The following is a 144,179-nucleotide window of genomic DNA, read 5'->3' as shown; positions in this document are numbered from 1 at the left end:
CAAAGAGTTATGGAGATGCCTTTTGAAATAAAATATTTTGAATGTTGCACTGCAGGAAAATAAAGTTCAGGCAATGGAACTACAACTCCTAACACAGGAACCAACTTTATGCAAAATTACGAAGAATATCTGGAAAGGAAGCTTACCTTTCTTGGAAGAGATCTGCCCAAGGCCACAGCTGGTGTGGAGCAGAAGAGCCCAATGTTCACTCCAGGAGTAGCAAACTGAGATTTCTCACTGGCCACTGCGATGTCACAGCTTGCCACCAGCTGGCAGCCAGCTGCTGTAGCCAGGCCGTTCACTTTGGCAATCACTGGCACTGGAAGTTTCTGGATTAAAGTCATAACCTGCATGCACAAAAGAGGGGTCAGTATGGAAATTCAGGGTGACACAATCCTGTTTTGGAAGCCATCAAAAGTCCCTTCCTCTCTATTTACCAAGAAAGCCCAAACTGTTGGACCTTGCTTCCTTTCTGAAGAAAGGATGATGAAGGGCCTGTGGATTTCACACATGGCTTTTACAGCTTTCCTTAAATATGGACTCAGCAATATCTTAGAGATCATTACTTCTGGAGCAACTAGAATAAAAGGTTTCCAAGTACTCACTGTTGTCACACTGAGGAGATTAGGGGTCAAATTCTAGCTCCACCACTATCAAAGGGGATTTTGCCATTCTCTCCAAAGGCTCTAGGATTCACTGTAACTTTCCCACCTCCCTGACCTGTGTCTTTAACAAGAACTTGGGCAACCAGTGAGTCACATCTTACTTTCAGATTGTGTACTAGTTGTTTAAGCTGATCCTGAACTTTTAACTAAATAAATGCTGGGAAAGAACATTTGATCACAAGTAATGTGAAAGTGGTTATCCCTAGACTTCTAGAAAAGACATATTTGCCCAAATACTCAGCTGCAAGGAACACTGGCTAAACTCAGGAACACACCCTGACTGTGCCCATTGTTGGAGACATGCACATTGCCATTCTAGTCCTTCTATGTACATGTAGAGAAATCCAGAACAAACATCATTTCACCAGGATCAGGCATTAAAACAGCAGAGCAGCAAAAATCAAGGAATCTGAAGGAATAATCTGTACTTCAGCAAGCAGATGACCAATGCTGTCCCTCCTTAAACCAATGCTTGCTCTTAACAGCAGGCAATGGCAGAGACACTCAAGAAGAACTGCTTACCTCTGCACATAGTTCAAATACTTGGGAATGATGCTTCACATCATCTTCACTTGACAGTTCCTTTAAATCATGGCCAGAACAAAATACAGGTCCTTTAGCTGCAAAGAATTTCAGGAAAAGTCAGTCTGAAGCAATAAAGAAATCAGGGGTTGAGCATATCAATGTCCCAGCTAAAGGGATGTCAATGCCATGTCAATGTTCAAAAAGGAGTTTGGGGAGGGAGTTTGAAACAGAATTCCAAAATATTTCCTTCTGGGTTTTATGGTAACTTTAAATTGCTGCAGTGCAACATTTGAGCAGAGTAACACCCATTGCCACTTTTCAAGGTCTCATTTTATTTCCATTACACTTAACTCAGTTAGAAAGAATGCACTTCACCTCTGAGCCCAGTTTTGTGTAAGGATGTTCAAAACAGCTCCTCAGTACAACACAAGCTTATCAGCTGGAGCAAGTGCTCTGCTCTCAGACTGATAAATATACTTAGTCTCTATTTATTGGACCCAGAATTAATTATTAACTTTTGCTAAGTAAGCATCAGTGTTTTTTTCTGTCACAGTGCTGAAGGTCACAATGGAAAAATAAAGAAAAAAGGTTTTTCTGCTACAGGAGAACCAGAAGGGTTGTTGGAGTGTTTTCTCCACTACTAAACTGTCATCTACAGAAAACCAAAAAGCATATTTAGGGTTTGGACAGCAGAAGAAGAGGTTTGTGTGGAACTAAACTTTGGGTTTACTAAGATCAAAACACTCTATACAGACACACAATCTTTACAACAGTTTTCCTTTGCCATGTCACTACCTGCCATAGAATGAACCAATGTGATGCTTTCCAATCCTTCAGAACTTCTCAGATATTTGTATGGATGTGATATTTCCAGCTACACCTATGCAGATCAAACCTTACCAATGGATTTGTTTCTTAAGAAGCAGATTATTGGGACACAATCTATCCAGAAATAACCAGACAGTTGTCAGTCAGCTCATGGGGTTGGCAATATATATCTGGAGATGAATTACATTAATTTGAGCCTCATTGAAGAATCCACTGCAAAGTCTGTGTTAAAAGCCCAAAGCATTCTCTGAGGAATCTTTTATTTTCTTGCAATTTCTTCTTTTGTGTTTTATTCAGCAAGTGAAAAAACCAAAAGCAATTGTGCTTACAAACTCCCAGAGCACTGTACTCCCAAAGAAGAGCCTTCAGTGTTTCACAAAATTTCTAACTCCCGTTTGAAATGAGGAATATGTATATTTTAACTCACCCCTGTGAAATCACCTCTCTTCTACTCTTGTGTGTGTGCCCTAATACCCAGAGTTTTCCTCTACATATAGGAAACAGCATGATCCTAAATTAATAAACCAATTTATCTGAGATGTTTGGAAGGGGGGAAAAGGAAGCTTATCTTAAAATAGCAAGAGGAAAAAAAGGTGGCTTAAGTATGTCTCAAGTTTCACTATCTTTAAGAACTCTACAGCTTAATACGTAAATGGAAGGAAACTGTAACAGGCTCTGGGAGAGGCTGTTTTACACCTGTGGGTCACAGGTGTCCGTGGTATTGATATTGCAGTCTCTCTTTCACTGCAGTGTTTTTAAAAATAGTTCTGACAAACCAAATGATGGGGCTGATCCTGGCTCAGAGCAGGGAAGCAGACACTTGATTTGCAGAAACCTTGTTTTTCACCACAGTCTGTACCTGTCAACAGGGCAACAAGCACCATCCTACCTTTGCCTGTTCCTGCACAAAACCCCTGTGTGGGGATGTTCATGCTTTACTTTGCTAACTCTTAGAACTTTTTGGTTTGGCTTTTGTTCTGTTTAAAGTATTCCTTCCATACAATCTTAAAACCAATTAACCCTGACCCTAGGATGCCATACCCCGACTGAATTCAGTGCTAACATTTTGAAACGTGTTAATGCTTAGACATGTTGGCTAAAACCAAAAGCGTAACAAAACCCCATTCGGTCGTTAGTGCTGAGTTAGGAATGAGGAATTAAGTACAGGAAAGGGGAAGCTGGGGTGAGTATAGAGGAAGAGAGTGACAGGGAGGCCTGCCGGGCACTGACAGCCGCGGCAGCCTTAGGGAAGCACACAGGTCCCTTCCCGCCCCGGTTCCCGTTATTCCCAGCGGGGTTTGGGTTCCGGCTCCGCTGTGTGTGTGTCCCTGCCCGGCCGGTGTCGCGGTACCCGCGATGACGATGACGCGCAGCTCCCGGCTCTTGACGTCGTGCAGGAGGTCCCGCCGCAGGCTCTGCAGCATGGGCAGCGACAGCGCGTTCCGCCGCCGCGGGTTGTTCAGGACGATGGTGCTGCAAAAGCCGTGAAACGCGGCGGGGTTACGCTCACCGAGGTCCGAACGCGGCCGCGTCCCGGAGCCCCCGGAGCCCCCGCTCACCGCACGCCCCCCGCCTGCCGCAGCTCCGTCAGCGGCTCCGCCGGCGGGGCCTGCCCGGCCCCCGCGGCCGCGGCGCTGCTGAAGGCGGCCGTGAGGGGCCTCTGCAGCCGGCACAGCCGGGCCGCCATCGCTGCGGGGTCGGGCCGGCCGGGCCGGGCGGGGGCGGAGCTCCGCGGCACCGGGGCCGGCAGCGCGGCCCCAGCCCGAGCCCGGCCTGGTGCTGCTGCCCGGCACCGGGTCACAGAATCTGCTGGGTTGGAAAAGACCGCTGATGCCATCGAGTCCGACCTATGACCAAACAGACACTGTCAACCAGACCATGGCACTGAGTGCCACGGCCAGGTTTCCTTATACAGCCCCAGGGACAGTGACTCCACCACCTCCCCGGGCAGCCCCAATGTCCAGTCACTCTTTCTGTGAAGAAATTCTTCCCAATGTGCAACCCAAGCCTCTCCTGTCACAGTTAAGATCCCATCCCTTCGTCCTGTCGCTGGTTGCCTGGAAGATGAGCCTGACCCCCACCTGGCTGCACCCTCCTGTCAGGGAGGTGCAGAGAGTGAAAAGGTCCCCCTGAACCTCCTTTTCCCCAGGCTGCTCCTCCTCAGCCTTGTGCTCCAGCCCCATTGCCCTTCTCTGGGCACTCTCCAGCCCTCAGTGCCCTTCCTGAGCTGAGGGGCCACAACTGGGCACAGCACTCGAGGTGAGGCTCACCAGTGTCCCTGTGCTGCTGGACACATCATTCCTGGAACAGACCATCCACACAGAGCCTCCCTCCGTCCTTCCTGCACTGGAAGGCAGGGGTGGGCAGCGGTGTCATTAATGAGTAGCTGGGGTGTTGGAGAGCACTCAGAAATGGGATAATTTCTTCAGATTCCACTGAGCACCTGCATTTGTGACTGTGGGATGGAGATTAGGCCTGTGCTGAGCGAACTTGTCAGTGGCACTGGGGTGGATCTGTCATGACAGAGAGAACAGTGGTGTCATGAGAAAATGACATTGCTTTGAGGCCCAGAGTAACTGGCATGACATGACATTCAGTTCTGCAGGGCTATGTGGGAGCTAAGAAGATCATCATTTATTCACTGGGAACTCATCATTTAGAAATTGTAATGGGAAATGCCTTGTGTGTTCTAATTGATTCTACAGAGTCAGCCTGTAGACCATATGATCCATTCAAGAAGAAAAAAAGAGGCAAATTTTATTTTAAGAAGTGGTGTGGTGATTTTAAACTTCAAATGTAACTTTAAAATTCAGAGTATTTTAGAGACTTACAGGTATATTCACAAGCTCTTCTTCAATATTGCTTATGCTTCTGGTCACCTGTGTTCCAGAAGTCAAGCTAAAAGAGAGGCAGCCATGTGGCTGAGGCAGCTGGGGAACAAATTCATCTACCAGGAGATGCTGACAGACCAAAAGACCAAGCAGCCTTTTCCCACATGATACAGGTACCCTAAAATGGAATAGATTTATGTGCAGCATGTCCTCCTTGTAAATGTAAATCTGTGCTCCTGCTTCCTGATCTCCCTGTTTTTGTGAGTTGTTGCAAAGTACTTGTGAGTTCCCAGTTTTTGTCAGTGTCTGTTGAACCCCTGCAGCTTTTTGGACTGTAGTGGCAATTGAGGCTTCTCAGTTGTGAGCATCAGCCTCATAAAAGAACCATTTGAATTTTGTGTTTAGCAATATATTTACTTACACAGATATTAACAGCTTAGTGTGGAGATGCACTTTCTGCTTACTGATTTTATGTTCCCTAAAATAATGACCCCTCAGATTCCTGGGCTTTGTGGCTCTACAGTAAGAGGCACAGTAGGTTTATGTATATTTATTTACATTTTTCAGTATATTTATTTACATTTTACATTTTGAAGGTCACTGTCAGACCTGAGAGCTAATTCTACTCTGGGCTTTCCCCATATGACCATTTTCTTTTTCTCAGGGTTGTTTGTACCTCATGGTTATTCACTGAAAAGTTCTTCCAAAATTTACTTTTAATATGCAGTAGGAATTTGCAGGAAAAAAATAATTACAAATTCCCATTTGGAAGCAAATAAGATCATCTTATATAGATCTCAGCAGTTTCAAAGTCCCTGCTTGTTTTGGCAAAGGCCAGCACACTGAGAACACAACATGTGTGCTGCTGTGGGAGGAGTTCCCAATCCCCTGAAACTCTGACCACTGACCTCTTTCAAATTTGTGAATACCACCTGATTTTTTTTCCTCCAGTTCCTTCTCCTTCTCCATCTGCTTTTCCCTTTTCTGTCCATTTCCAAGGAAAGAGTATTTTTGTGATCTTCTCCAAAAAGCTTATTTTTTATATAGTGTTTCCAGCTCTCTGGAAATTCAGTTCTTTTTAACTTTGATTGACAAGCTCATGTTTCCTTTCACACCCACCCCCATTACAGATTGTTTTTTGGCTGCAGTTTCCCCAGTGCATTTAGGGGAGAAAGTACTTTCTCTGAGAAAGTACTGAAAAAACTTTTTGATTTCAGGCAGATTTCCTTTTCACAGCATTTGCCAGCAGCATTGTGGTTATGGCTGAGCTCACAGTTTCAACTGGAGACAGACAGAAGCCAGGACTGAAAGTACCAGACAGGGCTTTTCTAACCTTTAGCTGTATAGATCCTCATAAAAAAATAAAGAGGGAGATTACAAAGGACATGACATGACTTCATCCTTAGATCATTCCAGAAACTATCAGGGTATCACACTGTGCAGGAAAAGATGTTCTGAGATTCAAGTGTGCTTAGCTGCTGTAAAGCCCTCTGTGCTCTCCATTGTGATGTTTCTAGAGAGCTTGCATGGACAATAAAGACACAGGATCCCCTCCTTCATGAAGCTCAGGTATTTATTTGGCTCTTGATTTCCTTGGCTTTCAGCAAGCCCAGATGGGATGTGAATCTTGCAGGAGCACCTGCTGCTATAAACAGCAGGCCCATCCAGGGCAAAGGCAGACCTTGTTGGGATGCAGCTGAAATGTAAAATACATCCACATATGTAAATTAGTACATTTATCCAAAAAGACATTTCTATTAATTGGAATGCTATGGTGAAAACTTGGGACTGTTTTATGGAACATGAGGCAGACATATCCTTAGCAGATTTTCATGCAAATTATTTCTTGTCAAATGTTGGCATTCCCAGAGGATCTTGTGACCTGATTTTAAACACTGCTGAAGGCATTCAAATCCCACTGGGATCCAGAGGGGTTTGGCACCTTAAGAACTCAAAGACTGCTTAATTCTGCTCAGGTGTGTAGTAGTTCCAGGATAACAGGGAGAGCAGGGTCCTGTTCTTGCACCCAGGCCAAGGAAAATCATTTATTTCCCTGCTTTGTAAATCCTGCTAGCAAAGAGACAGATTAGTGCATCATGGTTTCTCTGATGTGGAACCCTCCAGGACTGACTAAAGAAAAGATGAAAAAAGATTTTGCATTTTTGTTTCCATTTAGCAAGGACTCTGAGCTGAGTCCCAGCACCACAGGATGGGTGCTGTCTCTGTAACATTTTTTGGTGTCCTTAGACAATTTATGTTTTCTGTATTGCTGTTAGGATAGAAATATCACAGAAACTTCAGGAAAATACTTACTTGTGCTGGGATTTTCTAAGGGCATGAAACCCTTTTATTCTGTCCACACCTCAAATTCCCATGACCCTGCTACCAAACCTCCTTTGAGTCCTAGCCCTGGGTTTTTTTCTTTGAAAAGTCTGGGAAAGGTGATTTGTATATCAGCCTTCTCTTTATAGAGGCTCTAATTACTAATTATGAAGTAATAATTAAAAATTAGTTACAGGATTAATGTATAGGAGACTATCAGAAATTTTAGCATGTACTTTAAGAGAAAGTTGTATTTAAAAAAATTATTATTCTGCTAAAAGAAAGGATTTAAATCCAGTGTTAACTTCATGGCTGCCATTGAGAATTTGCAGCAGCCTGTGAACCAGTCAGGCTCAGATCAGGTCCTTCCCTGGCACTGCTGCTGCCTCCTGCCTTTACACTTTGCATTCCTTCAGTAAACAATCCAGTGTCCTGTTTGCTCTTGGCAGGAAACCTAAAGCTCCCAGAGTCACTTCTGCTGCAATGCTTGCAGTTACTGCTCACAGCTGCTTCCCAGACACTGTGTGGCAGCACTGCTCCGTGTCATGGCTGCTTCTTATTTTCCCTTCTGCTTGTGAACCAGGTGTTCCACCAAAGCCCTTTTGTCACTACACCCATTCCTGCTCCTCTTCATTTGCTCTCTTTCTCTTATCCTCCCCACACTCATCTTTTATCCTATATTGTCCTCACTGTTATACTGATTTATATTTCCCTGGCGTTAACATTAGATTACTTTTTTTTGTATGTGAGATTCTTAAGATGTGAACGATGACCAGAATTATAAAATATGTGAGGCCAAAACAGGCTTGGACAAAAGGTGATATTCATTCCTTCCCTCAGAGGATCTAACCTTAGATTCCCAATTTAGATACACCTGCAAGGCTCCCTACCCAGCCAGTGGAGACGTTCTCTCCCTGCAGGGCTGAGCAGTGTCTAAAGGAGCTGCTCCCTGCTCCCAGAGCCTCTCCAGGCTCCTCCTGCTCTCCATTCACTGCCCCAGTGTTGGGGTTTAACCTCAGCTGAGGACTCAGCCCTGGGCAGCCATGCCCTCACCTCCCCTGACAGGATCAGGGAGAGTCACAAGAGTAAAACTGAGGAAAGTCATGGGTTGGCATAAAGACAGTTCACTTGTAAAGCAAAAATGGTGCATGAAACCCAAGGAATTCATTCCCCACTTCCCATGGGCAGTCAGGTGTTCAGCCATGCCCAGGACAGCTGGGCTCTGCCAAATGTCACACTGACTTGGGAAGGCAAACACCATCACTCAAAACATCCCCCCCTTCCTTCCCCCAGTTTTACATGCCAGTCATGACCCCATATGGTCTGGGACATCCCTTGGGTCAGTTGGGGTCAGCTGTCCTGGCTGTGTCCCCTTGCACCCCTGGTGTGGTGGCACAGGGAGCACAGGAGGCCTTGACCTTGCGTAAGCCTTGCCCAACAATACCAAAACCACCATGATCTATCAACTGATTCCCACACAAATCCAAACCAGCCCCATACAGGGTACTGTGAACAAAACCAGCTCTGTCCCAGCCCAAATCATCAGCAGGGAACCGAGGCAGACTGGTCTGATGCCTCTTGCAGGGCATGTGACTTTCTGTCACCCACATGAAAGGTACAAATACTGACCTAAGCCCAGGGACCTCCATGGAAGAAGGGAGTACCAGAATCCTCTCAGCCTGATGATTCTCTGTGTCTCAGGATTCACTTCCACATGTCAGTGCCTCTTTGCTGTGGTTACAGACAGAAACATTGCTGTGAATGAAGAGATAAATTGTAGCTACTGTACTGGGCCAAGAACAAAAGTTTGCCCAAAGTAGGAACATCCTAGGCCTCACCTGGAGTATTGCATCCAGTTCTGGGCCCCTCACTTTAGGAGGGACGTCGAGTTACTTGAGCGTGTCCAGAGGAGAGCAACGAGACTGGTGAGGGGCTTGGAGCACAAGCCATACGAAGAGCGACTGAGGGAGCTGGGGTTGTTCAGCCTGGAGAAAAGGAGACTCAGGGGTGACCTCATCACTCTCTACAACTTCCTGAAGGGTGGCTGTGGTGAGCTGGGGGTCGGCCTCTTTCTCCGGGCGACAATGGATAGAACAAGAGGACACAGTCTCAAGCTGCGCCAAGGGAGATGCAAGTTAGAATTAAGAAGGAAGTATTTTACAGAAAGAGTGGTCAGATACTGGAATCATCTACCCAGTGAGGTGGTGGAGTCATCATCCCTCGAAGAGTTCAAAAAAAGACTGGATGTGGCACTTGCTGCCATGATCTAGTTGTATTGTTAGAGCATGGGTTGGACTTGATGATCTTACAGGTCTCTTCCAGCCTTGAATTTCTGTGATTCTGTGATCCTCTATTGTGGCCTGGTTTTTCTTTAAGCCCCTTCTGCAAATGACAGTTCTCACCACAAAATTGCACCCTCTACCGAGCCTGTCCCTGCCCCTGCTAGTAACTACTTTACTGTAGCAAAACACATTGAATTTTCTGCTCTCTTCCGGTTCACCTGTTTCCTGCTCCTTGGCCAACTTTCAGCTAGTTTCATTTTCTTTCAATCCTTTTCATCTCATTACGAACTTCATATAAGAACCAGATAAAATATTATTTTTTCAATTAAATTGGATTTTTGTCCAATAAGAATACCAGACTCTTACAAATGAGCAGCACAAGAATGACAGAATCCAAATAATTAATGATTCCTTGGCACCACCACCATCAGAAGCTTCACAGGGATAACACAGACAACATCCACCTTGGGTAGAAAAGTTTATGAAGTCACAGAAAAAGTTCAGTCAGGAGATGAAGCCAGTCATGGCCACACCACACTGGGGAGGGAGGAGAAGGGGGAGGTTTTTATGTGTCCTTGCAACATTTCTTGCAAGGGGTTTGACACAGAACACTGCTCATTACTGGGTGGGTGGTGACTTACATATCCCAATGGTGTGAATTCTACCTTATCTTACATCTTATCTCCTGGTGCTGTGTCAGAGCTGGCAGGACAAGGAGCCACCAGGGAAGCTGCCAACTGCTCGTGTGCATTTTCCTCATGGAAGGAAATGCTTGCTGCAGGTTGGGCTCAGACCATCCAGCTGGCCCTGACACTCTCACCACACACTTCCATCTTATCAAGGCCACACATGGTAAATTCACAGTGTGTTGGCACAAAGCAAGGGGCGATGGCCTGATCCAACACAGCTGTCTGATATTGTGGAGAAACATCCTGTAACTCTCTGTGTCAAAGTGCTCGTGGTTCCTGTTTCCAAGCAGAGGAAGCAGTAATACATAATGAGCAAAGAAAATTACTCTGTGTTTAGGAAATACTGACCCACAAAATAAAAGGGGCATTTTTATAATCAAGAATTATTTTAGTTTTGAAGGAAAAAGAAAAAGCTTCAGGAAATTATGTCTGCCAGTCCCCTGGATCTGTCAAGGAGACTGGAAGAGATGCTAAAATTTGTTGGAAAATTATTGCTGAACAGACAGAAATGAATGCTTGCCCTGAGGGAAAGGCTGCAGCCCAGGCTCAGTGATGCTCTCTCTGGTGTGACCTCCTGACCAGTCCATGGGAGTGCCAGGTGATACACAGCTCTCAGCCAGCCCTGCTCTCACCCAGCCAGAGGTGAGAGGAGACAAATGGAGCTCTGTATGGGCTGTGGAAGGGAGCTGGGACATGGGGTGTTTGTGTTTGTGCCACACAGACACACTGGAGGGAGGATTTACATACGCAGGAAAATTCAGGTTATTGTAACAGTGTAGTTGAAGAAGGAACCTGAGTTGATTGGATAAAAATCCCTGACACTCGTGTTGCTTGCCCTCCTGCTTCCCCCCTATTCCTTCAATCCTCCTGACCATTCCCTGAGCAAATGTGCTGTGGTGGGAAGAGTGCAGGCTTTTGGCAGGTCAAACACAGCAGTGGAGCCAATGAAGCCTGTGGCTCTTCTCTAATCTGAGGTGGTAATTGGGGTCTCCAGTCTCTGTCTGGCCTTTGGTGTTCTTAGGAGAGGTGGATTCCTAAGATCACTGAGAAGCCCAGCCTGCAGTTAAATGTAGCAGCAGACAGACAGTCTGATCCTATTTCCACAGGAAACCAGGCTAAAATAACCTTCACAATCTTGTTCAACTCCTACATTTAAAATGATGCTGTTGTTTTCATGAACAGCCTCCTGTACAACAGCAACACTTCAGTGAACTAGAGATTTTCATCATTATCCATCTGTTTTATTGAGAGCTGAAGCAATTAGTCCTGGAAAGATTCTTAATATGGCAATGGATTTATCAATTATCAATGAACATTTTAATGAACTAATCCCATTAGTGATTTTTTAGAGTTTCATTTATTTTTAACAGCTGACTGGCTAGTTTATCTTTGTTTTTGTTTTTACTTTTTTATTCCACTTGTATGAGAAATTTGGGCTTGGGCTTCACAAGACAGCAGGAGAGACATACATGCTGATTTCTCCCTCTCTTCTCATCAGAGGCAAGGAAATCAAATGCTTCCTTGATTTACATCCTGCTTAATCCCACTGACATTAATTTACCTAAATCTGGGTACATGATTTGTTAAATTAGACCTGTACAGTATGCAAAATATGAGGGTTTGGCTAGGTCTCTTTGAAATAATGTAGCTTAATTTATCACTTACCTTGAAACATGGCCACCTGCTTTTCTCCTTCATCAGTCTTTATATGCATAGTTCTGGAGGAGGCAAAAGAAGACCATTCCTAAGTAGTAAATTTATTTAAATTTGGACTTCAGTGGCCATTGTGGGTCCCTTTGAACTCAGGATATTCTATGATTTTTTTTTTTTAATTTCTTCTTGTTTTAGGAGTATCTTTTGTGCTTGGCATGTTCAGCTCTGGCAACTTGGGTTCCTTAGCTAACACTACTATTCCTAGCAGGAAACCTTCAGGGAGATGAATAGTACATATTTAGACATCTGAGACAAATAGGATTATATGAATTAATTGCAGCTGCAAAGTTTTTCAAGTTCTTCACGTTTTCCATGAACATAGAGATTTGGCTGTTGACAGTGGCACAAGGTTTCATCTGAATTGCTGAGGATGGAAGAGTTTCTGACTTTGCAAGGCAGCTGAATCCCAGTTCAGTTTGAAGCTGGTGGCTGGATTCTTACAGATTTCACTGTCATCAGGTTTGCTGGACCTGGCACAGCAATTTTCAAGCATTGACACTCATAGCAACTCATGACAGTTCATGTAAGACCTACTTTGAGCTTTGGGATGTGCAGTGCCATCAAACTGGACTGGATCTAGATGATTTTTAAGGTCCTTTCAACCAACACATTCTATGATTCTGTGATAATATCATCAGTGCAGTCTCAGAGCCACAACAGTACAAAAAGGAATTTAGACAGCACCTTGAATCCCCAGTGCTCCCAAAATTACAGAGGTACCTAATTGCACAGCTTTTTGATACTGAAAGATCAACTACTTTCTTCAGTTCACATTAGCACTAATCAGCTGTCTAGATCTGGACTAATCCATAAAGTGAAATTACAGGGACATTAGGGAGGTAGTAAATCATACTTATTACACCAGTGCCTAAGGCTGAGAAAGTACAAAGCTCTCCCCAGAAGAGAGATTACTGTACTCTCTGCTCCAAAAAAGCTCAGAGCTGGAGAAAAGCAGCTGAATATGTTTATAAAGTGAAGGTTGTAATTTGAGAGCAAGCACGTAGTACCTTGGTGATGTTAGAGTTGGTTTGAGAATACAAACAGAAAGAGAAAGGAGAGGACACACTGAAGAGAGGATTGTTGGAGTAACAGCCCCAGGAGTGGAATGCAGCTGATGTAAGAGATTTTGAGCACAGGGGCTGGAACAAACAAGCAGTGAACATGGGTGAATGTTGAGCCAGCACTGCAGAGTGGCTCTGGGGGTGGCTGTCACTCCTGCCTTGACAGCTGCTCTCAGGGCTTGCTTCTCCCCAATCTGAGAACTGGTTCCCCCAGAAATGGGGATTGTTCTCAGTATAGGTGTGTGCCAGAGCATCTATATTTAATTTCTTTTCTCTTTTTTTCCCCTGAACTTCCTTTTAAAGCAGATTTATGGAATGAAACACAGAGTACACAGAGGGATATTTGCAATATTATGTTGAAAATACTGCTCCAGATCTCAAGTTTATGAACCAAAGGTGGGGATCCACATGCTAAACTGGAGAAACTCTAGTGCTGGTTTGAAATGAGATCTGGCTGCTCACAGCTTCATTGATGAGATGTTTTGATACCCCCTTGTTTCTTCACTATATCAGCTCTAGGCCTCCTCAGGATGTGACCTGTGCTGAGGGAGTTCTGTAACACACTGAGCTCTCTGTCAGTTCTTCCATCTGCTCAAGCAGGGATTAGAATTCGTCTTGAGGAATCCCCCTTTTCTTTTTATAGCTTCACACTGATTCACCATGGGAAGGGGTTCAGTTATGAGGAATGTTGCAGGCTCTGAACTACATCCTGCTCAGCTGCACACCTACAGCTTCCAGTCATTTGTAAAAAAAAGACTAACAGGCATGCAAGAGGGTAATTTGGTTCTGTTCCTGTTATTAGACCTGCATGACTTGATATTACTCAGAAATAATTTCTGGCTTTTGGATGCCTGTTATTATCATTAGAAGTCTTTACTACTCTTTGTAGGAAGAGGTGGGCTTTGGATGAAGAATAATTCTCTATATCCTCAAGTTTTACTGTTCCCTTTCCAATTATGCCCAAACATGACAGCTGGAACAAAAAAGCCAGTCTCCTTTCTTTGTATGTGCAGGTAATTTGTAGCTGCATTCTGTCCAAGATTACAAATATACCAAAAAGTGTGGAGGTTTTTTTGACCTATTTCTTTGATCCAATTCCCATCCCCTAAAAGGAAATCATGCAGTGTCCAATCCTGCAATAAAAACCATAAGGAGCAAAGGATTATTTTAATGCATTTTTAAAAAATGTACTTACTTAAAAACTTTAGTTGTAGTTGATGCAGCTGGGGGTAGAAAAATGCAGTGGATGAGCCCATCTCAGTGGCTCTTCCAGCTCAGTTTTCTATGATAATATGATTGGGAAGAGGATAATTATCAGCAGTATCCAATGTGAACACAGGAGCAGATTTGGAGTGCTGCCTGATTGCAAGGTATTTGTGTGACACTCATGGTCATTGCATGAGAATGCTTTAATAAGCATTGAAAATATTCCATTACATGGACCATCTCTGGCAAAAATACACTGTCTGGTGTTTGTGCTCTGTATAAATGCCAAGTGTTTAACACATGGACATGCAATGCTACCAGCTGAAAACACTAAAACCTGTAAACCCTTAATTCTTATTTGCAACAGAAATACCAAGAATCTTTCAGTTTTAAGATTCTTTAAGAATCTTTAATGTAAACACTTTCTTTTCAGTGTGGATGAGCAATGACAAAGGGTGTTTTTTTCTATTCAGAAATAGATAACGACCTTATAATCATGAAAAGGACTAATAAGATGGATCTTTTTCTACAAATGCAGATCCTGTTCTGGCACCTGAACAGCTGAGTAGGAGGTAAGAGTATATTTAAAGACTAGATACCACACAGAGCAGATTCCTGTTTGGTTCTTGTACTGGTTTATACTCAGCTCTCAGCACTTCAGATTATATTTTCCAAACACTTTACTTCTCTCCATTTACTTCATCAAAGTCATTCAAATCTGGATTTTAAACCTGTGTTTCTACCAAGTTGTCTGGAAGCAGATTCATTTACCTAATGTAAAGGTGAGCCTCAGCACACAGATTAGGACACCTAAATTTAGGTGTCTGCATGTAGGTGCTGACCTGGGAGGTGGCTGTGGAAGCTCTGGCAGGGCCAGGAGGCACCAGGGCTGGGGCTTGAGAGGGCACCAGACTCACTCAGTGGGGATCAGACCTCAGCAAGGACTTAGGGAGCAATTCCCCAGGTAAGCAATGAACGTGTGGGGAGTGGGGCTTAGGGTGCCATCAATGCAGCCACCTCTAAGGGCTGTAAAATGGCTGCCTCATGCCCTCAAACCCTTTGAGTGCCCTCCAGCCCTCAGAATGGGAGCCATGACACCTGGTTTGCACACAGGCACATACTTTGTGACATAAGGACTTTAATCTAAGGTTAAGTGAGATCCATCCCACCCAAGTGAGATCTATCCACCCAGGAACCAGGCTGCAGAACAGAGTTCAGAACTCAGGAGAAGCAGCCTCACAAAAGCACTGGTTTGATTACACCTGTTTGTCTATGGCTTGCCTGCAGCCTCTGCACATACCAGGCTTTTCCCAGCTTTCCCACAAAGTCTAGACAAGAAGAAAAAAATATTTATGGACAATAAGGGTGTGGGGGTGTGGCCAACAATTCCTGATTCCCTTGGAAAAGACCTGGGGGTGAGAGATGCAGGACACAACATGATTGTCCTTTTCTATCTCAGTGCAGCTGTTTCAGAACAAAATTATCAAGAAAAGGCTGATGCAGCTTGTGTGACAGATTTTCCTGACTGTGTGGAAAGTCTAGGATGTATTTTAGGTGATGCATTTTGTGTCATTTAATTAACTGATACTGTAGCTGCATTTGCCCTGCCAGAGGATTTCTAAACTCTTTGTACCAACTAATTTTAGTTGAGAGACAGTACAATGAACTTACTCCATTTTCTGCATTTTCCCAAATTCAGATTTCACCCTTTATCTTAACTGAAGCAGCAGCAGCCCTGTGTATTTTCCATTACCTCCTCCTGTGCTTCTAATAAAAATTCAACTATGGGTCAAATCCTTGGCTGGAAAGAGTCTATACAGTCCAGGATCTCCTTTGTACAAAAAAGTTACAAAAACAGGATGTGTTTTATTTGACTAGAGTGAACTTAATGGTCATGGGTCGTTTTCATTTAAGACACCTTTTTTTTTTTTTGTCATGGTTTTCAAATGTATTTTGTTTCTTAAATGACAGCAAGAAGAAAATGTATTTTTCTTAGCATTTTTTCTTAAGGATCTCAAGGCACTTTGCTGGCAGTAATTTGCTAAATATTGCAGCCTCCCTATATAGTGAATATGTCACTCCTGGCCTTATCTGCTTTCTCAGCTTTCAGGCTTATTTCCCTTCAGTGGGAGGGAAGACCTGGGTGCTTTCCAATCTAGAACTATTAAGAGGACAGAAACACCATATATTTTTATGTACTTTTTTTCTTCTTTTTTTATCACTTGTATTTTTCTTCACTTGTCTTCCCAAACTGAAAGCTTGATAATGAATTCTTCTTTTATTTCATTGGCATAATGTTCTTTTCCCTTGTATTTAAGTACTCCCCAGTAAATCTCCAGTTTGCCCTGTTCCATTCATTCCCTCTGGAAGGGTTTTCAAGTTTTCAAAGTTCACCTCAGGAAGATTTCATAATAAGAACTCAAGGAAAATAATATAATCTTGCTTTAAAACACTTCCTTCCTCTGTTTTGCTGATGAATTATAACAATTCACAATACCATCTGGCCAGCAAGTGGTACAGAACTTATTTCATTGTTTTAACTGTATTTGTTTCTTTTGGTTATGGAGCCCATAACATGAGGATTCCCCTGCTGCTGTTCTGTGTCAGACCCAGAGTACAACATGAGATCAAGATGTGCCCAAATGTCTGGAACTGGGCTAGAAATAGCCCTGGCAAATGATCTGTACTTAGATGGAATTAGAACCTGAGTGCTGTGGTGGAGGGCAAAATGCATGTCTGATTTTTCCACCTTGATCCATTTTCTACAATCAGAGGAAAATCTGAAGAGAAATCTTTTTCTTTCTTAGGGAGATTTTATAGAAACTTCTTAAGCTCATAGACCGAATTGAAAAGGAGAAATGAACCTGTTTTTTTGAATCCAGCTTTGACATAACTCCGAATAATGGAAATAGAACTGGACAAGACATTCTGAAGAACTTTCTACAATCCAAGTTTTGAGGAATCTCACAGAACAGTTCATGAAGTTGAGTAGTGCTTAAGCTCAAGTCTAGGAAGGACTGCCTCCATCCCAAAAACTAAGCAGCAAACTAAACTTATTCCAGGTGTAAATTGGATCCTATGTGGATTGGGAGCATTAGAGGTGATACAGAGGGGAAGTACCACACCTGAGCCTCCCCCAGATCACCTGCAGCACTCAGTGCATGAGGGGAATGAGACCTCAGGGTCTCTAGGTCTTCTCTCCAAGCACATTTGGAGCACTCATGAATATCAGACTTTCAATACACAATTTGAGGCCTGGTTCAGTGTAGATCACAAGGTGGTGCAATTTCAGTGAAACTACTGCTTCTTATCCTACAGCTGTTAATTTAATTCACTTGTTTGATTTTGAAAGACTGTGAAAATGAAGAATTTCTCAAAACAATCTCTAGTGACCATGAATGTTCTTACAGCTCTTACCAGAGGTGAATGTTATGGTGCAAAGGTACAGAGCACTCAGCAGCAGGAATTCACTGTCTGTCCCATAGCAGGTGCCAATCCTCAAGGTCAGTGCTGCTCCACACAACCTTGCTGACAAGTGTCATGCTTGGTGTTGATTGTTTGATATAGAACTTTTGATCACCAGCTTTTTCATATAAGCTGTGGCCAGACAATGAAAGGCAAAGGTCAATGCCACATTAATGACAGAGGGCATAAAGTTCTTAGAATTTATTTTTAGTTCACCAAACCATTCTAGTCCTGAGGTTTAGATTATTTACAGCAAACATTGCTGTATACCCAACACATGGCATTTTCTCCCATGTTGCCTCAGTTCCACATGCTCATGTCACTTCCATGTGATCTGCAGCATAATGCAGAGCTGTGTCGTATTCTTTTAATTTTTACACTGAAGGATTTCAAATGGAACCTAACATAATTAGATTACATGTAATCTCTTCCCATTTTGATCCTATTCTCAAGAGTGTTTGCAAAGGAGCTTACTTGAGTCTTAAATGCACAACTTGAAATCACTCTGACGGAGATGAATAAGAGCAGCAGGCTCTTAGGAAAACATGCTGATGTGCAGGACAAAGCTTCATGGCTTTATTCAGTGAAAAAGGTGTCTCCATGGGCAGTGTCCACTTCAAAATCCTCCACACACAATTGTATAAACCCCTGCACAAAACCTATAGCAAGTTGATTCAGAGTCTTTCCTTATCCATTTGTCTCCTGAATCAACATGGGCTCCTATTCATTCCTGCTTGTCCCAGGCTTCCACAGAGCTGAGTGGTTTCTATTCAGGTGTCAGCCACTGAGATAAACTGCAGTTCAGAAGGGTTTTCAGAGAGCCATCACCTTCCCTGGAGTACATTAAAAGGGATTATGCATTGCCAGACAGCAAGTCTTGTCAGGTCAGGGCAAAACAACATTTTAAGCCGATTGGCTCATATATCTCAAGGTATGTGTGTCCTTGCACAAATTCACTTTCCCCTCAACCCAGTATTTAAGAAAATCCACCTTTCATGATGTTGATCGATCTGGAGTGTGGTCAAATTGAATCCTGCTTATTATCTTGAGGTTACCAAAGGGGAAATGTCTCTGGATGTGATAGTGAATTACTGGATTGTAAGGAAACTTTGAGGAAAACAGGCTGTTATTCGGTAGTTGATGCCTCACCTTTCAGAAAGCTCTTCCTTGCATAAAAAGGATAAAGCATGTTTACACTTCAGAGGTATTTGCTGAAACTTTGGGAAGCTTCATCCTGCTTTACAGTCTCAAGCTGGCTTTATTTGCCAAAGGTGAGGGGTGCCTTTATTAGTGATGGTGGCTGTGTGCAGGGACCTTGGCTTCCCTGCAGGATGAAAGGGGGTACCTGCTGTAAACATCAGCCTCAGCCAGATCTGTGAGCACCCCTTCTTCACCAGCCAGGACCTGAGTAACCTCATGTCCCTGTGTCTGAGCAGCCTGGGGAACAAACTCTGTTCCTTATGGGTGTGAAACAGCTTGGGAGAGCGTGCCCACCCTCTCGTTGCCATATGGGCTCAGTTAGGGAGAGGATAAGTGAGACAGGACTTCCACTTCCCTGGCAAGCTCCTTCTGCAGGAAACCTTCACGCTGCTTTACCCTGAACAGGAGGCTGACCCAACACAGATGGCTCAAGGCAGAGGGGGCAGAATGTGCTCAAATGCAAAGCCCAACTCGCATCCCCCACTTCACGTTGTGCTACATAAATTCTACATTCAGCGGAGCTGGGAAAAGACTCTGAATATCACATTGCTGGAAAAAATGATTTTGATCTTTCACAAGGAGCTTTACCTGAATGAACTGAATATTTGTCATTCACATTTGTCTTTCTGCTGGTTTCAGCAGCAAATGGAAAAGGTCATAAAGATGTAACTTTTGTGCTACATTAGACAAGTAATTACACTTTTTCAGGATCCACTAGGGCAGCACAGAGTATTGACACATTTTATTACAGGCTCTTGTTTTCATTCACTTGTAACTTGATGAAAATTATTCGCTTTGAGGCTTTTAGATTTGTTGCTGTCTAAGAAATGATTCTATTTCTGTTAACTTTGAGTTGCTTTTGACATTCTGGTAGTTATGAGTGAGTGATAATAAACTTTAATAGTGACTGTGCTCTGAATGCTGCCTCTATAAATACTGTCATGAGATTCCTGGTTCCTTGTCTTACTGGAACTCTACATCACATCTGCATTTTACAAGAATATATCTTTCAGCGACTCTCCTGGAAAATCACAATAAGGCACACAAAAGATGAAGCTGACATTTTGTTTTGTTGTGCATCACTGCCAATAAAACCTAATCTTCTGTCTTATCTCCTCTTTTTCTTCCTCTGTTTTATGTTCTACTTTTCCTTGATTTGAAAGCTGTATGATTTGATTATAGCTTTTCTCTCTTTTCCCCCAAATCCCTTTGCCTTCTGCTGTGGGAGCAGGATGACATCCTGTTAGCAAGAATCTAAAACTCAGGTTCAGGCAAATATCCCAATTCATGTTTTCAAGGCCATCGTGTGCTTCAGTTTAGGTACAGCCACACATTTTCTTCAGCCAGGCATTCTGAGTTTTGCATTTGTTGGGCACAGCCAATTGTGCACTGTCTATGTACTCAGTGTAGAAAAGGATCTCTGGGATCTCTGGGAAGTTCTATAACATAGAAGATACAGGTAAGTGACATGTTTTTGGTGTTGTGATGTTTCTCAGTGCACTGAAAAACTCCTTGGTATTAAGGAGACCTTTAAAAAGGGGTTTTGTGTTGTGTAAGTGTATTAAATGTTGTTCTTTGTGTAGTTTTCACAGATAAAGAATCTTGAAAGTTAAATCAACATATAAAAGGAGAAAAAGACATGAGAGAGTATTGAAGTAACAGAATAAGACAGAAGGAGGTGAATGGGGAAAGGCAAGGAAATGCTAGAGGAGACAGAAAATTTGGGAAAAAAGAAAAGAGAATTAAGAAAATCTGTCTTGACAGACAGAGGGGACAGAAATAGTCCCTTTCATCAGGCAGCAAGCACTGCACACGTTCAAGCCTGATTCCTGTGGCAGGAGCTACCAAAAGCAGGAAGAGAGGCCTGAATGGGTGAAACCTGAAGCTCAACAAACCAGCAGAGCCTGTGGCCAATGGGACTGGCTGAGGGCAAAGTGAACAATCCCAACCAAAAGGAAAACAGTCCTTTAGGCAGCCAGAAACAGTGAAACAAGGGCAAACCCTCCTACTCCAAGTCCCTCCTGACTCCTGCTTTTACCACAGCCCCATCTCCATCTGGGCTGCTGCTCCTGGGTGTACAGGCAAACCTCTGCCTAAATCATCAGCTCTGCAGAGCTCCTGGAAATGGCAATGATCAGGCAAGGGATGGGCTGGAAATAACACCTGAAAGCCACCACTTTCATTTTGGGGAAATAAACAACAGCAAACCCAGCAGGTGGTACAGCAGCTGAGTGCATTTCAGCTTATAACATACTGAAGTTCTGGAGCAGCTTTTTTGGGAATAAAGAAGGGCCAGGGCCACTCTTATCTATTAAAAAAATGCCTTGTGGTCTTCCTGAAGAGATTGGTAAAGCATTTAATCATTCTGGCTCTGCTGTAAATTGTACTGAGTTCTGTCTGATCTGTGTTTATTAAAGAAAATGAGATTAATTTATTAATCATATTGCAAATTTACTCCTGGATGTAACATTGATCCCTCATTCTGCACCTTTTGTACAGCTCCAGGGCCTGGAGTTGTTACTCAGAGGCACATGGCACTAAGTGGGTGCCTTACCCAGCACGTGGGATGCCCCCTCAGAGCTCTGGTACCCCTCAGAACTCTCTGTTCCCCACAGGCACCAGGGACTCGCCTCCCCTCACTTGGCTGCAGGTGTAGCCCTGGAGTTGTGCCCAGCTCCTTCATGTTAAAGTCATGATGTTCCCCTGCTGCGTGGTCCCAAAGACTCCAAAAATAACTTCTCTTGCAGAAAGAAGGAACAATTAAATGTTTTCTCTTCCTTTGCTTCCCTTGGCTAGGGCATGGAGGGAAGGGCCTGGCGGGGAACTGTGCTGCTGGGATGCTTTGGGAAGCCTCTCTCACGCCTTGGGGAGCACAGAGAGAGTTTGGGGTCATCATCTGCCCCCATCCAGGACTGGGATGTCCCCTACTGCAGGAGGAACAGGAGAGGTCTCCACTTCCATTCTGTGAAGCTGTGCTCTATCCATCTCCATTTCCAAATTCTGCTTGTTTTCCAGGTTCCTGACCTTCTTACACACCTTATACTTCCCCACTTCCATTCTATGATGTGAAGCTGTGCTCTATCCATCTCCATTTCCAAATTCTGCTTGTTTTCCAGGTTCCTGACCTTCTTACACACCTTACACTTCTCCACTTCCATTCTATGATGTGAACCTGTGCTCTAGCCATCTCCATTTCTAAATCCTGCCTGTTTTCCAGGCTCCTGACCTTCTTACACACCTTATACTTCCCCACTTCCACTCTATGATGTGAAGCTGTGCTCTATCCATCTCCATTTCCAAATTCTGCTTGTTTTCCAGGTTCCTGATCTCCTTACACATCGAGCAGCAGGAACTGTACCTGATTTGCCAGCTGCATGAGTGATCCCTGTCCCTCTGGCCTGGAGAGGTTTGGACATAACATCATCCCTGCTGCTGTGCCTAGGGGCTTGCCATGGGCAACTGGAGCAGCATTTATGCTTTAAAAGCTTCCTGTGGGAGTCAAATTCCTCTTCTCAACTCACATACCCCTGCTGCTAGGGCAGAGCTGGGTTTTCCCTCCCAGCTCCTCATGTCTTCTCCATGCAGGTAAAACCACAGGTTACCTAGTGGGGTGTCCCCTCTCTCCCTTCTAATAGCAGAGACTCTGGTCTGGTAGGGCATGGAAAATTTCCTCTTTAAGCTCCTCTAAAAGTTTTTGGTGGCTCCCTTTAATTGCCTCTCTTAAATTCCAGAAATCCTCCGTCAGTCTTTCCATGTAGGGCCATAATGGGAGATAGTTTCTTCATGTGTCTGCAGTCTGCCAAACCAGAATGCCCACTTGTTCTTCTCCTCCCTCCTTCCATGCCAACACTCCCAATGACTTGGCACATGGCAACATGTTTTGTGTACACTGGATGCTGTCTGGATTATTAGGGAATTGCTTGTTATCTGGAAAGATTATCTCCAGCACAGCCAATTCTCTCAGGCATCAGGTACTTTCCAAGTGTTCCACTTGTCTTGGCACTCTGAAAATCTTCCTTGCAAAGGTATTTCTCCCTCACACTTAACAAGAGTTGGGAATTCCTGGTCTTTTCCTGATCCTCTGGCCAATACCCACATGCCAGGACAGGGATCCCAGTTCCTTGGCTTCATTGCCATCCAGTGCTGCACTGTCGGTCACAGTAAGTCTTGCCAAATATTCAGTGATTTAAGTGGAAATAATCTTAAAAGAAGTAATTAAAATCACTTCCAAAAGGAGGAATTGTTGGAAATGATACCACTTTCCTAATTAATTTTTAAAGTAATTGTTTTAATTAATCAAAAGCAGTGTATTAGTCTCAAGCAGTGCAATTTTCCACTTCAGCCAGCATGTTGCTAAGTTTCTTTTGACAGATATTGTTAGATCACGGAAACTTTTCAGTTTTGCTAGACTAACCCTGATAAACTTCAATGAAAGCTGGAGACCAAGGATCCAAAATTTGTGGCTGTCCAATGACATATTGGAGTAACCAGAAGCAACTAACAGAGATATTACAGCCTAACACTGTAGACTCTATCAGGGAAAATTGATAAAAAGGCTGAAGAATATGGACTAATTAGCACTAGAAGCAAGAAACCAATAACTAATAGAGTAGTAATTAATGAAGAGAGTTATGTAATTCAGAACCAATGAACAGTAATTCGTTTGCTGAAAATGTGTGAGTGAAAAGTTTTGGAATTGGAGTGCATAAGGCTGGAGTTATCTATAGTAACACCTACCCCCCAATACTATAAAATAAAGAGTTCGGGAGTTTGATTTATCCCGATGTTTTTGGTGTCACACTAAGGAGCCCAGAACTGGACAGAGGACAATGGGTGTCCATACTGGGAGCCTTGGCAGCTGATGCAGCAGAGCCAAGGAGTTTCTGAGGGCAGCCTGCCTGTTTTGTCCTTTCCCCACCTTCTCCCCACAGCCGCTCCCGGCCCCGGGCAGGCGCCTCGTCCCCAGCCCAAGATGGCGGCGGCGGCGGGTCAGCCCTGTGGGAGGGGCGGGGGCGGGGAGGGTTTCCATAGCGGCGGTGTCACATCGGGGCACTTCCTGGTCGGAGGCTGCCGGTCCCGGGGCAGCGAGCAGGGACGCGCCGCTGGGGAAGGCGGCGGAGGGAGGCCCCGGGAAGAGGAGGAAGCCGAGCAAAGGTAGGGACAAGCCGCGACTTTGCTCCGGCCATTGTGCGGCCCCGGGATGGCCGGCTGGACCCGTCCATTGCGGGGGTGCTAGGTGGGGGGGGAAGCCGCGTGTGTGTGTGGAGGTGCCGCGCCGGACCCTCCATTGAGGCGGGCGGGTTCCTCCCGGCTGAGGGGAGGCGGGCGCTACCATCCTCCCCCGGGGGGGGGCGCACCCCCCGCGAGGCCGGAGAGGTGGAAGTGGCGGGAGCCGGCTCCTGCAGGGTACTGGGGTGCTGGGACTGTTCCATTCCCAGCGGAGGGGTGTTTGTGTGTGTTTTTGGAGGCTCTTTCTGCTGGGGAGGGGGCGGCGCGTGGGGGGCTGCGGGACGCGGCGGAGCCGGGAGTGCTGGGGGAGCCCGGGGGAAGCCCTGTGGAGATGCCCCTGGTCCCGTTGTGAGGTTGGAGTGAGGTGTGGCGGCGTGAGGGGCCGCAGTCAGAGCGCGGCTGGGGGCTGTGCCTGTGGGGTGTGTGCTTGAGGGAGGCACGGCTGTAGGTCCGTCCGACACTTGGGGCCTCCTTGAGCCTCCCCTTTTCTGGCCATGTGGGAGGCGACAGTGCCGCCCTAGTCTGGAGTAGGGAGGATTTCGATGGCTGAACCCTTTAATGTGGCTTTCTGGCACCGCTGCTCTCTCTGTACCTGCTCCCTCCTCCGCTTGTTGTAATAGTTCAGGTATGCGGTGGGAAGTGCCAGGCTGGCAGCGGTGGGCTGGGACAGAGGGCGTCCCCCACGCTGTGCTCAGCCCTGGCTCTCCATGGCCCTCTCCCAGCCCTCGGTCTCCGCTGGGACTGCCTGCAAAGAGCCAATTATTTATCAGGTGTTTCAGGTTCTTTCTGTGGCGTGCGTGGCTGCCTGTAGAAAACCACCGAAGGCACTGAGCTGCCAGCTGAACCAGAGTCAAGTGGTGACTGAAAAGTCACTGTCTCCAAACTCCTGTGCCAGTTGTTCACCCGCATATGCTCGAGAATAACTTTCTTTGTGCCGTTTGCTGCTTGGAGGAGGCAGCTGCACTGAAAACTGCCTGTGAGGGAAGCTGCTTTTCAGTCTCACTGAATTACACTGGAGTGAAAACAAATCCGCATCTGCCCTGTTCACAACGAATGCATCCTGTGGAGGACCATTTCAGTTAGGATAATTATATTGAATACTTGTTTTCTATGGTTTTTTAGCTTGCTGCGCGCCCTGCAATCTAGAGCTGCTGTGTGACAGTCGAAACTCCAGCTCTGCCAGGCGTGTGTGTATCAAACACAGCGGCCAATCAGCAGTGCCTGAAACTAAAGGCGATTTGCCTCGACGCTTTGTAGTGTAAATATTCCTGCTATGAACAAAGGAGGGTGTGTCGTTGGGCTTGTTTCATTTGTGCTTCCATGTGCTTCCTCATCTGTGGCCACTCAGTGATTCTGTGGAGGTTCTGAAACAGTAGCAATTGCACTTTGTTGTGAGTTGTGCATTTGTGCTGTCTCGGGCATTTGACTGAGTTGCCGTGCTTAGAGGCTTGGTGCTATATTAGGCATTTTTGTTCTGTTCTTTTTAATAACTGTGCTCTGAAGTGACTTAGTTTTACTCCTTTTTGACTTTTGTTGTTTCTGATTATAACTTTAAAGTTAGTTCAGCTGAGATGCAGTGTAAAATAAGTATTTAGTAGAACTGCCTTTTAACCAGCTGTTCCTCTGCCCTCTGATTCCACAGCACAGAAACCACCAATTTCAGACTTAATGTTTTGCCAGCCAGCTATCTGTGCAACTCCAAAACATAGTGCTTCTGAAATCTGTCTGTTTTCTGTGAGGGGCCATAATGTTTGGTTTAAAGAAGACAGTAAGTGACACTAAAACACTGATTTGTGCAAGGCAGGCTCTCTTTGGGCTGTTTTGTCTTGGTGTGTTTAAGCAGGGCAGTTGCATGCTGCTCCTGTGATTGCTGGTTCTTGGGAACTGGGGGAATAAATTCTTAATGTTAACTCCTTAGTATCTAACTTAAACAGATCCTGCAGCAACACACACAGGCTAGACCTGAATCTTTAATTGCCATCTGAAAGGAAAATCTCTGGGTGGAATCATACTGCACAGAAGTACAATATGCTGTAATTTGCTGGCAATCTGGCTCCTGCTAATTATCCTGAAACAGAGTATTGGGTGAAAAAGAGACCTGGCACCAGCTATGGAAACAGGTAATTGAATGTACTGTGAGTGAATTTGAAGTTGCAAAGAGCTTTGCTCACTGCAGGTAAAATTCCTGTCCAGTCTCAGTGCCAGCAGTGTCACAGCCCCTGGAGGTGATTCTCCCAGGAGTGAGAGAGTACAGGTGTGTCACTGAGGAAACATGAGGTGGAATACAGGGGTTAGCTCTTGAGGAAAAGACAAAGATCAAGGGTATGTGTGGGTGGGTTGGTGGTTTGGTTTTTTATTTTTTATTTTCATCATAGCCTTGTTGATTGCAAGGGAAAGCAGAGAGAGTGTCAGGCACTGTTCTGGATTTAACGTTTTCCCAAGATGGTGTCTTCCAGAAAGACACTGAGCAAGTAAGTCTTTATTTCTGTTTTGTACTAGTTGGCAGTATTTCTGTACAGGAGAGAACTCTACAGGCATTGAAATAAATCAGATTTGATGAGAAAGCAAAGTGAGAACAGTTCAGTTTCTAAATTTCTAACACACATCCCTAGGTAAAGGTGTTGCTGTTGCAATGCAATAGAGAACAAAGCAAAGTGAAAACAGTTTAGTTTCTAATGTACATACCTTGGTAAAGGTGTTGCTGTTGGAATGCAATAGAGAACAGGGACTATCTGCTATTTGGTGGTGTTGACTTTTCAACACTGCTTGCTATTGCTGTACTCAAAATTACAGATGAAAGACCAAATTTTCCTTTTTAAAAAAAGTTATTTACAAGGGAAATTATATAAATCACACATAGCATTATTTCAGAGAACAACAGCTGAATTTCCCAGAAGTCTGCATTGTGTGCTAAACAGAATATTTAGGCACTGGAGGCAGCAGAGGAGCAGCAGTTGAGGCTGGGGTTGGAGGTCAGGTCGCTCTGGTGCACTGGAGCCTTCACTTTTCACACACTCAGGTGGAGCAGAGCCTCTGTGCCATCCCCACCTCATTTCCTCAGCCTGACGTGACAAGGTTTTTATAAGCCATGAGGGTGCATAATTAAGCTATTATTAGCCTTGAGTGGTTTGCAGAGCTGCTGTTTTGTTTTTTCCTAATGAACAGCCTTTTCCTGTACGTACACACAATAAAATGTCATGTAACACCACGGCTCTGAGGCAGAGTATTGTTTGTGTTTACAAAACTAGGGTGAGATAATGCCTTTGGAAAATCAGGTTGAATGGGAGGCTCTGGTCTTCCAGTTGATTATGGATAAGATTCAAGAAGGATTTGGGCCCCAAGCTGGTGTGAAACTGGTCAGAAGTGCTTTGGACCTGGTTTGAGGGATGTCTGATCCATTTGATGTTCTTAACATTACAGGTGTTATTGGCCCAGTAAATAATTAAATGTCCTGGGAGTTATATTTGCTAATTTTGACACCAGTAATCAAGAGGGAGCTGAGAAGTTCTAATGAGATGTTTGAACAGACACTTCACTTCTGATTGGGCTGTGTGTGCTTAAATATTTAATTTAGGAGACATTCATGGAAAGCTGACAGGGCCTGCAGTCCAAACTGTTCCTCACTGATGTAGCAGCTCATGGCTTTGTGCTCATCTCTGCTTGTTTACAATGTTTGTGTGTGGATTTTTTCAGTTGCCTTCTTTCCCCTCTGAGTCTCTTCCCTCTGTTACTTTTTCAGTGCAAAAAAGTTGGTTGTAATTTTCAATCTGCAGCTTTACCAAAGGCTTCCTTTTGGCAGCTGGATTTCTTTTCTTCGTGGTGTGTGTGGCTTTGATGTTATTTTATTTTTAAAATTGTTTTAGCAGTTGATAAAGGAACCTCCTTGTGATGTCCTGTGGTAGTTCCTGTACTGCTTTGTTGTGTGCTGTAGATCTGTAAATGTTATGTGAAGTCATAATTTAGGAAGAGTTCAATCTCTTCTTGTGTCTTCTTGCATTTTACTTTGCTTTTTTTTTGAGCATGAGGAGATCAGGAGAGTTGAGACTTGAAGTGTGAGTCAGCACAAGATATCTGGCTGGATTAGCACAGGTGGTGAGGTTCAGCAGGTTCTGATTTGTTTTGAAAAGAGGAAATATATCCCATAAGATTTACAGATACTCTGCAATTGTGCAGGTATTAGGAGAAAGCTCTGTACAGCTTAGTAGATATGTTGGATTTCTTCTTTTCACCTCAGCTGTGAGTGAAGTTTCTTTCATTTAACTGTTGAATCAGACTTGGATAAACTTGCTTTTTATCAGCAGGAGGGAGATTATATAATAAATTTTTCAAAATGTACTTGCTGTGCTGTCATTGTTGGAGATTAAATCCTCTATATTTGGCTTCAGGGAGGGCCAGGCTTGTTGTTAGTGAATCCATATCTGCCCTACTTGGGTGTCTTTTTTTGAAATCAGTGAGGGATTGCTGCAACTGTAGGTTTGTGGTTGCTAGGAATGGTAGCTCATTCAGGTTTTGTTTCTGAGAAGGAAATGTTTGATGTGAGTGCCAAATGTGCTTGTTTAGTAATCTTAATTGCATTTCTTCTGTTTTAAAAAGTGGAATTTTTTTGCATTGTGTTGCCAGCTGAGGTTGCTGAAGCAAAATACCACTTAGGAATTTTCAGTTACTATATCTATGTTGTAGTCTTGTACTTTTAACTTTTTAACTGCTCCCAAGAGATAACAAACATTGTATTTTATAGCACTTTTTTTTTTAGTACATACACAAGTTGATAATGTGATTGTGCACCCTCCTCTAACATTTTGAGTTGATAAACAGCCAAATACATCCATAAGCACTAAAGCTCCCCAGTCATAACAAACACATCTCTGTTTTCCTTTTTTATTTAACAAAGAGGATGAAAAGAGAGTAGGAAAGATAGTTTATATATAAACATATATTCTAATGATTTGAAGTTGAAAAAATTATATGTGTTTTTATTTTCCTCCCACTTCAGGACATGTATACCTCTGAGAAACCTTCTCCAACAAGATACCTTGCTTCAAGACCTGTCTTGGATTATATACAAAGAGGTTTCCAGTCATGAGTAAGTAGATTTCTTTCTTTCAGAAAAAAAGCAAACCCTTAATTTGTAGTTTAGAAGAACTGTACTTCTGTAGTAGCTTTTGGGAGGTGGTTATTCCTTGAAAATATTCATACTGAGTTTTGTGTCTTCAGTCCTGTAAAAATAACCAAATAAACCTGAGAGTTGGCAGATGCCATTTTTAATCTGCACATTTTTGATCAATGTGTGCTCTCTAAGACTTCTCTGTAGTCTGGTCTCACTTTCAAGAAGCTGAGTTCTGTAACAAGATAATGTTTGTTTTATTCAGTATAAATAAAACATGTAACTCTGAGGGGAAAATGCCTTCTAAGAATTCCAGAATTTGTGACTGCCTAGTAAATTAAAATAACTGGTAAAAATCCAACATAAAATCAATGGACTTCATTCTATAGGAAAAAAAATGAATATGTTACTCAAATTCCAGTATAGGAATTCTGGCATGTATTGGAATGATTTGAGCCACAGAAAACTGTGACTTAATGTCTGTTCTGATGGAAAAAACCAGATGAAAGGCACAGGAAGTTTTGCTTTAGGTCACATCTGATGGGTAAGATAAGCTCTTTCTAGTGAACTCTGAGTATTTGAATGTCTCATAAGTTTTACAGATGTGAGAATTCCTCATGCAGCTTCTGTCAGCAATATTGCTTGGCCTTGTCTCGTGTAGAAATAAGAATAAAACTTCATTTGCACAGGAACTGTATTTGTAAAGCAGCTCAGCTTCAGCACTGTACTGAACATGCTGAAGGCAAAGCATCTTGTTCATGGGATAATTATATCCTTTCTCAGTAAAATAAGACCTTTTGAGTTTCTGGGAGGAAATGAGTGAAGAAAATTGTTGGTTAAATTTCTTGTCAAACTAAATGAAAAATGATTGCTCTTGACATCTGGAAATAAAAAAGAATGATGAAGGAAATGCTTGCTAAATGCAGCAGAGAAAAAATTACACCAAAAAAAAAAAAGGCTCAGAAGAGTTTGTGAACTACCTATAGTTCAGAAACTCTTCTGAGCTTTTTATTGGTGTAATTTTTCATGCTGGTGTAGGTAGAACTATTTTAGTTTTTATACTGATTTATTTCTATTTTCTTTCCTATTGCTATTCACACTTGTTTACTTTCTGATGTTTAATTTGCTGTATTGCATAGATGACAATTTTCCAGGCAGTTTTTCCAACATCCTGATTTGTCAAACCCTGGATGTGAATATTTATTTCACGTTTTTCCCTGCCTTATGTGCAGTCTTACACATAACCAATAACTGACTCTGAGTTGCTGTGTTAGTGTGACTCCCTGGGTGCTGCTGTGATGATTTTTATTTGAGTACAGCACACACACACAGTGCTAGAGCAGAACACCCTTGCTTTGGTCAGATTTTGAGCTGCTTGCAGGCTGGAGGGTTCAGCTGTTCATTAGGAAGAATGAAGGTCCTTATTCAAATGCAAGACAACATTTTGTACATTTTGTGGTGGTCAGGAATGGTGTCCTTCAGTGCAGGGTGCCACATTCTTGTGGTGGGATGCTGTGATGGCCTCAAGGGCACAGCACCAAGTGCCACTCTTGAAAAATATGGTTTAGAGAAGGTTAGATGGTTTCTGTTTGGCTGATGTTGAATTTCTTAGCTTATGGTTTATTTGAGAGCAACTTGAACTCTAAGCACAGACCTTGGTTTTGTGCTCCTCTTTGCTAAATATCTCATCAGTAAGGTAAGTACCATAGCTTAGGGATTGCATTTATTTGTCCAGTTCTCTATGTGTGCTTATTCATGAATCTGTGGGCACCCAGAACAGCCAGAGGTATTAAAAATGCTGAGAGTCTCTGCTCTTCCTAAATTGTGCATCACCTGGTGGCATTCAAACAAAAAATCTGTCTAAAATGAGGCAATCTCAGCCTTCAGAAGGGCACTAAAAACTCCAGAATGTTGTTATGTGCAGGCTACATGATTGAATCCTACTTATTTTCTTGTACTTGATGCACTTGATTCAATATATTATTTCCATTGCTCTTTGTGAAGGGCTGTGCTAGATGCTAAGTCCTAAAATGATTAAATCCTTTTTCTAATATCTGTCCTAAATTTCTTCACAGGCAGATCATATCTGTTTGGGTTTTTTGCCAACTTTATTCACTAGATGAAGTAATTTTTACCGTATAATATTTGTTGTTTACCATATAAAAGTTGTTACACAAAGCTTGTTATTTTATTTAAATGCATTGTAGAAGTAGATCTGGTAATATCCTGGTACTCATGAAACACACATATGCTTATTTTTAAGCTAATTTCTTTTTGAAAGTGAGTGAGAGAATTACTTTTTAGAACTTTTTAAATAGTTACCATAGCCTGCTTTGGATCCTGTTTTTTGTTTGAATCTTTCCCTGTGTTGGGAAGAGCATTGGCAGAATTGCAGAGTTCACCATTGATAGTGATAGTTTGTTGTTGGACAATACAAAAAATCTGTTCCAACTGAAGCAGTCAGTGTTGAGGCTTTTATTTCTGTGGAACAGCTTTGTAAATGTCTGTTTTCATAAATAAGGGTAAGACAGGTTTGTATTTGAAATTGTGTTTTTCCATTGTATGCCTTAAAGGACACTGAGGTCAGATCCTTAAAGGGTTTGTAACAGTATCAGGTGTAGCTAGGTGAAGTTGATTATTGATTTGTTTTCTATTTAAAGATAACTTGTCAGAGAAATCCTGATGGATGCAACCTATCTAGAGTGTCCCACCACAGAAAGAATTGATTTAATTTGCATTTTCTCCAGGTATCTAGTGGCCAGAAAATGTGTAGCATCATGATAAATTCTTAATGTTATAAACTGTGCTCTTTATTTTTGGGCATTTTCTTGTGCTTTTCTCCTTTGAGGAAGGGTCAGTACAATGCAATTACTTGAGCTGCTGCAGTGAAAATTAAGGTTAGTGCACACTACTGCAACAAGCTGCTGACATCTTCATTTTTTCCCCCTTGAATGTATAAGATGCAGTGCCAGCTGACAATACACAATATTTCTTTCCTGACTTTGTCTTTCTGCTTTTAGTTTTATTTCTGACCCACTAAAAACTCAATGCTGCATTTGGGAAGGTCACCTGCTTCTTTGTGCTTCACTCTCATCAATTCAGGTTTCCTTCTGTTTGACTGGGGTTAGGAACACATTTTGTGGGAGGGAACACGTTTGGAGAGCTGCTGGGCAGTGTAATCTCACATTCTGCAAGTGCTTGGTGTGGCTGGTGATGATGGGGCAGTTTTTGTCTCTCCAGTTCCAATCCAGCCCACAGAGGTGTGATTAAAGGCTGCTGCTGTTTGATGCTTGGTTACATACCCTGACCTCTCATTACAGCTCTGGCTTTCTGGGCTGTGTTCACAGAGGAACCTTGTGGTTCTGGGATTTCTGAAAACATGGATTTTGTTGCTTTTCTTCTGTGTTCTCATAGTGTACGTAAAGAAATCGTTTTGGCTGGCATTTCCCTGTTCATGAGCAGTGAACTAGGGAATTAAAACAAATGTTAAGGTCAGCCAGATCAAGGTGCAGTGCTGTAGTGAGTCCCTCTAGGCCAGGCTGGATGGGGCTTGGAGCAGCCTGGTCAGGTGGGGAGTGTCCCTGTCCATGGCAGGGCACAGGAACTGGATTATCTGAGGGTCACTTGCAGCCCAAACCATTCCACACATGCTTTTTCTGTGCTTGCAGCTGAGAAAAGTGTTCTGGGCATCCCTGTCCTGAGGAAAGCCTGGGAATTAAGTCTGGCTCATTTTCCTCCCTCACCCCCAATCTCCCCTCCTGAATCTGTGGTGAACTGAGGACCAAGCCAAACTGTTCATAAACATAAAAATACTGGGAAATAAACTTTCTGTTTGTTTTACCCAAAGTGTAGGTGCCTGTGCATTTTATGTAGTATGGGTAAAGTTGCAAATAATTTAAAAACTGAATGATTTGGTGGAAGAGGCTTTGTAGTCATCACTTATTTGCAATGAGCTGAGATTGAATAAAAGAAAGGAAAAAGTTCTGATTCACTGAGACAGCTGCATGCTGGGGAGGGAAAGCTTACAAATAAACTAAAATACTTTAGCAATATAATAATAGTAAAGAATACTTAAAGGATGTCAGATTATTATCTGACAGGTTTTTGTTTTAGTTTTGAACTATGAGCCCTGAAAGCTTAGTCATAAAATGCAAATTTGAAGCTACAGTTAGTGAAATGTTTTCACAGTTGTTGTGGTTTCACAGCACAGTTATCTTCTAATCTTCATCAAAACTGTGACTTGAGAAATAGAAGAGAAGCTATTGTGTGTCCTGGGTTATGTTTCCTAAAACTTGAAATAGTAATTCTCTATGAAAAACTGAAGCTGTGAATAATAAAGAATTGTTGGATACAGGGGACAAAGAGCCATAATGCAGATTTGCAAAAGGTGACTTTGAAGACTTGTGAAATGTTTGTAAAAATGTTTAAGAGTTAAATAATAGTAATTCTCTTGCAACTTAGCTATCTGAAAAAAAGGAAACTCACAAGACTCTTAAATAGTAAACTACTGTATGTTAGTGGCCCTCTAAAAATTGCTTCATTGATAATATCAGTGTTTATTTAATTTTTCCTCTTTTATTGAAGTTGTCAAGGGAATTCACCACTGTAACTGCAGTGACACATGAGAATTTGCATCAGTAGTACATACACTATGAACTTTTTTGTAATGTGAAGCATGAAAAAGACATGTTGCTGTTTGACTCTGCAATCTTGTAGTAGGAGAAGTTGTTACTCTGTCTTGCTTCACTGTTGCTCTTTCTGTGTTGCCTCGACTTTTCAAATTTTTTTTTTTGAGTACTGCTGCTTGCTGCTCTATCTCCTCCTTATAGTGCAGCTGGTACCTGGTGAGACTGTGAGCAACTGGCCTGGAGAGAATTTTCTGAAGAAAACCCCCAAGACTCTTAAATAGTAAACTGCTGTATATTAGTGGCCCTCTAAAAATTGCTTCATTGATAATATCAGTGTTTATTTAATTTTTCCTCTTTTATTGAAGCTGTCAAGGGAATTCACTGCTGTAACTGCAGTGGCACATGAGAATTTGCACCAGTAGTACATACACTATGAACTTTTTTGTAATGTGAAGCATGAAAAAGGCACGTTGTTGTTTGGCTCTGCAATCTTGTAGTAGGAGAATTGTTACTCTCTTGCTTCACTGTTGCTCTTCTGTTGCCTCAACTTTTCAGATCTCTTTTTTTTTGGGTACTGCTACTTGTTCCTCTATCTCCTCTTTATCATGCAGCTGGTACCTGGTGAGACTGTGAGCAACTGGGCTGGAGAGAATTTTCTGACTCAAAATACAGATGCAGAGATCAGAATTAATGAGTTCCAGAAATCTGTGTGGTCTCACCCAGAAAGTTCTGATTGAAGTTTCATTAGAAAGGTTTGGGCTGCAGGAGCCAAGGCTGAACTCAGGGTCTTAAAATTTCATGACCTCTTTAAAATGTTGCCCATGCCAGGAATGGATCAGTGGCCTTTTCCTGCCTGAATTGCTGCATTTTTCCTTGTTACAGGAGCATTCTTGGGGCTGACTGGAATTTTGGGGGGCTCCCTCAGCTCTTGCCCAGGTAGCTGCGGCCATGGGTGCACTGCAGCCCTGCAGGGGTGGGGATCAGTGGTCTGTGGGTGAGATTCTGCTAAATGCTGCTTTTCCCTTGCTGGAACTGTAGTTGAAGATGTTGAGGAATGTGGTAATCTTGGGCTTCCTCTGTGCTAAGCAAGGAGAGGCATCTCCAGAGGGCTAATCAGATCTTGGATGACCCAGTTTCTCACCAGTACTGTAATTAAACTGCTCCTCTGCATACACAGGGTGCATGAGTAGCAAGAAAATAGAAACCCAAATACTTTGCACAAAACTGATGTATCACATGGGGGAAATGCAGGCATGTTAATAGAAACTAACTTGTTGTTTTAATATTTGCATTTTATTATATTGGATTTTTATTTTTTCCTTTGACCTAATGATGCAGCTTCTCAGACCCTGTGGATTTTTCTCATAGTACAGCTATTAATAAATCAGAACATAAAGGAAAGCTTTTTGAAATTTGTCTGTATTTAAACAGACTTAAAATTATTTTTAGAATTTGTTTTTATAATCCTTTCCTCATTTTTGGTCCCTTCATAATCCTTCCTTTATTTTTGGTCACATTTTAGGATATTTATGGCTGGTAAGTCCTTGCTTCCCTTTTACTTAAAATTTATTTTTAGGTCAAAGAGGCAGATAAACAGTTTTTGGCTTTTATTCTGTCATGTATTTACTTGGACAAAATAAGACTTCAATCTCCATAGTGTGAAATGAAGCTGCATCTTTGCAGGAGGTTGCAGTTACCAAAAATGTATTAATGACACCCAGAAGCTGTGTTTGCAGGTGTAGGTTCAAGTTCAGTAATGGCACATTTATAGGGCTTTGCTAACAAAGAAGCGTTGTAAAATATTTACTGTTTAATTTGAATTAATCAATTTATAGTAAAGCTAAATTTATACATACATTCCAGATACATTGACTGAACATTTTTTAAAAGGTGTTACATTTACTTTTAATTTATTTTTTCATAAAGGGAACTTCAAATCTATCTTCTTTCATTTGGGCTTTTTCCTGGCAGGTTGATGGGGCTTCTCTAAATAAATTAGTGCAACATGACACCTGCTATTAAAGAGATGTAATTTCTGTTTGTAAACCAAAATGTTGGCACTGGCAGGAAACTATTGTTGGTTTTGAGCTGACAGGAGAGCTGTGGCAGGAGAATTACCATCATTAATGATGTTGGAGTTCCAGTGTTTTCATATACACACAGAGTTCCCCAAATGTGTTCTTTTTAGGCACTTGCACTTCATTTATTCTGCCATGTTTGTACTGGAAATTAAGGTTAGATTGTTTACAAATTATTTACTTTATGATCCTCTAACTGTGTGTCTCTGAAACAACAAGGATGATAAAAAGATGGTTGTGGTAGTAATTTATGTATATTTAAACATTCATTACATGTTTTATTTGTGATATATATTCTATGTAATTATTTTTTCTTTACAATGTAAAATTATATACCTACAGTAGAGATAGTAGAATTCTTCTATTGATGTGTTTATAAATAAAGGAGAATAATTTTTAACATCTGTCTGCCTCTGCTTTGACTGATAGCCAGTTAGGAGTGCTGAATTACTATGACTAATTGGCATACACAGGAGTACATGCCTTTGGCACGATAATATTCTCCCATTACATAGTTTTTAATTTAAATCTTAGTCTTTGGGCCTCTCTGTGTGCCCCTTTGTAGAGAACATGGCACAATGATGCCTTGATGATGGTGGGCCTTTGGTGCTCCTGCAGCAGAAGGAGTGAGCAGCACAGGAACACTGTGGCCTTGTTCTCTGCAGTGAGGATCAAGTGTCTGCCACTGTGTGAGCAATTCATATTTCTGGGGTCCTATTCATCCTCTGATAACTCGAGCCTGGTGTTCAAGTGCATTCCAAAGGGGGAAGGATGCAGGAATTCCCGACTAAAAAGCAACAGTTACAAATGAAAATGTTTGGGTGGGCACTCCCTTCTCTGCCCAAGCACTGTGTAGTCACAGCACAATGTTGCAGTTACTGCAGGAACACTTTCAGAGGCTGCAGGTTTAAGCTCCCTAATGGTGGTGTTATTTCCTGTTGAATCAAAGAATCCACAAAGCAGCTGAATGGGAGGAAGGATTAGGAATGGACTAAAGAAGAACTTTCCCAACAGAAGTGTTGAATGAGGTGCTCACAGGACTTTCCTTGCCTGTTGTGGGTCGTGTTGATTCTCACTTTCCATACAAATGACTGTCTGAAATGCAGCACTGTGTAGGAAAAGTGAAGTACTGCTGCTCAGTGGTGTAGCTTTATCACAGCTATGAAAAATAATTGAGCTGCAGTCTCATTTTATGTTGTTATTCATGTTCATATTCAAGAAACAAAGCACCTGATTTAAAAGATGTGTGGTTATTTTAAGCTAAATTGAATGTGTTTCAAGAAAAACTATTTTGACATACTTTACCCAGCTACTGATAGGAAATAACTTCTTTGATTTGTAACACAGTTGGAAAATATTTGGGGTTGTTGCCAGAAGTGGGGTTATGTAAGTAATGTCAGTGAGATTATTGGCTCCATATTTGTTTAGGATTTTTCCTTACTTAAACTATCCAGCCTGTTATCCTTGCAGTATTTACAAGGATTGCAGATGTTTGTGGTAACAAAGTAGCTGCACTTAAGTGGTAGGATTGATATCCTATCAATCAGCTGATTATAATATTGGTTAAGCTATCATTGCATACCCCTATAATTAAGGTATTTTAATTTCTAAAGTTATATGGGAGACTGGCAAGATAAAAGGGGAATTTTTTCAGGGCTGTTGGTAAACCTGTTCCTATCCTGCTCACAATTTCTGAAGCAAGCACAAATCTGTGTAGAGCTCCCAAGTTCTTCTGGTTTGGGAAGCTGGTGTGATGTGTTGTTTTCTTTCTTCTCTTCCCTTTTTCCCTCAGTTTTATTTTGTGTTACATAATGGTCTCCAGAAAGGAAGGCATACCAACACGCTGTAGAACCTCAGTGCTTTGGCCAGGGCAGTCATTAATCTAACAGATCACTAATGTATGAGGGCACTTTGTTTTAATAAAGCACTTTGGTTTGCCATAGGACAGGATTCTTGAATGCAGTCTTTCTGTTTTAGCCTTGAAAAGCTCTTTGAAAACCTGCCTGATTCTGTGGTGGAGTGCTGAAAGCCTTACTCAGAGCTCTTTTGAGCACCAGTCAGACCTGCCAGGATTTTCAGGGACATAGGGAAGCAAGTCTCTCACCAGAATGTTCTGTTGCATTCAATAGAAAGCTTTTTCCTTCTCTTTTTTTTCTTTGTAGTAGAATTTTATACAGCATTATATGAGGAGTTTTATTTTGTGGTGTTACTGTATCTGAGTTGTACAAACAGTACCATGGCATAACCTTCATTTCCTGCTGTCCCCCACATTTGGCTTTGGAGGTGACACTTGTGGGCTGCAGCTGTGAGTTTTTGGAGTGATGCTGTGCCACAGCCATGCTTGTGGCCAGGCTGCTCTGCAGACCCTGCTTGCCTTGGGAGCTTCAGTGCAGTTACAGCTCAAGGTATTTGATATCTGGTTGCAAAAACTAGACAAGCTTTTAGCTTCCTCTCTTCCCCAGTTGCATCAAATTACTGTAAGAATGTTTGAGGGATGTCATGGTCTCGAAGGACAGGAGAGAAGAAATTTGGTCTATTGCTGTAAAAAGATGAGGTACAAATTGAAAAGTGTCAATTTTGCTTTTTATTTCCTCCTCACTTCCTTCCCTGCTCCTCCCCTTCCTTTTTTCTATGTCAGAAGCAGTGACAGAAGTATTTGTACATTTTGCTCTAAGTATGTGGTAGGAAAGTTTTCTTTTTAGAGCAAAGGCTAATGAGTCACTTTTAGTGACATTTCAGTATTTATTTATTCCCTGTGCATTTAAACAAACTAAAAGAGATAATATTTATCTGAAACTCACTGTAAGGCTCTTGAATGTTCTTCCCCCTCTTCTTAATGCAATCACTCATTAAGTGGAACATCCATTTAGAAGAACTAACACAATTTGTGTTTGTGTTTAACACTGTATGTTCAGTGGATGATACAGCAAGGCCAGGTTACCTGGATGTCATTCAGTGAAATTTAACAAGGATTAATCCCCTGCAAAGGGGGATGGCACCTCTGTTCCTGTAGCACTGGTGTAGTGCCAGTGGGAGTTGAAATGCCAGGTTGCAGTGCCTGAGTGGAATACTGGGTACAGTGATGACCCTTCTTGTCTGGACTATGGCAGTTGTTGGCTGAAACTTGGCATGATTATAAATTCTCTACAGACAGCTGCAGAGAACATAGAGAACAGTAAATACACTGCAGTTTTCCATCTGCCAAAACTGGGACAGTGTTAGTAGGTTCCTGTGTTCATGGAATAAGTAGGTAAGACATTTTTCATTTGGATAAATTGGTTGTCTTAAGGGGAAGCTGACTAAAAAAGTCTCAGATGCCCAAGTGTTTCTACCATTTTTTCATTGATGAGGGAATAGGAGAACTGACAGTGGGAGCAGGTAAGTAGTCACAGTAAGCATGATTGGATTTTTAAAGCACATGAGTTACAATCTGCTTTGAAAGACTGCATTCTGAGTGACCACAGGAGGAGAGCAGGAGGTCTGAAAGTGCCAGGTGATGGTGTGTGCCATTAGAGCACAAGTGCAGGGAGCAAACAAACCCAGGTACTTCCTTTTAAAGGAGGGTGGTTCCCTCCTGCTCTCTGTGACCTTGGGGTTAATTTCTATTGGCTACTTTTGAAATGTTGAATTTGTTCTTCCTCTGAATGTGTCTCTGTAACAGTTTTTTCATTACTAAGGTAGGTTGCATTTGTGGGATTAGATGCCATTCTAAGCATTAGATTACCCTATTACAAAGCATTCAAAAACTTATTTTGAAAGTTTTGATTTTTCTTGCAGAGACAGGAAGCCACACTGTGTTCTATTTGCTGTACAAACTATGGCTGCAAATACATGGGCTTAATAAAAGCAGTGTGTATTTTGCAGTGGACTAATAAGGCTTGATGTTCTTCCTGGTGCCTCTCTACAGCTGCATTTTATTACTTGGATTAAATATCAGCCCAGAAATGTACATGCAGTGAAGGATTTAATCATGCTAACAAATAGCAGTGCATAGAATTTCCTAGTTTTTCTTTGCCTCAGGGAGGTACAAGATTATTAGTCTCATTTATATCCTCTTCAAAAGGAAACCAAGTAAGGGTTTAAATTAAAAGTTTTTATTTTTCTGCTTTCTTTGATTTGAGCACACATTCACTTTTATCAGTCTATGCCTGATTAAACTAATGAATGTACTTTGACTTCAGTATTAGCACATGCAAGATAGTAATAGTTTTGATTTTTGTTTAATATAGCAAAACTGAAAAAAGTCTTTAATGACTGGTGTGGCTTCTTTCTGTGTGCTTAGGTTTGACAGAACATTTAATGATATCCTTTAGCTTAAGATAAATTTGTTGATTAGCACTACAGCCATGACCCAAATCCAGGCAGTGGAAAATTGCTGCATATTCTGTTTGAAATGCTGCATATTATTGCTGACTATATTTTAAATAGTTTTTGTTATTGTAATTACAACTTCATTAATGTCTGATTTCTTTTTGAGACTTCTAGTATGCAACTTTTTTCTTCTCAGAAAGATCTTCATTTGCAGCTAAAGCTATATGGAAACTTGCCATCTAATGTGGGGAAAACTGAGAAAGCCTGTGGGGTGTGTGCATTCACTGAGATGAGATCTTGTACTACCATCCTCTTTCTTCCTCCTGTTTAAAAAAAGCCCCACCAAACATTATTTTATTGATCATTCAACATGGACTGCTTAGAGACAACCTTTTTTGGGGGGTGAGGAGTGGTGGTGGAATTCCATTTGTTTTGTTGTTGCTTTCTTGACCATTTATTGAGCCTTATGAAGTGACCATTTGGCCTTTGAAGGGCGTGGTGTGAGTGTGAAGAGAAAGAAACTGAATTAATTTGATGATTCACAATAATCATCTGTGATTCTGTTCTTACTCATCTTCATAATGCTTTGTAGCTTGCTTAACACAATCCTGATCACCCAGACCCAAAACCCATGAGTACCTCTGTATCCAAGGGATTCTGCACTGCAGCCTGAGCTATTCCTTTTGCCAGGTCTTTATGGATTAAATATCTGAGAGCTTTTGGAACTCTTTGAACTGTTGCTAAATGGTGCAGCTTAGGTGCACTTGTGTGTCTAAACCTACAGTTCTACAGAAAATATAGGAGCAAGGAAGAAGCAGTACCCTTTGGTCATGGAGGTGACAGGTACAAAACACGTTTTTTGTGAAGAAAAAGTAAATTGTACATCTATAAATGCTTTTATTCTTTTTGTAATTTTTTTTTTTTTTTTGGGAAGAGTGCATCAAGACTTAGATGAGCACAAACTTCTGCTACTGATCTCCATTAGTGTCTGGTGTCTGTTATCAGGGTGATAAAAGTGATTTACACAGGCATTGGCTCTCTTGGCTCTTTGGGACACTCACTGTCTGTCTTGTAATTGTCTAGAGCCACGTGCAGAATGTGTTGTGGCCAGAGCTGAGGGGGTGCAAACTGTGCAAGAGGGGTGACAGTGAGAGCCCTCAGCAGGGATGGGGTTGTGCAATGTGTAATTTTCCTTCTCTGAGTGCCCTAAGCTCTGCAGAATGTGGCCCTGTGTTTTTCTGTCTTCCCCTTTTTTTCCCAGTTACAGCATTTGTTTTTCTGTTTTGGGTTTATAGAGTTTTTTCCTGGAACAGGTAGAATTACTTTCATTGACCATTTATTGAAGTTTTCCATCATCTGAATTTAATGAACAGCTTTTTTGTATGCTTAAAGTCTAAAGAAAAACAGACCTTAAAAAATAGCTTTCTCTTGAAATTATTTTCCAGCCTTTAGATCAAGCTACTTTCTCTTCTTTAGAAGATGCCTTCTAAATAAGGCTCCTAGATCTGCAGCCATAGTGTCAAGCTTTAAAATTGGCAGCAAACCTGCTAGAAATGAAGAAAAAAATATTCCTAAGTGGATGCAAATTTGTTGGATTAAGCAGTTACTGACTCTGAAGGACCATTGAGAAGACTGTGAGGATGTTTATTTATTTTTCTGGATGCTTTGCAAAATGCATAGCCAAAAGCAGTCACTTTTGAAAAATTATCTCCTGAATAATAAATGGAGTTGTTGTCACTGGTGCAAACATTTTTACAAGGAAGGCTATCAGAATTTCACATAGGAATACTTGAGAGCATTAGGTTTTCTTCTTTTTGCCTCTTTCATGCTTCAAAGAATGATCTGTAGAAAATAATGAAGATTAAGAATTTAAAGTTTCAGAGATTTATGGGGACAGTTGGTTATTGATTTGGGACTCTAGAATTCTTGTCCAACTATGATAGATTATTGAAAACTTAGTAAAAGCTGTAGGCTTCAGTTCAGAGATTGGAAAATTAATTCAACATTTTAGTGAGAAACAATAGCTAACCTACCTCATAGCAGCTGTAGTAATAATTTTTATTATGATATATAGCCTGTCTTAGAGCTCAATGCCTATTGTTTTGAGATAATAATTTGAAGACAGGAAATGACAGGAGTATCATAAAACAAAATGTTTCTGGGGATAGTGGGGATAGTTAAGGTGTGTGCCTTAGCTGCTGGATAGACTTTATCTGAATTCATTGTTTTTGAAAGAAATAAACAGGTAGGTTTTTTTTTTTGTGAAGAACATTTTGCAAATGTTCTTATAATATACTCTTCCTTTTATTTGATTTTTAAAGTATCTTTTCCCTGTTGCTTGACTTGTATTTCCTTAATACTTTAATCTATTCCTGAAAACTCTTATCCTGCATATGAGAGAGTGGTTCCTGATGGGAAAATAATTTCTGAGCTTCTTTGCTAAGATGGGAGTGAAGCAGTTGAAGCAGTTGTGCCATGTGTGGTTCCTGAAACTGCAGCTCTAAAGCAAACATTCCAATGGGTCATTAAGGGCAGGTGCTCTCACCTTTGATGGCTCTGGAGTTTTTACAGCCCCTGTTCCAGCCAGCCCTGCTGGGACAGCCCTGCCCACAGCCCTGCTGACTGCAGGCTGCCGAAACCTTCTGGGTGTGCAGCCCAGAGAGGAGGGTCCAAAGAGCAAATGCTCCCTGTAAATCCTCTTCTGCTGCCTCCAACGTCAGACTTTGCTCTGTTGCAGAGCTAACGTCACCACAAGTGCTTTGTGTATTTATTGGCTTTCTACAAGACTTAATGCTTGATCCTGCTGCCATTGAAACATCAGTGCCAGACCTGACCTGCCCTGGGCTGGGGCTTCCCTGGCCATTTTGTTATGGGCTCTCCATTCCCTGGGGTGTCAGGCCTGAAAGCTTGGCATTTTAACCACGTGTGCAGTCCAGCAGGTAGGGAAAAGGACACAATTCTGGCTGTGGGATCTCAGCACCTCAGGACTGATGTGCAGAGTGGCCGAGACCACCCTTGGGGGGCTCGGGGGTCCTGGAATGTTGCCAGAAGTGTCTGGTGGCTGGACTTTGATCCTACACAGGAGATGACACCTGTATGAGGATGGGAGGATTTCACTGGGTGAATGGTGAAGGGATAAGTTAATTAGAGTGAAACACAGGGTTTAGGATTTCTGTACAGGGGGGTCCAAAGAAGTAAGATGGAGGAATTGGGGCGTGTCCTGTTCTTCTTCTTCTTCTTCTTGGCCTCCATCTTCTGTGGTGATGGTGGCACTTTGGGATTGGTTATTACTAAAAGTGCACCGGTCAATAAGGGTAGAAGGTATTGGAGAAAAATCATAAATATTGTATACGTAACTTCGGGTATAAAGATAAGTGACCGCCCCGGGGGCTCACAGTGTGCCCATGGCTGACTTGCTGTGCAGACCTCTGTTGGGCTGAAAGAAAATCTTTTAGATAAACAATTAATAAACACTGAGACCGAGAAAAGATCTGAAGTCTCTTCTCGTCCTTTGAAGCGTGGGCTGTCCAAGGCCACCCCGGGCCTTTCCAGGCCACCTAAACAGCCGAGAAACCGACAGTGGGGAACACAGGATGATGAAGTGAGACCTGCACAGCTTTCTGCAGAGATGTTGGGAGTAATCAATATGCAGAATAGCTGAATTCTAGACAGTTCAGGGTGATGAGAGATGGGAAAAGAACAGTGACAGTAACTTTGCATCTCAGCTTTAACGTGTGCAGGGCTGTTGTTCCAATGAATGAAAGCCCTCGAGCTATTGCACTGGCTTGGGTTGTTCTCTGTTAGTAGCTTGTACATCTTTCTGTAAACGAGGACACAACAAGCAGGCACTTTTTGGGTGGCTGCAATGCTGCCTGGGAGAATCCTGAGGGTTCTTGATGGTTTTTTAATAGCCTAGACACAATGCTGTGAATATATAAACATTACAGATTAGAAGAAGAGAGTGAAAGAGAAAATATTAAGTCTTCCTCAGACTTCAATTCTGATCTTCCCCACCCCCTGTCAAGTACCTTTGACAAATACCCACTGAGCCATCCTTCTGCAGCATCATTTGTGCTGTAAATGTGTTAGCTCCTGGCAATATGCTTCATGAAAAAGAGCTGCTTCCAAAGATCACTTAATTATAATTATGTTAACGGAAGCATTTTATTCTGAGTTATGATAGCTGACTAATCCGGATGCAGGTCATTTTTTTATTGTGCTTGGGAGAGATCAAGGACTGTACACAGTGATCCATAAAATCCCATCCTGGTTAACTGTCCCTTCCAATACCAATGTATTTAATCATGTTGTTAGCATGTGCATGATTTCTGTATTCCCTGCAATTTTGAAGTCAAGGAAGAAAAGCAGAATCCAAGATCATCATCAAGCACATATTGCTTAGCAAGCTCTGTTGAAGAGGAAAGATGCTTGGCAGAGATCAGTGGTCTGTGCACTGAATGTGTAGCACTACATTTTTCTCAAACAGAATCTACGGAATTTTTACACTGAATTTATGACATGGTTTCTTGTGGTTCACCTTGTGTGTCTGTGAACTTCCATCTGGTGTATCCTTGCCCACAGTGGGTGTTTTATCAGGATGTGTGGTCTGAGAGGTGGCAGTTGTAGTGACAGATTGTATGGAAGTATCAGTTAGTTCAGTATCAGTCAAAGATAAGAGTGAACTATAACCAAGTTCTGACTCATGAGTAACAGATGAAATCATACAATTTAGTGTGTTTTATTTCTACAAGTCTTTTTGGTATTGCCTCTATACTAAAGCAGGTTTAGTGCTGCTGTCTTGGTGTATAAATTGATTTGAGGAAACACAAATAGCAGCCACCAAGCTTACTGTTTAATCCTTCAAAGTTTCAGTGATTTGTTGAAATTTCTTATTTATCATGCCTGCTTCAGACTTGGCACCATTTTCTTTACATTGCATATGGAATGTTGTTTACATTTTCCTAAATTATTTCAAGCTTTGTGAGTTTTTTCAGTTTTTTTTCTACATGCCAATTGTCACAATAAAGAAGAGAGGGAAACTGTTGTGCATACCAACTTTGGCAACTGTTTCACATTGAGGAAGGCAGGTGTGATGTGAAAATGACTTCCAGTCCTGAAGTTCTGTTGTGTCTCTCTTTAAAAGGGAGGACAGGGTCCTGTACCAGCAAGGTAAGGGACAGTTTGGAAGAAAAAGGAGTGGCTTCCTTTTTGCAGTTGGGAATAGGTACTTAAGTTTTTAATTTATTCCTTTTAAAATAATTTTTCACAAAAGTATGTACAAGTCATGCCCTCTTAGCTCTTTCTTCCTCTGCTCCCCCTTCCTGACTGTTATTCTTTGTCAGTCCACCATCCTCTCCTTGTTCAAGCACTTGAGAACATTGCTGTAGCAATGAAATAATCAAATTCATTTAAAAATCAACTGTAGGATCTGCAAGGTGTATTCTTGCTTTGGAAGGCCAAGTGATGTTATTACTGAATATTTTATTCAGCCTTAATTTATTTTTTCTTCCTTTCTTCTCCTATCCATAATAAGTTAATATTAAGACCATCAAAAGTTTAGTAGCTCTGTACTAGTTGTGTTTTGTGCACCATGAACTTAGAAATCAGTTTTTTAGAGAAAATCTGCAATGTAATATAGTTGCACAAAATGATATTGCTTTGGTTTTAGATCTTTGACTTGAAGATAAGTTGTTTGATTACCCAAAATAAATAAAGAACAAACACCTCATGGTGAGGTAACTGTGGAAAACAAATTCTTCCAACAGCAATTTTTGAGCACTGTATTATTAAATAACTGACCTCCAGGTAAACCTTACTGCACAACCCTGCATTTTACATCTTACTTAAATGTTTTGAAATTATTCTTGTTCTGGAAGGGTCTGCTTGTAGTGATCTTCTCCAAACCTCTCTAGGTATAAAGTCATTGGTCTTAAACCTGGAATTGAACTTCAGGTCCAGGAGTTAGAAATTATTCTTAATATAAAAAAGCTGAGGATTCTGTCTGTAACATTTTGAAGAATGTTTCTTCAAGCTTCCTCTTGGGTGGACACTTGAATGTTTGCAAAGTGGGAGAAGAAACCGGACAGCCTGGCAGGGAGAAGGATTTTACTTGTCTTTGTTTTAACTGACCAAATGGGATAGAACTATGGGTTACTCTTCCTTCTGGCAGAGATTAATGGGCAGGCTGTGAATGGGACTGACATAACAGACATTGTTTGTTGTTCCTGTGCTCCCTGTGATTCAAGAGACTGACATGGACATGCAGAAATATGCCAGTAAATCTTAAAATCTGAAATGCTCGCAATGAGCAGCTGGAAATGGAAGAATGGAAAGAGATGACCTCTTCTCCTCCCTATCCAACACTTAAGCAATGGGAACAGAAGGTCTAAAGGCCAGAAAATGTGGCCTGTGGTTTGTTGTCATGTTATGATTTTCAGAACATGTAGTTGGTTTCCTAAATGGATCTGTGTGTGTGCGAGGTCTCGCAGTGCTGCGTAGGAATTCAGTTTCTGAAGTGTTCACAGAGCCTCTTCAGGCCTGACAGTTATTTAAAGTGATCACATAAAACATGATTCCTCAGGATTTTTATTTTGGGGTTTGCTCTGCAGAGCTTTGACAAAAGGCACTTCTGAAGGGCCTTTGTACATTTTCCAAATGTCATTAAAAATGTTGTGGGGCACATACAGCAATCTGTCTGCATGAAATTACCTGACAGAAGTAATGACAATACCTTTGCTGAAATGTCAGCGATGAAGAGAGATGGGGAGAGAGACAGGGAGACTGACTCAGTGATCAGAATCTGATTTTATTGTGGTGCACAAACACTTATATAATATTTCTGGGAGACTAGTAATGTGTACTGCAATGATTAGGCTAAAATCACATGCACAAAGTTATGCATATAGCAGCATCTCTTGCTTGCAGAGTTTAATGAGATTTTTCTTTTTCCATTAAACCCGTTTGATTTCATCTTCTTGCAATCCAGTTCTAATTTTCAAAGTTCTGTTTGCTTTTGCCAAGGCATCCTGTTATCAAATCTCTTATGTTACCAGGTCCAAAGTCCATCATCTGTCTTGTGCCCCCCAACATTCCAACACTGAAATAGTTCTCTGGGCCTCTGGTGGTGGCTGAGAGAAAGCCTGAAATAATCCTCCCAGGATTTGCAGCGTGCCTCCCGGTGTGTGAGAATTCCTGTCACGTACGAGGGTGTCAGAGGTTTCTGATCGAGGGGGGAGAGAGGAGCCCAGTGAATGCCTTCAGCAGGAGCTTGCTTGTGCCTGATGGAGTTTTTGCAGGCTGGGTTTAATTTTAGTTCTGTTGGTGGGGCTGACGCTGGCTCTGCGCTGCACCGGAGTCTTTCTTTGAGCGTTACGTGAAATTTCACGAACTGAGACTGGCGTGAAAAGAGGATGCAGCCACACTTGTTCCTTACTGAGCTAGGCGAGCACGCTGCATCTGTCAGCACTCCTTTCAAGGGTTCTTCTTTTCTTTAGCTACTTTGTGATCATTTCTTTTAAACTTTATTTAGAGAAATCAGTATGTGTACTCTGCAGTAAACAATTCTAAAATGTTCTGTAGAAATACATTCAGGACTGCCTGCAGTTTTTTGTCTCCTTGTGCTGAAGTCACTTTAAATCCATCACCCCAGCCTGTAGAGTCGTCAGGCAGAAATCTTGCTGGGAAGGTAGATGACTTCTTCCTGCTGCAGATTTGCTTGAGCATACTGAAGACAGCCATGTAATAAGGTGTAGTAATGAAACCTGTTGGAATTTTAGAGGAGCACCTCATTCCTTTGATCTTGCTAAGGAGCAATGATTCAAGTGCTACAGATTGTAAAGGATCTGGTGTCGCCAGCAAGACGGAGAGCAGATGCTGCCAGGAAAGGTAAGAGCAGCTCTGGGATATACTCAGTGTTCTCAGGAAATCAGAAATATTTTGGGAGTTTGGTTGTAGTTAAATTGCATACTTGATACTTAAAAATGCTCTTTGTTGTGGCATGTACAGCTGCCATAATTTACCTTGGAACTCTATTAAGCCTAATTATTATCGTTTTTGCAACTGCTGCTTTCCCAAAGAGAATCCCAGTGACGTTTATGATGCTGAAAATTGGGTTTGTCAGCATCTGTAACTGTTACTGTTGTACTAAAGATTTTCCTTTTTTCATTTTCTTTTGTTTTTGTGGTCAGGAGAGCTCAGGATGTGAAAATAGCAGTCGTATTCTGTGTAATCCCATCAAAATAGTTTTTAGAGTCTTAATGCTCTAAATGAGAGTAAGAGCAAAACCAGGCTTTAGTGCTTATGGAAATGAGAGACTGGAAGTACACAGCTGCACTTCTAGCTAGGTTTTACAATTAGATTATTTCTAGATTACAACTAACTTCAAAATCCAAAATGCCTCTTGCAAGTGTATGAAAAACTACTTGAAATAATCAATGATTGTTTGAATTCAATTGATGTTAAATGCTCTTCTTGTTTACTTCAGCGTGTTGAGCATTTGTTTTTTCTTTGCTGAAGTAGTGCCATCTTTTGTGGTATCTGACACACATCTAATGAGGAACTGATTAAACACACTTCTTTTGTCCTTTGTTATTTCCAACTGCTAAATATTTGGTTTGTAGAGGAGCTAAATAATTTGTAGGGATAACTTAAAAATTCATTCTTACTAGAATTAATTTGCTAGGACTGGTTTATTTGATATTGAATACGTTGTGATTAATTTAGGATTTACAGCATCTGCCTGTTACTGTGTCATTTTTCTGTTCTGCCCTTAAGTGTAATGTGTGGCTGTAGGCAAGTACCTCTATTTCAAACCAAATAACTTCAGGCTGCTCTAATTGTAACAAGTCAGGTAATGAAACACCTCTGTAAGTAAACAAAAGGAGTGAAGGTAGAGCTGGGCTCAGCTGTTACCCCCTTATTCTGGAAGGAAAAAAGGTAAGCTTCCTAATTAATTCCTCAGATTTTGCACTGATTGGTTGAACATTCCCCCCAAGAGTTGTGCAGTTTCATCCCAGTGAATTACTTGACTTCAGCACTGCTCACTGTTCATTTTTGACTTGTGCTGCTTCCAGAGGAGGACGAAGGGACAGAAGCTCTGCTTGTCTGCTCTGCACATACCTCACTAGTCAGGCATAAAAATACTGATTTATAAGAACATACTCAATGGAATTGAAAGGGAAAGCTCTGCAAAACACAAGGAAATGCTCTTTCTCAGTTCTAAAGCTTTCAGGTTTTTTGCCTGTTTGTTTTACTCCCTTAGTGAATGACATTAATTTTGGTCATTGTTTGGGTGGTATTCTCAAGCTGCTACTAACTGAGCTAATTAGGGGTTAGCTCCTACAGAAGCTGGTGATGCATTTTGATGAGCAATATTAAGATCTTAACAGTAAAAAACATTCAAATATTCTGAAGAAAACATTTACACAAGATGCAAAATGCTGACAGGTTTTGGTGATCGATACAGTAATTTGAGTAGACACTAGGTTTTTTTCTTCACAGTGTGCAAAATTAAGCATCTGGTGTACATGAAGGGCTGAATTCTGCAGAAATGACTCATTCTCAGTATTGTTCTCAGTAAATAGAAAAATGGACTTGTAAAGAGAGTTGCTAGGAAGCCTACTGTGAATGTGAGGTGAATCAATTGAGACATGGGGGATGATGTGTGAAGTGTTTACCAAAATGCTTTCAAATTGGTGTTACTAAACTGTAAAGTTGTAAATCCCACTCTTCAGGTCCATCCTTCTCTTTCCCTTTAAAAGTGTTTTTATTAGAATATAATTTCTTGGGAGCTAAATGTTACAAAGGAGCACAGTGTGTTAATTGCATATTTCATATGTAGTATCAAGGTAAAAACTTCTTTTAGACTGGAGATCCTAACCAAGTAACTGTTTTTATAAATAGTACATAAAGTTGAAGGGGGAAAGGATTCTTCTGCCTTCCAATTTTCTCAAGATTTATTTTCAGACTGAGGCTTAGAAGCACAGTTAATAGCCAAGAGTGTCTTTTTGCATCCATCATTCAACATCACAAGCTTGTTATAAGGTCTGCAGTAAGCACAGCTACTGTGGAGATGAAAATTCAATCCCTGCAGAAGAAATTCCTGCAGAATGCCATTTAAAAAACCCCATTACTAATGCTTCATTAAATGTAGATTTAATGGGGTAGCTGAAGAGCCTGACAGAGTTGTGGAGTCTAATTTTGGTTTTTTATGGACCAGTCTGTTTTCATTGTGGCCGTGACCTATGCCACAGGTTAAATTAAATTTAATTTTCTGTATCAGAAGAGGTTGATAAATAGGTGGTTTACAAGACTAAATCCCACAAAGAGTCAGGCAGTGTGAGCATGAGTGTCCACCTTGTCTCCCAGTGCAGGACCTGTGGTTCTGGTTGTGTCTTCAGGCTTTGGCTGCTGAGGCTGACATCAGAAAATCCTTCAGTGGGCCTCTGAGTCTTCCCTAGTGAATACATGAAGTGACCTAAACAGTCAATCTTGATTTATAATGTCTCACATTTCCATACTTTTTAAAATCTTATGCTATTTAGAAATTGAATTATTCAATATTTTTAGGGAAAAAAAAGTCCTATAATTGTGTTCCATAGTCTTGCAATTGCAGTGATGCTGAGTGTGTAGAGTTTGTTGTTTGGTTTTTATGGGTTTAGTCTTTGGGAAGCTCCAGACCCTTACCATGTTTAGATAATATCACATTTTAGAGAAAAAAATTGCCACTGGTCACTTATTGTCAGAGGAGTAACACTTTACATGCCCTGTAAGTCTGAAGGTGAACATGAAGTTGGAAAGAAATTTAAGAGTTTGCCATTATTTTATTTATGAAATCAAAACTCTGCTTTTAACAAAATGATAAATCATGGCAATATAAAATTCTCTTGACAAGTGTTCTGATTTGAAGCCAAACATTTTATGAGATCTGAAACCTTTCTGAATTTTAAAAATAGTTCAAATGTTACTTGTCCTAGAGAAATCCATGTAGAGTATAAATCTACTAATTATTTTCTTCTTTTCCATCACTAAAATCTTGGTTGAAATCCAGGTTGTATGAAATTACTGAAGAAATACTCATGTTTACTTCTTTCCTCCCTTCCTCCCCTTACAGATGGCTACAGCAGAACTTAATTGGCAACATCACCTTGATGTTAGGATATAAAAAGAGACGTTGTATTAAAACACTTCTAGCAGATGGGACAACTGAACTGAAATCACAGAATTAAAAAGGGATGCAGTGTTTCAGTGTGAGAGAGAGAAACCTGAGAGAAAACTTCAGTTTAATACTATTTATTTTTAAGAGTGCAAGAGGAAGAATATGTTTGTCACTGCATTGTTTGGGCCTATGAAGGGTGTAAATGTTGGGCCAGCCAAGGATAACTAGGTTTGAATTTTCCAGCAATAAATTGGGAAGTTACTGCCTGGATTCAGTGCAGGCAGAGCTGTGGTGGTACCTTGTATTTCACACTTAGACTTGACAAGAAATGTTTGCTTGGTTTGTTTCTCTGGGCATGGACTAAACTGATTAGTTGCAAGATGGAGAAAATAAAATCAAGGTCCCACATCAAGTAGTCATGGTGTTTTCTGTTTACCTTTGGTGATAATAGAGGAGAAGTGTGCTCAATTCAAATGCATTCCATTGAGGCATCTACCAAAATATAAGAAACTTTCTTCAAACCCTTGATTTTTTTGTTTGTTGTAGCATCTTTGCAAGGAAGGCTGAGAGTTTGCCTCTTATGGGAAGTTCCAGGGTTACGTGAATTTCTTACTTTATTTTTTCATATAATACTGTTATAATCCATGCTTAATATTTGAACTGATAAATGCTGGATTAGAAGTAAAGGTTTATCTAGATTCACATACCTATTCTTGTATTACTTTATTTTTTAAAGAAGACTGGCCAGAAGAGCCAAGTTAATAAAAATTAATGAGCTCTTCAGTGAGCTGCAAGCAGGGAGTTAATTTTTTTTTTGGTCATTAAATATGAAATTCTGCCCACAGGAGCCAAGATAATTTATTGTAGTCTGCAGCCCATCAGTACAGGTATACAGCTTCAATTCACAATTTACTGTGACAAAGTTTCCAGCAGAGTGACAGAATTTAACTGCATTTCAACATTTCTGCCATTATTTGTGCTAAAGTTTCAGCTGTGGTTTCACAAATAATGAATGCTGGCAGAAATGACTCCTGCTGCCTTGCCTCTGCTGCTCACTTGGCCTTTCCATCCCAGTTCAGATCCCCAGAGTGCCTCACCTGTGTGTGTGTGTGCCCATGCAGTGGTTTGGAGAGGGACACTGCACCTCTCGTTCTTGTTGGGCCGCTGTAACCTTGAGCAGTGTAACTAATCCACCTGCTAATACAAATAATCCACTGCTGCTGCAGTTCCAAGGAGGAGGCAGCAGTGGGATGTGACAGAATCCATGGGGACAACCTTCCTTCAGTGGTGCCACTGGCTGGGGCTAATGGGAAATGCTGGTGGGATTTCCTTCTGCTGGAGTGTGAGGAATGCACCTCAGGATGATCCGGACACAAGCAATGGCACAGTTGGGTCACTGCACAGCTGCACACACAGTGTGTATCCAGAGTGTTTTTACCTAATAGATTCTCCTTCTGTGGCTGCCATTTGGTATGTCTCACCTTAAATAATAATAACTTTCATGGGTTACACTGCATTTATTATCCTGACATTTTATTGCCTTTCTACTTCGTTTGAGATTTTATTCTTCTCCTTTGTGTGATGCCAGCTGCAGTGATTAAGAAAGGTCCTGGTGCTGCTTCCCCATATGTAGCTGTTAATGGCTTACTTTAGTGTCTGTGTGTTTGGTTATTAGGTAGGTAGCATCATTAAACAAAGTCTGTAGATGCTGTATCTTGGGAATTGGTCTGTGGCATAACAAAATTAGTGCAGACAGCTAGAATTCATTTAGCTGTGGAGGAACTACAGAGAAAAGCAGCACTCACTACTTGTTCTGTCCTTCTGCAGTAATGTTGGTTACCTGAAGTGAGCTAATTTACAAACAGGTAAGCCCAGCAAAGGCAGCTCGTCCCCAGCTTCCTACTGTGATTTGTTATTCTAGTATGTCTTGGGGTTATTTCTGGGAAGGTGTGACCCTAAACCTATGAACTGTCAACTGTAATATTCTCAATAATCCCAAAATACAATTTTAGGGTTCTTATTTGTAGCACGTGGGAAATGTGGGAGCTTGACATAAAATATTCCTATACAAGTAGGCTTGAACAAGAAGGAAGAGTAGGGAATGGTGCTGTAGTGTAATAGGGAAGAGCACAACAGGTTTGCAGTGATGTTTTTGCTAGATGGGACAGAAATTCAGTTCTGTGTGCATCAGCACAGCTGTTCTGGCATCACTGAAGCTGATCTGACTTGCTGCGTGCGGGGATCTGCAAACCCTGTCCTGGTTTCACTGCAGCAGGAGGCACCTGCAGCTGGGTGAAAAGACCAACAAGGTGGATTTGTTGGGTTCCTTGAAAGAAGAGGACAAAAATTAATGATCCATTCAAGTTTTTGATTAACATTTGGGAAGATGAATGAGTTACATGATTTTGAGCTCGAACTGGTGGGATGAATATATTTGGCTTTCTGGTTTCAGTGATGCTCCAGCTGAGACAAAGATTCTGTGTTTCCTGAGGCATTTGTCCACTGTTTGCAGTAGAGCCAAGATCTCAAGCCTGGATCTCTGAACATGGCCAAAACTGTTTGTATCCTGTGCCTTCCTCCTCTGCTGGCTCTTGTGCTTCTCTCAGTGTGGGAATTTTACAACTGAGACATTTTAGTTTTGGTTTGGAGACTTTTGAGAAAAGGCTGGGAAGCTCTGCCTGAAGGATCTAGAAAAACAAGCCTTATCCTCAGCCTTGCATTTTCATAGCTCAGGTGAACATATTTTTCTGATCTTGATTTTGGTGGGATGGCAGTTGTGCATAGGCTGTTTTCAAGCATGCAGAACTTTTTTCTTGCTGTCAAAAGGTAATGCAGAAGTTATTTTATATAAGCAAGTATATTTCTTTCCTTGAAGAAAAACTTGTGCTGTTGTGATGTGCACACTTCAAGCAATGAGGGATCATCTAATTTATTTTAGTATGTTCTTAAGTTTTCAGTATTTTATCCTCATACTTATGGAATTTGGAATTCAGTGTTAAATATGAATGTTGATGTCCATGTTTGTTAATTGGGAAGCTGGTACAGAATTTATCTTAAAAGCTTGAAAAGGTTTTAAAATGATTTTTTTTTTGTTAAATTGCAGTGGCTACAATTTAGCAGTGTTGCAGAGATAAATGTCACTATGTTTGCTTGTTTGTTTTCAGTAATTTAAAATGTGGTGAATATTGCAAAGTGACAGGGTCCCAGCTGGACATTTTCGACAACAGGTATTATAGGGTGGCTTAGACAGTGCTTTGGTGTATATTGACATTCACAACTTCCCTGGACATCTTCCCTGGCTTCTTCAAAGTATTTTTGTCCTGTTGAATTTCTAGATCTTTTGGTATAGCTTGTTAGGAAAACATCCAGACCTCTCCAATCAGCTATCAAAGCAATTTTTTTTTTTTAGTTAATCCTGTCTGACAGCAAATAAAAATACTGTTTTTCAGTGGATTAGCTTCCACTATTTCATCCTACTGGTTGCAAATCCAAGCAGTTTCTTTTAAAGGAAATTATCAGTCAGCATTAGTATTAAACTATCCATAAAAATGTTAATTTGAACTGAATTTCCAGATCAAACAGAAAATGTAATTAATGTCAGTTAATTAAATTCTTGGTGGAAATGAGAAAATAAGTACACAGATGCCCAGGACTGCTGTTGTCTCCTTGCTAATAAAGCAGCTAATGAAGCATTTTTAGCAGTACCTGGAGGGGGCAGTTCCTTGGTGAAAATAATTTCCTCAAGGAACAGATTCTGATCCCTTCTGCTCCATGTCCCAGGTGATGTTGGTTTTTCCCCTATTGATATTTTCTGTAGCATTATTATATGTCAGCACAAACAAATGAAAGGAAATAAATGTGCAGGCACTTGATTACACACTCTTCTCTCCAGGAGAAGAGCACAACCCTGTGTCAGGTGTCACCGTCCCTTCACTCTGCACCCCAAGCCAGGGTATAAATCCTGGCACCTGCCACAGGGGCTCCATGGGTACAGGTGGGCTGTGGTGTAAGCTGAGTCTGGGCTGGCTGGCCACAGCTCCCCTGAGCAGATTCTGCCCACATGGAGAAGCTCATGGGTACTCAGCTTGTGCACTTTGGATGTGCTTGTTTGCCCAGTACCACTGCTGGCTTGAAGGTGTTCTCTCTGCCAGCTCAGGTGCACACTGCACATGGAATTGGTGTTAGAGCAATAACTCTGCAAAGACAGGATTGCCCTCTTCATTTGGACTCAGGGTGCTCTGAAGACCTCAGGGCTTTTGTAGCTTTTAAGCCAGGTATCACCCTGATTCCCCAGTTGAAACTGTACATCCTTGGCGAGTGAAAGTTGTGTGCTGCAGTTGGTATTTTTCCCTCCCCTCCCACTGTGTGTGTGCTAGTTGCTTTTGTTGTTTGTTTGGTGTGTTGGTTTTTCTTTGTTTAACAGAAATTTTTTGTCTGGCACTGTTGTGCTTTCTGAACAGTGTCACAATCTGCATGCTCCACTCCTATGGCACATGAGCCACAGGACTGTTATAGTCTAATGCAGATATTAATGACAAGTAACTGTAACACTAGGAAAAACAGTCTCCTTATTTCCCTGTGGTTTAATTCATCATTGGAAAACAGGTTTCTATTAAAGGAGCTGAAAATCAAAGGTCTTTTTCTTAGCATTCATGTTATAGTGGTACAAGTGATGGCTGCACCTTCCCTACCTTGCAGGCATTAGTTACATCTGAACATGGAGTGGACAAATTTCTTTCTGCCTATTATTTTTTCAAAAGAAAATAGCAAAGTCCTATAAATTTTGTGGGCAAATCAGATTGCACAAGACTTTCTGCATTTATTGTCTGGAAAATATTTTTATTCCCTGGAAACTGAAGGGGAAATTGGTTGTTTTTTCTTTTCCTTGTTTTTTCTTTTTCCTTGTTCCTCACATTTTTCTTGTGAGATGTACCTAATATACCAAGCAAGGTTAATATCTAACATTTGGAGAGGAACATGAGTGTGAACAGGCAAGTTTCACCATATTGCTATGTGCTAATTTTACTCCCAAAATATTTTGACTACAGGGCACTCTTCAAGTCCTTTTTTGTCTTCATTTAGTCAGAAGTCGCTTACAGAGGTTAAGGCTGAGTTTCAGCTTCCTTTTGAGAAATAAATCCTTCAAAGTTTTAATTAATAATTTTGGTTTACTGATTCCTGTCACAGAAGCTTTTGTTGCTAAACCTCATTTCTGAGTGGGAAATAGCAGGAGTCTGAAGGACATGGTTATAATGCAGTTCACAGGTCTCAACTGGAATGTGAGAAGTTGCCTTGATCTGAGACTTCCTCTTGCTGATAGAAAAGGAAATACTGTTTGTGCTAATGAAGGGAACTTTGGTAACTTGAATATGCTGTGATCTCTCCTAGAGAAATATTTTCTGTTTCATTGAAAGTCCCATTGTTTGGACTGGTGGAACAATTCCTCATCACTTTCAAGTGTTGGGTGTTCCTGGGATCTTTCCAGGGCTCCCCAGTGTGCAATCTACTGCTGATTTCAGGCACTGCACTTTGCTGTGTGATGTATAAATGGCTGCACCATTGCTCTGTCTCCTAATTTTTCTCCTTCTATAAAGAAAAAACCTGACTAATCTTTTCCTTTTTCTGATGCCAGCTGTACGTTGAAAAGACTTCTAAAATGTTTGGAAAAATTTCCCCATCTATGCTGCAGCTGCATCAAGTCTTGAAGCCACCATGTCACATCACTGGGTGAAAGAAAATGTTGTGTTCACAGAGTGCAGTGTGGATCACACATGGCACAAATCAAAGATATGTTTTTGTCAATTCTGTGCTGTGAATTAGTACTCTGGCTAGATTTTGAAAAACGTGGGATGGATGCTAGTCTGGAGCTTGCCAAATCTATAGATGAAAAAGAAAATAAGCTCCAGACTCCAATTCCCACTACTATTTAGTTTATAGGCATTGGAATGACCTTCTAATCTGTGCAGTGATAATTGCCTGCTTTACATAATGTGCAAAGCTTTGCAGAGGAGTATTTGTAGTGATGGAACATGTATTAAAAATCATTGTCTGGCAACTAATAAGAATGTAAAGCCATTCTATAAATAGTGCAGATAAGCTCTAAAAGGAGGAATGGGCAAATATACTTAGGCAAATCAAAAGACAGCTGTGCTGGGCCTGGGCTGGGCATTTAACAGAGCAGTGGCTCATGAACTGTGTCCATGCTGGCAGGGATGGGCAGAGGGAGCCTGGGAGTTCAACATTCCTCTGCATTTCAGCAGTTCTTTCCAGGCTAGATCAAACCTTGGGTAGAACATAACTCGGAGGTAGGAGTGCATCTCCCAGATAGTTGAACCTGGAAGGAATCCAGCTGTGCATGCTTCAAGTCTCTTCCCAGCACAAAGTGGAGAGCAGTAAACAGAGATGAGCTGGAGCTTTGCTCCAAAGCGCTCTTCCAATTTAGACTAAAATGTTATTTATAGAATTGTGTGGAACATCAGTAGTCTTTTATCCCAGATTTATGATCTTGGCATTGGATAGAATAGCCTAATGAGGTTTTTCTTGGAAACAAATGGAATTTCTGGTAGGCTTGATATTTCAGGGGCAGAGGGGGATCGAGGGATTATGCACTAAAGCATTGAAGACTGACATTTATAACCTGGGTTTTTATATGCTCTGCATTTTGAGATTAAATGTTAACTTAGTGGCAGAGTTGCTGTTTGCCCACTGTCCTGGGCTTCCATGGCAAGGTTTTGGTAGCAGGGGCTGCAGAGGTGGCCAGGGTGAGAAGAGTCCAGGGTCTGCCCCTGGGCTGGACACAGCCAGACACAGCTTGCTCCAAAACAGGCCCATCCTGGGCCAAAGCTGAGCTCACCACTGGAGCTGGTGACACCTCTGAGATAAGATAGTTCAGAAATGTGCAGCAGTTGTGAGAGAGGAGAGAGATAAAATATAGTGGGAATTAACTGTGCAGGTCCCAAGGCCAGTGGAGGAGCAGGATGATATGTTTAAGCACCAGAGCAGAGTCACTGGCAGCTCTGGAGAAGAACATGGTGAGGCAGCTCATGTGCCCCTGCAGCCCATGGAGGTCCATGGAGGGAGCAGAGACCCACCTGCAGCCCCTGGAGAGCCCTTGCTGAAGCAGGATCCTGGCAGAAACCACGGCCCTGGAAGAGGAGCCCACACCAGGAACAGGTTTTGTGGCAGGAACAGCAGCTTGTGGGAAAGGCCCCTGCTGGAACAGCTTGTGAGGGATTGCATCCCTTTGGAGGGACCCCGTGCTGGAGCATGGGAAGAGTGTCAGGATTAAGGAGCAGCAAAACCCAAGTGTTATGGGCTGACCTGTACTGTTTTTAATTGCCAGTAAATTAGTTTTCCCGAGCCAAGTAGGTTTTTCTCGTGAGTGTAATTGGTGAGTGGCCTCCCTGTTTATCTTGATCCATGAGCTTTTTCTTTTGTTTTCTCCCAGTTAAGTAGGAGGAGTGAGAGCAGGTCAGTGGGCCCCTGGCAGCCAGCCAAGGGTTAACCCTCTACAGCAATGCTGAGGATGTGCACAAACTTAAACTTTGCAGCTCTGTTCCTGTGAGTTCTCCCCAGTCCACGTTCCTGGAGCTGCCAGTGGTGGCAGCAGGAGCAAATTCAGCAGCTGGGCTTTTCTGTCATTGCACTCACATGATCCTGTTTACCAGCTCTGCCCAGAGCAGTGACTTCCAGCAGAGCAGGAGACAAAGAGCAGTGATGTGGTCAACAAGCACTGTAAATCCAGGACTGGATATCTGAATTACATCCTCCTGTCTTTTCCTTTCTGCTCTCTTAATATACTCCTAGGTAAAATCTGTCTGTGTTAAAAAAAAATAAAATTAGTTAATAATCTTTGTGATATTTCCAGCTGTTGATGTGTAGTAATTGGTTTTGAAACAGTATTAACTGGTATGCCGGTTTTGGAGCAATTTTGGCTGGTAAGCGTTAGAAATTCTGAAGTCATTGCTACCATTAGGAAATGTCCACAAATTATCCCTTGCATCCTAGCTGTGATATAATTTCATGATATGAGGAGCTAGGAGAAGAGATAATCAAATTAAGGCTAATGAGAATGCACTTGAATGTGAGATAGTTGCAGGTGGACAAGGGGACACAAAATTTATTTGACATATCTGAATCATTCCTGCTGCTGTTGAATTGCTATTTAATAGTTTGGTCTGGGCTTTGTTTATTTGGCTGAGCTGCCTTGGCAATTTCTGATTCCTTTTTCATTTAAAACAACTTTTCTGTGGTATTTTTTATTTTTTTCCTCTCAAACCTATTTTTACCTGCCTTTTATCTATCATCAGTTGAGTTAATAGATTTCTGATTAGTGGAAAAACTTTTGTTTCCAATTAAAAACTAAAAAAAACCAACAACTTAGAGCTTCTTATTTGGGAATAATTTATTTTAATACAAAGACATTAAAAATGGCTCTAACATAAAAACTATTGCAGCTCTTTTATAATTTTAAATTATTTTTTCCTCCACACTTAAAAAAACCTGCAGATGAGCTTGTTTCCCAAGCATTCTTTTTCATTCTGAGCCAAATATGAAAAGTCCTTCAATTAAAATTTGGCTAAATCCTGCAGTCCCATGTGAAAAGCTGTAAATATTTGGTATTCTATTTATATGAGCTAAGAAGCTTGAACTTTAAATGCTGCTGGCTGAATGATGTATCAGGGAAGTGTCTGATACTGGACCAGGAATGACATCCCAGTTCCACTGAGGAATAGTTACCTCTGAGGTGTAAGAATAAGAAATTTGCCTTGCTTGCCCTGAAGTGGCCACCAAGCAGATGTATCTGATTGTCACATCATTCCAGTGCCTTAGAATCATGGCAGTTCCCTGTGTCATATCCTTATATCCTTAAAGCTTGGAGTTACCTAAAAGGAGGCTATAAAGTTTTTTAAAATAAGCTAATTTATACCTTATTTGTGTAATTTTTGTGCTGCTAAGTCTCAGTTGTGTGTTTTGCTGTTATTTACTGTTCATACACCCTTCACACTTAGGGTATAGCCTATTCTCCATTTTTTTCCTATTTTTTCTTCATCCTATTAAATGTGCAGTTGTTTTGCATCCATATTTTGCCTCTATGAGTTTTCCTTTAGGCTTTTGATTTTTTTACATTTTTTTTCCTGTCATTTCAGCATTGCTTGTGTAAGCAGAGAGCTCCCAAATAGTGCTGATGTAATACACAGGTGTGAAGGAGGAAAACAGGTGCAAGGTGGTGGGAAGATTGGTACTCAGATTTGATGGAATGTTGTAATCCCATACCCCTTACTGATGGTGATTTCTGCATGCTTTAACTTGACAGCTAATTCTATTCTAGCAGTTTGGTACATCATCCTCTTAAAATGTCATTGCTTAGCTAAAACATCACACTTCCTCCCCCCTGCTTTGTGTATCCTCTTATTGTGTGCATTTGTTCTGTCATTAGGTGTGAGCTGTGAATTCTCACCCCTGCTTCTCAAGCCTAGGAGGTGTTACATCAGCAGGAGCAGTGGCACAGGGCACACTGCCTTGCTCTGTGTCAGGGTGAAGGCTGCAGTGTCTGAGCTGAGCAGTGCTTGGGCTGCACTTCCATCAGCCCTGGAGCTCTGGGTGCTGCAGCCTTCACCTGCATCCACAGCATCAGAATACATCTGTGCCTCTCAAACAGGGGGAGAGGCTCTCATTGCATCGCCACCAAAGGATTTTTATTTAGTAAAGGCTGATTAGCTGAGTTTCAAATCCATATATTTGTTTTGTGCATTTGCTTAAAATCCTGTCTGTTTATCTGAGAAGAAGTGCCTGAGTCTTTGTGGAGCTGGTGATTCAGTGAAACACCACCTGGGCTCAGCAGCACCTGAAGGATGATGGCTGTTTGTGATACTGTTTTAATTGAGAGAGAACTTCCCCAGGGTGTGCAGCTGACTCATTTTTCAGAGAAACCTGTCATCAGTGTGTCTGAGGTGGCCTGACTGTTACCCTGGGATTAAGCAGCCTCTTGTACCTCAGTACAAAGTGCTCTCTGATGCTTTTGTTTTTCTACATTTACAGCACATGATATCACAACAATGTGAACCAGTGGTTCCTGTTGTCAGTGCTTAGGCTTTGTGTGCTCTTCCAAAACAGTGGGTGGTGGCAAACAGAGTATGTGTGAGTAATTTTTATAGTGTTTAATCGTTCCACCCCTGGATTTTTCTCTGCCAAGGAATAAAGTGAGCTAGAGAAGGAGAAAGTGTAGAAATTCTGTTCACTATTTAAGCAGAGTAAGGTTCATACTGGTGACTAATGCACCCTGAAAGCTGTTGTCTTTAGTGTGGATTATAGTATAACAAATTGAAGTTGAAAATTATATTTCTTCTTTTTCCCCAGCCTTGAGAGATTGAGTTGTTTGTAAATTCTTTCAAGAGCTTGCTGTCACAACAAGAAGTTTGTTGTTAAATTGAACGGTCTCAGAAAGCTCTAAAACAGGAGAAATATTTGGTTGTTTTCATTCACTGTCAGACTTGTGTGATAGATGACAACTGTACATCTGCTGAAGAGGGAAGAGTTGATGAAAGGCTGTTGGATTTTCATCCAGTTTGAAGCCCTTGGAGTGATAGTTCCTAATCCTTCCAAAATGTTGTAACTGAAGGAACATTCATTAAGTTCATCCTCTTTGTTTTCCATCCTTTGCTGGACCTTTCAGGAATATGTGTACAGAGATGGTTTTGGTTTGCTGCATTACAGTTCCTTGCTTCAACAACAGGCTTTGGCTTTGGCTGTAACATCAGAAATGCAAAGCTGTCATTTTAACATGTATTGAAGAAATGTTTTCAGCGATAAGAGGGAACCACAATTCATAGCCAAAATATGTTTTTCCCTTGCAAGTAATTTTGGGTTTAACTTCACTGATGAAAATTTCACTGATGAATTTGCAGAATTTCCATGTGAGGTCAGTAGATTTCAAAATGAGTGTTGCCCCTCCCTCATGGGAAGGTTTCTTCCCTGACTGCTCTGTCTACCTTTCCAAGTCAAAAAAAGGATTTAAAGGCCATATAGGCTCACATAGAGCTTTGACCTCTAAGTTTTCTCTCTGCAGCTCAGGTTTTAGAGCTCAAAGCTGTTGTCCTGTGGGGGTTGTTTGGTTCATGCCTGGGTAACCAGTCAGCCCTGTTGCTCCTGGTCCATCTGAGCTGCACAAACGAGAACTTGAAGCCTCCCCAAAGTGCTGAATATCTTCATTGCATGTCTAGAGGCACAGCAGACAGTGGGTGGGTGTGTGTTTAAATCCCAGCTGGTGCTGTTCCTCCTTCTCTCTGGTGCAGAGAGCAGCTCATGTCTGCCCTAGGGGAGGTTCTGCAGTGGCTCTGCTTTTCCCAGGGACAGGATCCTGTTTGCCAGGTGCAGCTCCACAGGCTCAGCCAAGCTGTGACTCTTCCTGTGGGTTTGATTCTGTGGGGGATGTCAAATTCACAGAGGCTGAGAGGGATCTGTTGGGAATGAAATTGGTTATATGGGCTGGACAGGAATCCATGAAAGGCTTTATTTGTTTATTGTCCTAGAGCTAATGCTGATAAACTGGAACAGGGATTTCCAAAGTACTGCATCAGTGTTTGTATTAGATGATGCAGACTTTCTGAGTTCAGTGAGTTTCAAACTGCCTTCTTAAAATTTCAGGTACTTTTCTGCTCTGATATGAGAATCTGTGACAAATAGATTTTTTTGGGTTATGGGTGGTTTTCTTTGGTTTGGCTTTTTTCTTTAACACAGTGTAGTGATTTTAAAGCAGATCATCATTAGCAGGTTCAGTGCATTATTGACTTCAGCATAAACAAATGGATTTTTTTCTTGATGGTTGTGTATAAGGCTTAAATTAGAATTAACATCATGTTTGTTTTGCAGTAGAAACTTGTTAAGGTGTTCACAGCATGTGTTTGCAGTTCATTTTGCATCAGTACTGAAATAAAAACACTGATTTTGGGAGAAGTACCATTGAAAGCTTCATGGTGGGTTTGTATTACTGAAGTACCTCAGTCCTTACCTTGTTCTAAGCCAATAAAAAGAAAGTGTTACTGATATGCCTGCCTGTTAACGCACTGATTATTAAAGTTATTGTTTCTGTGCAACAGCAATATAAATTAACAATTATCATCTTACATCAACACTAGATATTTGTAAAATATTTTGAAAATATCCAAAGAATGAGCCAAATGCTGCCTCTTGCTGTGATGTCTTACTTGAAGGTGATTTATAACCTCTTTGGAGAATTCTGTTCTGACTCTGTATTGTCCTTTAAAATCAAAGATTCAAACAAATGCCTTTTCATTTTCATTTTGTGGTCTTTTTCTACTACAGCTTTATGCCTGCCTCTCATTGGTGCTGACATTTCAGTGTTGTCTGTAATTAACTGGAGTCAAAGGTTGGGGAAAAAGACCAAGACATTTTTTTGGCACACTCTCCTAAGTTTTAGAGATACATTACATCTAAAATCCAATTTGGTGCTTCCTCTAGCAAAAAAAAAACCCCCAAAAATAAAGGTGATGGATCTAGGCAGAAGGTTTTTCTTACTCTGGTACAGTGTTCTGTAAATACAAAGCCAAAAAGTTTGTGATCTTTTTTCTTCCCCCTTTCTCCCTACTTTTGGGTTGTTTTATCCAAACTCTGAAGTTGTTCTGTATTGACAAAGGTTTTAACTGATGCAAACTAGGTGAGGCAAACAAATTCATACTGGTATTGCTGATTAGCAGCATGAATGCAACCTGACTGTGATTTGGTGGGTATGGCACTGGGATTATTGCAGCTGCTCTGCTGGGGGCTGGGACCAGGCACACAGCACAGCCTGGGAGCCCTAATTCCTGTTTTGCATGAGAAATGCCAGGGCTGTTTACTTTGTTTTGTTTACCAGTCCTCAGTCAGTGAAACTGAAAACAACAGAACCTTCTTGTCTACCACTAACTTCCTTTTCTCATGGCAAAGATGAAGAAACTTCCCCCATTTCTGCTGCCATTTGACAAACTTGTTAACCTTTCATCTGGTTGTCTCTTACTCCTCCAGCCTTTCCTATAACCACTTTATGAACATAAAAAACATGGATCCACTGCTGCCTGACACTTAAAATGATTTCAGATGTTCAGAGGGGATTTCAGCACTTCTTTCCCTCTCTTAAATGTCATTTTAATTTTTAAGTTAATGACAGATATTGCCAGTTATTCAGCTCCACGCTGTGTAGACATGACTGATACAAGAGGGCAGGTATCTAAATTTGCCTTGATGTCTTCCTGTGGACTTACTCAAGCTTGTCACAGAGCTACCAAGAGAAGGTTTAGTGTCACATGAGCTTCTTGGTGCCGTTCAGACTTTTCAGAGGATTCCCTTAGAGGATCCTATTTGTACTTAAGGTATTATTACTGCAGTTAAAATGTTTATCTGCTCTAAGATGAATAGCTCAGAGACAGAGTACTTGAAGAAAGCTGTTCAGCTACGGTGAACTGAGCTCTAGTGTGTAACACAGTATTTTTATTTTTTTGTGAAATGCTTTAAGTATATTAGGATTATATTTAAAGTTGAACAGAAGGGCCTTGCAGCTCCTCTCACTGTTTCTGTGCTTTTTGGTGGTTCCTTCAGTGTATCCCAGTGGTAGATGGAGGGATGCCCAAGATCCACACTCTGTGCTGTGGATCACAGCAGTCTGTCTAGCAGCCTGTACTAACTGGTGGAACTTGTGTAACATGCTCTTGCTGGATGTCTTGGTTTGAAAAGGCAGGTGTTTGTTAAGGAAGGCGGGAGCCTCCCTTGAAATGGAAAATGACAGAATTAGAATATGACCTGGCACCCTGTGTGTCAGGGTGTTGGCAGCAGTCCCATCCCATGGTGGCTCAGCCCTCCTGCAGTGCCAGCTGTGGCTCTGTTGGAGCAGGGATCCTGTACAAGGGTGGAGTTTTCCTCTGAAGGTTCAGTGGTGGTGTAGATGGGCCTGGTCTTCTTCTGGGAATGCAGTGGAGAAGAAAGCTGCTCCTCTGGGAATGCAGTGGGAAAAGGCTGCTTCTCTGTCAGATTATATCCAGGTAGGGATGCTTGGCTACTCCCCCTGGGCAGAGCATCTCCCAGTGGGATGATGGAATTTTATCAGCCATGCAGGGACACTCACTGCCCCATTAACAGAAGATATTTCCCTGAGGGAATATTGGTTGTGGAAGAGATAAAGAAAACTGCCCAATGAACAGGAGATAATTGCCCCCCCCCTCAACAGATTGCAAATAGAATATACACATCCTGCAAACCAGGACACTGGAATAAAGCAGAAATGGTTTTTCATCCTGACAAAACTTTCACAATATTTAAGATTTTATTTTCTTGTTGTATATCGGGCTGAAACTGATTTTTATACTTGAAAATGAATGCTGAGGTTTCCCCATGCAGAGGCTGTGTCCACACAGGCAGAGCAGCAGCTCAGCCCACGGGAGGCTCAAGTTCAGCTGTGAGCAGAGGCTGCAGGGAGGTTCTCTCACACTCTGGGCCAGGACTCGTCCCTGTGTGCTTCACGTTGTCTCTTCCAGGAGAAGGCAGAAAAGTCAAAGGCTGCTAGGACATGTGCAGCTGGGGAGTAAAATGTGGTGATTTCAGGAGCTGCTCATGTGTTGCCTGTTTGTGAACGCTTCCTTCTCCAGAGTTTCACGTGGGGCCAGCAGGGTTTGGGCAGTGCCTGAGCTGAGCAGCAGCTCGGTGCCAGCTCTGGGGAGCTGCTGCATCCCCATGGGGCTGTCCAGGTTCTGCTCCTGCCACCCTCAGTCAGAGGGTGCTGCTGTTTTTCTGAGCTGGCTTGGAGCTCTTGAGTCTTGCTAAGTGGCAGAATAGCATGTATTACAAAAACAAACCCTCCTTTTCTTCCTGTTGTAATCAGTTAAATCGGCTGTGTAATTAAATGATGAGCTGGACTGTGGCTGTGTCAGTGTGTTCACAGCTCATCTGTGTAGAACAATTCTCTTTATTTGAGCCAGTATAAAATGATACCAATATCAATGAAATTTTGTAACTAGAAACCTCTAGCTTCTCTAGCTTCCTCAAAAATTAAGAACCTCCCTCTTTTTTCATCCAGAGTCTGTATGAGTGTTGTCTTGGTGGTGTTTTAAACTGGGAATACACTTCACATCATTAACGCTGAATTTTAAAATATAATTATTGTTTGCTTCATTAATTTTGACTAATGCAGAGAGAAAAATGATTAATCAGGAGACTTAACATAATTAGTGCAGTGTGGCAGCTGACTACTTAAATATAAGTCTGTTAACGTGGGAAGCACAGCTCTTGTTTTGAAATGTTCTACTTTGTGTCAGAACTGAAAATATTAGAACCATTTTACTCTTTAAATTGATGTGGCAAATCTTAGTGCTGTGAAAACATTCATATTCTACCACTAATTATGATGTACAAAACAGGAAATCTGAAATTATGTTGGAAATCATGTCAGCATTTTGGAGAATTTTTTAATGTTATTTTGATTTATGTTGCTGGGAAAAATATATTTTATATGTCGTCCTGATATATGGCATTGGGAAAGCAAAGAAGAAATTTATTGCAGAGAGCTGCTACATTCAGTCTTGCTGAAGGATGGTTTTGCTCGTGTGTTTAGTAGCCTGTCTTGGTTAAAAGAAGTATGAGCAGTGTCAGTGTACAGAAGGGATATTTTAGTTCTCAAAAGCCTCTGGGAACTGCAGGTATAATGTACTTTAAAAGTGCAAGGAATTAAAAAAAAAAGGGCATTTTCAACTAAATTTGCTTATTTAATCATAACCAGTACCTGAAAAGCCACTGTTGTAAAAGTATGCCTTAACTTATATTAGGTTGAGGGTAAAATTCCTGAAATATTTCTGCTTTTCATCTGTCAATATTGTTTCTGAGGTCAAGTGTCTGATCTTCCCATAAATGCAGCAGATGATTTGCAGCATATTTTATTAAGACATAATTGTAAAGGCTAGGGCTAGTGCTGGGAAAGGTCATGGATTTCAGGAGGAGTGTGGGAGTAATACTCATGAGCTGTAGATGAAACAGATTTTATGTTACTGTGGGATCAGTTCTAGCCACAGCAGGAATTCGAAGAAATGCAATCTTTTAGTGGAAGAGCATAAAATGATTTGCAGTAGTAGAAAAGCTGCTGTGTTTTTCCATGAAGGCCGTGTCTCTGTGTCCCATGGCTGCTGGGGTGGCACATGTGTCACACCCAGGGCTCGTTGTGTCCCATGGCTGCTGGGGTGGCACATGTGTCACACCCAGGGCTCTCTGTGTCCCATGGCTGCTGGGGTGGCACATGTGTCACACCCAGGGCTCTCTGTGTCCCATGGCTGCTGGGGTGGCACATGTGTCACACCCAGCGCTCGCTGTGTCCCATGGCTGCTGGAGTGGCACATGTGTCACACCCGGGGCTCGCTGTGTCCCATGGCTGCTGGGGTGGCACATGTGTCATACCCAGTGCTCGCTGTGTCCCATGGCTGCTGGAGTGGCACATGTGTCACACCCGGGGCTCGCTGTGTCCCATGGCTGCTGGGGTGGCACATGTGTCACACCCAGGGCTCGCTGTGTCCCATGGCTGCTGGGGTGGCACATGTGTCACACCCAGGGCTCGCTGTGTCCCCTGGAGCTGCAGCAGCTGCTGGCAGGGCTGAGCTCTGCAGGGTTTGCATCTCCTGCCACACAAACAAACGTGTGGCTGAGTGACCACTGCCGTGTGGCCACAGTGCTGCTCTGTCATGGCACTGAGGGAACACAAAAATCCTGATCAAAGGGCCAGATACCAACTACACCCTTGGGAAGAGAAGAACAAAGGGTGACTTAAGCTCAGACATAAGACCTCAGCTAGTTGTGGCACAAGTCAGACCAGTCTTTGCATACTGGCAAGCCCCAAATTATACCCAGCCTGAGTTTTTACATTGAAGTCTGTTAAGAGCTGACATAAATGTTTCAGGTTGTGTTGACAGAGGTTTGGGCAGGAGGGTGGGTTGTGCATTGCTTTTGTCCTCTTTTTCTTTCAAGAAAGGAGCATTGTTCAAAATTGGGCTTACTCTTTTCAGTACAGCTTGTTGAAAATTGGCAATTATGGTTTCTTCTGGCTTTGCAACTGATTATGTTAACCTTCAGCAAATTAATTATCTTCTGGCTCATGACTGCACACAACACTTTGTGAAATGGAATTACAGCAGAGCCCTGCCAGATCTTGTCACTCCACTTTGTAACTCTTGTGGGAACTTTCATAAGGCTCAGCAGTGAGGTGATGACATGAGAACTCCAACTGCAGCTCCCAGCTGGTTAGGTGTAGGTATTGCTGATGGAGTGATCTAATTTTAAGGTTTAATTATTTACATGAAACACACAGAAAAACAAATTGCAAATTAGGATTAATTAAATGGCCAAGTTGTATTTTATTAGATTATATTTTTTTCTGTTTTATTCTGAGTTTTGTGCTTTCATTGCTCCATTAACTAGAAATGTTAATAGGCTATGTTATTAAAAATAAAAAGATAGGCATATTGCAGTAACTGATTAATATTGGTAGAGTTTCTGTAAGCCCTTTAGTCCATTGTTGCTTAAAAGCAAGATAAAGTATTTGATTTAAATTCTATGCGATACATAGACTCCTAAATTCTCATTTCATGTTTTGACACTCTGTGGACTATTGCTTAGCAAGGCTGCCTTGATTTCCCTGCTCTTGCTTTGAGTCCTTTGGAGATCACTTTAAAATTGATTTGAGAGGGTTTTTAGTAGCAGTTAATTCTACTAATTTCCAAAGTGACCATTTTCCACTGGTGGACGTGCAGTGTCTCGTAGGGGATGTTGCAAAACTGCAAGAGCTCTACCATAGTGAAACTTGATTTTTCATTAAGATGAGAGTTCTGTCACATTTCTTCAGGGAAGTTAAATCTTTATTTTCATATTTTTCACTCATTACTCTGCATGCTGTAAAACTAGATTAGTGTCTACTCTGAATGCTGATTATTAAGAGGGGGAGGTGCATGTGTTTTGCTGTTGCAATGGGCTTTTTTTAGTGCAGAGCATAATGCAATATATTGATTTTCTAAAGAGTTCTACTCTATCTTTCAGCTTTTCTTTTCTTTGGAATAGAAAGAAATTTCAGTTAAGCCAAAATCTTACATTTTCTGTATGTAAGTCTATTGAAAATCACCCACAAAATCAGACATGCTGAACTTGAGAGACTTAAGGGAAGTATCAGTATAGATCTCTAGTACAGTTATAGTGTGTATGTATATATATATATATATATATGTGTGTGTGTGTGTGAGAGAGTAATATGACTTATTGCTGTCTGTGATGCAGCAGTGATGTTAAAAAGCAAATTGTTTTCAAGTGGTGAGGAGGTGAGAGAGTTAACCTGGGACAAATGCTTGTGTTCATTGTGTGTGAGTTCTTGCCATCCTCACCACAAATATGCTCACACATAAGGAAACAGAAAGAAGCTGGTTTCAGTTCAGTAGCTCTGTTATGAGCAAAGGGAAGATGATTATTTCTGTGTAGCAGGATTGCTGTTGTGCGTGTCAGCAGTAAGAAAATGCTGCTTTTGAGGGAAATGTGCCTGGTAGTGGACATGGCACTGGCTTAGTCTAAACTCATAGTGATTCCAGAGACTAAACTATTGACACCTGGGCTTGGGTGGGATCCATGAGCAATAATCATGGTAAAGACAAAGGAGCTGCTGCTCATTTCCAGGCTCAGTGCTCTGCCACACGATATGGGGAGGAAGGTTACAACAATTGAAGGAACTGCTCTTTTTTCAGTCTCTGGGGAAAAAAGAATAGTCCAACACACTTGATCAGATCTCCTGTTCCTGGCATTTTAACACTTCTCTGAGTGCAAGAAAACCACAAAAGGGTTGAGGCTGGAAGAGACCTCTAGAAGTCATCTGTGCTCAAGCAGGGCTGTGCAGAGCTGCTTGCCCAGGACACCCCATGGATGGGGACATCTCCAAGGATGGAGAGAGATTCCACAGCCTCCCTGGGTAACCTGTGCCAGTGCCATTGATCATCTTTCAGCTGGCTTCACAAAGTGTCTGGTAGTGTGTGTGCTCTGACTTGCTGAGCTTAGGATATTGGCTGGTTCCTGACTTCAGGCATCCCATAGCAGCAGAATGGCAGGGTGAGAGAGCATGTGTGGGGGCTAAAGTCTGTGCAGGAGAATGGCTTTGTGTGTGTCCTGGGATATTTGGTACAGAAATCTGTTTTTTGGGTTCTACTCCTGAATTTTTGTACTTTTAGCAACAAAAATGTTCTTGTCAGTCTCTGACGTCCTGGGTGTTTCAAGTTCCCAAGATATCTTGAAGAGTAAAGGAATTTTGATCAGAAAATATGTAAAATCTCTATCCTTTACGTAGGGAATGCCAGTTACAGAAATCTAAACTGTATTTTTTAGAGTTACCTAATTTTGTGGTTTCTTAGGTAATAAGCCAGGAAAAGGGTACTTCAAGCCCCATTTCAAGTAAGTCCTTTCAGTAAAACCCTTTTCCTGCAGCACTTGGAAAACACCAGCAAGAATTCTTGCCCAAGAGCAGAACAGTGATGTGTTACAGGAGCCCTGGCCTCTGAGGCTGTTTGTTCAAATCCTTTTGTTTATTATGAGCTGGAATGCAGGGCTGTGGGCTGGGCTGGAGAACAGCAGCGTGGTGCCTTCGTGACACTCGGCATTAACAAATGGCATCTTTGTTCCAGCCCCTGCAGCTCCTGCAGCTCTAGAGGGGCTGTGTCTGGAAAAAGGAGCACGTGTCAAGTGCCTCAGTTGTGTGCAGCAAATGCAGCAAGTGGAGGAGGAGAACTTTTCCCCAGTCATTTCTGATAAACTCATTTAGAATATGGTGTAGAAGCAAACAGATTTACTTCATGAAGACTAAAGCAGAACTCTACAAGGACTGGGAAGAAAATGACAGTCTAAAGACTGGTAAAGTGTTGTGTAAAATTTTATATACTGGTCTTTAATTGTTTACATTGTGCTGTTATTATCTCTCATTTTAAATTATTGATAACTGATTTTAAACTAATAATATGTAAGGAACATAATTATGTTTAATGGTGGAAGAAATGTATCTCAGTTAACTTCTGGAAATAACATTTCAGAGAAAGTGTTGCTATGCAAAACGGATTGTTTTTAACTAACAGTTAACTAACTGGTCTAACTAACCAGTTCATTTTATGTTAAAAGCTCTTCTCTGTTTTAGAAATTCTCTTTTCATGAGGAGAAAGTATAATAAATGATGCTCAATCCCTTTTGTTCAGAGCAGCTTGAGTATTGATGTGCAGGTATTTACCAAGATTCTTCCTTTTGAACATGGTGTACCCACAGCAAAATACTATTAAGTGTACGTCATGGCTTTTATTTCGTTGTTTATGGGAATGAACTGGAAGGAAAATAAACAGCCTGAGTATTTAAGGGACTCTCTGCTATGACCAGAGAGTTTGTTTATTGCTCTGATATGTGCTTTGAATGTGTAGATGCATAGCAGCTGGTGGTGGTGCCTGCACACAGGAATTTGTGCCAGTGCAGCTCTTTGAGCAGTGTGATGTGTAATGTGCAAACAAGCAAGAATTTTAGTAAAGTAATGAGAAACAAAGTAACATTTTCAATTCTTTTGGGGTTTTCAGAGTGCTCTGCAGTTGGTGAGACAATGATGGTGGGTTAAAGGAGAAAAAAGGAAGAAATAACTTTTCAGAATTTGGGATAAGGTTGCACAGGATGCCCTTGGTATACGGAGCCCCATGGAAAGAGAGTGCTGAGGGTGCTGGTCCACAGTGGGTGACCCTGAGCCAGTGTGTGCCCAGGGGTCAGTGGCATCCTGGCCTGTGCCAGCAGTGGTGTGGCCACAGGACCAGGGCTGGGATTGTCCCCTGTACTCAGCACTGATGAGGCCACACCTCGAATCCTGGGATTGGCTTTGGCCCCCTCGTGACAAGAAGGACATTGAGGTGCTGCAGTGTGTCCAGAGAAGGGAACGGAGCTGTGATAGTGTTGGAACACAGATCCTGTGCACAGTGACTGAGGGGAGCTGGGGGTGTTTGTCCTGGAGAAAAGAGGCTCAAGGGGGAAACCTACTGCTCTCTACAGCTCCCTGCCAGGAGGGTGTAGCCAGGTGGGTACTGGAAAGCAAGGTAACCCTGACAAGGGGGAGAAAGATGAGGAGGACTCCATAATATCAGAAGGCTAATTAATTACTTTATTATACTATTTTATTCTATATTATATTACACTATATTACTTTACATCTAAACTGAATTTGCCAAGCACTGAACTGCCCTCCTCTCGTGACTGTAAGCCGTCAGTCCCGACTCACACACACACAGCCCTGATAGGCCAAGGAAACAAAACCCCATCACTCTGGGTAAACAATCTCCATATTGCATTCTACTTTGGCACAAACACACAGCAAATGAGATAAGAGTTGTTTTGATCATTCTTTTCTCTGCTTCTCTCAGGTTAGAGAATGTGAATCCCACAGGTGGGGACTGGGCTCTTCTTGCAGTAACAAATGACAGAATGAGATGAAATGAGTTCAAGATGCATTAAAGTAGTTTAGATTGGATATTAGGAATAATTTTGTTCCCAAAAGGGTTCTCAAGCTCTGGAAAAAGGCTGCCTAGGGGAAGTGGTGGAGGCAACATCCCTTAAGGTATTTGAAAGCACTTGGTGCTTGGAGGCACCAAGCCTCTGGTGCTTGCATGGCACCTCCAGGCACCACTGCCATGGTGGGCTTGGCAGTGATGAGTTAATGGTTGGACTCAATGATCTTAAAAGTCTTTTCCAACCTAAACAAATCTGTAATTCTTCTTAAATTTATGGCACATAAACTGTAAGAGGCAGTTTATTATACTGCTGCTGATGAATGAGCATTTCAATGTACCTTGTACCTACTGCTCCTTCAGTGTAAGGAGCTCACTGAGGCTCTTGGTGGTACTCATTTCACACTGCCTTCGTGAGGGAGCTGCTCCATGGTTGTTACCTTTGGCAGGTGAGGTACAGAGGTACTGCCTAGTCATTTTTTAGGCTATTCCAGAGAGAACCAGAGTTAGAGTTACCCCAAAGACCATTCCTATAAATTATATGCCTACCTTTGTAGGGACTAGAGATGTGAGGATTGCACATGGAGATCACTTTAAAAAAGGCTGTGCCTTACTGGTTTGCACTTCTGAACAGGATTAGAAGCCATGCAGGATTAGACAAACAATTCAAAATACAGGTACTTAGTAAACCTTGTAGACCAGGAACTTCTCTTTTTGTAGGAAAGAACAGTGTTTTACTGTCTTCTGGCCATTCCTCCCTCACAGCAGCTGAGTTCTGCCAGGCTGTGGTGAAGGCCAGGTGTAACTATGGGCTCTGTGTTAGCAACCCCAACCAGGAGCTGCTGCCAGGCTGTCACAAGCTGTTCAGCTCCTTCTTGACTGCTGGAAATAGTCCTGCCCCTCCTTTATTCTGGAAAAATGAGTTACTGCAGGGACTGCAAGAGGGATCCTTAGTGTTTGGCTCAGTGATTTAAATGAATACAAAATTACATTGTTGTAAATTTTTCCCCCTACCTCCCCCTTAAAATACATGTTTAGGTGGATTATAGGGGTCCTTGGGTTAAGATTCTCTGGTGTCTGTAAGTGACTCCATCCACAGCTACTCTTCATCCATGTGGAACAGAAGAGAGATATGTCATGAAAGCAAGAGTGAAGCAGGATTTTTTTAAGTTTCATCAGATCATGAAACCATATCTCTGTTTCTTGCAAAAATCTCTATCCTTGAGAAGTTTCAGTAAAATTCAACATTTAATTTTTACACCTATTTGTAGGCTACAACCTTATTTTTTCTTTACTAGTGTTTATTTTTACTTGGATTTGTTGTTTTGCTGTTAAATGTCACTTAAGGCAGTGGCTTCCAGGTAGTTTAGCATTCATTAATAAAGCATAATGTTACATATTTTTAATTTGCATTAATGTCTGTTGCTTCTGAGGAGATTCAGGACACTTGGGAATTTTCACAGTGAGAACAGCCATTGGAATAATCTCTCCAGGGCAGTGGTAGATTCCCTAAGACTGGACACTTCTAAGATTCAGCTGAACTGAGTGTTGGACATTCTTGTCTAGACTGTGCTTTGGCCAAGAGAGCTTGGACCAGATGGGCCTTGAGGTCCCTTGGACCTGTCATTCTATGATTGGTGCTGGGCAGGATTTTATGCTGCTTGTACCTTGTAAGCCTTTCTGATTTTGGGGGGACTTGAAAGTGCTGTTTAGCCATGCCACTGTTGACAGAATTTATCATCAGGTCATTGCTAATATATTTCCCATTTTTTAGTTCAAATCAGTTCTCTGTACTAATTAATTGACTATATATTAATGTTGACCTCATTTGTGATGGCATTGTTTTCTGTATAATCTGTAATGCTAACTTTTAATTAGTAAATTTAATCATACTTGTATCATATCGTTAACTGCTTTCACTGAGATAACACTGAAGAAAACTGATAAGACTTTAGAATACCAGTTATTTGTCTTCAGTTTCATAGAGATGCATTTTTGTGCCAAAGAATTTTTCTTGTTCCCATATTTAGCTTTTACTTTATCAGGAATCAATTTAAAATTTCTAAGTTGGAGGTATTTAAATATTTCCTCTTATAAGAAAAATCAAATATTTCCTCTTATAAGAAAAATCATGTTTAATGCTTATCTCCCAAAATAAAAGCTCTTGCCCCCATCTCAAGCTGTTTTCTGGGTTTTCAGTATGGATGGATTAATGAAACACTGAACTATCTCAGTGCAGCTGGAAGGTTAAGATGATTGTGGCAGAAAGCAAAGAGGATTACTTTAAAGGCAATGAATATGATAATTTACACACTAAATGTAATTGAATTGTCATGAGACACAGAACATGCCAAACTTTGATTCACACATTGCTTATGCAGAGGAAGGCATGGTAAGCCATGGCCACGTTTTCAGAATAAATCAGGAACTTGCTTTCTGGTGCAAATACAGTTTGGCATTCTTTTAAGCAAAGGTTTCAACTTTTTTCAGCTTACACTGTTATTCTGTGTTTTTGAAGATCTATGCATGTCCTTTTGAGCACATTTTACGATAAAAATAGAAACAATTTTTAGTTCTGTTTAAAAAATGTGTCAGCTACATACTACGTGAATGTATTGACTCCTGTGTGTTACAATATTGTCTGCTTATATTCAGCCAAACTCTTTCACTCTTTCTCAAATTAAATCTAATCTCTTCTATTTGGAAATTAATGACAGGACTTGTAATATCTTTCTTGAAGCTCAGCAGCAGGTGAGCTTTAAAGTTTAAACAAGGGAGCTTTTCCCCAGAGCTGTCCATTGGAGAAGTGGAGATTTGGGTCAATCAGTACTTGAAGTTGCTGAAGGAATGTCAGATTTCTAAGGAAGTTAAAAGTTTATTTTTTAAAAACTCACAATTAGTCTTCTGTAAAGATTTGCTGTAAGCACAGATCTGTTTTACAGAAGGAAACACAATTTAATTTTGGTTACAATTCCTTTATCTTCTCACTTTGAAAGTCAAACCAGGCTTCCCCCACTGCTTTTTGTCAGCGTTGATTTGGTAGCTTTAGTGGACATCATCAGTTCAGCAGACACACTGTGTCCACTAGTAAAGATTAGGAACCAGATTGTTGTGATTGTGCTGGGGGAGTGCTGGGATGCCCTGGCAGTGCTGTGGGGCTGTGTCTGTGCAGCCCCTGGGTGTGCAGGGCTGGCGAGGGGCTCTGGGAGCCCTGTCCTGCTCAGAGCTCACATGTGCAGCCAGGGTAACAGAGCCCTGCAGTAAAGGCTGTAAAGCTGTGCCAGAGAAAAGCAAACCTGAGACCCAACTCTTTGTGTCTTGAGTCCCTTTTCAGCTTGGGAATAAAGGATCCAGCACCTGAAAACACAGGAGGAGCAGTGAAGTCTGAGCAATATGAAATGGTTCTACTCACCCCTTATCTTACAGGGAGGAAATTATTTGTCAGTGTTGTGGCTTAGAGATGTAAAGCTTCCAAATATAGCAGATTCAATTATTTTTTTTTTCTCCCTTAAATAACTGTAAATACATGTGTGCTGCTTCTGCTGCACTGGAGAAAATGACAGAGCTCTATGTATTCTTAATAAACAGGAGTAATGTGATTGGCCAATGATGGTGACAAAAAAAAAACGATGGGGCCAGGTGAGGGTAACCAAGTGTGATTTGTGGGGATCATAAATGAAAGCTTTGAAGAAGCAGCCAGACCTTCCCTTAGGGGAGCTTGGACAGGCAGTGCTGTTGTCCAAATGCTGGTGTTCGTGTCTGTGTGGGTCATACTGAGGTTCTCTGAGTGTTCCCCTGGAGAAAGAGGGAGTGAAAACAAGCAGAGACCATGTTAAATCTCTAACAGATGGCTTAAAAGGCCTCCTTGGCACAACTTCGTGTTGAGAAATATGTAGGTAACCTTTACTAAAGGAACACAGGTTTGAACAAATAATTGTGTTAATGTCATATGATAGAAAACTGTAATATCTGATACGTTTTTCTATTTCATGGCCCAGATGGTTGGTATGTACAATTCCTGAAGTTCATTATGTTGCCATGAACTAGATAGGGAAAAAACCCCACATGCTTGGAGTTATTTTTGTAACAGTGTTAGATTGAAATATATTTTAAACCTTTTTCAAACCTTGCTTTATCTGAAGTTCATTGCTTTTTAATAATCAAAAGAATTCAATGCTTAAATATTTCACAAACTTAATTAAAGTGGATTTACCTCATGGGTTTGATATATTTGGGATATTGAAGTACGTTCTATTGTTGGATATTCAGAATAACAACTTTTCCTTTCTTTGCTCTCTGTTCCTGTCCATTTCCTAGAGATGGTTTCTGCTCAGGGAACAGTACTGAGCAAAACTTGAGCTCCACTCATGTAGTAAATGCTGCATCTGCAGTGTCCTCATGTCCACTGCTTACTCACACACTGTCTTTTTTGTTTTTGTCTGTCAACCTTCCTGTTGTCATATCCTTACACTTATTCCAGCTCTGGGTTGCCCAAGTTGCAGTTCTGACATTGTAATGACATCCTTCCCTGATTTCTGAGAAATAAGTTGTAGGCTATTTCCAAGAAACCATGCAGTACTTCTTCAGTATTCCAAGATCTCTACAAATCCTGTAATTACTTCACAATTTTGTTCTAAGCCAGTAGTGAATGTTTCAGCTTTCTTTGCTATTAGAATGTTTGTGGAATTGCCAATTAGTGGCCTTTAGTACTTTCTTCAGCCTTTCAGTTAGTGGGTTGTGCAGAATTATTTCATTACTGTATTTAATATCTACATTGGTGGGAAATCAGAAATATTCTAAACTTAGCAGTTAAGATACTGTGCAGTAACTGTACTTTGCTTTGAGCAATATTCAGGACATGTACCAAGGTCATATTTTCCTTTGACACAACAGTTTTGGCATTCCTCTGTTGAAGCAGTCTCCCTGAAGTTGATTTTCCAAGTATTTGGCTGCAGTTGTTTTTTCACAAGGGAGAAAATCTGAATAACCTGATTTTAATTCCTCTGCAGGTGCAGATGCTGAGCAGGATGCTGCTGTCAAACTTGCCCAGGAACGAGCAGAGATAGTTGCCAAGTATGACAGAGTAAGTGAACTTTTTAGTCATTTAAAAGACATTTTAGATTGAATCTTCATAATATGTCTGTTTAAAAAGTGAATCATGATTCCAGCTAGCTGTTGTTTAAAATACTCTGTTGGGTACTAATCTGGTGTTTAATGATACACTGGCCTCTGTGGGTGAATTAAACTCTCTCTGCATGGGGGATATTCTGGATAGTGACTCAATCAACTCATTTTTCAGGTGCATAGCAAGTTACTTTGGGACCATTTCAGGGAGTGTATTGTATTAGAAATAGTGAAGGTGGGGTGTTTGAGGATGCTCAGATATCTCACAGATATGTGAGATCAGAAGGACTCTCATTTTACTTTTAATTTATTTAATCTTTTGTTAAGGCAGTACAAATACTGAAATCATAGCAGAAAAAATAAAAGATGAGTAAGCTGGATTGTTTCTCATCTTGTGGGGATCTAAAGAAATCCCTGCTCACACCATGTTTGTTCTTGGACCCCTTATCAGGAAAAGCCTGGCACAGACTGTGCCTAGAATGCTTACACAGTGGTCAGGTATTTTTGTACCACTTATGGACTTTTTAAGTGTCACTGGAGTACAGAGCAGTAGCCTTGTTTGTGGAGTTCACGGAATGTTTCATGTCCCAGAATTACTGCACACTGTGCAAACCACCAGTAAATGAGAGGCTCACCCTGGACTGAGGACAAACCTGCTGGTGTGTGGCAGGCTGACACCAGCTGCTGCTCAGAGCTGCTCAGGCACTGCCACCTCAGCTGGGCAGGGGACAGAAAATGTAACAAAAGACTCATGAGTTGGGAAAAAGGCAGGGAGAGATCCTTCACCAGTGACTGTCATGGGCAAAGCAGACCTGAGTTGAGGAAATCTGTTTAATTTATTACCAATCAAATCAGAGTAGGACAATAAGAAAATAAACACTGGATCAAAAACATTTTCTGCCCAAGCCTCCCTTCTTCCTGGGGTTAGCTTTGCTCCTAGTTTTCTCTACCTCCTCCACCTGAGCAGTGCAGGAGGATGGGGAATGGGGGCTGTGGTCAGTTCATCCCACGTGGTTTCTGTGACTCTCTCTGTGGTGGTGTTCACAGAGGTCTCAGGTTGAGGGAAGAGATGAGGATCTGACTCCATGTTTCAGAAGGCTTGATGTATTATTTTGATATATATTACATAAAACTATACTAAAAGAATAGAAGAAAGGATTCCATCAGAAGGCTGGCTAAGCTAAGAATAGAAAAAGAATGATAACAGAGGCTTGTGACTGACCGAGACAGTCCAGACACCTGATTGTGATTGGCCATTAATTAGAAACAACCCCATGAGACCAATCACAGATGCACCTGTTGCATTCCACAGCAGCAGATAATCATTGTTTACATTTTGTTCCTGAGACCTCTAAGCTTCTCAGGAGGAAAAATCCTAAGGAAAGGATTTTTCATAAAAGATGTCTGTGACATCCTTCCTGCTTGAGGGTTTGACTCCTTAAACTCTTCCCTTTTTCCAGTGGGGATATCCCTCCCATAGGCTGAAGTTCTCCATGAACTCTTCAGGATGGGTCCTTCCCATGGGCTGCAGCTCTTCATGAGCTGCTCCAGCATTGGTCCCTCCATCAGGGTCAGTCCTTCAGGCACAGGAGCTCCAGCATGGGTCCCCCATGGGGTCACAGGTTATTGCAGCAACTTGATGAGGGCTCCTCAGGGTGAGAGAGATGGACGAGAGTCTTGGTTCATGATCAGAAGGCTGGATTTATTGATATATGATATAAGATACATTATTACTATACTAAAAGGAATAGAGAGAGAAGTTGCAGAAGCTGCTAAGCTAAGAATAGCATAGGAAAGAAAGAATAACAAAGTTCTGTGTCCAGCAGAAAGCAAGGACAAACTCTCCCGTGAGTGGTCGCAAATCCAAACATTCACAGAAGACTAATCAGAGATGCACCTGTTACATCAGCAGATAATTATTGTTTTACATTCTTCTTCTGGGGCCTCAGCTTCCCAGAAGATGAACAAATCCCAAAGAAAGGATTTCTATGAAAAAATGTCTGTGACAACAGGTCCTGCCACCAAGCCTGCTCCAGTGTCACCTGGCCCATGGCCAGTGGCAGGTCCATACTGGAGGTGGCTTTGTCTCTGTTGGATGTGGAGGAGGCTTCCAGCAGCTTCTCAGAGGAACTACCCCTGGATCCCCCTGCTACTAAATCCAGGCCACACAAACCCAATTCTCTTTGTGTTCTGGCTGGTGGCCTGATTTCACAGCAGTAACCTGAGCATAGCCCACAGCAGAAGCAGGCAGAGCTGAAATGTGGTTCAACTTCTGCAAGCCTTTGCAAGATTGGCAGTTGGAGAGCAGGAATGGGGCAGGGATGAATGCATAATTGAGGGGAAACTCAGTGCTGCATTGTTTGACAGCTGCTGCAAGTCAGCATGAACTCAGGGCTGTCTGCAGGATGTGCTCTTGCAGGTGGTTGTTCAGGAAAGATGGACTTGAGAAATGAAACTAGTAGAGGGCACTCTGGGGACCTTGATGGATTATTGTGGAGTTTAACAGCAGGTGTGGGATTACTGTGACTCTGGTTGAAATGTATTTTGTGTATAGAAGTTACCAAAAGAGATTTCCTGTGATGAAAATACTGTTTGTCAGGGCTAGGTGTTGTGCTCTCTTTCTTCTTGGTTGGTTAGGACTGATGTTCTCCTCCTCGTCCTCTAACCTCCTGCCACCATGTCCCAAAGTGTCCCAAAGGTTATGCTTCCAGTGGTTGAATGCTCCCTTATGTGTCTTTATTTATTGTGTCATGAAATATAATTTGGCTTTTTGTTTTTCCCTTTCCCCTTAGGGACGTGAGGGTGCTCAGATTGAACCATGGGAAGATGCTGACTACCATCTTTACAAAGTCACAGATAGATTTGGCTTTCTACAGTAAGTAGCAAGCTTGTAAAGAAAATAAGATTAAAAGTTTGCTACTATGAATATTCAGGCTCTTTATTGCATTACCTATTTGGTGAAAGTATTTTTATGCCTTTAAGAGATATTTTGGAAACTGCTGTGTAAGTGTTACTGCTGGGTAATCTTTCACTGTGCTTTTCAATTCAGTTTCTATCTGGGTTTTTATTTCTGTAATTTGATCTTGCAGAGGGAGTGAAATGTTTTAAAATATTTTTTTAGGGAATGAAAATTGATAGTCTACAAAAAACATATTCCAAGCTAAATTGAAGATAAGTTTTCATTGTGAATAACTTAGTTGGATGTAAACAAACTTGAAGTTCTTGGAAGGATTTTTAAAAATTTTGCTAAAATGTTTAATTGTAAAAAGATCCAAATACATTAAGGTTACTCAGTGGTTGTATATGAGCAAAAGTGTATCTCAGTCCATAAAAGTTTAGTAAATTTTGGCTTCATATATTTTTTTAACCTTAATGAAATCTCTGCTGATTTGGGACCTAATATTGAATCAGCTTTAAGTCAGAAAATGCCAGAGGCCACATGCAGTTCCCCTACAGGTGCCTCCTTTGTAACATAATCTGTTCCTTTTTGGCAAATAGAAGATTGGAGTATTACATTGTTTTAGGATTTTTGTGGTTGGCAGATGTAAATATGCAGCTTGCAGAAACTGAACACAAGCTGACCTGCTACTTCTGATGCTGTTAGGCCTCTCTGAGGTTCTTGGTGTTTGGCATTTTGGTTTGAATACTGAAATGCAGTTCAAATCCAGAAAAATGCAGTTCAAATCCAGAAAAATCAGTGATAGTGGAAAACTTAATAATACCCATGTAATTCATAGTATTGGGAAGGGGGATGTTTATGTTCTGTTTTTGGAGGACTTTTTTTCCTTCTCTTCTTTTTTTTTTTTTTTTTGCAATATTGTTGCTTTTACAAGCTGTCAGTTAAAAGTCATCTTTACCTGCAGACTATGCTTCACTGGGGTGAGTTAATTTGCTGTGTGACATTCCAAGAGATGTTTTTCACACAAAGGGGTCCTTGTGTGGGGAAAGCCCAGCTGCAGCACCAGGTGCCTGCAGTTGCAGCATTCCTAATGGAGAAAGGATGTCAGAGTTATTTTATTTCTGGGGCAGAGGTGATGGAAGCCACTGCAGGGTTCACCTCTGACTCCTGAACTTTTCCTGTTACCTGGATTGTGATATTTCCATTTTTATGTGTTAGGTGTAGAGGATTGTTCCTCAGGTCCTCTCCACTTGCTGCTGCTGTTCAGTCATTGCCCAGATGTTCCTCTTGCTCAGGAACATCCCTACTCCCCAACACAGAAGTAATTCTCTATATAGTCAGCTTCAAGGGCTGAAAGCTGAAAGATTTAAATTACATAAAGACTGTACAGGTTAACAGTGTATGCAGATTATCTCTTCACTAATTGTGCCTATTTGTGGCTTATCCATGTCTTGTTACAGGGCAGATTTCACCACAGGGTGCTCTCAGGGCTGCTTTATGATTGCCTAAGATAAATTCAGTGTATTGCAAATGATGTTTTTATTTTCCTGAGAAGCAAAATCTCTCCTAATAGAAGGAATATAATTAGGATAAACAAAACAACTGTCTGTCCCTGAAATGACAATTTATATTGCGCTATAGATTTTAACTATGGTCTGGGTCATATGTGCTGTCATACCAGGCCTGCTGTGACAGAAATTAACTCCTGTTCTATGAGATTTGAAATGCAGCAGGATGTACCAAAATCCTCAGAAGTTTGTAATCCCTGAGAGCCATCATTCCCTACAATCTCTCAGGTGTTTACAGTGTAAATTAGCAGACAGGCTGATGCACACTGAAAACAAAATCTGGGGCAGTACCAAACTTAGTGCCATTGTTAAGGTCTACAGGGATTTGTAATCTTGTTTATATTGACATTTAAAATACTAAGAGAGGTGTCTTTTGTGTCAGGAGGGTGCTGGGTGTGAGGAACCTGATACAAAATTAGGGCTTGTTTTCTCAAGTACAATAGGCTTTGATTACTATCAGTGGTTTTCTGTTTTTCCTTGCCTGTGTCCTCTTTGCAGCTTTCCTTGGCTCTGTGAAGGGGCCATTCAAAGTTCAGCTGATTGCTGATAGGGCAGAAAAGATAATTTTGAGGGAATGAAGCACTCAGGCTGCATGTGTGACTTGCCACTGGGTGGAATATGGGAGAATGTAAAGGCTGGAGACATTTCAAGAGTGGTTTTGGTCTCAATCTGCAATTCTTGTGGTGTCCCAGTGTCCTGTGTGTGTGTTAAACTGGGAATTGGTAAACTTGAGGGACGTGAAGACTTAACCTTCTTGCCATACCAGTTCAGGTTTAATTCAGAGGACTGAGAGGTAAAGTGCCTTTTTATTTACCAGTGGAGGAATTGGATTATGATTTGAAACAGATAAAACATTTCCCTTCAAGTAAAATAAGTCATTTTAACCTGTGTGTAAGACCCTCAGTTGAGGTATCTGGCATCACAATTCTAAGTGATGTAGTATTTACTGTTTACAGGAGTTAGGTCCATCTTTACCCAATATTGTCCTAAATTTTTAGTTGCTGTTGCCTTCAGAACACAATTTAATTTGTTTGCTGCAGTACTTTATTTTGCAGTTCTGCAAATGAATGTGAATGTTCTAGTTAACTTTGGTTATTAAAAGGAAAGTGGTGTGGACAGGTTATTAATATTGCTATTTAAAACAAAAAAAAATATAGCTGAGTTAGTACTTAATGAATTTAGGGAACAAGAAAGTGTATTCAGTGAGAAGTAGCAGAGCATTATAATAATGAGACTTATTTGAAATGAATAAAGGGAAGTTTTAGAGGGAAGTTGGATGTAGGAAGAAGGTTTCCAGCAAAGCTAAGCTGTGAAATAACCTGTGGGGAGCCCAAGGGGACTGTCTCTTGAGATGTTCAACAGCAGAGTGTGCAAAACAAAATGCAGCTAGGAGGAGTTTGTTCAGTGGCACTCACTAAACTGTAGCAGCTATGAGCTACTCTGCTGCAAACATAAATTGTACAGTAGGGGCATGCAGGAACCAGAAGAGTGAAGCTCTCATTATTAGCTAAATTGGAGAAAATATGGCTTTTACCAGCTACTGTTGTTGCAAGGCTATAGGGAAGTGGTGGCTTGTGGTTTATTGAAGCCATGGGGTGTTGCAGGCAAACCAGACTCAGCTTGGAGAATTTCTCATCATTTACTGCCAGGTGAAATGACATTCTGACTGCTGACCCGGGTGCTGGCTAGGAACACCCCAAACCATACCCCTGTATCAGGCACCTAGAGCAAGCACCTCTCTCCCCTCTGCCTCCAGCACAAACTTCCCTTGATTTTTGTCCTGGGCTGGCCTTGCATCACCCCAGTTCCTTTGGTGAGGCAGTGCAGGAGCTCCTGCACATGATGACTTCTTTCTGCTGCTCCTGGCTCCTTACTTATTTTCTCCTTCTGCTCCTTGTGCCTTACATGGCTTCCCCCACCCTGACATGGTGTTCCTCCCACTCCAGCCACGTTCTCAACATCCCCTTCCATGAGTCTCTTCTGTCTTTCCAATTAATATTGTTCCTCCTAATTAATACAGATATACATGGTATACATGTCACCTGATATACATGGTATACATGGAATAATATATTGAATTAATGCATCAATTAAATAAATATTCATATAACATGGAATAGGCTATTAAAAAAACCCCAAACTATTAACTTTTGTAATGTTTCTTTCAGAGAATCCCACGTCAGTGTTGTCTTAGTCATGACCATGAGAATTGACAGAGCAGACCAGTGTATTTTATACAAGCCCAGTGTGGTTACCAATAAACCTAAAAATATATATTAAAAAAAAAGGAAGCAATATCCCTTCCCAGAAAGGCCTCAGGCATGGTCCTTATTCAGTGCAATTTGTTTTCCAGTGAAAATCCTGCTGCTGATTCCACACGACAGTGCAGGACTGCTGAGCAGTCAGGCTGATGTGAGAAGTGCCATTCAATTTGAAAATGAGCATTTTTCCCTCTGAAATTCAGCACCAGTGACTGTATATCCAGTGTGCCAGTACTTTGATAAGATGGGATGTTTTTTCCTGGGAAGCACTGGAGATGGAGGCTTTGAGCTGTGCTGCAGCTGATGGAAGCCCAGCAGCCCCTCTGGGGGTCCCACAGGGCTCAGAGAAGGCTTAGCCTGTGACAGATGATTCTGCAATCAACTATTTTAGGAATGGGAGAAATGCCTAAGATCTCTTCACAGATAGTCATAACAAAAACTGTTTAAGCTGATTTTGGAAATGAAAAAAGGAGGAATGTGTTTGGTGTTCATAAAAAATTGGGTTTGTTTGCTCAATTTTTCCTTTTCCCCCCCCTCCTGTTGGATATGTTGTATCTTTTTGGTATGAATGTTGACCCTGCACTCCCCAAAAAAAGCAGTTCCTCTCTATCCTATCTTGGAACCTGGCTAAGTTTTAATTTAAATGTCCTCAGTATTTTCAGTGTGGACCGTTCTTTCACCAACCCTTTTCTTTACCTTGTAGATAACTTCTATTTGCATTTTTTCTATCAGCAGTCATTGATAAGGGAGTACATTCAGGGAAAAAGAAAACCTGGAGGAGTTTCTGAGAGTCTTGAAACTCATAGCAGGCATTCCAGTAATGCCTCAGGCTCTGGGAATTCCCCCTTCCCCCTCTTGGAATTATTTAGTTGATTTGGTGCTGCTTTGGAATTGATAAAAAAGCTGCTAAAATAAATACCTTATTCCTTGGGTGGTGACAAGTTCCCTACTATAACTAGGAATGTTTTAAAAGGTATTTTATTTCTTTAAACTGACAGTTTATATAATGTCTCTATTGATTTGTCTATTTAGAAGTGACAATTTTATGAGTTATTTTTATAGCTAAAAAATTATTGGAGATCTTAAGACAGTCAAAGAAAGCAAGAAATTAAAATGCCAGTGTTTTTTTAAGTAAATAAGAATTTAAGCTTTAACTGACTATAGTTGAAACACATACATTTGTTAATTTATCCTTGAATATAGCCATGAATATATCACATATATTCATGAGTATATCCTTGTATTTATTTTTGTATTTATTATTTGTATTTTATTTTGTATTTTTTAAACTCTCCGGTTAAGTACAAGGAGAAAATAACTTGATTCCCTGCCCCACATAATGTTTAGGTTGAATGGTCTCAAGAGCACTGGCTGATTGAATTTACAAAACAGCCCAAACTTTGTCCTGATCCTGAAGTAGGGGAGAAGCTGAGAACTGCATTTTGCAACTGTAGAGGTCAGCACCAGTTTAAAGAGCTGATCCTCCTTGGCCCTTTCAGCACCAGGCCAAAAGTCAGAGCAGGATGAGCCAAATGGCCTCAGTGCCTTCCTAGAATGGCACAGAAAGATAAAATTTGGGCAAATCTGAGCAGCATCACCAACATACCCCTGGGCAATGTATTCCAGGTCCTGAGGGGCTTTGTACTGAAATTTGTAAAGCATAGAACAGCATCCCTGTGATGAAGAAATATCAGCCAGGTTCATTTGTTTTGGTACCTGTTGGAATACAGATTTCAGTCTTTCAGCCATTTGGGGACCAAGCAAAAATATTTTTTTAAAAATAAAATGTCCCACCTTTTCATTTTTAGCAGTAAATTAGGATTTATGTTATCTAGTCTTTTAAAGCAATCCTTGTGTGTGTGTATTCTTGCTGATTCTTTTCTATTTCTCTCTCTGTATACCACCCAACTGAGAAGAATGTGTTCTGTTTTCTTTTATAAGAAAACAGTTCAAGACCACAGTTTTGTTTTTCTAAGTAAAATTTTAAAAAATCGGGTTTTGGACTTTGGGGCAGGTACAGCTCAAGTCCAAATTTTACTACTCTTCATTGGGAAATACAGATTCTGACCTAAATACTTGTGGAAAATAGTAAAGCTAAGAAGATTTTCAGAAAGTAGAAAGTGTTTTAGTGTAGAAAGTGTTTAAAGTGTTCAGACATGAATAGTTATGAAATACAAATAACAGAAAAAACTGCAATTTTCTTACTGCAACTTCCCAAAAACTTTTTTATTTCTGTTGTTCCCCAATGAATGCCAGCAACAGAATTGTTCTGGTAACTTTTGGTGATGAGCTGTGAAAATCATAGCAGACATGGCATCATTCAGAAAATTAAAGAATACTTTTATTTCTTCAGCCTGCACCATATCAGTTCTTTGCAGACCTTGTTATTATCAAGGTTTGTGTTAACTTATATTAATACTTGTTATCTTCTAGCAATAACTTACATTGTCACAATTTGTGGTCTGACTTGGGTGATTCACTTTACATATATTTTTCCTTTTACTACCTGCTCAGTAAATGGAAACTAGGGTATATATTTAGTGTGACAGATGCAGTTATGGTGCTAAATATTCCAGGATCAGCATGGTGAGACTGGGCAGATTGGAGGTTTATTTTGCAAGGTTGTTCAAGTGGGTTTTTATCCCCTGAAGACTTTAGTGGTACAGTAGAAATACCAGTGGTAGAAAATACAGGTGTGGTCTGCCCCTCACCCCATTCATGAGGCTCTCTCCAAAATTTGGGTTAGATTCTTGTGTTACTCTTACAGTAGCTCTGTGCTGGTTCTGATGGAATTGTACTAATTCACAGCAGCTGAGAATGTGACTCATACCCTTAGTCTTTATCCCATGAGCCTGTTAAAGCAGAGAACATGCTTTGAGAATAGTTTGCTAATGATGGAGATTATCACATTGCCAGAGGCACTTTTCAAATAGCAGAATTCATTCTTCCTTGTGCTGACATGAGACCTTACCTGCTCTTTTCCATCAAACTTCACTCTTTAGAAAACACAGTGCATTTTTATTGGCACCAATGCATTCCTACAGCATGCTCCAAAAATGAGTTAGGGGAGCAAAGAAACTGAGAGCTCAGTCAAGGAATGAGATACTCCATTAAATGTCTCCAAATGAAGCTATTGATTTTTTTTTTCCTCCAGTATTATTATTTTGCCCTGAACTTTTTAACAGAGTGAGCAACCAGTTATCCCCTCTTGGATTCTATTTCTTGGTAATTTGTCTGTAGCCTTGCTGGAAAATAGTCCTTGTCTCTGAAGTATTCTGTGTGCATTCCTTGGTGTTTTCTCCTGTGTGCCTGTTGAACCTCATGGCCAAGAGCAATAACTCTTGCACAGCTCTCCCTGCTGATTTGGGTGGGTGCATGAGTGAATTCTCTGCTGATAAGAGCTGTGAGGATGGGTCTCTGAGGGTTCTTGGCAGCAAAAGAAGTTATGTTGAGATTTTGGGTAAGAGAAAGAAAGAACAAGAAAGAATGAACAAGAAAGAAAGAACGAACAAGAAAGAAAGAAAAGCATGGTTGATGTAATTTGGTAATAATTAAGTGACATTCAAAAAGAAAAAAAAGATTTTATGTAATTGTAATTTCAAAGTTTTAGTAGGAGAGTCATGGAATGGGGGTTGGAAGTGACAAGCAGTAACCCCAGCAGCACCACTGGAACCCCATAACCACTAAACCACATCACCCAGTGCCAGATCCAGAAGCCTCTTAAACACCTCCAGGGATGGTGACTCCACCACCTCCCTGAGCAACCTGTTACAATGCCTGACCACCCTAAAAGTGGAATTTTTTTTCCCCAATATCTAATCTAATCTAATCTAATCTCCTTTGTCTCAGTTTAAAGCCATTTCCTTTTAAGGCCATGAATCTGCACATCAGAGTTCAAGGAAAGAGCTCCAAGGCTACAAGAAGAGTTGCAAAGTTACTGTTCACAGTGACATGGAGCCACAATTCTTAATTTTCTAGGCACAGTAAATATTGCCAAACATGTTAAGTGATGTGTTGATGTCCTGAAATAGCAATGAAATGTTTATTCCTAACAGTGCAATTATAAATGTCAGTCTTATTGCATTTTATTTCTGCTGGTCATTCAGCAGGGACTTGCTGTCATTTTCTTCTCCTCAGCTTTGTGAGACAGGGTCAGACCCTCTTGTCAGGAGAGGGGCTAAACTCTTCCCTCCCTTGGGAAGAAGCGTGCCAAGCTCTGCCTCTTTCAGCTGCCAAAGTCAAATCTTTATTTAAAAAAAAAGTTCAGATCTCTCTTATTAGAGAAAAGTTGTGTTTCTCTTCTCTTTTTCCTAAGTATACAAATATTCCTCATTTTGACTGTTTAGAATTTTTCATGAAGCATTATAAAGATTTACCATGGGAACTCTGCTGAATTCTCTTCTCTCCATTGGAATCTTGTATTATGTGTCATGGATTCTGCCTTCTAATGTGTGACACACTTGCCTTGACTGATTTTGCTGCAGAATATTCATTGCTAATCATATTGAGGAACTGCTGTTAAAAAAACCCCCACAAATTTCAGCTCTGTTTAACATTCTTTCCTTTTGCCCTGATATGCCTTGAGGATATTATCTTTATTTTTTGGAGAGAAATGGTAGTTTTCTTGGGCTGGTTATTGAGATTCAAAATGCCTTTTTTTAGGTCCATTTTCCTAGCAATAGACAACTTTCTTTCTTTTTTTTTTTTTTTTTTTTTTTTTTTTTTTTTTTTTTTTTTTTTTTTCTCTTTGTATGCTTTCAAGAGGAACTGCTTTTACAATATTTTAATAGCATTTCTGTATGACAAAACCTGTTTTGAAAACACAGCAAACACATGATTTATCAGTTAAGGAACTCCTGCCACGTTGAAATGAATCCTTCCTTACTATGCAGTTGTGCAGTGGTGAGGCTGGTTCACAGACCAGGATAAATAGGTAATTTTATCTAAACATCCTTGACAGTGGAAGAGTGCATTGGAGCTGCTGTAAAATTTGCTTAGTTCTGTTCATTCTGACTGAGTTTACAGCTCTGCTTCCATGGTGGAAGTGAACGCTGGTCTGTGGATTTGTCTGGTGGTGAATTTTGGTGGAGGTTGTGTTGTGAGTATTTTTGCATGCATGCATTTGAGCTTGTGTCCAAAAGCACGAGCTCCCTGTGGCAGTTTGCAGTATTTGCTTCCTTAAAGTGAAGTCTTATTTTTGCAAGAGCATGTGGTCAGAAGTGTTGCTTTAGAAGGTGTTTTGGTTACTACAAGGAAGTCTTCAGTGCCTTTGTTGTTCACTTTTTCTCACACTTGCTGTTTTAACACGTATTCTTTGTCACGCTGATGGGGAATAGTGATTGTTTTCTCAAAGCTGTTTCATGAAAATTGTATAAAAAGTTGTATAAACCAGATGTAGCAAAGGGAGAGGAGCCAGAACTTCTCTCTGCATGTCACCTGTGAGCTTTGCAATTGCATATATTTGCACATCACTTGTGTATTTAGTGGTAGGACTTCACCAGAAGAAGGAAGTACCTTGAAGTTAACATGTCTAGAAGTTACCAATGAATTTTTCTGACTTGGACTGTGCATTTCATTTTTTTGCAACATTATTTAATATGTTCTTCTCTTTAGTTTTTTGTCTTTCCTTTCCCCTTGTGTTACTGTGGTGATCTAGTGTGTGGTTCTTCTCTCACTTTCATTTCATGCATGGTCATCCTGTGGAAGGAGGAAATGTTCTGTTGTTATTTGCTGTAATTCAGAACGGTCTTTTTTACTTTCCTAAATCTGTGTCACAGTGTTACCCCTTTCTTTGGCTTAGCTTGATTCTAAGCTTATTCTTAGGACTAGAGTTGAAATTTGAATTTTAAATCCATTCTTTCAGCTGTGTTAGTCCAGGCTGTCACTTCAGCAATCCCCTGCAGATACAGAGGGAAATGAGGTGAATGCAATCCTGCAGATTTGATGGCAAACACAAAAATAAGCTGCAGGATAATTCTGCCAACTAAGGGCAAATAATGTGGTTTTTTTGTTAACAGCTGCTGCTGCTTGATTTCAGTAAAAGATCATCCAGTGTGTACTAGGAATTCATAAAGTACTTCCTTGTATGAAAAGAGCTATTAGGTAGCAAAGCTGAAAAAAATTATTGACTATGTGAATGTGGTTTAATTTATACAACATTCATAAAGAGATATGCAATGGCTTTGAGTTACTGCTTAAGCTCTAAAACATAAGTAGGCAGCATGATCATTATTACCTCATTTATTTCCTGCTAAATTTAGCATTTCCAGAAATGAAAGTAGCTGAATGTAGGAATTGGCCAGAGTGGCACAGGTTGTAAAGGATGCTAAAGGGGGACAGTTTTTAGAAGTGCAAAGATGCTGCTTCTCTTGACCCAATGAAGGACCCACCAGAATGGGATTTGAGACCACTGAAGTTTTATTTCTCAAAGAAGCAAGTGCAGGTACAGAATGCTTTGAACTTCAGCAGTGAGCAAGTAGATATTGCTGGAACAATCCCATCTTAAGTAATTCATGTTCAAATATGCTTTGCACAGCACATGAATTTTAATGCAGATGGAGCTGCCAACATGCAAACCATGGATCTCTGTTAATTTATGGTGTAAGTGATGTGCACGGGAAGGAACCTTTGAGCAGTACTTCAAAACAGGAGCTGTGTGTTTAAGGAGAAAATCCTAGGTGTTTTAGACATTTATCAAATGTAAATTAGAAGTAAGGCATTCTCTTTCATTTGCCTTTTAGACTCTTGGGAATTTTAAAGTAGCTTAGGCTAATTTTTATCTTTCTATAAAAACTTGATTCTGAGAAGACATTTTTAACCTCAGTGTTCATTTATGTGCAATTAAAGTGACATCAAAAATCACTAGAAATGCTGATGTGCTCAGTTCAGCAGATTATAAATTTTCTCAAAGGTGTTCTGATTCCATGCTGGGGAAACTTTCAGGTTTTCATATTGAACACAGCTTTCCACTAAAAAGAGAGGGAAGCACGTATTTGGCAGTGAAAATACAGTTCTATGTTTTTTGCTATGAATTTAGTGATAATTTTTCATATTGGCAATAAAAACTTAACAGCAAAATCATCTTTCAAGCAGCCAAGTACTTTACCAAAAAGTCACCATTTTGAGTTTAGTTGAGTTTGATAAAACTTGAATTTTATTTTGTCTCATCTCTTACAGTTCACATTGCTTGAGACTTTCTGGACAGGAGCTACATGTTCATGGCACTGGGCTGTGCAAATTGGCAGCAACATCCACAGAATCCACAAATAATAATTGCAAATAAAACCTAGTCACAAAATCACATGTGGTCCAACCTTTTGCCAGCATTAAATCCTTTCTTGCAGCATGTTTCCTGATAATTATATTGTGGAATGTCACAGTGGCTTATCCCATATGTTAATTAATTGCTTTGGCTTGCTTATGAATTTTAACAAAACTTCTGAAAGCTGTTTTTTAATCTGCTGTAGTCACTACCCCCATACTGTGCAGAGGTTGTTCAGTGAAAATTCCAAGTGAATGATTACAGTAGCAGAGCTCCAATTATTCTGAGACAGACTCAATCAAAATTGTGAGTTTGTAAGTACATTGTGAGATAGAAAGAGGGAAGTGAGCCATAGAATTTTATTTGTGAAAAACAACAGCTTTCTTATCTTCTCCTTAATATTTCCAGAAATCTTTTCCATATATTATTGATTTTGAAAATAACAATTTTGCTTTAATTTCCTTTGAAAAGCTGGAAGATTAAAGCAGTATTCATAGTCAGGATTCCTCTGCAAATTAGCTTGAAGGTGATTCTGTTGCCAAGCCCTGTTGTACATATCCATAATGCCCCATATTGCCCTGACAGCTTTGTGTGCCAGACCCAATGGAGCACCTTGTTAGTGTGTTTATTGCTGTAGAATTGGTTTCCCAGTGTGAGTATTCTCATTTTTTTGTGTCTAGTAAAGCCATAGACTCCTACAACTCACTCCTGACAAATCACACAATTTAAAACTGTGCCTGTTTGGGAAGATTTACTTTTTCCTGATATATCTGGATACTGTAATGGTGCAAGTTGTTACTTCAGCAATCTGAGTTTCATATTGTACAGCAAGACAACTCCATTTGTACTGAAGCTCATTGTGTTCAGACACCTGTCAAGTGAATTCTTCCCTTCTCATACCTTACCTTTGTGTGATCACTCTTACAAATTCATTTCACATCGCTTTTGGTTTTGAGTTTTATACCTTACTGATGTTTTTGTGGATGTTTCCTCACAAATTTATTGATCGTGAAGGTTTCAAAATGATACAAATGACTGTTTGGAAAAAGTTTTTAAAATGCTTCCTTCAAAATAAATAATAGCAGGTATGTTTTCCTCATGGATTTAAACAATGAGAAGTGTCACAAGTGACAAGCTGAATGCACATTTGTTTCTTCAATGAGATTTCTTTCTCATTGAGATTAACTCAATGAGACCATGAAGATCAGTGTTCTGCAAGAAACTTTCCCAGATTATATTGAACATGTGACACCAAATATGATTTTGAAATACTTTTCATTTAAAATGAAACTCTGGGCAGTGGTACAAGGTGATGCTCTTGCACTTAGAGGAGAGCATGAGAGAATAATTTAGTAATAGTTTGAGAAAACTTTTTGCATAGATACTGCTTTGCAGGCTTTGTGAAGATTAAATCTTTTTAATGTCTGTGTTACACTGGGTTCAGTAATATAGAAATATTGAATGTAATTGACTTTTTAATTAGATGACTTGTGTGTATCACAGTTATTCCCACAAATATTTCATGATAACAAGCCCCAAAGTTCTTCACAGTGCCCTAGTCTGTTCTAAAATAGAAATTGATAAATAAAAATATAACATACCAAAAGATTTTGAACATTACAGTTCTTCAGATTTTGTAGTATCTTTGGTCTTATTGTGGTCAATTTTTGCCACATTTTTTTACCCAGTGAAAATTTTGTTGTCAGACCTTGTCCAACTTGTGTCTGTGAAGTAATGAATTGATCCTCTGGAATTTGGAGTTCTGGGGTGACTGGTGTACCAAGGTTGGTTATTGTACTAAATATCTTCCATCCTCAACTGAAGCTGCAAAGGACAGAGGAGGCTTTACATCTCTTAAACTTCAGCCAAACCAGAAACAGGAAAATTCTGTGATTTGAGTCAGCAGGGAACATACTTGGGATTCAAATACAAATATAGGAAAAGAATAAAGAATACACACTCTGTTGAGTGTGTAATATAAGAAAGTCTTTCCTTGTGTTTGTATTGAACAAATACATCAAAGTGCTCTTTAAAGATTACTGATTTAAACAGAGGCAGTGGGTAGGGGACTGTAAGCTTGGTAAGTCTTAGACTTTTCAATTTATTTCAACTACCACTGTTGCTCAAGGAGGCTAATTACAACACATGCTGTAATGGTCAGAACCATAGATCTGCATATTTAATGGTCTAAATTGACAGATGATCATACATTTGACATAAATTTTTTTTCGTTTTTTTGAAACATTGATGAAAACCTGTGTTGGCCAGCGTGGTGGATTTAAAGATGTAAGATCCATTCATCTCTTACAACATAATAAAAAAAGGCACTTTCAATCAGGTTTAATGAATGAAGTCTTGTCTTTGACCTTAGAGACTCAGCAGAAGGTGGCAGTAGTCCAGACTGAAAGATGGGAGGATGGCTTTGGGCTGGTGCTGCAGGTCACCACCAGCGAGGGCCATGGGTAGGATCCTGAGTTCCAGTCAGACCTTGGAATCCAGTATTTACTTGGAATCCAGTTTTTACTTTCAATCCACTATTTACTTTCTTCCAGTGAGATGTCTTTGAGGAACGTGGTAGTAGGGTGACCATCAGGCACCTGCAGCTCCCAGACCTTCAGCCCTTTTTTTAGTGCTGTGGCAGCAGAGCTGCTTGGCAGTGACAGGCAGAGCCCTGAGCTGCTCGTGGGATCCCATGCAGCTGCAGATGGAAGCTTTTGTCTTCACAGACCAGGTGTAATGATTGTTAATTCCTGGCTCATTCAACAGCTGACTTTACCTATTCAGATTTTATTTGGTGGGGACAGCAGAGTGTTAAGATCTCGTTTCTGCTGAGTCCTAATTTTCATGACTTCAGTTAAAAGTATCCCTGTGACTCCTCTCTTGGATATCCAGGATTGTATGGTTCCAAGCTAATTATGTTAATCAGTTCTGTTCTCTCTGGATCCCCTAAATGAATATTACTTCAGCTATTAAAAAGTCATCTTAGGGCAGGATATAGTTATATTATGTTAATACTGTTCACTATTTCCCTTTAATATTTGGTGAATTATGCAGATAAAAACCATGGAGAAATGCGAGTTTAAACAGACTGGAAATGGTTGGAGAAGATTCATTTTTTAAAGAAATAATTAAGGTGTAACAATATTAGATTGGCTTGGCTGGGGAAGGAGGGAAAAGATGCATCATTATAAAGGAAAAAGAGAAGGTACAATAAAATAACAGATTCATAGACATTAACTGATTTTGTGTCAGATTCTACCTAACAAAAGAAAATCTCTAAGGCTTCTGCCTAGAAAACACACTAAATGGAAATATATTTATTTAAAGTACCTTTAGGGGCTTTGAGTTTGTGTGCCTGCACTGCCTTTCCTTCAGTCCTTGCAGGGTAGATTTTAATATTTACATAAGTGAGTATAGGGGCATAGCTGATGCCATTTTGTTAATGGAGAGGGAGATCTCCAGGAACTCCTGCCTGCCCAGTGAGTTACAGAGCAGCCCCAGGCCATTCATTTGCCTTCTGTGCTGTTTGCCAGGTGCTCAGCAGCATCTTGGGGAATAAAAACAGGGGCTGCCCTAATGTGCTGCTGTGGAATGGCAGTGTAGCAGCTCAAAAAAATAATGAGCAGGACAGGACATGAGGGCAGCCTTTTCCTGCTCAGGAGGTTCAGCCATGGCTTTTCTTTGTACACCGATGATAACTCACCAAATTAGCAGAGAGCAATTCCTTAATAAATCACTAGAACTCATTCTTCTTTTGTGAAAAATAAGATTTGATTAATCCTTGATGTGATCAGCTTCCATGGCAGTGTGAGGAGGAGCTGTCAAGTGGTTCCAGCTCAGCAGAGGAGCTGCTGTGGCCGCTGTGAGTCCACGGGGATGCAGAGCTGGCAGATCCTGGCCTTGCAGGCTGCAGGAAAAAGAAAAAGGGTTTGTTGTGTGCCCAGCCAGCTGCTGGTGTGACCTCCTAGGGCTGGAAGAATGAGGCTGCTGTGGGAGGCTCATGGAGGGTGGGCAGGGCCTGCAACTGTCACTGAAAAATTGGAAATTTTAAGTGATGTGAGAAGGCCTAGCAGTCTCTGTGCATCAAGCCAAACAACAACCACCCCAAGCAGATTGTGTTAAATTGGATTTTTTTCTTCCCTTTGCTTTTTCTTTCCACTTGAAATAAGCTTTCTAGAATTTCTAGGTGGTACTTGGCATACAAAGGGCCTGTTTTCAGCTGATTTACTTATATGAGGACATGCACAATACTATGATTTTGTTAATATTTACAAATAACACTGACTAGAGGTTGTTTCTAGTGTGTTAGATGTTGATCGAGAGTTTTTTTGATTATGTTGTTATTCAGCAAGAAAGCTTTCAGATATTTAAGTGCTTCTAAATGAACAAATTCTGCTTTTTGCAATGCTGCTCAAAAGCAATAGTGTTGATTTTAAAATCAGTTTCTGATCTGTGGACTGGAAAATTTGACTTGTGTGTGGTGTGTGTGTTGACTTGTGTGTGTTGTTAGACTTGTCTGTGAAGGTGTTGATGGGAGCAGGTTTTTCCATTAGATGAAGTGGTTCAAATGCATTTCTTCATTCTGTATTTCTTTATTCAAATATAACTTTTGAATCTGAGACAGCATCTTATAAATGCAATGAGATTGAATTCAAGTGTTTTGCATCAGAGTGTTCTTACACTGCAGCCTTCACCAAGGTCACCCTTGCACAGAGTGGAACCTGGTCTCAAACACTGGTGGTGAATATCCTCTCTGTAGAAAGCTATAATGATGTGGGTATGAGGGTTTTTTTCATAATATCAAGACTCAGTAGGAACTTTAAAAAGTATTTCACGTGTTTCCTGTGTTTTAGTCCCTTTTAACCGTGGTGGTGTTGGGTGTGTTATTTATCTGCCCTCAGGAGCAGAAGGGAGTTGCTTGTTACAACTGGGCTGCTGTGTTTTCAGAAGCTGCAGGGGAAGGCAGGCTCTCTTGGCATCTAGGTGCTGCAGTTGCTTTTGAGAGGAAAAGCACAAATTTCTTTGCTAAGAAAAACACAAGTCAGAGGCCTCAGAATGAAATGAAAGGAATGGAAAGTCTGAAGATTTATCAGGTCAAAGCTTTCAATTCCTAAGCTGCCTTTTTAGGCTTAGGATAAGAAGTGAAAGGACTTTAATATTTAGTATTAATTAGGTACCTAGTAACAAAACTAATTTCTTTTCCTGCTACTTCCTGCTTGTTACTTAGAGTGAGATTTGTAGTTTTGAGAACATGTGAGTTAACTCTCCTAAGCCAAGCAAAGTCTCAGTGCCTTTCCTTGAGCACAGTAGTAAAGGAGGAAACTTTTTCTGTTGGTAAATCAGCTAACAATAGTATGATCAAAAAAAACAAGAATCATTTGGGTTTCAGGTTAGTAGTACAACACAGAGTGCTTTTATAGAAGAAAAAAAGTTTTCTTAATCTATGCAATGTTTTTCTTAAGTTATGCAACTATTTTGATTTAAAATCCTAGTTCTGTACTTAAAATATTGGTTCTTTACAGTTCAGAATTCTTGTTCACTTGTTACTACAAACTGCTGGTGTAAGTGCTGACTTGTAAGAGCCTATACAGAAATGATTTTGTGCCAAGAACAACCAAGACTAATGTAAACTTTATCTTTGTTTTCAGTCCAGAGGAGCTTCCTGTCCATGATGCAGTGATAGAAAAGGTAAGTCCACTGTCCTCCAGGTTTTACTAGTAAGTAAACATTTACAGATTTACAGCTTTTAAAAATATAAATCATTGTGAAATGAGTTGATGAAGCATTTTAGTGATTTGCATTTCCAGAGAAGCTCATTCTGAGTCCCCTAAGAGCTGTGTCCTTGAGGCCACATTAACTCACCCACAGATCCCTGGGGGCCCCCTTGTTTTTACATTTGCTCCTGTCAGAGGGAGTGAATATTCCTCTCCCATTATGTGAAGGAAATGGAGCTACTCAAGAGCTCACAGCCAGCTCTGCCCTGAAAGAGTGGAAGCTGTGCTCCCGTGCCAGGAGCTGCCACCAGCTGTGCAGGGGGATGGATGATGTGAGTGAGGGGGTGGCACTGCCACCCAGGGGTGTGCTGCTGCCCTGAGGAGCCTGGGCTGCTTTGCTGCTTTGGGAAATGGTGACAAATATCCTGCTGCCACCATGGCGTGGTGTGGTGACCTCCCTTGCAGTGCTGAGTTGCTGAGCTGTATTGCCCATCTGTATTTCAGATGTGCAGCTCCTGTTGGCAGCTGCTGCAGGTCCTGCTCCAAAAATCTTTCTGCTGCTGTCGGGTTCTGGAGAAGTAGTTTGACAGCTGATGTGTTGGAAATGTGGAAAAATAATGAGGAACTGAATTTCTGCTTGTCTGGGCCTAGTTACTGTTGGTATTTCCCCTTGGTCAGTTGGGTCTGTTGTTACCTCCCAGATAAATCAAATCAGAAAACTCTATCAAAGTATTTAAAATTGTAAGTTTAAGTTATCCCTCTTGACTGCAGAAATCAGTAGAATACCTGAAAAAAGGATGGAATTATGTGTTTCAAGGCAACTCAGCTCTTTAAGTGTTAAGAACAGCAGTGCTTCTGAAAATTAGTTAATTTGTGCTTCAATTATATACTGAAGCTAGTAAGAGATGCTTACTGTGAAAGAGTAGAACTTGTAGGTCTCTTTTGTTTTGCCTTGGTCCACGTGTGGTTTTGCATACACAGCCTGAAATGGTTGCCTTTTCCTGCCATGTTTCATTACATTTAATAACACAGTGAGTGTATGTATAATTTCATTTCCATCAGAAGGACACAGCAGGGGGGTGAGTCTCTGAGCAGAAATATTAGGCAGCTTGCAGCTACTGTGCTAGATGTGTTTTGAATTCTGATTCACTGTGGCTTTGTAGTTAGCCTTAAATTATTTGAGGGAAATAGTGTCTTGGTTTTGTGTCCCAAATTCTGTTTGTACTGTCTCTAAGTGTCAGCACAGAAACTGAATTTATGCAGTCAGTGTTAAATTGCAAGTCCAGTGTGTTTTAATAATCATCCAGTGATGCTCCTGCATTAGAGTGGTTACACTCCTGATGGTATCCTGACCTCTGCTGGTCTGAGCTTTTTCTGGCTCCTGTCTGAATCTGCAGTTTTCAATATACCATCCATAAGGATTACTGTGTTATGTTAATGTAGGCTAGGATTAAAAGCTTTCTGCACAATGCCTTTTGAAGTCACTCAGCAGAACTGTTTATGCTTTCCTCTTGCCTTTTGAATTTAAAAAAAATATTCCTAACTCAAGTTTTCATATAATTGGCAACTTACGTAAAAGGTTGGTATCCTTGTGAATTTGGAATCTGTTCTACAGGCACAAAAAACCCTCTTAGGCTGGGATTTCTGTGTGTGTATTTTTTGGTCATAATACCTTTACTCTGCATTAACAATAATAATGACTCATTTTGGTGCTTCATTACTTTGCTGCACATTTGATGCCTTAAATGCATCAAATCATTGTCCTACATTATGAACTACTTAACCTTGGCATGAATAATTCAGCACATCTCAGATAAGTCAAGGGGAGGAAAGATTTCTGGGGGAGGAGAGGAGACAGAGAACTGACCTCAGGAATTCTGGACTCTGGGTCTGATTCTGATTTTGAAGTTCTATGAAATGTTTTGTAAGTAATTTTCAGTCAGGTTTTGTCATGGTTTACTTTATTATGAATTCTCTGGGGAGCATTTCAGCAAGTTCTGGTTTTGTGGGAAGTTTCTGCTGAAGTTTTGCCTTAAGCTCAGCCCCTGGCTCGTGTGCTCTCCAGGAAGGTGGAGTGCTGCACACGAGAGGGATGCTTGGCAATTTCATGATTTTTGTGCTTTCACTAGTGCATTGTTTACTGACATGAGAGTAGAAACCAGCTCTGCTTCAATTAGGGATTCTGTTACTCCCAATGGCAAAAATGCTTCAAAGTGTAAAATGTACTCAGAAGACAGATAAATGGATTGTTTTTCTTTTTTTTTTTTGGTGACAACTACATGGAACCTGTCTGAAAGAGCAGTAGCAGCATCCCTCTGCTCTGCAATGAGCTGCCTCAGATCTGTCTGTGTTTTCAGTGTTGTACCTGTTAGACATAAAAGTGAACATAATTCAGACAGGGAAAGAAATAGCTAAAAGTTTTCAAGAACTGAACACCAAAATAATTGCTATTTTGACTACAGTAGCATCACTTGAGAATGGGTAAATTGACACAAAGACATAAAAGCTTGAACAAACATACAATTGAATTGAGCTTCTGGCTCAAAAGACCAAAAATCTTGAAAGCAGATCAAACATACAAACAAAAAGACTGTGGAAGCAGATAGGGTTTTATTTTTCTTACCAATTACATGAACAACCTGTTGAGGGCAGAGACCTTTCCTGACTTCCTGTTATTCCTGCAGGAATAAAAACTATGCCTAAAGAACAGCTGCTTTAGGAGATGTTGAAAATGCTGATTCCTTAAAGGAGTTGCAAGTGTGAAGGAGAATCAGAAACAGTGTTGTGGCATCTTGGAAACAATAGGTTTTCTAGCCCTCCCCTCTAAAAAGTCTTAAGAAATGTCTTTTAAAAAAATATAAAAGGCTTTTATTTGAGATATTTAATTTGAGATATTGCCCAATACAGCCAGAACCTGAACAGGAGTGTGGGCAGTTGATTGCAACATGAGTAGTTAGATAAGGTTGAAAGAGTAGAGGCACTACTTTTCCCCATTACATTTTTATACTTGTGTCAGGCTTACAGAATTTGAATTCAAATAAAAAATAACTTGAAAATCCAAACCAGCTTATTTCCACGATATTTTGTGGACCTGTCATACATAGTTGGAGTGGACCTAAACTTCACCAAGTTTTACTTCTGCTAATGCAGGGCTTTGGGCTCCTGGGTAAAGAAGTTCAGGAAGTTAAAGAAGCCTCTTGTATTGCATTGGGAGCCAAGAAAGAATGCACAAATTCTGATGGGTAAAAGCTAGAAGTAAAATTAGGATTCTGTTGGGACAATAAGTAGTAATTTTCTTTTATATTCCCCCCAACATTTTGGATGCAATTGACTTTATAAATACTTAATGAAAATATTTATAACTTTTCAGTATCCTGTGGAGCTTTAAAATTAAACTTTTACATTGTTACCAGATTGAATAGCTAACCATATGAATATCCTTCCTGTCTTTATTAATCCCTGAATTTGGAGTTGGAGGTAGAGGGGCTGTCCTTTACAATAAAACTAAATATTATATTTTTTAAAATTCAGCTTTGAAGAGAAAGCAGTAGCTACACACATGCAATTTTGCTTTAAACTTTCCAGTCTGGATCTTCTGTTCCAAAGCTTTATGAGAGAGTTGAAACAGTCTCATTAAAAACATGTAACAACACACAGCTAACTATTAACTTTGTATTATAATCAGAGATAATTTGCAAAATGTAAAACTGGGCTGTAAAAACAAGTGCTTAAAGTCTTATCAGTGGAGGAACAAAATACAGATTTTTGGTTGTGTGATGCCAAAGTTCCTTGAAATTCATGGGCTAAGATGGCTCATTCCAAGTGCTTGTTTGGTCCCCAAATTTGAGAAGCTGATGGCAACTCCAGCAATATTTTTATAGACAGAAGGGCACTCTCTAAGGTAGTAGGGCTGTACTTGCCAGACTACTTAATGTAACTATTTATTTTGAGAAAATGGGGTTTGTTTTGATTTGGATTCTCATTCTATCACCTTGTTACTGAAATATTCTTGTCAGTAATAAAATTTAAGCTAATAGATCTTCAGAAGGAATCCTTGATGTTAGGTTACAGGGTAATTCAGCTGAAAATGTGCCTGAATTCTTCAGGAGGAGAATTATGGCAAGGATTTCTATCTTTTAACATCTAAAAATGAAAGCTTTATTCCCAGTTCTGCTCCTGCACTGTCACTCTTGCATGCATTTGTTTTTGTTCATTTTTAACTGTGTGCCTTTTAAGAAGGGATCACTTGCAAACAGAAGCTAATGATGTTTAGGGCAAGTCTGGGGAAAGATCATTTCAAAGACAACTAACTTTTAAGTGGCTTGCAGCAGAAATTATTTGACAGAAAACTGAGTATGAAAACAAATAGAAGTTTTGGGGATTTTTTTTTGTAACTTGTCAAATATGTAGGAAAGAAACTTTGAGAAATCTTGTACTTAATCTCCTCTTATAAAATACAATTCATCTGTAGTGCTGAAAATAAGAGTTTCTGCTTGGTTTTTGGTTGGCTGGTTTTTTGGATGTTTTAAGTGAATTGATGAAATAAAATCTTTGCTGTTCTCAGATGACTGAATAAAAAATTCATAATGCTCTGTTAAACTTTTTCTTGTTTTTTTAAAAAAAATAGATAACTTTAAATGCATTTGTTTTGGAGATACTAAAAATTTCTAATTCCTTTTCAGCAAAAGAACCTTGAAATTGAAAGAACTACAAAATGGCTTAAGATGCTGAAAAGCTGGGAAAAATACAAGAATAGTGAAAAGGTAAAATTCTGCGTGCTTTTGTCATTGGCTGTCATTTCAGAAAGAATGCATACCCTGAAATTAGATTGCTTGTGTTTGATATCTGAAAAAACCCCAAACCCCACACTGAAAGAATAAAGTTTTTTGTTCTTCCAAAATGCAGTAATAATAATAACCCAATAGTAATTACCCAACAGAATTGGTGATCAAATGGAAGGAATTGTGTTCTTGTGTGCAGAATAATCTGAGTGTGTCATGTCAGGTGTGCCATTAGGTGCTGAATACTTTTACTTGATTTAAAAGCTAGGTGGGGACTTCCATGTGAGCAGTTTATTTGCTGCAATTGTGGTCTTGATCATCTTAAAATTATGGAAGAATTTCAGCTGGAAAAAAATTTGCTGGAGGGGCTGTACTCCCAGCACTGGGCTCTGGGAGGGTTTTCATAGTGGGTCTTGTGGCTGTTTGGTGGGTAATGCACAGAATCCCAAATTCAGCTTCCTTCTTCTCTTCAACACAGTTTAAGGCTTGTGTTAATCTGTCTTGTGTTAAGGCAGCTTAACCCAAGCTGTCTTTGCTTTTTCTGTTGGGGCTTCTGTTGGTATAGCTCAGACTCTAGAAAGGCCATTTCCTTAAAATATGATGTGAAGGCATGAAAAATTGCTTGTTCCCAAAGTTTTTCTTATAATCCTACTTTTTGTCCTGCCATTTTCTCTGAGAGGAGAAATTAGGGGTATTAACTGTTGTGACTTTGTTTCTTTGTTTTGTTAATGTAGCAGTGAGAAGATTTTAAGATCCAATATGTTCCCAAGTCAAAGAGACAATAAAACCCTCCATAACAGCTGCTTTATTTGCAAAGAGAATGTTAAATATGACCTTTCAGGTAACCCAATAACCACGTGTCATCTAAGCAGCAGTGGTTGTGCTCTTCAGCCATTGGTGACATCAATGACTTAAATAAATAATCCTCTCTTCACCAGGCATGCAGAAGGTCTGGCAGATCAGCTGAGCAGAAAGAGTTTCAGTTCATGTAACAAATTATAGGCTGAACTATAAATAGGGGCTGGAATAATTCAATATGTTCATAAAGGGATGAACTTCCCTTGAGGCTAGGAAAAAAATTCACTCATTGTGGAACTCTAGTGAAGCACATGAGGTTTAAAAAACAAGGGTGTTTTCCTTATGCTATCTCACCTCTTATGTGCTAAGTGAACCAGAAGATGCACAATAAAGAATCAGCTGACTCCTCCTCCTGAGCCTGCAGTGGAAAGTCAGGAATTATTTGTCACTGCTCTTTGTGGAAAGCCTGGCCATGTTCTCAGAGCTGTGCAAAACTCACAATTAAAGGCAATTTTTGTCTGGAAGTGTGTTGGAAGAATGCACCAGCTTTCCAAGCTCACATTCTTGAAGCATGGAAGGAGTAGTTGCAGGAACAGTTCCCGAGTCTCGTTTTCTGTCTTTACTTGACTGGATAAAGTGGTTAATGTTAGAGGAACAAATTGCTAAAGAAAATGAACAATCCATGTGTTAGAAGACACATCACCTGACACTGCCATGGTTTCTGTGCAGTCAGGCTGCTCCTGAAATGAGTGTTCTTTAGAACCAGCACTAAAGGGAACATTGCAGGAACAACAACAGTAGCAATGTTACAGGATTATAGATTATAATTGTACTGATGGCTTGGTTTGGGAAAATGGCACATTTGAGACATGATTATGTTCTTAAGTAGGTAGGAAGGGAGACTCAGAGGAAGTGATGGTCCCAAGTATACAGCAGGTATGTACAAAATACAGGACTTTGGACAGCCTGTTTGTGATGAGCCTTCATAATATACAGCTAAGAGAGCTTTCTTGAAGGAATCTGTTCATACTGTACACATACTGTAAATAAATCCATGTATCTGGTTCCATTATCCCAAACTGTCATATGTCTAATTGCAAACTACAGTTTTCATTCAGTGCTCTTGCAGAGCTGCCTATAGGCTGCTTCTGAATTATTGTTTTTTTCTATCATAACTTCCCAAAGAAAATGAATGAGAAAATGTTAACATAGTGGTGAGTGTGTGCGCATTTGAGATGCTTCACTTTACATCTTCTCCTGGTCTTGACTGCTAAAGAATATATATATATATATATATATATATATATATATACAAGGATAGATAGATGGATGGATGAAATAGATGAGGCATCTGGAAACTTCACACTGTTTTCCCATTAGAACTTTTGTGCTAAACCTTGTAAAAAAGATGGTGTGGGGAGTAGAGATTAGAATGAATGCCCATGAGGAACTGGAAAAAGGTGGAAGAATTGTCATATTGAGACCAGAAATGTGCCAGGCTTTACCATGTTTGGGTAATAGTTGAGAGGCAGTGGAGTATGATGTAATGAAGTGAGCCCATGTAGAGTCACAGAATCATGGAATGGCCTGGGGTGGAAGGGACCTTATTGATCATTGAGTTCCAGCCCCCTGCCATGGGCAGGACCACCTTCCTCAGAGCCCCATCCAACCTGGCCTTGGATCCTTGCTGGGATGGGGCAGCCACAGCTTCTCTGGGAACCTGTGCCATGGTCTCACCACCCTCACAGGGAACAATTTCTTCCTTATGTGGGAGGTTTTCTTGTTGCCTGTATGTCCTTGGCCAGATTTGATCTCACCAGGGCTTCAGTTCTCTGACAGACCCCTGACTGCTTGGACAGTCTCTCTGTATTCCTCCAAACTGCCTGTCCTTGCTTCTTCCCCATAAGATTCCTTTTTCTGTTTGAGATTGGCCAGGCACTCCTGTTCATTCATAAAAGCCTCCTGGTGCTTTTGTCTGACTTGCTCTCTGTGTATAAAACTCCTTGATTCCTGTGTGGTTATTTAGGCATCTCTTTCAGTGGAGTTGTCATGGTTCTTACAGATACCACTCTGAAGTGTGTAACTGCCCTTGTGTCTCTGCTTGATTGATATTTGTCAAAATAAAGCTTTCATCTCCCCATCAGTCATTTCTTATGCAGGAAGTGTCACAGAGCAGCAAAGTTTGTGTTTCAGCATGGTCCTTCTCTGTTTGTGCTTTTATTTCCTATTTGTATTCTACTGCTTAGTAGTTCAGGGTACAATCAACCACCCACAGATAGTAAATCCTTCCTGGCTTAGTATGATCATAACTTTCAGGAAAGATTAAATAAAACTGTTATATGTTGTATTCCCATTTGAGTATTTCCACCAAAGTATTTCTGTCTTTCCCTGTCTGCCTTCATCTATCTGTGATTGAAGTTGCCTAAATTGAAGGGGAAAGGAAGAAGAGAAACAATCAGGGTAGCTGCCATTTCCAGCTGCTCTGGCATTCACACACAGTGCAATAATCAAATCTCCAGTTCGTTTGGAGTCTGAACACAGAGCCTTAATGAAGAACCCTCTTTGCATTCCTGAGATTTTTGAATGAGATGGAGCAACTCTTCTGTTTGCACTTTTTCTTCCTTTTTTGCAACCCACAGAAGCTGAAGAACCTCTAAAGGCAGCAGCCTTTATAAATATATTTTCTTTTCATTATAAATATACTTTCTTGTGAGACTTCAGATTTTAATTCTTATGCTTCTCATCACGGATTCTTTTTGAGGTGGCAGAGTCCCTTTGCTACTTGTGCAGCTTTGCCTGACAGCTGAGAGAGTTTTCTTTTCAAGAAAACCAACTTTATATCCTGCAGGAGCAGTGAGGCCAGTTGCCACCCTTCAGGCCAGTGCTGTGTGACAGTGGCCTCATTTCTCTTTCCAGAAACCAGCTGGGTTTGTGAGCTGGAGGGATGGGGGCCAGGCAAGGAAGGGGAGGTTGATTGTTTTCCAGGTGTTTTTGCAGGTTGGACATTATGGCCTTCATTGAGATGAAAGCTAAATTTTTTTTTTTTCTTGCTTTATAAGGGTTTTAGTTCATTCTGTATCTTGAGTGTATTTATAGCCCAGTTTGTTTTTGCATGAGAAGCTCCTTTGAATTCCCATGTGATGGGGCCTCATTTAGTGTCAGTTTCTCCTACCTTCTTCAGGATCAACAATCTTATTAATAATTGCAGGACTTTGACTGCTGTCCTTGTCTGAATGCTTAGATGTGCTACAGAATTTAAACCTGTATTTTTATGTATCCTGTGTTTATATAATTATATGTATTGAGCATCACTTTCTTTTTTCTGTGTCCTGTGCTGATGGGAACATCTCAGATCCCATAACCCCATTCTTTGAATGATAAATGTTTTTATAGATTTGTCTTTTTATCTGAACTCTGTGTTTATGCATTTGTGCTTTGTTTTGAGTGATTATCTTAAGAAAAACTTAATCTGCCCAAATAAAATTACTCAGTATTTCATCTTCCCAGAAGCAGAAAAAAAAAATTAGCTGCCTGTGATTTCTACTTTCTGTTTTAATTATTAATTCAGAGAGAGCAGGAAAGTAGATGAGAGTTCTGCAAGTATACAGATACAAGCAGCATTTCTCAGCAGATGTTTTACTTGGTATTACATAAGGACATAAAAGACAGCAGAGGGCACTAGCATGGTGCTTATGGTAAAGGCATTCAGCCAGCTAATAATCAGTGTGCTCATTTATATTTTCTTTAACTATTTGGTGACTGAATGATTATCAGAAATGAATTTTGCAGTAAAGTGTGTGTGCGTTCCCCCCTCACTCCTCAAGGTGCAGCACAGCTGTGTCATTTTCACAAAACTGCAGCATTGCACAGGGTCACAGAAAGGGTGGGCTTGGAAGGGGCCTCTGGAGGTCACCTGGTCCTGCACCTGCTTGAGCTGTCCAGAGCCATGTCCTGATGGATCTTGAGATTTCCAGTGTTGGAGACACCACAACCTGACTGGGTGACCTGTGCCACTGCTCTGTCACCCTCACAGTAAAAAATGTTTCCTGATGTTCAGAGGAATCTCCAGTGTTTCAGTTTGTGCCCATTGCGTGAGTGGGCACCACTGAACAGAACCTGGCTCTGCCCTTTTTGCACTCTCCCTTCAGGGTGGTGCTACAGACAAATTGATAAGATCCCCCTGAGCCTTCTTTGCTCCTTGCTAAGCAGTCCCAGCCCTCTCAGCCTCTCCTCATGGCAGAGGTGATGGAGTTTCATCATCTCTGTGGCCCTCTGCAATGTGTCCATGTCTGTCTTGTGTTGAGAACTGCTGTTGTATTTGTGGGGTCCCTTGTGGCAGGAAGGAATGATGAATCTGCCTCCATGTTCTCAGAAGGCTAATGTATTATTTTATGATACCATATTATATTAAAGAATGTTATACTATACTATAAAGAATACAGAAAGGATACTTATAGAAGGCTAATAATGAAAACTCCTGACTCTTTCCAGAGTCCCAACACAGCTTGGCCTGATTGGCCAATGAATCAAAACAATTCACATGAAACCAATGAAGCAATCACCTGTAGTAAACAATCTCCAAACACATTCCACATGTGAGCAAAACACAGGAGAAGCAAATGAGATAAGAATTTGTTTTCCTTTTTCTCTGAGGTTTCTCAGCTTCCTAGGAGAAAACCCTGGGTGAAGGGATTTTTCAGAAAATGTGAGTGTGACAAACTGGACTCACTGTGCTGAGCAGAGGGAAAGGATCCCCTCCCTCAGCCTGCTGGGGATGCTTTTGTCTGGTGCAGCCCAGGATACCTCTGGCCATCTTTGCTTCGAGGGCACTGCCCCAGCTCCTGCTCAGCTTGGTGTCCACCAGGGCCCCCAGATCCTTTTCTTCTGAGCTGTTTCCTGCCTGGTGACCCCTGGAATGTTCTGGTGACTGGGGTTGTTCCTTCCCAGGTGCAGGACTTTGCAGCTCTCCTTGTTGAACTCTGTGAGGTTCCTGGCAGCCCATTTCTCCAGCTTGTTAACATCACTCTGGGTGGCAGCACAGCCCTCTTGGTGTACCAGCCACTCCTCTCAGTTTTCCATTGGATATGAAATTTTCACACTTGTTTCCATGTTCTTGTTTGTGCACTGGAGCCCATGGCAGACTGACATTTCTCTCCTTTGTATCAAATAGTGAAAGTCTTTGGTTTTGTGTTCTGCTGAGTCTGTAGGCAGGATCTGGTAATGACTTGGGATGACTGAGAGCTTTTTCTCTGCCTCAATAAAAGAATAGGTGGAACAGCAGAGTCAGTTGAACACAGATCTAAAATGGTTTGCAAGAAGCTGTGAATGTTATTTGGGTTTATTCTGCCAGGTAGTGCAACAATTCAGAACTTAGCTACTAAAAATGTTTGCTTTCCTCCTGTGTTTTTTTTTGGCATAGCTGTAGTTGGCTGATGAAACTGTTCACCTCTCTGTCCTTGCTCCTCTTTATAAAGTTATGTTTGCAACTCACTTTTCAAACTTTTCTGTGAAAAGTGCTTCCACAGTTCTCTCCACTTACTGCTGTAAGGGCTCTTCTAGCATTTGGCTGTTTCAATCTAGGCAGTGCAGAAGATGGGAAAATTGTAAATGCCATGGATTCCTCTGAAGCTGGAGATTCTTCTCCTTCAGTTTTATTTTCCAGAAAACCCTGAACAACTCCTCAGTTTGGATGGATGGTTTGAATTGTTTTAATTCTGTTTGGATAAGGAGCTATTATGATAAAGGCTTGTTTCTGGCCTTTTATATCTACCTGACCTCCCAAAATACTAATTTATACAACAACAGTAGTCTTGAGAATTTACTTTTCAACCAGTTGTCTTCATTAGTAACGTTTTGTTCATGGCATTTGAAAATGAGTTACAAAATGATAATTAGCTGACAAAAATATTTGTTGTGAAGGTATTCTGTTGCTGCACATGGGTCTGAGGAATAAAACTACCTGTCACTGAGTACATAGATCACTGCATGTTCTTTCCATAGTTTTCTTGCAGATTTCCAGAAAAGATATTGCAAATTTGGCTCATTCTGCTTTCCAGTAGACAGGCTAATCTCTTCCTAGGATGAGTCCTCTGCAGTTGGGGGTGTTTGGCTTTCAAAAGACTGAGTTTTCCTCTCTCCCACAAGCAGGTACCTTGTGTCTGGGTTGGCACCCACTGAAATCCTGTGTGACCTGAGCTCATCTGTAGAGGAGGCTGCTTTGGAGCTCTGTGTGTTCTTCATCTTTACAGGAAAAACTCCACTGGCACAGCTGTGCTCACACTGCCAGTGTTGCTGCTTTAGCATTCTTTGTATTAATGCAGCAGAGTTTTCTTCATGAAGCACAACATTTTATTTTTTTGTGGACAGCCTCTAGGATGGCTGTTGTATCTTATACAAGTTTATGTTTTCCATCTGAAAAAGGAGCAAGGGAAGAAACTCATAACCTTACTTGTGCAAGAGTTAGAGATTCTGCAATCCAGACACAAATCCTTGCTGGCTTTAAAGACACCTTTAAAGCTGATATATTCCAAATGGCAGCAGGGCTGGAAATACACTGCAACGAGGGGTTCATTAATTTCCCAAAACTGGAGATGTGAAATATGTGAAAAGAAAAACAGTCCTGTCTTTGAGGAGGACATTGCTTTTAAAATATTTCTTACTGCAAACATAACTTTTATAAAAATGTTTAAAGAAGTGGTAGCTTTGTCAACTGAAATTTTTAAGGTCTAACTTCCATTGTGGGATAAACACAAAGAAAAAATTGGAGAGTGGTTTGTTCTCCTTTAAACCTAATTGTCTCCCTGTGTAATCATTAAAATAATGGTAAAAACATAATTTCAGAAAGGTTCACTTTCTGTGTCAGAGTTGTCTTTTTAATTTTCCTTGTCTTAGATATGTCTTCAAAAGAGGATAACACCTTTTTGGGTTCTTTTGTTTTGGTTTTTTTTTTTTTGCAAATGTTTCAATATGCATGTAGGAGATTGATTATTAGTTTAGAAATAGAATGTGAGATCTGTTAGCTTTAGAAATGGCACATTCTGTTTTTTGTGGTCTCACAAAAGGTTTGTTTCCTTGCACACATACATTTGAGCATACTGTCGCAGTTTTAGAAAAATTCAAAAATCAGTTCTGCTTTTGGGTTTTTACTGATAATTTTTAAAGCTTTGTGATTTTACTGCTTGCTTTTTTGCTATTTCTATTTATATACTGTAATTACAGTGAGCTATTTGTGGCTTATCCTGAAATAGTGTTGCTAAGAATCTGATTTTTGGGATCTAAATTACAACATTTGCTGAGCAAAGGTGATACAATTTGGATAGACCTTCCTACATGCAAAAGTCCTGGCTTGAAAACATCACCTAGGATGGTTTGGCCCATGTGTCTGTTTTGTCCTTATGCCTCTGGATTCTGGCAAGAGGTCCCAAATGACATTGCTGGACGTGTTGTTCAAAACACTTTGTCCCCAACAGGTCATCCCTTTCCTAGGGTGCTTGGTGTAATTCCATTTTTCTCTTCAGCATGTTGTGCATCACTATTCCTTTTACTCAAAGCATTGTAAATTGGGCTGCATTTTTACCTTCTTTTCTTTTTTTGCAGTTTCATAGGAGAATTTATAAAGGGATCCCACTGCAGTTGAGAGGGCAAGTCTGGTCTTTGTTGCTTGATGTTCCGAAGATGAAAGAAGAAATGAAAGACTTTTATAATGTGAGTTTGTAGAATTTCTACTTAATATTAATTTAAAAATATCAGATACTAAAGCTAGAGGCTTTATTAAGCCTTTGCTGTTATGCAATGTTAAAAAAATTAATTAGAAATTACACTGCACTCTATTGCTTGTTTTAGCTAGGAAAAAGGCTGTGTATTCAAGAGCTGAGCTCAGGTTGAGTCTCAGTAGATGAGGATTCTTGAGAAAGAAGATTGGTGTTGGTCTTGATGATATCTAAATTTTGGTGTCTGTTGCCTTCCTCATATTTCTTGCTCTTTGGTCTAACAGGCTGCTTTTTCTGACTATTATATTTGAAGTTCCTCAATAAGACTGGTGGGAGATCCAAAGGAGGTGAAACAGGTTATGTGAATAATGCAGTTGTGAGAAAGAATGCCAAGTAAAATCAGAAGCATTTAAAAATAGGTGAAATAATCTTCAGGAATTATTGATGTCATCTATTGCTCAATGTAAAACAAAGACATGTTTGTAGTTCAGACACAGAAGTAGAAAGTTTCTTCCATCATTATCTGATTTATTTGTTATACTCATCTTGCTGCTCTCTATTTTCCTATTTCCTGAAGTGATACTAACACTGCTCACTGCAAGTGTCACTTACAAACTGCACACCTTAAAGTCAGAAGGATAATAAATGTTTATTGTAGGTCAAATAGCTTCTTTCAGTTCTCTTTGCAGGGGAAATTTCAGTTCTTAACCTTCTGTCCTTCCTGTTTCTCAAACTTTTGCTACCTTTCTGTTCTTTCACATGAGAGATTGCAAGGGCTTAGGGTGCTTCTTTTCCTGTATTCCATCATATCATAGGTGTTTAAAACTAGAAATTTTCCTTTTGTTGCTTTTCTGTCTGTCTGGGGAACAAATCATTCTGGGTGTTCAGTTTAAATTGTACTGAAAGTGCACATAGCTGAGATTGTGGTTAGTGTTGTGTTGGTTCAATGACTTACAAGCAATCCCTCATGTGCCTAAAGTTTCTTGTTGTGTTCTGCAGACTAGATGCATGTTATTGTTCCCTGTTTGATCCCTTTGTTATTATCATTTTTTACTTTACTCTTGTATTCTTGCAACCAGAGTCTGTAGAGTTTTGCCTTTTGCTTGTCTGTGGTATTCTCTAATAGTCAGAAGTAATGTTTTAAAAATACCATATTGAATCCAGGGTCTTGCAAACTCAAATTTACTGACAGAAGTGAGAGTAAATGAATGAGAGTCAAGAGAAAATTATTCTAAGTGCAAAAAATAAGGTGTCAGTCTAAACCTGTGCAGGTTTCATAAGTACTCAATTACAAAAATGGATTTAATTAGAAAACACTAAAGCAAGTGCTAAAGTAGACATATTCTACAGCTAAATTAGATTAGAAAAGAAAGACAGAGGAAATTACTGGAGAAATGTCCATTATCTATATTTAGATAATAACTGGCAGCTATGTAGCTATTACTGCTGCTAGAGAAAAAGACAGGAGAAGTATGAAAACCAAACTAAATCATTTCCTTAAAGCCTAGTCTAGAGCATTTGCACCTCAGGTCCTTGTTCCTGAGTAGCAAAATTAATTTTCTTTCTCTAGTGCTCTGCCTCCCTCAGAAACGACAATAAGAAATTTAAAATGCTGAAGCAGTCTTAAATATGAGTTGTGAATGATGTGTCCAAAACATGTGTATTATGGGATGGCTCTTTGTGCATCTTTACTCTGTGGCTGTTTCTGACTCTCAGAATTTGTACATGTCCATGCTTATTTTGGAAGTTGAAAGTGTTAATCTTGTGAGTCGCTATTCTGTATTGTTTCAAATCCCATGATGGCAGTTAATTCAACACAGCTGTACAGTCAAGCAGGTTTCTGCTCTTTTAGAGTTCACAATTTTAAACCTCTGTTCTTTACTGTACTCCCAGAAACTGAAGTACCAAGCACGAGGGTGTTCACCAGATATTCGGCAAATTGACCTGGATGTGAACCGCACGTACAGAGACAACATCATGTTCCGGGACAGATACGGTGTCAAGTAAGTCAGCTTCCCTCCCCCAGAGATTTCAGCCTTCCTTTGGATTTTGTATTCTCCCATTATCTAATTCAGAACCAAATAAAGCAGTATTTCTGTAAGTGAGCATTTATTTACAACTATAGGCCATAATGCTTTTGGATTTCTTCAAAATGTTTTGTTTCGTTGTATTTTTTTGCTGCCACTAGAGGAGGAATATTAGGCAGCTGTCATCTTTAAAAATGCTTAACAGTGAAAAAGTGGGGATGCAAACATCAGTATTGTTGCTTGCTCGCAGCATCAGCACCCTGCTGAGAAGAAGAGGGTATTTTTCCCCTTCTGTCTCTATATTAGTTCAGTTTTTAATCTCCTTTTCTTGCCAAGGCAGATTTTATGGCAGTCTGCTGTTCTCAAAAAGTGGTACTCAGAGCTGTGGGCTTTAATGTGATAATAAAAGAAACATTTTCTTCCATTATTATTCTAGATATTTTGGGGAAAAAATCCTGAATCAGGGGAATTTCTTTGAAGGCAGTAAGGAAGGAGCACAGAGCAGAGACTCCCATGCTGAGAGGGTTCCATGCAGCCAGTGCAGTTCTGATCCAGGGCTGGCAGTGCCTGTGCTGCTCAGGCCTCCCTGTGTTCTGTGCACACATTTTAGATGTCAGCAGGAGCTCGTTGCCTCTTCACTTTGGGGTTAACACAAGCAGAGCCAGCTCCAGTCCCTGTGGCTGGTGTAACCATGCCCTCAGAGTCCACAGGAAAGCCTTTGGCTGCCTAAAGCAATTTCACACTTGGAGCAGATCTCACAATTACTGTACATATATTATGCATTTCCAGCAATGCCTCGATGAAAAATTCAGAAATCATTTCACATAGCAATGAAATAAAGTCCCCTGGGTGAGTCAATTGCTTGTTTGACTTTTAAGAAGACTGTATGCCTTTGAAGGTTCATTCTTTTACAGGTCTTCAGTGCTACCATCTAGTGTAAATAATGCTGAAATCACTGTTATTCTGTGTAGGGAACTGTGAATGAGATTGAGCTCCTATGCTCAGTTCATGTGGTCAGCTGAGGGTACAGGGGGTTCCTGTGTTCATGGGGACCTGTTAGTTTGGCATTGTAAAATGAGGCTCTAGATTAATGGCTAGTACCTTGTTACACCTTTCTTTGGTTGCTGGAGAATGGCTGAACTTCAGTTCTGCAAGAGGGTGAACCAAAATGCCACAATGCAGGTGTTTTGATAAAATTCTCCAAGTATAAATCCTCTTCCCAAATGAAAATAAGCACCTTCTGTCTTATGCTTTCTTTGATTTAGCCTGTTAATATCTCTTTCCATTCATTGATTAGTAACAGGGAGAAAATTTCACTGGAAAGAAAAAGGACAATATGCAAAACTCTTGTTAAATTTTAGCAGTTTTACTTTTAGATGAAAATAGGCATTCAGGTATCCAGACTCTCTCCTGAAAGGGTGACAAAAAGTAGCTGTGAGTTTAAAAGTTGATTATGAGAGCTCTCCACTGTTACTTTTATACACAACTTGGAAAGAGCAGAGTGGTGCTGGCTGGTTTGGTGTTGTTTGGGGCTTTTTGTCTGGCTACCTTCACAAGTTAGACTGTTTTACAGAAAGCAAGGGACCTCTACAAAGCTTTTTTGGAATTCTAGCTCTGAAGTACCCAGAGATTAACAGAGGGCTGAGCACAGGCTGCTGAGCCAGAGTTAATATTGTTTATCTTCAGTTTGACAGTAGCAGTCACTAGAGCAGACTTTAATTTCAGTGCCGAGATTAAGACACCTTTGTGGCTGCTTTGTGTATTTCACATCTTCACTTCTACATCTCTGTTTGGAATCAGTAACAGCTGTTAGTGTTCTGCAAGCACAGACAACAAGTTTGGGGAGTTTAAATTTTGGCATTCAGAATAAATCAGTGTTTGAAATGTCACCCGTGCAATGTTTCACTTTACCTGTCTTTAAATGTGTCACTACTCTCTTCTAAAGTATATTGATACTTTTTGAAACATTTCAACGTGTAAAACATCATAAAGGTGCTAATTACAAAATAGGCTTCAAATCAGAAGCACTTATTGTTGTCAAATGTTGTTTATCCTGTTCTTTAGTGCTAGACGAGTTAAATTGGGAAAACATGTTTCCAAAATGCAGTTCTCTACTTCTATATTTTTCTGTTTTTACAAAAGATAATTCTATAGTTTTTTCATTTTCTGCTCTTATTTCTCCAGGCAACAATCTTTGTTCCATATTTTAGCTGCATATTCCATATATAATACGGTAAGCTGTGTTCCTTCACACTTAAATCTGGTTTCTCTAAATGTGCTCCAAGATAATAACTTGCATCTCTTTCTCCCTAAAAACAACAAACATTTCAGAGACCTTTAGAAGTACATAGAAAAAAATTATTTGTTGACATATTTTGAGTAAATAAAGCATCTGAATTATGAGTTTTATTGGACAGACTGAGCTATGCTTACAACTTGTAATAATAATGAATTTGTGCTGTGCTGGAGTGTTATGTGACTGATATTTCCCCCATTTTATTATCTGCCTCCCTTTCATTTGAATGATGGGGAGGAAAATACTGCAGAAGGATGCATGGTGGAGTCCACAGGTGTATTTCATAACCTGAAAGGTTAAAAAAAAATTGGAATTAGTTTAAAAGGTTCAATCTTTACATTAGTGCTTGCTCTTGGCTGCAGTCCTGAATGGGATTTATTAGAGTGGGGTTCCCAGACTGTATCATAAGGGTTAGAAGCTTATGTATTTGGTAATGTCTTTTGACTGTGCTTAAAATAGAAGAGCAAGAAATGCCTTCATGTCCACATTTAACTGTGGTTTAACTGTTCCCTCATTCCTTGGGCCCATTTTGAGCATTTCTGTACATCTTCCATTTTATATCCATCAGCAGCTCCCTAGAAGTCAATATAAAATATGTTAACTTTAGAAGAGGAAAGAGAAATTAAAGCATATACTTGAATTAAATACTGGTTGGTTTGGATTTTTTTCAAAGTTCTAGGAAATGTAACCTTTCTGTCTGACCTTTTCTACCTTGTATAAAATATTGGACTGGTATTTTCAAGTTGCATGAATAATTATGTTTAAAATCAATCATCAAAGTGTAATGATAAGACTATTATAGTAAAGTTTTTATTTTGCAATTCTTGTTGTATTTTTCCTCTTAATGTGTAGCAGTTCTTCTGCTTTGTTTTTATCTCTAGAACAAAGTTGTGCTAAGAACTTGTAAACCTGAAAAAACTTACTCTACAATTAAGTAATTATCCTTACAAATACTTTATTGATGGGGTTATCTTTGCAGTTGAATGATAGTGACAGCTGGTTCCTGCCATAAAATCCAAAATTAATAGCAGAGGAAGTACTCCAGTTTTGGAACAATAATTCTTTTTCTTTGGGTTCATTACAGTTGCTTGCTATTGGGCTGCTAAACTTGAGTTTATAGTTACAGGTCACTCTTGAAAAATCCTGTGTTTATCAGATGATGCCCTGACTGTAAGCAATAAAGCCAGATACTCTCACCCTCCATAAAACCCTCCAAATTGCAACTAAATTATAAATGCATCCATTGGACAAAAAGATGATACAGTAACTTGAAAATATTAGTACTGACCAAGGATTTTGTTCATCAGTAGTGAGTTCTAATGAGCAATCAATACTTCCAGGTCACTTTTCAGTTGGAGGGCTGTGCATCATCCCTTCTATCTATCAATATTTTTAATGTTTAAATATGAAGTGTGTTTGGGAAGCTTTGCCATCAGGACAGGCATCATCTTTCCTCCACTAACTCAAGGAAAAGCTACAAGCTCATGGCTGTGAGGCTTCTGTTTCCAGCATTTTAATATTTCCACTGTATGATTTCCAGGAAGTTGGATACTGTCAGGGAATGAGCCAGATCACAGCTTTGCTCCTGATGTTCATGAATGAAGAAGATGCCTTCTGGGCCTTGGTGAAACTTCTCTCTGGTCCAAAGCACGCTATGCATGGTATGGAGTTTCCTGTCAGTGTATTTAGGTTCCAACCTGTCTTATTTAAGCTGTAAATGATTTGAAAATGAAACTGTTCTGTTCTGATTGGTCAAAAATAAAATATAATGAGAACTTTATACTTGAGGGAGGTATTGGATGTTACTGGAGCTCTCATCCATAAGAGAGAGAAATGGTTTTTATATGTGATATCTTTCAAATAGTTCTTAATGAAAATCAGATGGTTTCCTCTTCTCTTATTCTCTCAGGGAATGTAACCAATTGAAAACTGGTTATGTAGACATCTATATAGTAATAAAATAGTAGTGGAAGCCTAATACAGAATGTGTAAATTCTGTAAATATTGCAGCTGTGCTATCGTTTGGCAGGACAGGAATCTACAGTAAAAAATGGACTTTGGCCTAGGCATGAACTTCAGGCTTCTCAGTTTCACCTGCACCTCACACAGAATTTCCTGCCCTCATGGTATTCTTCTCTTGTGTTATTGGTGGTTCTCTCTTTCCATGCCAGATTTAGTATGATCTATGCATATTCCATGGCTATTGGTATGGAACACATCCAGAAATTCCAAAATATTTGTGATGTTGCAGTTCTGGTGATTTACAAAAGCTGTGCTTCTTGGAAGCCTGCAAAAGTAAATGTCATCCAGAACTTGGGCTTTTTAGCAAATTTCCAACAAGCTCTAGCTGCTTTTACCTGCTGAACAGTTTCTCATTCTGTGATATCTTCCTTCCCATGCTTTTCTTTGTTCCTGGATGTTCTCCACCCCCAAACCAAAGGGATAGTTTTTTATTTTGCTGTTTACAGTTCTGCAGAGCTATTGACTCAGGGGGAGGGAAAAAAGTGTGATCTGATGTCAGTGTCGTAAATGAAATTTTGAGTTCATCAAATGTCAAAAGATTTTTGAGCTTTACACAGTGATAACACAGACTAAAAGCATCTTACAAGAAAATCTATACGTTTCATAATAATCCAAAACTGTGTAACTGAAGCCATATAGAATATTGAGCTCAAAGCTCACAGAAGATTCTTACTTTGGGGCAAGTCAAAATCAGGTCCTTATTTACCAAATCATGTGCTTGATGAACTGGAGGATAAACACAGGCAGATGAATTGCTTGAGATGTTGCAGAGCTCTCTCCTTCCTTCCTTTATTCCTGTCACACACCTGTCAGGTGATGGGAGAGAAAGGAGTGAGCTTTGAGTAGCCAAGCTTTGAGTAGCCTGGGCTCTGTGGTTCATGTTCTCCACAGAGCACATGAACCATTGTATCACAGCTTTATTTTACACACTGAAACTGTTTTGGAGTGCCTGTTAGGCAAGTGTGCATTTATAGGGGTTGATAAAAATTTAATTATAACTCATATGTTCCCAATTTATCATTTATTAAATGTTGCCAACTAGTCTGAGGTTCTGCTTTCAGCAGGTTGGACCAGATGACCTCCAGAAGTCCTGTCCAACCTGGATTTCCTGTGATTCCTGGAGTTTATCTGTTTTAAATGTCACTGTGCATCTGTAAATAACACTGTAGATTCTGGAAAGGAAACTTTCAACTGAGAAAGGAAAGTTTAAACTCAGGAAACTGACTTGACTGATGTCACATTACAGTTTGCACTTTCTGTCTTCTTCTTTGGGGAAAGTAGCTTAAAGCACTGTCTGTAAAGCTTAAGGAATTTCAATTCCAAATTGCCAATATCCATGAAGAAAAACTTGTATAGTTGCACTTGATGCCACTGACCATCAGATAGTTCTCTGAAATGGGCACCTGCCTATGGAAATCATGGGGGTGGGCTAAGAAATTCAATTAAAATCCTATTGGCAGGATTAGGATGGTTAAAAGCTCCTCCTCACAGACAAGGTTTTTCTTTTTTTTTTCTATTTTACCTGTGATACAGCAACCTGGAATACTTTTTGGGTGCAGCCCTTTAGCCAGACTAATTTCTAGTATAAAACTACTTGAAATCAAGAGATGAATTGGTCCTTTTTGGAATTTCATATTGTATGGAAGATGTAAAGTCTCTAGATGATAAAATACAGACATCTGACCCTGAAAATTAGCTGCTTTTTTGGAAGCTCTTTCCATTGATCTTTCTATAGTCTTAAAAATTCAGGATAATGAGTTGGTGTATGTAAATGTAAAAGAGCAACCTTTCATGGAAAAAGAACCTTTATTGTTATTGTTGATGGCTAATTAGCTTTGATGTAGTCACTGTTTACAGTAAGAAAAAAACCAAATGCCTTGCCTGTGTTATTGAAATTTCCTAATATGCAACCTGACATTTAAATATTGTAGAATTTGCATTTGTATCTGTGAAATACTAAACTTGGATGAATCTGTGGCTTTAAATCTTGTGTCTTAGTGACTGTGCACTGAATTGTACAATTGGAAATAGAAAGACTTTGATTTTTTGGTTTGGGACTTCAGTCACTTTTTTTTTTTTTTTTTTTTTTTAAGTTGCATGGCTGTTATGAGTCTGTACTTGTTCTTGCAGTTTTCATACTGCTTAAAATATATTGGAGTTTTTTTATAACTTTAATTCTGCTGATACCTCAGCTGGAAAGGTGTCAGAGTTTTCCATGTGTAATCACTAAAACAATTAGATGGGTTTTTTAATCCCCTTTGTTTCAGTTGTGTGAGCTCACAGTCTTTGCTTATAGGATATAATAATGATATTTGTCTTGCTAGAATATCCCTCTTGTCTTTTTTATGGTTTTTTCTTCAATGCAGACAGTTCAGTAGATGCCTATGCTGCTTGTCCTTCTATCATTAAATTTCTGGGCTATAATTTCAATTTTAGTGGGTGAGGGTTGTGATTCTTTGTTTTGGTTTTCTTTTAAAGAATAATTATAAATGTGGTTTCCACATGATCTTATATTGGTTTGACTAATGTAGGACTGATGGATCTGCTGTCATTTGTCATTCTGATGTAGTATTTGTCACTAAGGGAATGTATTGACTGTAGCTATTTAGGCAGGAGTATGTGCATATCTGTATAGAGACATCAAAATATTGTTATGGAGATCTGTTCAGATCCAGTGGTCTTATAGAATGATAATGTTCTTGGAGCCTTAATGGCTTTTTTATATCATTTTATAGTACAAACACCTGTTAAGTGTCAGCTTCTTTTCTTAGGTTTTTTTATTCCTGGTTTTCCAAAACTGATGAGGTTTCAGGAACATCACGACAAAATTCTGAAGAAATTTTTGTCCAAACTTAAGGAACATTTGGTAAGTATTTATTTCACTATGCAAGCCATGCAAACTTACAGCTTTCTACCTTATTGCAGTTCAGGTGAACCCACTAGATAAGAACAAGCAAACTTCAGGAGAAAATGTGAAGTTTTAAAAGGCAGAAGTGTTGTTGTTTTTGTTATAGACAAAGTTATGGTACATGTTGACAAAGTTATGATAAAATTAGATCCTAAGAGTGTTTAATTTGGGTGTCTGTCTCACTTTGGACCTCTGAGTTAAGGACAATGTGTGGTTCTTCTATTTGGCCTTGTGTGAGTTTCTGTTAACAAACTGATGCCAGAATATTTTATCAGGGGCTTTTTGTATGTTTAGCTTGTGGTTGGTTCATCTATGGACAGAGGTGACTTTAGGACCAACCAGTTCAAATTTCTATTTTAAAAATAACCTTTATAAGAGGTTTGAATGGTCTATTTAAAATACTTCTATTTTACCTGTGATAAAAGTCCATTTAAAATACCTCTATTTTACCTTCTGCATGAAGCTATATGCAGAGTTTTATCTCTTTTAATGCTTTAAAATAGAAAATAATATGCATTTTTTTTAATATTGGCTATATTTATTCTAAGATGTAATTTATTTTTCTAATGGGAGAAAAATGCCCTTCCAGTAGGCATCAAGAATTTAGTTTTACAGTACATTGGTACTGCCAGAATCCATCTTCAGTTCTTAAAAAGTAGTGTAAGAGATGCTCACTTGCAGCTTCTGTCATTTTCCTCATCTCTCTCTGTGAGTGTGTCACTAAAACGAGCCAATGTTACCTCCTGAAAGACAAAAGTAAAGCCTGCACACAAACCAAAGGGATTTGGCCCAATGTTTTTTCAGTGTTTGTATGACTAAGTTCTCAAATTTGGTGCTTAATTTTTGGCAAAGCCCACATCAGTTAAAATTCAAGATTTCTTAGCTTTTCTCCTTACTGTGCAAAGGAATTTGAAGAGCTCCAGGAAGCTGCAGAGCAGCTTTAGCAGTCTTTGAATGGGTGTCATACCTGATGGATTTTCTGTGCTCTAGGGGAAATCAGACCCCTTAATCAAGAAATACAATTTCTTATCAGCCTGCATCCTGTTTGACACCCACTGGTCAAAGAATTTGGTTGTTTTCCAATAATTTCTGTTGGATATGTATTATAAGGAGGTTCTTTCAGCCTTGCTACAGAGACATGAAAGAGTTAATGGACCCAAAGCCTGAACTGGGGTTGCTCCAGAATATTAATTTATTTTCTTGAGAGAGGATTTTATCCTCTGCTACCTCTGTCCCAAGAACATGATAAAAGTCTGGGATGTATTATACTTCAGCACCTCCAAGTGCATGTTCTTCAGGTGGTGAAATTGATGAAGAAAAGCTGTAAAAACCAGAATTTGCCTCTGTTGGATTGAAGTTACAGTGTCTCATATAGTTAAATTAATTATTTATGGTGACTATTGAGTACATTAGTTTTAAGGGGAAAATGTTTTTTCATGCAGATTGCAAGGCATTACTTGGATTTTTGAAAGTGTTTTTCAACTTGTGTGTTGTTTGCAGGACTCCCACGATATGCCCACCAGCTTTTACACAACCAAGTGGTTTTTCCAGTGTTTTCTTGATCGTGTGAGTATGTTTTTCTTTCTGTTGCTGTCTTTAATTGTGACTTGGGGCAGACTGTTTTCACAGCATTGCCTGATTCTGTCATTGCAGACTCCCTTTACGTTAAGCCTCAGGATATGGGATATCTACATACTTGAAGGAGAGAGGATTCTCACTGCTATGTCTTACACAATTCTGAAACTGCACAGAAGTAAGAAAGAAATCTGTCAAACCTTTGATACCTAAACAGAGGTTCAGCTAGTTTTGTTCTCATTTTATGTAGCTTGACCTTAATGTGTAAAAATTTTAAGTTTCCCACATGCCTTATGCTGCTTCTGACAGATATTTTTCATTCCTCATGCACAGAAAGTTAAAACTCTTTGCTTTATAATTGTGTGTGTGTTGTGGGTTGATCTTGGCTGGGTCCTGGTGCCCACCAAGCTGCTCTATCCCTCTTCTCTTCAGCAGGCCTGGGGGAAGGAGAAAACAAGATGGACTTTTCTAGACACCAGGGCAGCTGTGGGCAAAATTAACTCCATCTCAGCTGGGCCCAGTGCAGTGTGATTGTCAAACAGAAGGAATTATTAGAGTAAGGAAGTTACTTGGACCTGAAGTCAGTTGTATTACTGACTAAACAGTGGGGAAAAGTGTGGTAGTTTCATGGTCTGGAAATGGCTTCTATAGCCACAGGATTTAAATTAATGAAAAAACACACAAAGAATTGAGACTGTGACTTTAAAGGCTGAAAATCTACCAGCAAATACCTCAGCAATGAGGAATCACCAGTCTGTGTCACTTTATACCATTGTTTGTCCAAGAATGTAATTAAAATCCAGAAATTCTCTAGTCTGCCTGTGTGACCTTCTCCTTATCTCTTGACTTTGGGTGAAGTAAAATTTGAGATTTTGAACAGAACTGTCTATGCCTGGTTCCCCAAAGTGACTTGGCATCCTAAGTTCCAGGGACCCAAAAGGCTTTTGAGGGTGGATGGTGGCTTTTCAATAGATTTGAGCATTTCTAAGGCTAAAGCATTTCTAAAGCTTTGTAGCTCAACTTTGAGACACCTCCTCCTGTGGGACTTGGGCTTTTTTAGTGAAGTCATTTGACTCTGCGTTAATGCAGAGGTCTGTGTGGGGCCCATAGCATTAATGTTTTAATTTCCTTGCTAGTTTATCCTTCTTGAACTGTGGTGATGCTGCCTCACTGTCTCACTGGGATGTTTTCATCAGTTTGCTCATAAACAACTTTGAAAAATGGAACAGGTTACCTTCTACATTTTTGCACTTGAGAAAGCTAAACTTTTAGAGGCAAAATCATTAGGCTTAACATTTTGGTTTCTCTTCTTTATTTGCAAATAGATATCTACTTGATTTTTTTTCTTTTTATTATTCACCACTCTTTTAATGGGAAGACCTGAGGAAAAAGTCTCAGTGTGGATTTGCTTGCTTAGCAAGTACCCAGCAACTTCCTCCATGATCAAACACTGAGAGAACCTCACGGCAGCAGAGGAGATGAGAGGGCTGGTACAGAAGCTGGCAGAAGACAGATTCTGACTTTTTTTTTCCAATTTCTAGTCTACCCTCAAAAACATAGATGGTATAGCTATTCAGTCAGTGTCATTGTGGAATACATGCCAAGAGCATTTTTATTACAGCATCAAAACAGTTTTTTTTTATGGTTTCCATATTGAAATTATACATCTGAAACTTTTGATGATGTACAAATGATGAAAAAAGAGACAGGTATGCAGTTACAGCCTTGAAATCCACATGACCTTACTGCTTTGTAAAAAGGGAAACAAAACTAATCTGATAATTATAAAATGACTTTCAAAATATGACCTGAATTTTTAGAGAGCCTGAAGCAATGGTTCTGAAGTGTGAATTGCCATCATCATTTCATTGGGAGTTAATTCAGTTGTGACTGAGGGTGCTGTAAATAGGGATTTTTAAAATGTTTATCTGCTTTTCAGAGCTCCTGATAAGAGAGATGATGTACAGATCCATAGCAGTGGTTCTCAGTAGAGGATGCAGGCTGACAAATAAAGGCCTGAAGCTGTTGGACATGAGAGGGCTGAAGGAGGGTGACTCGTAGTTGGTTTTTTGAAGGTGCCCCTTTTTGAAAAACACCACCCTAAGTAAAGAATAATGTGTAGAAAGGATTTCCACGGTGACTTGCAAGTGAATTTTTAATGTATTTTTATATCTCCAGTTGTAGAAATCTGTTATCTGCCTAATTAACAAGTGTTTTTCATTCTACTTTGAAAACAAAAGCACCTCATGACTAAAGTACATTTTTGAGTGTTCATTATCAAGATGTCTTAATGTATAATGTAATGTTTTCTCCTTATATAGAGCATCTGATGAAATTACAAATGGAAGAGCTTGTAGAATTTCTGCAGGATTCTTTAGCCAAGGATTTCTTCTATGAAGATGACTTTGTAATAGAGCAGCTCCAAAATTCTATATCAGAATTGAAACGAGCAAAACTGGATTTACCAGTAGCTGGTAAGAAACTTGCAAATGTGCAGAGTTAGATATTTGGAGTTTTTCACACATTGGTAATTTTTTAAATGTTAATTAATGCTGTTGAAAACTGTGCAAATATTTTCCTCTTCATCACTGCATAGATTTGGGGAGTTTTTACCCAAAAATATTTTACAGTGTAAAATCAGCACTTTTCCTTTCATGAATATTCCTCTTCTTTTGGTGTTTTGTTTGCTGTTTTTAAGCAAAGCACTGTGAAAAGTACCATGTTCTGGTAATTTTATTAACTTGAATTTATAAAACCTTTCAGACAGAGGATCAAATATCAAGGTTTCAAAGTGTCTGAAACACTACATTGTCTGGGAATCCAGACTGTTTTGTAGATTGATTAGATGTGGGCCAAACTTCAGGTCAAATAGCTTCTTCTGTTTGTCAAATCCAGATTTTCAGTTTTTTGCAAGTGATAGACTTGCTGGGTGTTTAGTGGAATAGTTTTCATTATTTCTTTTTAGCCTTTGTGCTTTTTGGTTGCAGATGAGAGATGGTTGTTTCATGTACCCTTACTTATGAAATGTACAGGATCTCTTTAAGATTCTATGCTTTTTTTCTATCCCTATCTCCATAGTCTTTAATTAGAATTTTTCTTGTGATTACTCAGAGTTCTTTTACTTTATTCTTGCTAATTGTAGAAAAGTATGTGAGAAAATGTTTTTAAAAAAATTCCAAACATGGCAGAATTTAACTTGAAGTAACTTTATTAAGTTGCTGTGGTTAGCTTTCAGAAGTTAAGAAGTGTCAGAATAAAGGTTGCCTGTGTAGCATTATTGTGATAATTTGTTCTTTCATTAATGAACTTAATTTTTCTGTTTCTGTTGACATTATTCATTGCATGTAGTGTTGGGCTGTGTCAGAGCTCCTCATCACAGGTAAATACCTGTTTTACCTGGTTCTTCAGATCTGTTCCTATGGGGTACAAACACTTTCTGTGTATTTGTTTCCTCTTTTGTTTCTTCTCAGAGTTCCCATTTCTCTTGCATCTTTTTCCTTTGTTTTCCCCTGTTCCTGAATTTCTGTACAATCTCTCCAGCAGAATTTCTTCCACCCACAACAGCTCTAAGTCTACTTTCTGCCCTTTTCATCTGTTGCTTCCCTTTTCTCACCGCAGCATTCCTATTCCACCATCTCTCCGTCCTTTTCCCCAAGCTGAGTTTCAGTTTTGACTTTCTCTTCAGCACAAGTTGTTCTTTGTCCCTGCACCTCAGCCAGGTGCTGTCTCAGGTGTCTGGTGACAAATCTGAGCAGCTGTGACAAATCCCTCAGCATCAGTGCCACACCACCATGGTACAAGGAGATAGCTCACAGGAGTCCTGTCTGTTCAGCCCTAAATACAGAATTCTCCATGGTTATGTTTGAGCAGTGAGGGGCTATCCCAACAGCTTCACTTGTCTGTAGACACAGAGATGTTTTTTATGGATGTGGTAAAGTAAATTTCATCAGTGAAAAGTTCCACTTGAAACTGTGGTAGGGGAGGAGTTGGGAAAGATTTTTGTATTTTGCTACTTGATGAAGGTTGTATATCTTGCAGCCTAGAAGATCACATGCATATAAGTCATATTGAGATTTTCTGTGGAAAATAAAGAATTTACTGGAAATTTTCTTGATGTAGAAGGCAGAAAGTCTGTTCTTAACTTGTTTGTTTTAAGGCCTTTGTTTTGGTAGAACATAAAGTGTCTTCAAGTGAAAGTTTGAGAATACTCTGGATTTTCATAGAAAATTCAAGGAGGATTTAGGTGACATAAGAGCCACCCACATTGTGACAGAAAATGTGAGACTCACTGAGTGTTCTTGTGGATCCCAACAGCAAGGAATGGTGACTGTGCCTTCTTCCTGAGACACTTTGGCAGTGGGATGCAGTTGTTTGGTTTCACACCATGCACACTTAGGTACAGTGAGCTGACAGCATGCTGAGTGTTTTGGGCCACATTGGTTCTTAATTTTGGTACCTAAAGAAAAATCAGTAACAAAATGTCTTTCGTGTGTTGGTTTTTTCCCCCTGAACATGAATGAGAAGGTTTAATTTTAAAACAGGAAGAGCAAAGCCAAAGTGAAGTGTACTTTGGTGCTGGAATTGAGCTTTTTCCTTTTTTATTTCAGGTTCACCTGGGCAAGCCTTTCTGTGTGGTATGTTTTTGCTAGGGGTGGAAGAGAACATTATTTAACCTTTCTCAAACTAAAAATAAGATGCCTTCAGCCTGACCCTGGGGAATCTAGCTGATTTGTCTGCTCTTATTACTTGAGTGAGGCTGCCTCATTTGTTCTTGGTATGAATTTCATAAGCCTCTGGTTTTATTTTAAAGTTTTCTGCACTCTCCTAATTTTGGTTATATTGATCACTGTCTTCAAGCAGTTCTTTTTCAGGTTTTGAACATTCTCTGGACATTCAGCTTTGTGATAGGATACCAGGTGCCCTCCTCAGCTGGGCAGAGGAGAGAAAACAAAACAAGATTTCTGGATCAATATAAGGACAGGGAGAGATCATTCAGCAATTGCCATCATGGGGAGAACAGACTTGACTTGAGGAAATTACCTGATAATGAATTTAGTTAAATCAGAGTAGGATAGTGAGAAATAAAACCTTAATAAAAACCTTCTCTCACTCTTCCCTTCTTCGTGGGTTCAACTTTCCTCCCATTTTTTTTTCCGCCTCTCCTTCCCAGCAGCACAGGGGCCAGGGAATGAGGGTTGTGGGCAGCTCATCATACATTGTTTCTGCTGCTTCTTCCTCCCAAGGTGAGGACTCCTCACACTGTTCCTTTCTCCAGGGTGAGGTCCTTCCCACAGGCTGCCAAAACCTGCCCATGGAACCCCCATTCACTTGTCTGTCTGCTGTACTCTCTTTACTACCTTGAAGTTCATTGTTTTTTTTCTGATTTCATCTAAAACATATGAAACTATTAGAGGTGATACAGCCACAAAAAATACACAGCCTGCTCATTTAAGTATTCACTGTAGCCTGAGAAAATAATGTTTATTTTAGTTTTCTCATCTGAAATCAAAGTACTGCTTCCTATCTTGTACTCTTTTTTTTTTTTTTCACTGAGCAAAAATTACACCTTTAAGAGCTAAAGTAAAAATGCATGTTAAGATCAAGAAAAAAAAATCTTCATCTTGCAGTTGCATCAGTATCAGTCATCCAGGAATAGCAGTGAGCTAATTAAGCTCAGTGGAATTTTCCATCTGGCATCCTTTGTTAGGCTGTATAGATTTTCCTGCCCTAGTAGGGTAAGCTGCAGTAGGATATTAAAAGAGGTAATAACTTTTGTGTTACTTTAAAGTGGATGTCTATTTATGTCTGATGTAGCTTTCTCTGGCTCACTTCCTCCATGGCTTCTCTCCCTGAATTAAGGAGCTCCTTGTTCCCTTCAGAGCACAGAAGGAAGGGACTTGTTTAATATTTTCTCTCTGACAAAGCCCTTAAATTGCTCAGCCAGAAGAGAGATGGGTGTTCAGGAGATCTTGCTAATTTTGGGTGTCAGTGATTGGCACTGTTTTTACCATGGCTGTTTTGCATAAAGAAGGCCAAGGATTTTTCTTCCTTTCTGTGCTGATTTCTAGTTTTGTGCTCCAACAACTCCAACCTGCAGAGGGTGGTTTGGAACTCTGATGCTGTTCCTGCACCCCAAGGTGAGCACCCCTCTATTCCCATGGCTCTGGAGACGGGGCTGTGTGCTAAGCACACCTCTGGCTGGGGAGCTGTGGGTTTGAGACCTTGGAGAAGGGAGGCTGGCACAGCTGTACATGAAAACTGTCCTTGAGGGTCTCTGACACAGCCTCAGAAAGAAGAAAAAGCATTTGGTATTTTGTGGATTGCCTGGAACATGGTGAAGGATGTCCACACCATGGCTGGTTCTTGAAGAACACTCTCACCTAAATCTGTGTGACTTTACATATTCTCCTGGAGTCAGATCCAATGTAAATTCAACCATCTCTTCCTTAATTCAAGGGTGATATTAAGACCATAATGTGAAGAATTTTCTTGGTATACACCACTGATTCCCAAAATTCCTTGATGCAAATTCTTTCCTTGTCTGTTATTTAAAACAGCAGCTAAATTCTATAAATGCTCACAAGATATGGATAGAATTTCTAGCTTTGCTGTAATTTTTTCCTGTAGGACTACATGAATAATGCAATGCTCAATAAACAATATTTATATATGGATAGATTTTTATAGTGTCTGACTTTAATAAAGAGAAGTGCTTACCAGTGAAAGTTCCATATTAAAAATATGTTGCTGAAAATAGTTTATTAATCCAGTGTTTTGTAAACAAGACAGCCAGGCCCATTTTCAGGGTGTGAAGCCCCTCAGGTCTCTTCTTGAGACAGTTTCTCACCTGTGTGAGATAAGGGGCCTGAAAAGGGTGGGCAGGGAGCTCCTGGGTTGGTTTTTTATCACTGAAAGTTTCCAGACTTTGCAGCTGCTGAAGACATTAAATCAAAGACAAAGGTCTTGTAGCTTAATTTTAAAGCAATATTGGCAAATTTGGAATCTGCCTGTGTCCTTGTGATTAAAACCAGCTTTAAACTGCTGTTCTTTTAGTTTTCCCAATCTTTTCTGTATTTGGGGAAAACTAGCAAAGTTTGAATCCTGCATTTGCCATAAATTTAAAAATGTTTATCTGATATTTATCTTTGAAGTTATTAAATTTATTATCAATATCTTTTATTCAATGATCTATTTCACACAGTCATCAGTGATAGTGCAGAAATGCATACTGCCTCAGTAATCTGTTAAATAATTGTGTTCTCTCCTGTTAATGAGCCTTCTGGCAGCCAAAGCAATAGAAATATGTAAATCAGCTTGACTTTCCTGTTTCTGATGGTGTCTTTCTTCTGGTTGTGTTTTGTTTCAGAGGAATTTTGGATTTTTCTCTTGTACTTCAGGAATACACAAGTAGCTATTTCAGACAATGCACTCCATGCTTTTATAAACTAAACTATTTTTTTCTGCTTTGTTTTTTGTGTGATGCAACTGCTTTACAATACTATGAACTAAAATAATATGTGGAGTTATACTAATACAGTTAGTATGTATCCTTAGATTTAGACTTTGGCTTTGCATCATTTAAAAATCTTTACTGTTTAAAACTTGCACGATCTTTAAACACATGATCCAAATAGTTGTGTTGGCCATTGCTCACATTGCTGTTTAAAACTGACTTTTCAAGGAAGTAAATTTTCTGGAAGAAATGTGGAATTAGGAATGTGAAGCAGTGGTTAATTTTAGAAATTTCTTTTTTGCACCGGCACCTTACAGATGTGCAGCTGATCACCTGTATCTTCTGGCTAATAACCAAACCTGTTAAGATTTCTGTTGTTTATCTGAATGCAGATGTTTATAAAATAACTTTTCCTTCCTGTCAGTACCATAAAAGTGACACAGCTGCAAGAGAGGCACACAGTGCTTTTAGTTCTCCCTTCAAGTTGTCCAGCATTATTTCATTTAGCAACTCCTTTGCCAATGATGGCATATAAAGGAAGGAGGAGCAGAGGTTGACTTTCAGACAGCAGCTACAGCTTCTAGTGCAGGCACTCAAGTTTCTTTAAAATTCTCTTGCTCTTGTAAACTGAAGAAGATGGGATGTCACTGGTCGAAAATAAACACAAAATTTCAAGTTGTCATTTTAAGAGGTGTTTTTTTATGACCATTACTATCCTTGAAAATTGTGTTAGAGCAGTCAAAGTGCATGTATTCTGGTGCTGAAATTAAGGCCTAGACTGTTATTCACCAGAGAGAGCACTTAAAGCACTTTACTCCAATTATATGTCTGCTGCACGAGGCTGTTAGTGCCTCCTGGAGCAATTATCTCTGAAAGTCTTGTAGTGCAGATCCACTTCCACTGGGTGGTGGCCAAAGCTTGTTTGAGCAGGGGAAGTAAAGAGAGGCAAACTTTCTTTAATATCTTTCTTATCTTTCGGGGAACAGTCAGATCTGCTTGTATTTGCTTTGCTCCTTTTCATGTCAGGGAATATGCTTGCCAACAGCAAGCAAGCACCTGATTGTTCTTGTTTTGCTTAAGTTGTCTCCCTCTACTTCCATTGCTCTCCTTCCTCACCCATTTTTCACCATGTTTCCTTTGTTGTTTGTTTATTTTATGCTATATTGCACAGAAGCCAACTAAATCACTACCTTTCTTTTAAAGGAAAAATAGAAAATCTATAGTTGCTGCTCTGTAAACTGATACAAGCTATTACAGTGCTTGTTTTTGGGAAAAGACAGTGACTAAACTGTCTAGAAATCTACTCTGTTGAAGGAAGGAAGAAGGATGAAAGTAGAGACATCCATATCTCACAGGAATACTGGCAGCTTGGGAAAAATCTTATTGCCCTGCTTGCTTTAGAGGACAAAGGGACATTTTGATTATTGTACAGGTCAAAACAGTCACAGCTGAACTAGACAGCTTTGTCTTAACTTCTGGTTTTAAAATGCTTTCAATTCTTGTATGTAAACATCACAGATTGTACAGAAAAGCACTTGTCCCAAAAGTACTTCTTACAGAATTGGGCAGTTTCTCCATTTCTCAGTCAGACAGATATGTCCAGACAGTGAATTAACTCAGATCTTGGATCAGCAACACAAACAGATACTCAATTGAGTTTCCTTTAAAACATCCAACTAAAATTTCTTCCTGCTCAAATCTGAGGAGTTTGAACAGTGAGTGTGGTTGAAGTACTACAGGAGATGGTTGAGAGCTGTGTGTGAGGCTTTAGGCAGATTTGGAGTGGGAAAATGTTAGATAAAAGCAATGGGGCTTGAAGGAATTGGTGCTTCTGCATGCTTGTCTGGTAAGCTGTTTGTGTACCTCTTCAGGTAGAGATGTTTGTTGGGCCTTGGTTTCTTTTGTTTGCTTTTGCATTAAGGTTTCTTATCCTCAGCTTTTTGCTTTTATGATCTATTTTCTTTCTTGCTTGCTAGCATGCAGCATCATGGGTTTCTTGCTGTTATTGCTGATAGTGGACTGCTTAAAGCATTCCCAAACACAGTTGGCATGCTCTTTGTGCATTTGAGGAGTGTCTCATTGCAGTCATGTGCATGGTGGTAATTTGGTTATCCTCTACTTGTTTATTTTGTGAACTTTTTTGGAACTCAAGGAGTTTGGGGGTTTTTGTTGTTGTTTTGGGGTTTTTTTTTTTGTTGGTTTTTATTTGTTTGTTTGTTTGGTTTTGGGTTTTTGGTTTTTTGTTTTTTTTCCTTGTTCCACTGGAAGTGGCAACTCTGTGTGTGTATAGGTATTTATGTATGATCTGTACACTTCAATCAGAATTAGGCAGCCATTCTGCAGTTTCAAAAAATTTCCTTTAGAAGGTGATTGGTTTGCAAGATGCCTTTTTGCTGCAGCATCATAGATCCTTACACAATTCCTTTCCTCTCAGTGCTGTTTATGGCTGGAGGTGATCAGTGCTGGAGAACCTCTGAACCAGAGCAAGCTCTGTTCTGGTAGCCTTGGTTTGGTGCCTGCAGCAATGTGGCCTTGCTTGTTTCCACAGGCAGGTGTGGGTGGCTGAGCAACCAGTGCCCCTTGCTGGCATCCAAGGTCAAGTCAAACCAAGTTTTGTGCAAGTCCTGTGGCTGAGGTTTAACCTGTATTTCTTCTTTTCCCCACTGAGCCTTTTTCCATTGTTCTGTATTTTGTTTTCCCTGACAGCCCTGAGCTTTGGTGTTACCAGCCTATAAACACAGGATTGTGCTGTTAAAATGCAGAGGTTTTCTTCTAGGTGAATTATTCTCTTGCAACATTTTCCTTGTTACTCAGGATGTGAATTAATGCTGAATTCTAACAATTTCACTACAGACATGGCAAGATTTCTCTGATAGCCATCTTACAGCTGTGATTCATGTTACAGGACACATCATCCAGACCATGCAGCCCACATGTGCCTGGCTGTAGTGTGTTCCTTTAGCCTGAAATGAAAAGGAAAGGTGACACAAAGCAGCCTTGATAGAATTCAATAAAAATGTCTGCAGTATTCTCACTTGGGTTTATTAGAGCTTAATGGTAATTAGGAAACCTTAAGTGTGTGAAATTAAAAACCAAAACCTCACACAAACCCCACCTTTATAGTGCAACCTGGTATATTTAAGGATCTCCTATTGCTCTGTAGACATTTCTTAGAGTAAAAGCTGTGAGAAAATAAATCAGTTCATGTTTTTGATGACCGTGGGCAAATGAAGGAAGCATTGCAGCTACCAGAGGAACTGGTCTTCAGGTTTTCATATATGTGACTAGAATATTTTAACTTAAAGTGTGGAAGAACGTAAACACTTTTTCTAAAACATGTTTTCTGTACAAGGACAGAAATTAAATAATTTAGCAATGCTGCAGAACCATTTTCTTGTGCTATTCCATAACTACTTTGGATCTCCTGGTGGCTGTAAATGGATTAGCAGCCCATAAAGATTAGTTCTGTATGATTTAGATAGCAGATTTTTAGTGTGTATTTTGTATGTACCAAAGTATTGTTTCTTAATGCAGACTTCATGCTATTTTCACATTCAAGATTAGTAAGACTGAAAGCACTGCAATCTATGGTTTAAGTAGCGGGAATATTTATTATGTGCAAAATTCACTTTTATTTAGGAGACAAGATCTTCAGCTTTGCCTAATGGTGTATTTGAAGATGCAGATGGAATTAAATGACACAAATGACTCTTGCCAAACCAAAAGCAAGTTCAGAAAGTGAACTCCTATTCATAAAGACTGAAGGACAATTTTGGAGAGGCTGTTGCAGCAGCCAGTGTATTGCAGAGCTGTTAAATCACCACTTTTACAGCATCCATGCAACTCCTTCCTTTGTCTCTCATCTGTTCTTCCAGTGGAGGAACACTCCCTTGCTGGGGGGTGCAGGTCTGAGAGCCCTGTTCCAGATTTTATTTGGGAATAGTGGGGGCCCATATGGGAAGAGACCAAACATCAGACTTGGAATTCCAAGAGCCACTCACTGGAGCCTAGTGCTGAGGCCTGGCCCCACTGTTTGCTGTATGTGAAGTGAGGTTTCTGAAGTTATTTCTGAAGCAAAGGGTAGGTTTTAGGTTTCCATATGACTTTTGGCCCTTACAAAGAAAAATCAAGAATACACTACTTAATTGTTTGGCAAAGCTAAGCTGTTTCTATTAAGTGATTTATTTAGTTATCTTGTTGTGATGGCACCATTGTGTTCTTCTCTGCTGTCCTCCTGGCTGGCTCAAACTCAGTTTTCCTTTTGTTTATACAGCCACTGATCCCTGCTGGTAGTTTGTTCACTGTTATAACAAATAGCAGTCGCCTTGGCTGCTGGCTTTCCTCAGTGTGTCTGTATCAGGAGCCACTCACCAAAGATTGAGCTCCTGCTCATGCCTGTGTAAATGAACATAGCTCACTTGTGACTACAGCCCTTGTCAGGGAGAGACACTTGTGTTATTCACTCCTGTGAACCCTTATAGACAAACAAAAAGAAATTACAAATAGCTAGAAAGTGAGGTGCTAACTCTCTGATCTCTGGTGGGAAGAGACTATACAGTCCTTGCCTTAGGAAAAAGCAGGGATTGGGCAAAATTATTTTACCAACAGCCATTTTATATAATTTATTTTGCATGGCATTTAAGCTAGGGTAGCCATTTCTTTTTTCCTCCTTACAACAAAGCTTCTGTTTATAAATAGATACACAGTGAATAGGACTTGTTTGGTAATGCTGACTTTAAAACTTTTGTGTTTTTTTTTTTTAAATGCTGAACATCAAATGAATTAAATCTAGATTAATACATTTAATGAGAAGTGCATGACCTTTTCTTCTTATAATGGGAAAGTAATGGATTACACAATTAAATAAGTTATATGCAAGTAGATATGATAAAATACTTCAGCTGTGATTATGGAGGGCGTTGACTGCTAAGGAGAAGGATTGCGGTAGAAAATTTGATGTGAATTGTTCTGTGAGCAGCATTGAGCCATGAAACACTTCTTCATTGTTTCTGTATGTCACTGTGGGTTGCTCTGGGTCCCCACACTGTTGATGTTTACCACTGGCTGTTGCAATGCGTTGAGCTCCAGTCTGGGAGAACTTTCCATTCGTGTCCTTGTTCTGTAAATGATGTCCTTGTGTCCTGCAAAACCCGCCCATGGAACACTCAATTGACACCATGACGTAGCCAGGATTGGTGTCAGCTGCTTCAGTTGTTCTGTATTGATAAAAAGCTGAACTGGAAAAAAGACTCTGTGTATAGAGCGTTTTACTGGAGGTTTTTCATACTGAGGATGAAATTTCCAGGCAGGAAAGGGTTTAAGGGGAACAAAGTCTTAATTGTGTTAATGAGGAGCTCCACCCAAAAACTGAAATGAGAGACAGTTTAAAGATGTAATCTGGGAACTTTGTGCATGTGAGGGAGGAGCTGGTGGTGTGGCTTGCTAGAGGTGAACATTAGAGGATGAATGAATGGAAAACAATCCAATGGGAGAGTGATATTGGGAAGGATTCTTAAAGTGGGTAAAGTAGTTTGCTTAATGTAACAATGTGAGGAGGGTTCCATACAGAATAGGTACTGTAACCAACATGCCATCTAGGAAAATGGGGGTTTTTTCAGCAGAGTCATGATAGAGCAAAAGCTTGGTGAGATTGCATCAGCTGTAGGAAGGAATAACTGGTTGGGATTAGAGGCTGAAGAAAATCTGTGTTTGATGTCAGTGTTCAGAAAAACCTTTGAGGTGTTCAGCAGAATGGTGACCCAGAGAGAAGCCCAGTTAATTTCCAGCTATTTGTCTTGCATGACAAACAGATCAAAGAAGGCTTCTGTACAAATGTGAATTTACGTTATTCCTGTTCTTGTTTTAGGTAAAGAAGATGAATTTCCAAAGAAGCCACTGGGGCAGATTCCATCAGGACCTCTGCCTTCTGTGCTTAACTCCACTCCAATGCTTAATGGACAGAACAGTACTGGGACACAAGCAGCAAGACAAAGGACAGAGAGAAGACCATCCACAGAAGAAGAATCAGAAAGTTCACCAAATAACCGAAAAAGAATTAATTCTGTGGAAAAGAAACCTTCCTTAAAACTGCAAAAGATTCGACCAGCAGAGACACAAAACAGTTTGCCTAAGAATGAGGTGGATACCAGAAAAAAGCCTCAGCCAGCAGAGCAAGACAACTCAAGTCTATACAATAATGCAGCTGCTAATCAGAATTCTAATGCTACTTCCAACACAAGAAGGGAATTTGTACCTAAGTGGAATAAACCATCTGATGTCAAAATAATGGAAAAGACAATGAAACTCACTGCAGAGGTGAAAGGGAGGCCAGTAAACCATTCTGGTTTGGGCCCACCACCAAGTCCTGGAGAAATGCAGCCTTTGAATGTAAAGCAAAAGGTGAGGGTTTTGGATGCTGATGAAGGTAAGCGAGGGTCTAATGCATCTCAGTATGACAATGTTTCAGAGGATGAAACTGAGAATGAGAATGTTGTTGAAGAGATGCTTGAGAGAGCTCATCCACAAAGTCCTAGGCATGTAGCATTTTCTAATAGTCCAAGAAAGCAAATGGAAAAAGCACCAGCTCCATTAAAAATACCCAATAATTACACCTTCACTTCACAACCCAGATCTCCAAAATATGCATCTCAGTCTGATGGTCCATCTCATGGACTGAATGTAAAGCAGCCACTGCCAGGTTATAGTAATCCCCCTACTTACTATGGGAATTCTCCAAAGCATGTTTCCAGTATAGGCCATGCAAGCTCTGCACCTCTGCATCCCCACGGGAATCGGCCCAGCCCCTCTAGACGGCCGTACGCTCCTTTCATGCCGGTAGATTATTCCCCAAATAAACCGCAGATGAACTCCTATCCTGCCAGTCGCCAAAATGCTCTTCCAGCAGCCCCTGCCCCGACAGAAGTCGCTCCTGTTGATGCCTACACCAGCAACTCGAGGTCCTCCCCAGGTGTCAAGTTCATCATCCCCCCGGCAGATTATTTACCAGAGGAGAGGAAGTGGCCGGACGCCGCCTACACCTACAGACACGAGCCCTACAGGCAGCCCTGGGGCCAAGAGCTGAACAAAGGCCACCTGGATCATTTCCAGAAATACCAGCATTTTCAGCAAACACCTCTACATGAGCACAGTCTTCCTGCTGTTTCTGTGGATAGTCCAGTGAGATTCAGGACTTCCCCAGCCTTGGAAGAGAATGGCTCCCCACAGTACCAATATGGCAGCGCGTCAGCTCAAGCCCAGCACTATCGGAGCAGAACTGATGGATTGTCTGTGCATGAGTCTGTGCTTCTCTGAGAATCTGGCTGTGCTTAGTAAAGTGGCAAGAACCAAAACCAGTTGAACAGTACTGTGTTAGTAGTAGTCCTCCCCAGTTCTCTGAAATGTGGATGGTTCGTGTGAGTTCAAAAATAACGACACTTTTTCAGAGATGTTTCAGACTTTGCTTGAAAGCTGGTGGAGTTCTTGGACTTGCATGGAAGCTACTGGAAGTGATCTAATGCACATAGACATAGCAATAAGCTCATATCCATCACGTGGTTCATGCTGTCGTCGCTCCTTACATTTTAAATAACTCGTGTTACAATCCTTCTGCCTAAAACCTGTAACACACTGAAAAGTTTTGACTGACATTGTTAATGCACTGTACAGATGTGTGCGTGTGTGCCTGTGTGAGTGTGCACTTACAGTACACAAACTCATGTGGAAAAGAACTAAAGAGTTTAAATTTAAATGCATTTAAATTTGGGCAAAGCTTGTGAAGTACTTTTATTTCATATTAATTTTTCTTTGTAATTTATTTGAGAAGCCATTCATTTTGAATGGGAATTTCTGTCATTTTTATACAGCTGCCTCAGCATCCCAGTATCTGTTCTGGGCAGGAGAGATGCTTTGGGATTATTAATTTAATCATATGTGAGAGTTAATTTCCTCTCCTTTGACTACTGTTTGTCATTTTCCTCAGCAGGAAGGAGCAGGCAAAAATATCTCTCTAATCTGGCTAAGAAATGGTGCTTAAATTCAGGGCAGTGTATAGGAGTTTTTGAAGTGCATCAAAAATGGAGAATTTGTACCTTCTCACCCAAATCTACCTTCAGAATGTTGTTCTATATGCAGAAGACTGGAGCACAGTGAGCCTAATTCCAGATACAGAAATGGTGCTGCACCCTTCACTTTTTGCCACGCTGTGCTGTCAGACTCAAACTGGTTGCAGGGCCAAATCCCACAGGTATCAGAGGATTGCACAGCTCGTTGACACCTCTGTGAAGTGCACGCAGGAGTTTGAGCTTTGCTCCAAGCTTGACATTCCCTGAGCTGTGTGAGTATGCAGTGTCCCTTGCTGAGTGGATTTTGTTGTGTTTTGCCCTTTTCCCCCCAAATTGTGGTTTCCTGTCTGAGGTGGGGCGTGTGCTGTCAGGCTCACACTGCACGGTGTTCTACACTAAAATGACCCTGACTGTTGCTAACAGGAACCTTAAACTCCTGCTGATGTAAGTAATCCTGATTAGTCTTTGCAGCCTTTTCCCCTTTGTGTTCTCCTTTCTGTTTTGACTGTGAATTGGGGTGGAACTAGAAGCAGGTGGATGGAGTGGCACATGGAGGATGGAGCTGCAGGATGCTCTGACCTCTCCCCAGCAGCTGAGGCAGAGGAGGGGCTCACCTGGAGAGCTCCCTGGAGTGCTGAACAGAGAGATTGCTCTAATACTGAAGTACTAAACATTGGTATCAACACCAGTTGGGAAGGTTGTCCTGTTCCTTCTTTTTTGTAAGGTTTGTTAACTGAAAACATAGAAATGGATATTATTTTTTTTTCCTTTAAAGAATGAGCTTTAGTGCCTATTATTGCTGCAGGTTGGCTCTGTAAGTTTTAAGGTACAGAAGTAAAACAATTTTTTCAAATGGAAGTAACATTTACTTAGTATGTTTCAGAACTTTTTTTTTTGTATATAACGTGTCTGATGTAATTTTTAATAACTGGGCAATTTTATATTTTAAAAATTGCAAACTGCAGCGAAGTAACTGTAGCCAAGCACTACACTGAAATCCTAAACTAAAATTGTGAAGATAAATATGACTTGGGCTTACTTTAGTTCTGATTGCTTACAGCAGCTTAGAAATGTATGTATATAATATTTTGGCTAAGTGTAATAATCTCAGTGTTTAATGATGGTTCTGTAATTCATAACAAAGCTGTACAATTTATTTGTGCAAACAACTTGAGGCTCAAAAATATGTATCAGCATTAGTAAATACTGTAGATTTTTATATATAAAATATATACACACTATTTTCTTATTTCATCTGCAACAGTTTTATAACTGTGTATCCTATTTTGATGTGACTGTATTTTTAACATGTTAAAATAATAATAATTAAGCTTATGTTGTTTTGTCTTTCTTCTTAATTATTTGGTTAGCTCCAAACTGGACTGTAGCTATTCTCAGCACAAATAATTGCTTTTCATAAATGAGTCATGTATATATATATGATGTAGCCTATTTAATTTGTACATGTTTATTTTTAGACTAAGCAATGTGGATAAAATCTATATAGTGCTTTTGCATTATTGCAGAAGTGGCAAGATTATTGATTATAGTTTATTACACAGGCTAAACCTTAGCCTGTCATTTGCAAAAACTAGGAGCATAAACTGTGATCATTGTTTTCTGGTTTTGTTCTAATAATCTCACCCAATACCAGTTTAAAAGAGAATTGTTGGCATAAGGAATTTGCAAAGTTGCATTGATCAAAGTGCAAAATAATATTTTGACTGTGGCTTCTGTCTCTCACATGTTTGGAGGATGCTGTTGAGTTGTTTTTTTAAAAGAAAAGCAACCCCGCCTTGTGTCATCTGATTGTCGTGCAAAACACATTTTTATTTTCATTTAACTGGACAAACCAGACTCAGGGCACAGGCAGATTTCAGTCTGCCATTCATACCAGCAGCAAAACCCACTTGGTGCTGCAGAGGGAAGGGAGGCACAGCTGTGCCAGTGCCTTGCTGGTGGAGGGGCTCAGCTCAGTGTCTTGGATTAGATACCTCACAAGAGCTTTGCTGTCACTGTTTTCTTTGATCTGAAAACAGTGGAGAGGTAAGTACCAGCATAAAATATTTGAGACCTTTTTTTTCTTCTATGGTTTAATAATTTTCCAAGATGTCTGCTTTGAGCTGGATAAACTGTAAGTTTCTTGTCCAAGTTAGTTGTCATGGCTTTCCTTGTGTGAGACAAATTCAGCATAGGGATTTGGAGAATTAACACAGAGCAACACAGAGGACTAAGTAAGGAGACATGTCTAACTTCTGTATGGCAAACATTTAGTGAAATTAAACTAATTAGGATTTAAAGGGAAAAGAAAGAGCCTTGAGTGTATGCTGTGGTTGCTTTTCCTTTCATTTGAGTGCTGTGCTAGTTTAGATCTAATGACTTCAGTGTGGCACTGAAGCATTTGGTCTTGTGCAGTACAAATTGTTGTGGCCAGGGAAGAAAGGAAGGATGGTATCACTGGTACTTAACCCTTTTGGTGGGTGGGATGTGATGGCAAGATCCAGGTGCTTGCTTGCCTGGATAACCAAGTTATGTTGTGCACTCCAAGTGAAGACAGAAGCCATCCCTGCTCCTTCTTCCAGGGAGGATTCTGGCATCAGATTTGGTGATGAATCTGAATCTAAACATTCACTTGCTTGGGCAGCTCAGGAAGAGAATCTGACCTCAGGAAAATTCTTTCCTTTTCTCCAGATCCAGCTGTGCCCAGTCTGTAATGCTTTAGGGAATACAACACAGAGGAAAGAGAAAACCTGTTTAGCCAGAAGTCTGTTAAGGAGAGTATTCCCTCCTACACCTGCTGATCACTGCCTAAAGCCTTAAAGCATGATATTGTTTGCAATTGTTTCAAAATTACCAGACTGGAGTGGACAATTCTGTTTTTCTCATGGCCAAGGTGTGTAAATGCCAGTTTCCTCTGTAGCACCTGTCAGCAGCAGGAATCCCTTGTTGTAAAAGTAATTGTTCTACCCCCACTATCAGTAAACTTCCAAGGCAAAAAGCCAGAGAGTTTTAGAAATCATGGAGGATGCAGAACAGAAGTACCTTATTGCTAGTCAAAGATACAACATTATAATAAACAGAATAATTCCAAAATTAGATGCAAACAGTAAACAACATTGAAGTGTCAAAAGACAGAACAGCCTTCCAGTGTGGGGAAGCAAATCTGAAGCTTCCCTGAGGTACACAGACATTTTCCAGGGAGATTCTTCTCAAGAATCCTATCCTGAATTTCACATCATCCTCAATATGACTTTGAAATGGACTTGCAAATTGCAGACTTTTTTTTTAATCTCCCCCTTGGGTGGCATTACACTGCATGCACAAAGAAGAATACTATTTAAAATATGCCATCAAACGCCCACCGTTTCACTTCCAGCAGAGAACATTCCACTTTCCATACTTCAGTGAGAGGAAAATATAATCTTTTTTTTTGTAGTCCTTTAAATACTGCATTTTTGTAAAGTTCTGCAAATGTAGCATAGTTACAGTTTAACAGCTACTTAACCAAGTATCATTCAGATGCTTGCTTAGAGATCCTCTTTAGAGGAGCTTCAGATGGCATGAAGCTGCTGCATAATTTGCTGCAGTTTCTCTTTTCTTTTGGGCAATATTAAGACAATCCAAATGCTTTTAGTGGCAGAGTTGCAATGAGGAGATGACTAGGCCAACAACTGAAATTGGAAATATAATTGCAGTCATTTTGGAATAGCCTTTAAATGGTTGCCAAACCCTGGGAAAGACACCATTTTCTGGGTTCTTCGTGCCAAGAGAGCTCCTTCCTGCAGCAGGGAACACGTAGGTGCCTCTCCTGAGTGATTTGATTCCCTCTGCTCACACCAACTGCTTTTCTTTGTGCTTATGGAGTTAATATGTTAGTAGAAAATCAATGGAACTTTTAGAATGAGTGATGAGAAAACAAAGCTATCTTGTTCTGACTTTTCTTCCTTCCTTTTTTTGTTTGTTTGTTTTACTGATTTTATTGTCAGCCTTGTCAAGGTGAGCTGTGTGAGATGTGATTCTTCTGTCTTTCTCTAGTAATGTGCCAACATGTTTTTCAGAGGCTTTGTGATGCCTTTTGCTGCTAGTTCTGCTGTATATCAGAGGTTATTGTTTGCCTCTTCAGCTTTTCTTTTCTGGATTATGTGCAAATTAAGGGAACAAAAATTATATTCTCAGTTTTGTAGTTGGTCAGAAATCCTCCAAGAAGGGTAATTCCTGACAGAAAGCAATTTAATTTGGCAGTTGGTGAAGGACACTGTAAAGTGGAGACTTTTTTTAAAAGTCTATGGAATCCAAAGTCTAAGGTTGTTTCTGCTTGGGGTCAAGCACCAAAAACCATATTAGACACAGGCCAAGGAAGAACTTTTTGCAAAATGCTGTGTCCTGCCACAGACACATGCCAGCTTGGAGCTACAGCTGCCCTGCCAGTCCAATATGTTTGATTTGGTTAAGTAAATAACCTGTTTCCTGGGAATTCTTGGCATTTCTTTTGTCAAATTTTTCTGCTGGAAATGAGGTAAAGAATTGAGGCCTGGGCTGGGAACTGGGGTGCCTGAGCTCCTCTCTTTAATTAGGAGAACTGAAGTTGGCTTTTGGTTCAAACCATCCACTCAATTTTTGTATTTGTAAGTTCAGGATTATCTTTTAGAATAACTTGTGGTATTGTCCCTTAGGACTTGGGTTTCTCCAATGACAGAAGGTCTGTTAGATCACTTTGTCTAATCTGTGCCTCTTTTTAAACTTCCCTGTTCCCATATTTCCCCAAAGAGAGCTCAGATCTGGGAATGACTCCATAGGCAGTAAACTGATCTTAGTGGTTGATGGTAGATCTCCAGTGCTGCCATCAGGTGGGTTGGATGGTATTTTCAGGCACCTTAGCACTCAGCATGAAAACTGGAGTTCTGCAGTACAGGTAAGTGGAAAAGCTTTGCTGGTGCAAGGCTCCCCTTGAACCCAGCAGCAATGTGTGGTTTATAGTAAAACAGCTTTGGAGCAGAAGGGCTGGTGATGCTTAAACATGGTGATGCTTAACTGCCCTAACCTGTGGGGGTAGAGGTCAGTGCTGTGGTGGTAGAGCTTGTAAAGCTTGTTTCTAGAAACATTGGGGTTTTGTTCCTCTGAAATTTCACAGGGAAGGAAACCACAAGGATTATCAAGTCCAGCTCCTGGCCCTGCACAGGACACCCCAAGAGTCACAGTCACACTCTGTGCCTGAGAGCATTGCCCAAGCACTTGAACTCTGCCAGGCTCAGTGCTGTGACCACTGCCCTGGGGAGCCTGGTGCAGTGTCCAACCACCCTATGGGTGAAAAACCTGTTCTAGTAACCAACCTAAACCTCCCCTGGCACAACTTGAGGACATTCATTCCCTGTCACTGTCACCACAGGGCAGAGATCAGTGCCTCCCCCTCCTCTTCCCCTCACAAGGAGGCTGTAACTGCAATGTGGTCTCTGCTCAGTTTCCTCCAGGCTGAACAGACCAAGTGCCCTCAGCTGCTCCTCATGTGGCCTCCAGACCTTTCACCATTCTTATTACTCTCCTTTGGACACTGTCTAATAGTTTAATATCTCACATTGTGGTGCCCAAAACTGCACACGGCCTTCAAGGTCAGCAGTGAAACACATCATGGAGAACCCGTGCTCTCAGAGGAGGAGGAGTTGGTCCATTCTGGGACTCAGCAGTATCAAATTCCTGGACACAAGCCCCATGAAGGTAACCTAGAACCAACTGGGTATCATGTTTATATTAAAGTGGTTTTAGAACAGTCCTCTTGGTCTCAGTGTTCCTTAGAGACAGCTCACCCAATCACCCTTTCAATCTCCAAGGAAAGTGACTGTGTTGAAAGATATTTCTTTGATGGCATTTGTTCAGACTGTGTCTGGAGCTCCTGAAACCCTTCAGAGTGCTCTCCCTTTTTTGTTCCCCAGGTTTTATTGTGTCAGGTTTTTTCCATCTGAGTTTTTTCAATTCCAGTAGAGATGTCCACCTGTTTGCTTCTCCAGTGGATGAATTTTCTTTCAATTCTTGTGTCAGCCTGTCATGAGCTTCATGCTTGGTGTCAATTCATTGCATTCTCCAATCTTTCTCAAAGTCTGTCTTCAATTTGCAGTGCTGTCACTTTGCCTTGGAGAAAACACTGAAAAAGGGACAAAGTGCATTATTTGGAGATGATAAATCAGAAATTATGAGTGTAAAAGCCACTTTAGAGAGGTCTGTCTGGTGGTTGTGCTGTGAGCAGCACCTGTATCATCCTAAGTGATAGAGGTGCTTATTTGTTACCCTGTTAATTGGAAGGGCTGGGATGATCAGTGGCTTTGCTGAGCTCTTTTCCCCAGTGATATCTGGCTTGTGTGGGAGGTTGTGTCCATGATTTGACAATTTGATGCTGGTCAGCACAAAGGAGCAAGCCAGCCTTTGCTGGATGGCTGAGCACAGAATTCTCTGTAAATATTTCATCACATATAGTGAATAAAGAAGGAATGGTCTCTCCTTGCCATGGAAGGAGTATTCCCACAGCTACAGAAAGCAATTTGCAGCTGCTGAAGTCATATAGAGCTGTACCCCAACTTTTTTGAGGCTGTACATTGTGATTTTGCTGTGGAATGTGTAAAAGTGCAGCACTTACCTCTGTGTGCCTTTTGCCATGCAGTTGTGCATCCAGGTGGGCAGTGTCCATCCTGCCTGCTCCCATTGCCTTCCTGGTGAGCTCAGTTTCTGTTGGCCACACCAAGTCTGACAGGGAAAGAAATTATCCCCTTGTGTGCTCTAAGGATTCCTGGCTCCTCCTGGGTGCTGGTTGTGGGGTTTATTTATTTTGAGCCAAAGCTTTAGCATATATTCAGTTTCCACATCTCCTGGTCTTCCCTGCTCTGTCCAAATTTTGCCAAATACTAAAGGAGAGGGAGAAAATCAT

General features: G+C 40.5%; 2 protein-coding genes across 7 annotated transcripts in view; one reads left to right on the top strand and one right to left on the bottom strand.

The window, feature by feature from the left end:
• Nucleotides 1-3,705, bottom strand: part of ECHDC3 (enoyl-CoA hydratase domain containing 3) — a 5,526-nt gene extending 1,821 nt beyond the window's left edge. Inside the window, exons 1-4 of the mRNA XM_058022691.1 lie at nt 3,578-3,705; nt 3,370-3,491; nt 1,188-1,285; nt 147-347 (exon numbers count right to left, since the gene is read on the bottom strand). Coding sequence (XP_057878674.1) covers nt 147-347; nt 1,188-1,285; nt 3,370-3,491; nt 3,578-3,705 — 549 coding nt within the window. The remainder of the gene's footprint in view (nt 1-146; nt 348-1,187; nt 1,286-3,369; nt 3,492-3,577) is intronic.
• Nucleotides 3,706-23,852: 20,147 nt separating this feature from the next.
• Nucleotides 23,853-138,591, top strand: USP6NL (USP6 N-terminal like). 6 transcript variants are annotated; one of them, XM_058023410.1, is made up of 15 exons: nt 23,853-23,941; nt 29,010-29,099; nt 77,820-77,893; nt 80,727-80,809; nt 97,572-97,611; nt 102,320-102,400; nt 110,813-110,920; nt 112,819-112,928; nt 115,137-115,185; nt 116,789-116,909; nt 120,042-120,136; nt 121,679-121,744; nt 121,832-121,931; nt 124,075-124,227; nt 135,073-138,591. In XM_058023410.1, the coding sequence occupies exons 2-15, from the start codon at nt 29,096-29,098 to the stop codon at nt 136,515-136,517; spliced, it is 2,529 nt and encodes an 842-aa protein (XP_057879393.1). In that variant the 5' UTR covers nt 23,853-23,941; nt 29,010-29,095; the 3' UTR covers nt 136,518-138,591. The 6 variants fall into 6 exon arrangements, with proteins under 6 accessions (XP_057879393.1, XP_057879394.1, XP_057879395.1 ...); XM_058023411.1 differs by lacking the exon at nt 23,853-23,941 and adding an exon at nt 24,567-24,641; XM_058023412.1 differs by lacking the exon at nt 23,853-23,941 and adding an exon at nt 26,116-26,136.
• Nucleotides 138,592-144,179: the final 5,588 nt, after the last annotated feature.

Source organism: Melospiza georgiana, chromosome 4 (genome assembly GCF_028018845.1).
Source record: "Melospiza georgiana isolate bMelGeo1 chromosome 4, bMelGeo1.pri, whole genome shotgun sequence".
NCBI lineage: Eukaryota > Metazoa > Chordata > Aves > Passeriformes > Passerellidae > Melospiza > Melospiza georgiana.
The sequence above is the reverse complement of the archived record's forward strand: the minus strand, read 5'-3'. Positions and strand labels throughout refer to the sequence as shown.

What these genes read in the sequence shown, in the direction of transcription:
- USP6NL (XM_058023407.1), top strand. Translation starts at nt 47,949, where the DNA reads ATGATTCAAGTGCTACAGATTGTAAAGGATCTGGTGTCGCCAGCAAGA. An exon ending in GATAGATTTGGCTTTCTACA is followed by an intron (nt 80,810 to 97,571) that starts GTAAGTAGCAAG and finishes CTTTGTTTTCAG; the next exon opens with TCCAGAGGAGCTTCCTGTCC. An exon ending in ATGATGCAGTGATAGAAAAG is followed by an intron (nt 97,612 to 102,319) that starts GTAAGTCCACTG and finishes ATTCCTTTTCAG; the next exon opens with CAAAAGAACCTTGAAATTGA.